Consider the following 105,882-nt stretch of genomic DNA (forward strand, 5'->3'; position numbering starts at 1 on the left):
GAAAAATTTAAGAAATAATCATCAGTGTGTATCTTCCTTTTTTCATTATTATTATTATTTTTCTTTAAACCAGCAACCCTTATATGTATAGCTGAAGGGGAAATAATTGAAAGTGTTTATAAGATTTCAAGGTGATGGACTGGGCACGGTGGCCTACTCGGGAGCCTGAGGCAGGAGAGTCACTTGAACCCGGGAAGCAGACAGTGAGCTGAGATCGTGCCATTGCACTCTAGTGTGGGCTACAAGGGCAGAACTCTGTTAAAAAAAAAAAAAAAAAAAAAAAAAAAAAGATTTGAAGGTGATGGATTTCATGTGGACCAGTTTTATCCTTCCCTCATGGTAATTTGACATATAAATCAGATATTTTCCTAATTTTCATAATGAGAGTGGGGTTTTTTGTTGTTTGTTTTGAGATAGGGTCTCACCCTGTTGCCCAGGCTGGAGTGCATTAGGGCAGCCATGGCTCAGTGTAGCCTTGGCTTCTCAGGCTCAAGTGAGCCTCCCACCTCACCCTCTCAAGTAGCTGGGACTGTAGGTATGTGCTACCACACCCGGCTAATTTTTTCTATCTTTTTGTAGAGACAAGGTCTCATTATGTTTCCCAGGCTGGGACTCCTGAGCTGAAGTAATCCCACCTTGGCCTCCTAAAGTGTTGGAATTACAGACATGAGCCACCACACCTGGGCTCAGATGAGATTTTAACAGAGCAAAATACCTATTGGAAATCTTGCACACAAGGCCTCCTTTATTCTGTTACTCCCATTGACAAGAATTCAGACACCTGGATCAATTCTGTTTTGATTTTGCTAAAGATATTTTACTTTTCTAAAAACCTGTATCGTCAGTGAAATGGAATTAGGAAAACAGGACCCATAGACAACCTCTTGAATCTGTCAATTTTTCATGGTGCCTTTTATAGTCATAATGCTTTGTTCTACAAAAATAATACTCTTTGTTTAGAGAAAAAAGGCCGTGTTGTGTCCCTTCATCTCCCTGCTACTTATGTTATTTTGTTTTATTTTATTTTATTTTATTTTGGGACGGAGTCTCACTCTCGCCAGACTGGAGTGCAGTGGCGCGATCTCGATTCACTGCAACCCCTGTCTCCCGGGTTCAAGCAATTCTCTTGCCTCAGCCTCGCGAGTAGCTGAGATTACAGGTGTGTGCCACCACGCCCAGCTCTTTTTTGTATTTTTAGTAGAGATGGGGTTTCACCATGTTGGCCGGGATGGTCTTGATCTCTTGACCTCGTGATCCGCCTGTCTCGGCCACCCAAAGTGCTGGGATTACAGGCCGGAGCCACTGAGCCTAGCCCGCTACTTATGTTCTTTAAAATCCTGATTCCTCCTTTTCCTTTCTGGATGTGTATTCTGGGCTTTTTCAATGTCAACCAGTACTCTATTGATGGGAAATTCAACTGGACTTGGGTATGTTAATTGGGTTTTCCTAGAACATCTCGTTTGCCTAAACAAATATTCCTTATAATTATTATGAAAATTGGACCTGTTATAGACTAATAATTGACTTAAACCATACAGGGTTATGTTTGTCAGCATCTTGTGAGTCAGCTTTTCCAGAGGCAGAGACTGAAGAGTTAGTTCTGAGATTGAATATTATTTTTCAGGGTTTTGTTTCGTGTACCTTATTCTCCTATAACCACCTGGTTGGCATTTATCACAGATACAGTTTTGGGAAACAGACAACCACATGGTTAATGAAGGTAGAGAAGATGTGAAATTTTGTTGTTACCTTTATAGGTTTTTCTTCCCTTGCCCTGTTCTCATTCTTCTCATGTGCCAAAAAAGAAAAAAAGTATAAGGAGGCCCGGCATGGTGGCTCACGCCTGTAATCCCAGCACTTTGGGAGGCTGAAGTGGGCGGATCACCTGAGCTCGGGGGTTCAAGACCAGCCTGGCCAACATGGCAAAACTCCGTCTTTACTAAAAATACAAAAATTAGCTGGGCGTGATAGTCCCAGCTACTCAGGAGGCTGAGGCAGAAGAATCGCTTGAACCTGGGAGGCGGAGGTTGCAGTGATCCAAGATTGCGCGCCATTGCACTCAAGCCTGGGCAACAGAGAGAGACGACGTCTCAAAAAAAAAAAAAAAAAAAGTATAAGGGGAATTCATATTTCTATGAGATCTGTAAATTTAGATTAGAAAATCTAGTTAGCTATCCTTTTAAAAGTCATATAAATAAGCACAAAGACCCACCAGACTTCTTCCCAGCAAGTGACAGTGGAGGAAAAAGGTAATAAAATAGACTTTTGATACTCTGATTGATAAAAGTAAATCTGTTGATGAGAAGGTTAATACTGAGTTTACTATCTTAATGATTCCATATGGTTCCTAGCAATTCTGATCTCAAGGGGGTTGGTTGTTTTTAGAATGTTTAGGTCTCTGGGTAGAATATCTTCTGTGCCTTTTCTGTGAATTGTAAATTTACATTTGGAAAATAAAAAAAAAAAATCCCTGATTATCCCACTATAGCAATACAACGACTGTAATCATTTTGACATACAGTTGTGTTGCATTATATGCATTTTCTGGGTTTTGTATGTCCACCTGTGCTTGTTTGAACTCTTTCCCCCACCCCCCGACTTCCCACACCCTGTTTTCTCACTCCTGGAGTGAGCATGGGCAGTGGGGATGAGACTCGCCTGTGGCTTCAGTTTGTCTCCTTTTCTAAGTTTCTCTGAGTGAGCATTCACTGTGCTGGCTGTGATTCTGTTATTTAAAGCAATATATTTTCATACCTTATGGCCCTTAAATGCAAGCCAACCTCTTCCTCTGGTGTCAACCAAAGGAAAACTGATCTGTTGCAGCGCTGGAGGAATTGCCTCTAACCCCTGAGTTAGATGCAGTTTCACTGAATTCCAGTCCTTTTTTCTATATACATTTTACATAATTATCCATAAGGGTACATTCATTTTTAAGGCTCTTAAAATATACTATATCAAGTGTCTTTTCATATTGCTATGCAACTTTTATAGCCCTCATTTACAGGATTAGTTTTTGTCTTTTCAGAAGAATTTTGGGAGCCAGTATAATCAGCTCCTGAGAATGTTTTCTAATTTGCATACTCAGGTCTACTCTCAATTGTTCTGCCATATTATTTATTTATTTATTTTTTGGATAGAATAAACACCTTTATTACATAGGTGAAGAAAAGAAAACAAGGATTTATTTGCCTTTCTGGGCCTTGATTTTCCTAAGATAGAACTCCAACTCTTTGCCCTCTAGCACATAGCCATCTGCTCAGCCACACTGTCCCGGCCTTGAAGCGATGCATGCAAGCAGCTTGCCCTGTTGGAACTGCTCCTCCAGGAGACTGCTGATTTTGGCATTCTTTTTCCTTTCGTCGTATTTCTTCTGAATTTTTTTAGATCGTTTTTTGTTTAAAATCTCTTCTTCCTCAGGAGTCAGCTTGGCTCCCTTCTTGCGGTCCAGGGGCAGTGCATAGTGGGACTCGTACCACTGTCGGTATGGTGTGCTGTCGATGAGCACGATGCAGTTCTTCACCAGGGTCTTGGTATGGACCAGCTCGTTACTAGACGCGTTATAGACAACATCAATGATCCTGGTTTTTCGAGTACAACACTCTGAGCCCCAGGAGAAATTCCCCACGTCCAGCCTCAGGGCACGGTATTTCTTGTTACCACCCGGCACACGGACTGTGTGGATGCGGCGGGGGCCAATCTTGGTGTTGGCAGCCGGGCGCCCCAACTCATACTTCCGCTTCCTGTGGTAGGGCTTTCTCTTTCCCCCGGTCTTGCGGTGCTTGTGCCAGTTGTCCCGAGAGATGCCCATCGCTCGGCGCTGGCTGGAAAGAGCCTGCCATAGTTATTTTAAAATAGAAGCAACTGTTATGCTGCTAAGTTGAGTATTTCTTAACTAGGCTTAATTTTTTTAACAGGGGCGTAGATGTATGTGTTCAGGCATATGGGACCCTTTCTGTAACGAGGCTCTGTAGAGTCTAGAATTAAGATTATTTAAATTGGTCTATGATCTTACTGAAGAGTGAGAGGCTAGAGTGTAGTGGTTAAAAACATCGACCTGAATCTGGACTGCCTGCATTTAAAGCTCAGTATTGGTACTTATTTGGTTACTTTGATCAATTTACCTATCCTTCTTTGCCTTATTCCCCATGGCTAAAATCAGGTTAATAATATTTACCTCATAAGATAGTATTGTGAATATTAAATCAGTACATTCAGAATAAAATCTTTTGTTGTTGTGGTTGTTGTTGAAGCTGAGTCTCGCTCTGTTGCCCAGGCTGGGGTGCAGTGGTGCCATCTTGGCTCACTGTAACCTCCTGCCTCCCAGGTTCAAGCAATTCTCCTGCCTCAGCCTCCCGAGTAGCTGGGACTACAGGTGTGTGCCACTACACCTGGCTAATTTTTGTATTTTTTTTAGTAGAGACGGCATTTCACCATGTTAGCCAGTGCTGGGATTATAGGCGTGAGCCACTGCGCCTGGCTAGAATAAGATTTCATTGTCTATTTTGGTGATTGCTGAAAATCCTTATGATACAACCATGAGTCTTGAGCACACAAAATGCCTTTTTTTTTTTAAGTTTTAGACAGTGTAGTTAAACGTTAAATTTCTGTTCTTGTTTGATAGCTAAAGTTTCAGTCGGAATAAATTTAGTGTTGGGCTTATGAATATAATAATGAATCTGAAGTATGTTGTCAACATATAGTATTGCAGGATTGATGTCTAGAAATGCTGTATTAGATGCTCATACTGTCTTCTGTATCTTTTCCTTCCCAGTGTCTACTTGACCTTTAGCAAAGTATGACCGTTGTCATGAATCTTTTCTCTCTCTGTCCACAGATTCTGTGTGCTCCTCTGGGCCACAGTGGTTACTTCTTTAAGCATGGAAAGGAAACTTAGGGCTTTGCCAGTTTTGGTATTAGTTCCCCATGTTTTTCATCCGGGCAGCTGTGGAGAGGGTTGCTTTCTGCGTCCCTGGGTGCTCCATTGATATGTTCTGTAGAGGTAATCAACACACTCGAGAGTACACCTGCTTGGTGTATGCATTTGTTTTTAGATCACATTGAAAATGAAAAGCAGAGTTACAAAGCAAAATTACAATAATGCTAATTTTTACAATAATGCTAATTTTTACAATAATGCTAATTGCTCCTGTGTTTGCCTTTACCAGAGATTGATTGATTGATTGATTGATTTCTTTCTTTCTTTTCTTTCTTTCCTTATTTTTGGAGGGGGGAGGTGGGGGAGAAGGAGTCTTTGTTGCCAGTCTAGAGTACAGTGGCTCGATCTCAGCTCATTGCAGCCTCCGCCTCCTAGGTTCAAGTGATGCTCCTGCCTCAGGCTTCCAAGTAGCTGGGACTGTAGTTGGTAATGTATAGCGGTATAAGAGCCTCTATCAGCTTTTGTTTATCTGAGAATGTCTTTATTTTTTTCCTTAATTTTTAAAGGACGGTTTTCTCAGATACAGAATTCTCGGTTGTCAGTTTATGTTTAGGTCGTTTTTTTGTTTTTTTTTTTGAGATGAAGTCTCGCTCTGTTGTCCAGTCTGCAGTGCAGTGGCATGATCTCGGCTCACCCCAACCTTCACCTCCTGGGTTCTAGTGGTTCTCCTGCCTCAGCCTCCTAAGTTAGCTGGGCCTATAGGTGCCTGCCACCATGCCCAGCTAATTTTTTGTATTTTTAGTATGACTAGGCTGGTTTTGAGCTCGTGACCTCAAGTGATCCACCCACCTTGGCCTACCAAAGTGCAAGGATTACAGGCGTGAGCCACTGTGCCCAGCCTAGGTCTTGTATGATCATACATTTTGCCTTGGCATTTATGGCTTTCTAAATTTCTCAACATACGTGTTGCTTTGGAATGTCCTAATTTGCCAGAGTTTCACCTCAACTTCTCTGCCTTTTTTTTTTTTTTTGAGACGGAGTTTCGCTCTTGTTACTCAGGCTGGAGTGCAATGGCGCGATCTTGGCTCACCGCAACCTCCGCCTCCTGGGTTCAGGCAATTCTCCTGCCTCAGCCTCCTGAGTAGCTGGGATTACAGGCACGCGCCACCATGCCCAGCTAACTTTTTTTTTGTATTTTTAGTGGAGACGGGGTTTCACCATGTTGACCAGGATGGTCTCGATCTCTTGACCTCGTGATCCAATTGCCTCGGCCTCCCAAAGTGCTGGGATTACAGGCGTGAGTCATGGCGCCCGGGCTTTTTTTTTTTTAAAGAGACAGGATTTCACCGTTTTGTTAAGGCTGGTCTCGAACTCCTGACCTCACATGATCCACCTGCCTAGGCCTCCCAAAGTGCTGGGATTACAGGTGTGAGCCACCGCGCCTGGTTCTTGGGCATCTATCTGTAATCTCTTGCCCCATATGTCTGTTAGTGTCTGTTAGTCTGTAGTCTGCTTCACAGCTTTCATTAGCAATACCTGCTGCTTTTTCTGCCTAAGTTTTGTGTTAGGTTGAAATAGAAACGAGCACCTTATGCCTGTCCTTCAAATACCCCTAGACAGGGTAGAACAGATACCTATGATAATTTACAAGTAAGGTCTGTTTTGCTCTTTGAGGGAGGGAGCTGGGAATTGGGCTTATACTGCTTTAAGACCAAAACCGCTGCCATGCTGGAGAAGGAGTGGGGCAAGGGTGAGTAAAAACACTACAGAACTTTGCTAGTGTTTTTAAGATGGCTTTTTCTTGATTGGATATTGGCTTGTAGACCTTGGCTGTTTTCTAAAACTCTGACAAAGTTGTTTCACACAGTTATTGCTTGTTTTCTGATGTTTCTATGAAGGAATGAGACCTTGAAACTTCTGGTCTGCCATTTTGATGACTATGGGCTGTCTTTTTACTCTCTTGATAGTGTCGTTTGATACACAAGTTTTAAATTTTGAAGAAGTTCACTTTAATTTTTATTTTAAAGTTCCTTGTGCTTTAGGGGTCATATTTAAGAAATCATTGCCAAATCCAAGGTCATGAAGATTTGCCACTTTTTCAGTAGCTATAACAAAGGTCCAGGAGATAACTTTTCATCTTGACTTGAGTTCCATGTCTGTCTTCAAAGCAATGACTGTAGTGAGAGTAATAGATTATTCTGATTGGTCGTGCCGGATGGTGTTAGAATAGGTCCGAGACAGTGGGGTTGATACTACAATGCTGTTTCCAAAACGAAAGGGCTAGTGAGCACTAGAAAAATCAGTAAATACTTATTTTATTTAGTAAATGTGAAGCATTCATAGCACATTAAAAAGTTTATGGTACCCAGAGTACACTTTTTCTTTTTTTTTGAGACTTGAGTTTCTCTCTTTTTACCCAGGCTGGAGTGCAATGGCACGATCTCGGCTCACCGCAACCTCCGCCTCCTGGGTTCAAGCAATTCTCCTGCCTCAGCCTCCCAAGTAGCTGGGACTACAGGCGCGCACCATCACGCCCAGCTAATTTTTTTGTATTTTAGTAGAGATGAGGTTTCACCATGTTGACCAGTATGGTCTCGATCTCTTGACCTCGTGATCCACCCGCCTCGGCCTCCCAAAGTGCTGGGATTACAGGCGTGAGCCACCACGCCTGGCCACTTTTTTTCTTTCTTTGTTTTAAGACATTCTCACTCTTTCCTGAGCTGGAATGCAGTGGTGCAGTCTTGGCTTACTACAGCCTCAACCTCCCGAGCTCAAGCGATCCACCTTAGCCTTCCAATAAAGAAGTTGGGACTACAGGCATATGTCACCATGCCTGGCTAAGTTTTGTATTTTTTCTTTTTTTGAGATGGATTCTTGCTCTGTTGCCCAGGCTGGTGTGCAGTGGCATGATTTTGGCTCACTGCAGCCTCTGCCGCCCGGGTTCAAGCAATTCTCCTGCCTCAGCCTCCTGAGCTGGGATTACAGGCACCTGGCACCATGTCTGGCTAATTTTTGTATTTTTAGTAGAGATGAGGTTTCGCCATGTTGCCCAGGCTGGTCTCAAACTCCTTGGCTCAAGTGATGTTCCTGCCTTGGCCTCCCAAAGTGTTGAGGTTACAGATGTGAGCCATCGCGCCCCACCCCAGAGTACACATTTTAATTAAAAATGTATTTTTCTTATTATAAATATAATATGTAAATGTTTAAAAGTGAGCTCCAGAATTATTGCTGCTGATGTGGTGGTCCTTGATAAACTAAGAAGTGGGAAACTAGTTTAACTTTTAATTCATGTTCTAAAGTACTAATTTTTGTGGTTTATTTTATACAGGTACTGCTATTACCAGAATTTGGTAGAAGAAGGATCTACTTGTTGGCAGCCTCTTGATAAAAAGAGATGTGGGGGGATTCTCGACCTGCTAACAGAACTGGACCTTTTCGGTAAGCTCTGAAATTTGCATATTGAAATTGCCAGTGTTTTAATTCTAAATATGTAACATTTTGGCCTACTGTAAAGGAAGATAATTTCTCTGCTGAGAAGTAGTTTCTGATTTTTTTAAAAATAGAAACTCAATTTGGAAAATAATTTCAAAAATGATTGTGAGACTGAATACCCAGCATGCCAAATGTCTTGTCATATAACCTTTTTTTTTTTTTCTTTTGAGATGGGGTCTTGCTCTGTCGCCCAGGCTGGGATGCAGTGGTGTGATCTTGGCTCACTGCACCCTCCGCCTCCTGGGTTCAAGCAGCTCTCTGCCTCAGCCTCCCAAGTACCTAGAATTAGAGGTGCCCGCCGCCACACCTGGCTAATTTTTGTAATTTTAGTAGAGACTGGGTTTCACCATCTTGGCCAGGCTTTCCTTCAACTCCTGACCGCGTGATCCACCCGCCTTGGCTTCCCAACATTTTGAAATTTATTTATTCATTTTTTGAGACAGAGTCTCGCTCTGTCTTCCAGGCTGGAGTGCAGTGGCACAGTCTTGACTCACTGCGGCCTCTGTCTCCTGGATTCAAGCAATTCTCCTGCCTCAGCCTCCCGAGTAGCTGGTAGTACAGGTGTGTGCCACCATGCCCAGCTAATTTCATTTTTTTAAATATTAAGAAATCCCCAAATATTTATTTTTGTTTCTTTTCTTTTTCCTTTTTTGGGACAGAGTCTTGCTCTGTCGCCATGGTGGAGTGCAGTGGCGCAGTCTCAGCTCACGGCAGCCTCCTCCTCCTGGGTTGAAGCGATTCTTCTGCCTCAGCCTCCCGAGTAGCTGGGACCACAGGCGCACGCCACCACGCCCAGCTAATTTTTGTATTTTTAGTAGAGACAAGGTTTCACCATGTTGGCCAGGATGGTCTCTATCTCTTGACCTCGTGATCCGCCCGCCTCGGCCTCCCAAAGTGCTGGGATTACAGGCGTGAGCCACCGCGCCCAGCCTTATTTTTGTTTTCTTAGCAAAGGAATACGTACTCGGCTAGTAAGGAAAGCTAGTGAAATGTCCATAAATGTTTATAAAAGTTGCATTGAGTGCACTATTTATGTCTAGAATTCAGAGCTATGCTTTGCCTGTGGCGTGTTGATGCAGTTTGCTAAACCACCTCTCAATTTTAGGGGTTATTGGGTACCAAGAAGTGTGAAGATGGTGGTAGCATTGGTAGCATTTAGTTGTAAATGGATTGTATTTTAAATTTGTAGGGAGTTAATTTTTTTGTAGCTAATGTAATACACTGTATTTTAACTCGTATTTAAACATTTTTTGCATTGTGTTTACAATTAATGAAATGTTATACAAATGTGACTTTTTTGGTTTTACTTGGTACATAGCAAAGAAATCTGACCTTTAAATGTATGCATTCAAAGGTATTGATGCTCCAGTTGAAACTTCTATTACTAGTACATTTTCTTTTTTTTTTTTTTTTTTTTTTTTTTTTCGTTTTTTGAGATGGAGCCTCACTCTGTCACCTAGGCTGGAGTGCAGGGGTGTGATCTCAGCTCACTGTATCCTCCGCCTCTTGGGTTCAAGTGATTCTCCTGCCTCAGCCTCCCGAGTAGCTGGGACTACAGGTGCATGCCACCACACCCAGCTAATTTTTATATCTTTAGTAGAGACGGGGTTTGACCATTGGCCAGGATGGTCTCGATCTCTTGACCTGGTGATCTGCCCGCCTTGGCCTCCCAAAGTGCTGGAATTACAGGCTTGAGCCACCGCGCCCGGCCCACATCAGTATTCTTTTTAATAAACTTTACCACAATTCAGGGTGTGTGAAAATCATTTTGATGGAAAAAGTTTTGAGAATCAGATCTTCAGGGAAATTTTTGCACTTAGGTAGTACAGCATAACAAAGAGGAGTACAGGTTTTGGAGTCAGATGTTACTTCCTAGGTGGGTTACCACTGGCACATTTTTTAACCTCCCACATCCTCAATTCCCTCTTACCCATATCTTTTGGAGCCCTTATGTAGGATAAATGGAATCATTCATTCCTGAGTACCTGCTGTGTACCAGTCACCTTTCTGAATGTTGAGGTTGCTGCAGTGAACAAGACATACGGAATAACTTTATTGTAATGGGAGAAAACAGACCATAAGCAAATAGACAAAAACAGTGTAACAGCTGATAGCTGAGTGCTGTAAAGAAAATGAAGCAGGATATTGGGAGAATGAAGATGGGGGCAATTTTAAAGGGGTGGTCAGAGGAACTTGAGGAGTGGCATACATTTGAGTTGTGACTCTTGGTTTATAATGTATGCAGAACATTTAACTGTAGTACCTAGCACTTGGTAGCATTTGAAATAATTTGAAATTCGATGTTTTTTCTGTCTCTTACCGTTCTCCGCATGTCAAATAATTTCCAATTCTACATTGTGTGTGTGTGTGTGTGTGTGTGTGTGTGTGTGTGTGTGTGTGTGTGAGAGAGAGAGAGAGAGAGAGAGAGAGAGAGAGAGTGTGTGTGTGTGTGTGAGAGAGAGAGAGTCTAGCCAGGCTGGAGTGCAGTAGTGCAATCTTGGCTCACTGCAACCTCTGCCTCCTGGGTTCCAGCGATCCTTCTGTCTCAGCCTCCCAAGTAGCTGGGACTCCAGGTGTGCGCCATCGAGCCCGGCTAATTTTTTTTTTTTTTTTTTTTTTTTTGGTGTCTTGCTCTGTTGCCCAGGCTGGAGTGCGGTGGCACAGTCTCAGCTCACTGCAACCTCCACCTCCCAGGTTCAAGTGATTCTCCTGCCTCAGCCTCCCAAGTAGCTGGGAGTACAGGTGCCCGCCACCACACCCAGCTAATTTTTGTATTTTTAGTAGAGACAGGGTTTCACTGTGGTTGACCAGGCTGGTGTCGAACTCCTGATCCATCCACCCCGACCTCCCAAAGTGCTAGGATTACAGGCGTGAGCCACCACACCCTGTCAATTTTTGTATTTTTAGCAGAGACAGGGTTTCACCATGTTGGCCAGGCTGGTCTTGAACTCCAGATCTTAGGTTATCTGCCTACCTTGGCCTCCCAAAGTGCTGGGATGACAGGCGTGAGCCACTGTGCCTGGCCTTCAATTATAATTCTAAGAAAATTTATTTTTATATCTGAAGTTTATTAAAACGAATTCTTTAAGGAAATGGATGTGGATTATGGTCCTTGTGACAAAGTGAACCATCTTATGAGAGACATAAGAATGTGAGGGAAGAAGTCCTGAGTCCTCAAGGTGAGTAAAGTAAGAATTTGTGGAACATAAAATGTCCTTGTAGGCCAGGCACAGTGACTCAAGCTTGTAATCCTACCACTTTTGGAGGCCGAGGCAGGAAGAGCACTTGAGCCCAGGAGTTTTAAGATAACATGGGCAACATAGTGAGATCCCTGTCTAAATTTTTTTTTAAAAAGTCTCTGTCTATTCTTTCCCCCAGATTTACTTACAGGCAAAGTTGGTACAGATTCTGAGTCACCAGGATCTGCTTGGCAACTCTTAGTAGAGCCTGAGTGTGTGTGTGTGTGTGTCTGTGCGCTTGCGCCTCTCGGAAGCACAACTCTTAGTAGAGTCCAAGTGTGTGTGTGTGTGTGTGTGTGTGTGTGTGTGTGTGTGCGTGCGCGCGCACGCGCCTCTGAGAAGGTTTCTCTGAAGTACTTTGGGTTGAGTTTTTTGTAACTCTGCTATCATGACTCTTGATGTGAAATGTCCTTTATTTATTATTGGCTGGTACTTATTGGCCTAGGGGATGGAAGTAAAGGAACTTTCTGCTAGCTTTATTTGTCAAATAGTGTGAGTATTTGTGCCTCAGTGGGGTTGCTCAAGATGATAACCAAGGTCGCTCTAGCCTTTTCCCAGTGCCTATATCAAGCTGTCAAACAGTAGGATGCTCTGCAGCAGTACTGACTTTGTGGCTGTGGTGACTCATCAGGATATCACTTAGGCAGCAGCTATCTATCTGGAGAAATAATTTCCAACAGGTATGAAGGTATGAATCTGTTAGCCTATGCCTTCATCATTTCTGTCTAGGAGAAGGGGTCAGCCATGGTGCACTGTCAGGCAGAACCTTTCATCCCACCCTTCCTGCGAAGTGTATTTCTGTCAGTGTCATATGCCCTTGGCTTTCTTTGTTGTCAAGTCTCTGGCAGATTGAGGGTGCATATTATCTCTCCTTCTGCTGTGTGTGCCATTGCACTGGACTTGGGGAGAGGAGTAAGAAGTATTGTGTTAAAATGTTAATCCCTTTCAGTGGTTGCCCAGTTGTGAGTCCTAGCTCTCTCAGACTATTGGCATTCGGTGTGCTGGAATTAGCATTTTATTTTCTCAAATATACTAATGTGATGTTTGTTGTCTATTCTTATTTAGCCAAATTAGTCACTAAAATGCCCTTATAGAAGATAACTCTGGAAGAGGTATTCATTTCTCTGAAATTTTTATTCTCCTTCCTTCCCTCCCCCTCTCTCTTTCTTTCCTTCTTTTCCTTCCTTTCTTTTCTCTTTTTCTTTCTGTTCTTTCCTTCCTTTCCCTTTCTTTTCTTTTTTTTTTTTTTTCTTATTTTATCTTATTGGAGACAAGGTCTCCCTCTGTCACCCAGGCTGGAGTGTAATGGTGCAGTCATGGCTCACTGCAGCCTCGATCTCCTGTGCTGAAGCAATCCTCCCAACTCAGTTCTCCACAGTAGCTGGGACTATAGGTGCCCACTACCACACCTGGCTAATTTTTGTATTTTTTTTTTTTTTTTTTTTTTTTTTTTTTTTTTGGTAGAGACAGGGTTTTGCCACATTGCCCAGGCTAGTCTTAAACTCAAGCAGTCTACCTACCTTGGCCTCCCAAAGCAATAGGATTCCAGGTGTGAGTCACTATGCCTGGCCTTTTTTTATTATTTTAAAAATTTAAAATTTTCATTTTTTAGAGATGTAGGGTTCTGTTCTGTTGCCCAGGAGTACAGTGGTACTATCAGAGCTCATTGCAGCTTTGAACTCCTGGACTTAAGCAATCCTCTCACCTCAGCCTTCTTGGTAGCTGGATTACAGGCACCTGACACTATGTTCGGCCAATTAAAAAAAAAGTTTGTTTGTAAATGTGGGTTTTTTTTTTTTTTTTGAGACAGGGTTTCACCATGTTGGCCAGGATGGTCTCGATCTCTTGACTTCGTGATCCGCTCACCTTGGCCTCCCAAAGTGCTGGGATTACAGGTGTGCGCCACCACAGCCAGTTAATTTTTACATTTTTTTTTGTAGAGACAGGGTTTCACCATGTTGCTCAGGCTGGTCTCAATCTTCGGAGCTCAAGCTATCCACCAGCCTCGACCTCCCAAAGTGCTGGGATTACAGGCGTGAGCCACTACTTTGCCCGGCCAGACTAGGCACTTTCTAGACCTTCCTAAAAGCTGTGTCTTGGATTTTGCTTTCCTCTACTGCTAGGTGAGGCCCATACAGCTACCCATGATTGACTCTGAAAGTTGTTGATACATGGCAGTGCATTGAGAAAGTTCACACCTCACAGTGAATTAAAGAAATATGGGCATAGTCCAGGTGCGGTGGCTCACGCCTGTAATCCCAGCACTTTGAAAGACCGAGGTGGGCGGATCATGAGGTCAGGAGATTGAGACCATCCTGGGCAACATGGTGAAACCCCGTCTCCACTAAAAATACAAAAATTAGCTGGGCGTGGTGGGTGGCTCGAGCCTGTAATCCTAGCTACTCGGTAGGCTGAGGCAGGAGAATTGCTTGAACCAGGCAGTCGGAAGTTGCAGTGAGCCGAGATCATGCCATTGTACTCCAGCCTGGTGACAGAGTGAGACTCTGTCACAAAAAGAAAAGTATGAGCATAAATTAAATAACTGGTGTCATTGGCCCTCCATATATCTTTTTTTTTCCAAAAATTATTAATAAATAATAAAGTATGGTTATTTCGTATGCCAGTGCATACAGATTTTAACATTTGGATCTATATTTCTTTGAAAGCTAGGATATGTTTTCTAATGCGCTTTCATTGAAGCCAGCTCCTAACATTGAGCATAAATATGAGTTATCAATCCCCGTTATGTGCCTGATCCTCATTCTCCCTCCCCGAGCCCCACACACTGCCCTGGGCCCTTCTTTGGCACGTGGACAGATGAATGGGAGCTGCTGGGTGTGGGAGCACTGGACTGGGAATCAGACTTGGAGTATAATCCAAATGGCCCAAGAGCCTACAGCTCGCAGCTGCCCAATGGGTTTCCATGGCAACCTCAAATCAGACTCTGCTCCTTGGTTGGCCAACACCTAGTAAGAGGAAGCCAGACTTTTCCACTTCAGGCGACGGTATTGGTGGTGGCACTTCCAGGGGGTGCACAGCGGCTTAGCAGGAGGACAGATTCAGAGGGGCTCTTGGGGAGCTCAAGCGGGGCCCACAGAGACCTTCTTTCTGGGGTTCCAAACTGGCATTTAGAGGGAGATTCAGTACTCACACCTGGGGTGTTTCAGAATATTCAGGAGACCAGAGAGACCAGTGGGCGAAACAGGAGGAGTTTATTAAGGTGGCCACTGGCTCAGCAGATTAGCATCCCAAGATTGAGCAAAGGAGAAAGAAAATGGGATACTTTTTATACATCCAGAATGATGTAACACAGGTTTGCAGAAGCCACAACAAAGAACAGTTAATTTGTAACATGTCTTGTGATGTATGTTACATTTGAAAAATAGCATTTTGAGAAACGCATTGCACATTCTTTGGGGGTTATCTTGCCCTGTGACCTTGCAGCTGGTCAGCAAGAAAAACAGGAGTGTTGAGATGTCTGGGAACTTTGCTGAGAATGTGGGCAGAAGAGCTAAGATAGGTTTTAAGGAGTTAATTTTAAGCAGAGCTGGGGTTAGATTTTATATTGAACACAACACAGTAAACTGTGTTATGCAGGAATTGTAGACTACCGTTGTTATTATTTAATTTCCCTCTTCATTTCCCCTCTTTGTTGCTTTTTATTAACTCTTTGATAGGAAACAACCCCATTGCTTTCAGCATTTACTAGTATTTGGAAGTTAATTTTGGTTTAGGTCACTTGGTATTTCTATGAGCTTATTTATCAGTTTTATGCCTGTTTGGTTTTTGTAGCTGGATGTCAGGGCGATGGCTTAGGTGTGTCGCAGAGCTTTTTGAGACAACCCTTTTGGGAGCGCCTTTGTATTTTTGGTGGACAGCAGGCTGGTGTGTTAGCTATGGTAAGCGTACAGCACTGAGTTGTGAATTTTTAGCACGAGATTGAGAGTTTCTCTCCTGCCATGAGAGGCACAAAATGAACTTTTAGGCCTGATGGCTCCTTTGTGCCTGTCCCTGTCTTAGGTTGTCTTTCCTTTGAAGAATCTTACCTGTCTTTAGCTAACCAGTCATCTACCCAGGGCCAGCCAGGCAGCAGCTGGAGAAAGTTGGAATTTGAGTAAACACAGCCCCGGGGGCTGATCTGCAGAGTGTTGTGGTTCCAGGAACAGTGCTGTTATTTACCTTAAGTTGTTTCTTCTGCTAAGCTGCCTGCTTGGAAAAGATGGTATTAATGCAGCTTTTTGGGGCTATTAACATATTACTTGCTTAGTTTAAGCTTACTTCATCCAGACATTTGCCAGTGATTAAGTTCCAGTAGATGATTACACTTTACGCAAGCCCATGAAAAGCTCCACTACCATACATGTCATTCTGAGACGGTTCTCCATCCTCTTGGGGCACAGGTTGATACTTAGCTAATGCCATTAATTGACTGGTGGTTTGCTTGGCCATTACTTGCTTCTATAGTTGACCGAATACTCCCAATTAAGAGAGGCAGGAGACAAGGTAGTATCAAACGCCCTCCTAATATAATTACTACTCCCCCTATTTGGGTTTTAAACGCCCCCAACCATAAAAACCATTCTCTGAAGAGGGAGTCTGGTGACCACCCTTTCCAGGTTTGTACTGGAACTTGAGCTAGTTTTTGCATGCTGGCAGTAATTTCCATGACTGCTTGTCCATTATGACTGATTTTTAGACAGCAGTTTGATAAGTTAAACTTTTCACATACTCCTCCTTTTTGGGCTAAAAGGTAATGTAATGTTAGTTTTTTTCTGGTAAATGGCATTTCTCATCTATGTGGCCTGTAAATTTGTAAGGTGGCAAACTTAAAGCTTTGGATGATTCATTGGTTATGATTTTTAGAACTGCCTGCAGCCTAATGATGCGGTTAATTATGTAGATGGGAGTGTGATATCCCCATGCCCTGTTTTTGTGCCCAAGTGGCTGGGCCATAATAATTATTTTTTTCTGGGGGCCAGTCTGTGTTTTTTTCAGTTTCCTATTTGTACATTTATTATAGTTGTATCAGCTTATAGCATCACTAATCCAAAGCGGGATTTGAGTAAGCACCGCCTGCTTTTTTTGAAGGTTATAGGATTTGCAGTTATGTCATGTGCACACCTGATTAGGACTTTCCTAATAGGGGTGTTATAACAAGTTGGGGCTACAACTATTTTTTTTATTTTGAAGAAGTGTTTTTACTACCTGTTAGGCATCTAAGTTTAAGGACACACTTCCCTAATGAGAAGGGGTTACCCGAGTTAGATTGCAAAGGGTTTCTTTTCCTGTTCTTTCACAGAGCTCAAACCATACCCCAGGTAAAAGTTTGGGGTTGTAGCACACATAAGACTGATTATTACCTGGATTACAATTTGAATAGGTAGTTTGATTACACATGCAAGTTCCTAGGGAAGCTCCTTTACACTCATAATGTGTTTGCTATAGTAAAGTTTTAACTTGTGTATTCCCTGTCTATGTAGTGTGGGTGCACATAGGACACCCACATAGGACTTCCTCGCTCAGTAGATTTGCCATAAGGGCTGACATGAGCGAAATGAAAGGTAACATTTTTACACTAAGACTGGACAAGGAATGCTTTCTCCTGGGAGCAAAGCTTTGCAGCAATGTCAACATAGTAACAGGATACTTAATATTATTAAAATGACAAGGTTTAAGATTTTGCTTGAGATTTTAGTTTACATTTGCTTATCCGGTGGAGATTGCTCGAGCTTCGGCCGTGCGTTGACTAGTCAGCTTCTGGTTGTGTGACTAGAGCAGGGCTCGACGATTTCTCAGGGTCGTCTGCATCTGGAACCGGACTGAGCTGGTTGTGGTCCTTGTCGATCACATGTCTCAAGGTTAGCCTGGTGGGATGTTCCGGATCCGGCTGACTGGTTCACTTGTCTGGGGCTGTTGGCCTTAACTGGCTGTGATGAATCCAGAGAACAACTTTAGCAACTTTAACAGCAGTGGGGGTGGATAAGGTTACAATAAAAGGGCCCAATGTGGTTGGGTTCCACTTTTTAACCTAGACAGAGTCTCTGGGTTTAAATGAATGGATTAGAATTGTTAAACTTATAGGTATTCTTTTTTGTACCCAGCTTTGTTTCATGGCTTTACCTAGGGCCTGCATTTATCTCCTTAATGTTTATTTTTCCTATTTGTTTAAAAAAAGATTGTCTTTTACCCGGGTTGTGGGGGGTGGTTTCCCAAACAAAACTTCGTAAGGTGAATATTAGGTCTGTTTGGTTGGGTGCGTCTGACTCGGAGAAGGACCATGGGCAAGATTTGATCCCACCGTAAGTGGGTTTCCTGACAGAATTTCTTTAGGAATTGTTTCAGTGTCCAGTTTCTTTGCTTTACCTTCCCCGAACTCTGGGGACGGTAGGCAGTACGTGATTTCCAACAGTTGAGAGAGATTTTGAACAGTCTCAGCTACAAATGCCGGTTCGTTGTCAGACCTGAGAGTCAGAGGCAGCCCAAACCTAGGAATACTATCTGTTAATAATGCTTGAGTTGCCTCCGTGGCTTTTTCAGTGCAGGTGGGGAAAAATTCTACCCACCCGGAGTAGGTGCAGACAAACGCCAGCATAAACCGATAGCCTCCTGCTTGGCGCGTTTCAGTAAAATCCACAAGCAAGTTTTCACGTGGGGTTACTCCTACTTTTTGAATTCCCAGGGGCCGAAATGGCCCTTGCCGTTGGTTGTTCTGAGCACAGGTTAAGCATTGTTTACAGACGGCTCGGGAGATGACAGTGAGCAGTGGCACATAGAAGTGGCACCCCAGTAGTGTTTCTAGTGCTGTTTTCCCGTGTGAGTTTCTTGGTGGAACTGTTTTACAAACCTGAGGGCTATTACTTCAGGAAAAACTAATTTTCTGTTTGAGAACCTCCACCAGCCTTTTTTTTGTATAAGCTCCATTTTCCTGAGCAAACCAGGTCCTCTCATTTGGGGAGTAATTTGGCTTCTCTTTAGGCAAAGGTTCTGGGAGGAGAGGCATGGCAGTAGCTGCCTTCCTACCTACCGTGCTGGAAAGTGGAGTATTCATTGCTGCACGCCTAGCTTCTGCATTTGCTTTCCTGTTTCCTCTTGCCTCTAGGGTCCCACCTTTTTGATGGCCTTGGCAATATATAACAGCTATTTTTCTTAGGATCCCGTACTGCATCTAAAAGTTGTAGGATTTTTTCTGGATACCCTACACTTGTTCCTTGGGCAGGTAGGAGTCCTTTTTTCTTGTATATGCTCCCATGTACATGTAGCATAGCAAAGGCATACTTTGAATTAGTATATACGTTGACTCTTTTACCTTTTGCTAACAGCAATGCCTGCGTTAAAGCTATTAGCTCTGCTCCGGGGGCTGGGGTTCCTGTTGGCAGGCTTTGGGCGTCTACCACTGAATTTAGAGTTACAACTGCATATCCTGCCCGTCTGACTTCTTCTGTTGCAAAGCTGCTACCAGCTGTAAAGTACCTGACATCTGGATTTTGGAGGGGCCGATCTGTCAGGTCCCTTCTACTTGAGAATACTTTATCTACTGTCTCTATACAGTTATATAGGGGAGCTTCTGTTTCCAGTGGGAGGAGGGAGGCAGGGTTGAGAGTGTTTATAGTTTCTGAGGTTATGTGGAGTTTTTACATAAAAGCCCTGATACTGGGTCATTCTAGGATTTGACGACCAATGGTGCCTTCTTTGCTCCATTAGTGTTAAAACAGAGTGTGGTACCCATACAGTTAACTGCTTTCCCAGAGCACTTGTAGCAGCAAGAGCCTTGAAACAGGATGGCCGTCCTGAGCCGCCGAGTCCGGTTGCTTTGATGGGCAGGCTATTGGGTGATGCCATGATTCCAAGATTGGGTTAAAACTCTGATGGCCATTCCCTTCTGCTCATGAACATACAGGAGAACGAGTTTAGTTATGTCTGGCAGTCCTAAAGCAGGTGCCTCAACTAGAGCCTTCTTGATTGTATTAAATGCTTTTTGTTGCTCAGGCCCCCAGATAAAGGGTTTTCTTTTCCCCCGCTTTTGTGGATTTATATGATTATCTTGCCATTAGTGAGAAATTTGGGATTTAAATATGGCAGAACCCTGTTGCCCCTAAGAACCCTGTGACTTGTTGCTGGGAGGTTGGGGTGGGAATTCTACAGACAGCTTCCTTGCATGCACTGCCTAACACACGCTGTCTGTCTGTGGCTTATGACAAACCCCAAGTGTGTGACTCCTTCGCAGGAAATCTGGGCTTTTTTTTTTTTTCTTCTTTTTATATGCTTTATACCTTGCCTTCCACAGAAGGTGGAGGTTTGGGGTTCCTTCATGGCAATTTTCGATAGCGGATGCTGCTAGGAGAAGGTCATTTCCATACTGCCGAAGGACACAGTTTTTATCTGGTGGGGTGTAAGCATTAAGGTCTGATGCTAGGGCCTCACTGAAAATTGTGGGGGAGTTTTTGAACCTTTGGGGAAGCTTGGTCCAAGTATACTGGAGATTTTCCCATTGAAGGGCAAAGATGGATCGGCTGACTGGCATGGGGGCGAAGGCGGAAGAAAACATTCTTTTCGTTTAAAACAGTCAACAATACTGCATTGGAGGGAATTAGGGAGAGGAGAGTGTATGGGTTTGGAACTACTGGGTGAATAGTTACTGTTGCTTGGTTTACAGCTCGTAGGTTCCTCCCTGGCCTGTAATTATCACAGGTATGGTACAATTTATTACTAGGCAGCCGTTTCTTTGACAAGGGTGGGATGTTCCAGGGTGACTGGCGTGGCTCCAAAATGCCACGTTTATTAGCCACTCTGGATGCTTTGCTGTGCCTAAAACAGCCTCCTGTGGTATGGGATACTGGTGTAGCCGGACTGGGCTGACTCCCACTGTTAGTTCTCATGGCTAGCTCAGGTGGATTGTTTTCAGCCCGTACCTCTGGGAATTTACTAATTAATTCTGAATATAACTTCCTTCATTGGCCCCAAGTTTGCTTTATAGGTCCCTTCATATCCCTAGCAAAGAATTGCCACTCAGCTTGTGGTACTGTGAAGGCTAATACCATAGCCTTTGGTTACTTAAAACCTAAAGTCATGTTATCTTTAGGCTTAAAAGAAATTTGTACTTGTAGTTTTTGGAGCAGATTCCTCCCCAACAAAGGAACAGGGCAGCTGGGAAGATATCAGAACTTGTGCTGCACCTCTTGCCTTCCAGTGACATATTTTGACTGGCAAAAGGGTTTGTTTTGGTTTGTTTTTACCTGCTATTCCTATAGCCCCAATGGTAATAGTGTAAGACAGTGATCCACCAGTTTGGATAATATCCCACCACTAGGTATTGCATGGGGATAAACCCCATGATCTTTATAGACCGTTCCTTTGGGGCATGCATACTTTCAATGCCCTTTCTTTTTCCACACTGCACATTGATCTCTCTCCAGTCTGGGCCGGGTTTTAGACTCTGGTTTAGCTATATTTTTTTCTTGCCCTCTTCCACGTCCTCCTCCACATCCTTTCATTATCCCAGCTTTTCTTTCAACTAAGGCAGCTGCTAGTAAATCTGCCTTTTCCTTTGCCTCACGCCGTGCCCTTCTCTTAGCCCGGGTCCCGTGCAGGGAGGGTGCAAAGCAGCAGAGTGTCTGCAACCCACCTGCCACCTTTCCAGCGCTACTACAAGATTTGCAAGAAGGAAGAAATGGTCATCTATGAGGAACAGTCTTTATTAACAAAGATTAAAATAGGGCAGCGGAGAAGTGCTGCAGGCTCCGACGTTGCTCCAACATGGGCGTCTCACCTGACTCCTCCCCACAGCCGTTGGCATCCACTGTCAGGTTTCAATGTTCCTGGACCTCAGGGCCTTCGTCCTCTCCAGTCTAAACGCAGAGACATTTGACATGGACCTGTTTTGCAAAATGCAATACGTTCTTATCGACTCTGGTTACCCTGCTGTGCACGAGAGCCAAAACCTCTTCCTCCTGTCTAGACTTTGGTCCTTTGACCGACACCCTCCATTCCCTCCCTCTGCCACTCTCCGGCCCCGGGTCACCATCCATCTACTGGCTACTTCAGTGGGGTCAACTGGTTCAGATCAACACTTCTGGGGCATCACGTGGAATTGGTCTCTCTGAGGTGGTGGAGATGCTGAGTAGTGGGATTTCCTCATTCCACGGTGCACACAGCTATCTAATCCTCACACTGCACCCCATGAATGTACAAGCAGCACGATTTGCCAATTAAAACAATACTAATAATGACAGAATAAATATAGTAAAATGCAAGAAGTGTGGCTTCACCGCCCCACCTACCTGATTTTATCAGCCGCCCAACTATGTTGAGCGGCTTCTTCTCTTGGGTGGGCACAGGCAGAAGCATCTCATTAGTATTGAAATGCATCGCCTGGCAGCTCTGCGGCAGCCCCGGCTTCTTGTTGGCTGGGCCAACACAGCCTCGGGCTGCCTAGCTTGGAGGACGCTGGCTTCGTGTGATGATTGTTGAGCCAGGGTTCTCTGGGTGGTGGTCTGGGTGGAGGAGGCGGCCATGAGGTCGTGCTGGAAGGATTGTTGAGCCAAAGTTTCTAAATCTTCACTGCCCTTGGAGCACTTGATGGAGGCTGCGGCCACGAGGTCACGCTGGAGGGCTTGCTGCGCCCAGGTTTGTAAATCTCCACCACTGCCAATGGAGCTCCCGATGGAGGAGGCCACGCGGTCACGCTGGCGGGCTTGCTGAGCCGAGGTTTCTGCATCCCCACCACTGCCGTTGGAGCTCGCAATGGAGGAGGCCACGGGGTCACGCTGGAGGGCTTGCTGAGCCGAGGTTTCTGCATCCCCACCACTGCCGTTGGAGCTCGCAATGGAGGAGGCCACGGGGTCACGCTGGAGGGCTTGCTGAGCCGAGGTTTCTGCATCCCCACCACTGCCGTTGGAGCTCGCAATGGAGGAGGCCACGGGGTCACGCTGGAGGGCTTGCTGAGCCGAGGTTTCTGCATCCCCACCACTGCCGTTGGAGCTCGCAATGGAGGAGGCCACGGGGTCACGCTGGAGGGCTTGCTGAGCCGAGGTTTCTGCATCCCCACCACTGCCGTTGGAGCTCGCAATGGAGGAGGCCACGGGGTCACGCTGGAGGGCTTGCTGAGCCGAGGTTTCTAAATCTCCACAATTGCTGATGGATCTCTTGATGGTCGGGGAGGCCATGGGGGCATGCTGGGGGTCTGGATTAAAACTCTCTGTCTTCCTCTTCAGGCCGGCAGGTGAACTGGAAACTTGCAGGCCGGCAGGTGAACTGGAAACTTGCGGGCCGGCAGGTGAACTGGAAACTTGCGGGCCAGCAGGTGAACTGGAAACTTGAGTGGATGGAGAACAGGTGGGATCCCCAGGAGCAAGGGACCGTAGTCTGTTATCGACTCGCTTTCTTCTTCTGTCATCGACTCGCTTTCTTATTCTGTCAGCAAAAAGGTAGGTGGCCATGGGATAATTATACAAGTTTTCTTTAATTGCCTTGGTGACTGTCTTAGCCCTGAATCCCATGGCCACCAAGACCTGGATCGTTTGAGCATTTGGGTGTTCCAGGATTTGCTTTTCATGAGTTGTCAGAGGCAACTGCTGGCCGTTGTTGACCCACGAGTCCCTGAGAACTTGCTGTACTGTGGGCCGCTCCCTGGGATCTGTCATTAACAGTTTTTTCATTAGACTTTCCAGGCCTTTTGAGAAGGAAGAGGGGCAGATGTACCTTCCAGATCGAATTTTTTCTTGGAGGACCATACGACTCTTTGAGAAGAAGGGTAGATCCCTCGACACCATCTCGTACAAAGTGACGCCTAGGCTCCAAACATCCATGGCGGGGCATTGGTAGCCCTGGCCCAGGATGACTTCTGGGGCCATGTAGAGGAAGGTGCCACAACGTGTTGTCAGCCACTGCCCCTCATCGTAAGTTGTTGCCAATCCGAAATCGGCAATTTTTATATTTCCTTCACCATCCAACAGGATGTTTTCCGGCTTCAGGTCCCTGTGTGCTATTCTTCTCGCGTGGCAGTACTCCATGGCCGACAGCATCTGCTGGAACTTTGCCCGGGCCTCCTCCTCTGTCACGTGGTTGCGGTACAGCCACTGGTGCAGGTCTCCTCCTGAGGTATACTCCAATATTAAATGGCATGCATCTGTGGTGTCGATGATCTGAAATAGTTCTACGATATTGGCGTGGTGCACAGACTTTAAAATCGTCAGCTCTGTCTGGCTAATGGCGACACGGGCGCCAGTTTTGTGGGTGGTTTTCACGGCCACCTGGGTCCCAGACAGCAAGTGGCGGGCCAGCTTCACCTCGCTGAAGGCACCACGGCCAATGAGTTCCAGCATTTGGTAACACTGTAGCCCCTGGTCAGGTGGGGCGTGGGCCAGTGTCTGCCCCATGGTGCCTGATGCCTCTCTACACTAACTACACGACTAACTACTAAGCAACAATACTAACTATACTAACTATGCTAAAATATTAAGCAACAATACTGACTATACCAAAGTACGCTAAAATACTAAGCAACGATAGTGACTATACTAACTACACTAACAACGCTAACTAGAAAAACACCAACCCCCCTCCCACAGAAACCCTCCCCCACCCCAAACCCCCCCACACCCAACCCCCCCCCCACACAGAAACACAGATAAAACACGCACACGCACACGCACACGCACACGCACACACACGCACACACACCACACCACTCGGCAATCGCTGGTCTGAATCCACAGGTCACCAAACAAGCTTCCAGGGATATCTCAGACCAAAAACCATGACCCAGCCAGGCCCTTATATAGGCCCTGTGATTCCATCACAAAGGCTTTTCATGACATCAGAGCAAAGCAGGGGCCAATCACGGCTGGGGGTCATTCAGAGTTCTGAGCATGAGCCAGTCGTGGCTAGGGATCGTTCAGAGTTCTGAGCATGAGCCAGTCATGGCTAGGGATCGTTCACAGAGATTTTCTCACTTTTGGTCCCCAAAACATCTTCCTCTTTTAAAAAGAAAAGTGCTTTTGTCTAGATGGGTTATAGAGATTGATATTTAGTTTCCTAGCCATTTAAACTGGTACAACACTTCAACGGCATTTTCACGTGTAGTTTCTTTTTCTATAATTTTTTTATTATACTCTTTAAGTTCTGGGGTACATGTATAGCTTGTGCAGGTTTGTTACATAGGTTTACAGGTGCCATGGTGGTTTTCAATCATTTGTAATTTCAAAATCTGAAATAGCTTTTGGATTTTGAAGATCTCCTAATGTCCACATGCAAAATACTCAATTCCTTTTCTTTCATCTCCCGGCCTCGTTTGTTTTTAATGGTTTCTGCTCTTTGTCTCATATTTTACTATAGAATATATACTGCATTTCTTTCCTGTTCTAAACATTGTTGTGATCATATTCTTGTAGCCAAATCTTTGTTCTCATTTTTTTTTTTTAATTTTTTATGCTGTTGAATCCCTCTGAGCCCTGCCTTTCCCTGCCTCCTCCTCCTCTGTACTCATTTTTGCTAAAATCTGTAAGTGGATAAATTCTTTAAAAGCTTTGCACATTGTGAAGGGTTGGTTTTTTTTTTTTAATATTTATTACAGTAAGATTCAAATGTATGTGCAAGTAGAGAGCAATAAGCCGTTGTGTACCTGTCACTCAGTTACGTCTGTCACTTAGTCATTAACTTGGGGACACTCTTGTATCATCTATATCCTTTAACCTTCTTCTCATTATACTTTTTCTTGGGAGAAGTTTATTAATTGATAGGTGTTACTTTGGGGTGAATAAGAAGGTAGCCAACTAGTGTGCTGGGGAACTGCGGGTGGGCAGGGGTTCCTAGAAGCCAAAATGTAAGGTTCTTTTCTTTGGGATCCTTTCCTCTCCTTAGAGAAGACCCTTTAGCTTTCTACCTGAGAAGCTGATGCCTAGTTGTCAGGCTTTCTTCTTGCCAAGATAGGGGTGTTAACTCCTGTATACAGACGTTCACTTAATCCTTTTAACCAGTCCCACATCTCACCACAGCCCTATGCTATACCTGGGTTTCTCCATTCAGAGCCCATTTAGGGTCTCTAGTGCCAGTCTTTTTCCTCATTGGCTGTGTCCCCCAGGTCCTTTTTTTAAAAAAATTTTTTCCCAATGGTGATGCACTTACTGAGCAGATGCAGTGATCTTCTTACCTGATCCTACGTATAACCGTTGGCCTAAATGTAAGATGGTTTGCCGGCATCAGCAATAAGACTAGTAGTGGGGCTAAAAAACAAGTTCTCTTAAGGCTAAATCTTGACCTCCTGTTCTAGGATGACCAACTTAATCTGAAAAGAATTTGCAACGTGTAAGTATATTAGGATTACAGCCATCGGTATACACACTTAAAAGTAGTTCAGCAGGGCACGGTGGTTCACACCTGTTATCCCAGCACTTTGGGAAGCCAAGGCAGGTGGATCATGAGGCCAGGAGTTCAAGACCAGCCTGGCCAACATGGTAAAGCCCCATCTTTACTAAAAAAAAATTAGCTAGGCGTGGTGGCGCATGCCTGTAATCCCAGCTACTTGGGACACTGAGGCAGGAGAATCACTTGAACCTGGGAGGCAGAGGTTGCAGTGAGCCGAGATCGTGCCACTGAACTCCAGCCTGGGTGACAAAGCAAGACTCTGTCTCAAAAAAAAGTAGTTCTGCTACCATTAACTTAGTCTAAAAGAGTCACATAAGAATACCAATGTTATTTTGTTCGAACGCCATGGTTATTTCAGTTTAAAAGCATTTCTCTCAAAGCTGCTTCTCTCTTCACAACAGTAGAGCTCTGGCAGTAAATTAAGTGGTTGAGGACTCAGTGAAACTGTGGCTAATTTCTGGTTCAGTCTGAGCTCTCTTTGCACTATGATCAAAATGGAGTCTTGCCAGCTGCCAAGGGTAGCCTTGCAGGTCTCTTCCAATGAATATAAGTTCCACATGGCTGGGGAGGCCTCATAATCATGGCAGAAGGTCAAGGAGGAGCAAAGGCATGTCTTACATGGTGGCAGGCAAGCCTGTTCTCATACTTTTAAAATTATTTGGTGACTGGGTGCGGTGGCTCATGCCTGTAATCCCAGCACTTTGGGAGGCCAAGACAGGCAGATCACTTGAGGTCAGGAGTTCGAGACCAGCCTTGCCAACGTGGTGAAACTTCATCTCTACTAAAAATACAAAAATTAGCGGGGCGTGGTGGTGCACACCGGTAATGCCAGCTACTCGGGAAGCTGAGGAACAATTGTTTGAACCCGGGAGGCGGAGGTTGCAATGGGCCAGGATTGTGTTACTGCACTGCAGCCTGGGCAACAGAGCAAGACTCTGTCTCAAAACAAACAAAAGTTATTTGGTGATTTTTTTTTTTTTTTTTTTTTTTTTTTTTTTTGAGACGGAGTCTCTGTGACTCAGACTGCAGTGCAATGGCACAATCTCTGCTCACTGCAACCTCTGCTTCCCGGGTTTAAGCAATTTTCCTGCCTCAGCTTCCTGAGTAGCTGGGACTACAGGCATGCGCCACCACACCGGCTAATTTTTGTATTTTTAGAAGAGACAGGGTTTCACCATGTTGGCCAGGCTGATCTCAAACTCCTGACCTCAAGTGATCCACCCGCCTTGGCCTCCCAAAGTGCTGGGATTACAGGGGTGAGCCAAAATACCCGGCCCATTTTAACCATTTTTAAGTGTACTGTTGAGTGACATTAAATGCATTCACAGTGTTGTGCAACCATCACTATCCATTTCCAGAACTTTTTCATCATTCTACATAGAAACTCTCTATCCATTAAATAACTCCCATTTTCCCCTTCCCTCTGCCCCTGGCAACCTCTCTTCTACTTTCTTTCTATGAGTTTGCCTGTCCTAACTGCTTCATATAAGTGAAATCTTACTATATGTGTCTTTTTGTATTTAATGAAGTGTAATGTTTTTAAGGTTCATCCATGTCATAGCATGTGTCAGAATTTTATTCTTTTTTCAAGCTGAATAATACTGTATTTTATGGATATCCACATTTTGTTTATTCATCCGTCAATGAACATTTGGGCTGTTCTCACCTTTTAACTATTGTAAATAATGCTGTTATGAACATGGCTATACAGATATCTGTTGGAATCCCACTTTAATTCTTTGGATATATACCTAGAAGAGGAATTGCTGGGACATACAGTAAATCTATGCTCAACTTTTTGAGGAACCACCCAACGATTTTCCAAAGTGGCTGCTCCATTTTACATTTTCATCAGTAATGCTCAAGAGTGCCAGTTTCTCCATTTGCTCACCCACACTTGCTATTTTCCTTTTCTTTGTTTTTTAATAAAATTCATTTTAATGGGTAGGAATTGGTATCTCATTGTGATTTTGAGTTGCATTTTCTAAGGAATATTGATGTTGAGCAGTTTTTCATACGCTGATTGGCCATTTGTATATCTTCTTTTTTGTCATCGTTTGAATTTTTTTTTTTTTTTTTTTTTTTTTTGAGACAGGGTCTTGCTCTGTTGCCGAGACTGGAGGGCAGTGGCACGATCCCAGCTCACTGCAGCCTCATTCCTCTGGTCCCAAGTGATCCTCCCACCTCAGTCTTCCTAGTAGCTGCGACTGCAGGCACATGCCTCCATGCCTGGCTAATATTCATATTTTTTGTAGAGATGGGGTTTCGCCATGTTACCTAGGCTGGTCTTGAACTCCTGAGCTCAAGTGATCCATCCACTTCAGCTTCACAAAGTGGTGGGATTACAGGCATGAGCCACTCCACCAAGCCTGCATTTCTTCTTTAGAGAAATGTTTATTCAAGTCCTTTTCTAATTTTGAATTGTTTATTGTTACTTTGTTGTTACTGTTGAGTTGTAGGAATTCTTTACATATTCTGGATATTAATCCCTTATTAGATATATGATTTGCAAATAGTTTCTCCAATTCTGTTGGTTATCATTTCACTCTCTTTATTGTGTGCTGTGCACAACAATTTTAACTTTTTTTTTCTTTTTTAAGACAGAGTCTCCCTCAGTCACCCAGGGTTGGAGTACAGTGCTGCAGTCTTGGCTCACTTCTGCAGCCTCCACGACTCCCAGACTCAAGCAATCCTCCTGCCTCAGCCTTCCAAGTAGCTGAGACTACAGACACACACAACCACGCTCAGCTAATTTTTTTTTGTATTGATCTCGCCACGTTGCCCAGGCTGGTCTCAAACTCCTGAGCTCAAGCAGTCTGCCTGCCTTGGCTTCCCAAAGTGCTGGGATTAAGGCGTGAGCCACCACGCCTGGCCAAAAGTTTTTAATTTTTATGAATTCCAGTTTATCAATTTTCTTCTTTTGTTGCCTCTACTTTTCAGTCCTTGCTAAATTCAGCATCATGAAGATCTTTCTCTTATGTTTTCTTCTAAGGGCATTACTGTTTTTAGCTCCTCTTCTTTAATCTATTTTGAGTTAATTTTTGTGTATAATATAAAAGAAAAGTCCAACTTCACTTTTGCGTGTAACTATCTAGTTTTCCCAGTAGCATTTGTTGACTGTCCTTTCCCCAATGACTGGTACCTTTTGTCAAAAATCAGTACATCATATTTGTGAGAGTTTATATCTGTTTTTTTTTTTTTTTTTTCTTTTTCTTTTCTTCAGGTTAGATGGGTAGTGCTGATGTCATAACAAGGTTTGAGAATGACACATCTCACATGTTTCTAAAACACCCAATTATCATTCTGGTGAACTACAGAAGATCTGTACTCTATTCTATTCCATTGGTTTATGTCAGTACCACATTGTTTTGCTTACTGTAGCTTTGTAACCTATATCACTGCCAGAAACTTCTGTAGTGTGGAGTACGACGTAAGACACCTCCCTGAAACTTTCCTCTGACTTACAAAGGCAGGAAGTTGTTTCATTTGTTTCACAAACCCAGTTGATAAATCATTAGGGAAAACCTAATGAAGCTTTTGCTACATGAAGATTTTCCTATCCTGTCACCATCATTCAGGGACATTTAAAAAAATTACATTATGTAGTTATCTTCTCTCACCAGAACTATGAAGTGCTGCTAGCCCACACCCCATTCTGAGACCAGGGAAGTTTTGGTTTTTTCTTTGGAGACTGGGGTTCTTGCTCTGTCTCCCAGGCTGGAGTGCAGAGGCACAATTTTGGCTCTCTGAAACCCCTGCCTCCCAGGTTCAAGTGATTTTTCCTTCACAGCTTCCAGAGTAGCTGGGACCACAGGCACGCGGAGCACGACCGGCTAATTTTTGTGTTTCTACTAGAGACAGGGTTTCACCATGTTGGCCAGACTGAGAAAATTATAGTTTAGAGACTATGTTCGTGTGGCTTTCTGGTTATTTAAGTCATATTCAGTGTTGTCTCTGGTCATGTTTTGCTTTACTTTCAAGATTCTTTCATTTCAGTGAGCCTTGGTCTTAGCATATTTGTATTCTAATGATTTGAAGTCACATTCTGGCACTCAGAACAATAGAGACAATTGTAATTTTTCATATCTTCACATGATATGTCATTATCGTTTTTGATCCTGAGTAGTTAAATTTCATGTTGATTGTGTTTTTAACAGTAAAGTATATTTACTTGTGAAATAATTTTCATTCTGAATTTAAGGATCAAGATTATAGGACCGGCCCAAGTGAGGAGAAACCCAGCAGGCTTATTCGATTAAGCGGGGTGCCTGAAAATGCCACAAAAGAAGAGGTAAGGCATGTGTTCTTTCCTGTTTCTCTATGTCAGTTAAAAATTTAAAAACCTTTTAGTTTGAAAAATTGTAGGTTCACAAGATGCAAAGAAATGCGCTGAGAAGGCTTGTGTATTTTTCTCCCATCCTCCCTCAATGTTAATATTTTGCATAACTATGGTATAGTATCTAAACCAGGAAATTGACTCTGTTATAATTCATAAAGTTTATTCAGATTTTGCCATTTATGCATGTACTCACTGAGGTGAGGTTAAAAATTATTATGACAAATGATTGCTCTCTTTAGACACAATCACATCCTTTAGAACATATTATTTCTGGAATGCATACATAAAGATGCAGTTTATTTACAATAGTAAAAACTAGAAACTGCCTAACTGTCCAATATCAAAGGATTGGCTGACTAAATTAGGGCCGAACTTACGACATTTCTACTCTGTGCCAGGCATTGTGTGATACTTATAAGCATTAGTTCATTTAATTATCATATATATAATCTGTTCACTCTAAATATTAAGCATTACTGTATGCCAGGCATTGTTCTAGATACTGGGTGATGTAGCAGTGTATATTATAAAGTCACTGCCTCTATGGATAAAGAAAAAGCAAACAAAAAACAGATTACATAATTTTCGTCAGTGAATAAGTGCTCTGAAGAAAACTAAAGTATAGGCTGGGCATGGTGGCTTACACCTGTAATCTTAGCACTTTGGGAGACTAAAGCAGGCGGATCACTTGAGGTCAGGAGTTTGAGACCAGCCTAGCCAACATGGTGAAACCTCGTCTCTATTAAAAATAGAAAAAAAATAAGCTGGGTGTGGTGGCATGTGCCTGTAATCCCAGCTACTCAGGATGCTGAGGCAGGAGAATTGCTTGAACCCAGGAGGCGGAGGTTTTAGTGAACCAAGATTGTACCACTGCACTCCAATCTGGGCAACAGAGCAAGACCTGGTCTCAAAAAAGAAAACTAAAGCTAAAGTACAGGCTTAGAGTGTCACTGGAATTGGGGCTGTTTTATTTTTATCATCATCTTTGTTTGTTTGTTTGTTTGAGATGGAATCTTGCTCTGTCACCTCGGCTGGAGTCTAGTGGCACGATCTCGGCTCAGTACAACCTCTGCCTCCCGAGTTCAAGCAATTATTCTGCCTCAGCCTCCCAAGTAGCTGGGATTATAGGCACACGCCACCACGCCTGGCTAATTTTTGTATTTTAGATAAAAACAGGGTTTCACCATATTGGTCAGGCTGGTCTCAAACTCCTGACCTCAGGTGATCCACCTCCCAAAGTGCTGTGATTCTAGACATGAGCCACTGCCCACAGCCCATTTTTAAATTTTGTTGAGGCAGAGTCTCACTTTGTTGCCCAGGCTGGAGCGCAGTGGTGCAGTCATGGCTCACCTCAGCCTCCTGAGTAGCTGGGACTACAGGCGTGCATGCTTATGGGGCTAATTTTTATATTGTGTAGTTAGGGAGGCATTACTGAGGAAGAGGCATTTGAGTCCAGGCCTGAATGCAGTGAGAGAACAGTTGAATATAGGGAAACAAACTGCCTGTGCTGAGGAAGTGCTGTGGCCCTGGACTGTAATGAACCCAGTACATCATTTTATGTTTAACACATGAGAAACTGGACACTAAAAGGTTACATAGCAAGTAAGCAGGAGAGCTTGGAATGTACACAATATGAGTACAGAGAGCTTGAGCCCTTTAAGGTTATGTTCTGCTTTTCTTATATACCTGAGAAGGTTATGTTCTTTTGCTTTTTTTATATACCTGAGGGAAAAAAAAAAAGAGACAGGATACTCCAGACTGGAGTGCATTGGCCCAATCAAGGCTCACTACAGCCTCAAACTCCTGGGCTCAAACCCTCCTCCCGAGTAACTGGGACTATAGGTGTCAGCCACCACTCTTGGTCAAAAAAAAATTTATTTATTTATTTATTTTTTTTTGAGGCTGAGTCTCACTCTGTCGCCCAGGCTTGGAGTGCAGTGGTGCGATCTCGGCTCACTGCAACCTCCACCTTCTGGGTTCAAGCAATTCTCCTGCCTCAGCCTCCTGAGTAGTTGGGACTACAGGCACGCACCACCACGCCCGGCTAATTTTGTATTTTTAGTAGAGATGGGGTTTCACCAAGTTAGCCCAGGATAGTCTTGATCTCCTGATCTCGTGATCCGCCCGCCTTAGCCTCCCAAAGTCTGGGATTACAGGCATGAGCCACTGTGTGCCCGGCCTTTTTTTTTTTTTTTTTTTTTTTTTTTTTTAATTTTTAAAAAATCTTTTAAAGGCAGCGTCTCGCTCTGTTGCCCAGGCTGGAGTATAGTGGCATGATCTCAGCTCACTGCAGCTCCAGCGTTCTACTTCCAAGTGATTCTCCTGCCTCAGCCTTCCAAGTAGCTGGGATTACAGGCATGTGCCACTATACGCAGCTAATTTTTTTTTTTGAGTTGGAGTTTTGCTCTTGTTGCCGAGGCTGGAGTGCAATGGCATGATCTAGGCTCGCCACAACCTCTGGCTTCCAGGTTCAAGTGATTCTTCTGCCTCAGCCTCCCGAGTAGCTGAGATTACTGTCATGCGCCACCATGCCCAGCTAATTTTGTATTTTTAGTAGAGACAGGGTTTCTCCACGTTGGTTAGGCAGGTCTCAAACTCTCGACCTCAGGTGATCCACCTGCCTTGGCCTCCCGAAGTGTTGAGATTACAGGCGTGAGCCACTGTACCCATCCTAATTTTTGTATTTTTAGTAGAAATGGGGTTTCTCCATGTTAGCCAGGCTGGTCTCAAACTCCTGACCTCAGGTGATCCACTTGCCTTGGCTTCCCAAAGTGCTGGGATTACAGGTGTGAGCCACTGTGCCTGGTCACCTGGGTAATTATTATTATTATTTTTGGAGATGGGGTCTCGCTCTGTTACCTAGGCTGTAGTGCAGTGGCGCGATCTTGCTCACTGAAGCCTTTGCCTCCCAGCAGTTCTCCCACCTCAGCTTCACAAGTAGCTGGGATTACAGGTGCACCACCACACCTGGCTAATTTTTGTATTTTTAGTAGAGATGGGGTTTCACCATATTGGGCAGGCTGGTCCTGAACTCCTGACCTCAGGTGATCCACCCTCCTTGGCCCCTCAAAGTGTTGGGAGTACAGGTGTGAGCTGCTGCACCTGGCCTCTCCCGGATAATTAAGAAAAAAAAAAAAAAAATTTTTTTTTAAGAGTAGGGTCTCACTATGTTGTCCAGGCTTATCTTAAACATGTGGCTTTAAGCGATCCTCCCACCTTGGCCTTCTGAAGTGCTGGAATTATAGGTATGAGCCACTGCATTCCGCCAATTTTTGAATAATTACGTTTTACTCATTCTTTTTTCCTTTTGTTGAGACGGAGTTTTGCTCTTGTTGCCCAGGCTGGAGTGCGCAATGGTGTGATCTCGGTTCACCACAACCTCCGCCTCCTGGGTTCAAGTGATTCTCCTGAGCCTTCTGAGTAGCTGGGATTACAGGCATGCGCCACCACGTCCGGCTAATTTTGTATTTTTAGTAGAGACAGGGTTTCTCCATGTTGGTCAGGCTGGTCTCAAACTCCTGACCTCAGGTGATCTGCCTGCCTTGGCCTCCCAAAGTGCTGGGATTACAGGCATGAGCCACTGTGCCCGGCCTCATTAAACATTTTTTGAATGCCTTAAGTGTTTATCGTTAACTTTCCTTTTACACAATAATCATGGCTTTAAATGATGTATGATGAAAACCTTTAGGGAAAAATGTAACATTCAGTGTTTGATTATGATTTGTATCATTAGTGTAAATGCCATATTTTTACAGATTCTTAACGCTTTTCGGACTCCTGATGGTATGCCTGTAAAGAACTTGCAGCTGAAGGAGTATAACACAGGTGAGTTTCTTGACTTGCATATGGCCTTGGGTTAGGAAGGGTCTTTGTTAGATCTCTGCATCATATGCTACTTAAAACTTGTTTTAAGAAACCACAATTAAAATTTCCAGAAGCCTCTGTTGATGCCTTCAAATAACAAGCAGCTTTAGTCTTAGCTGTGGTTCTTTGTGGATATTTGTCCACACACGGGCGATGAGGATGCATGTTCCAGTTCTTCTGAATGCCTGTGATATATAAAGTGAGTGTTGCAGCAATTGCCCTGAATATATTTTATGTAATTATTAAACTTGCTATTTATGTTCTTCATGGTGGTGGAATGTTTATGTTTGAGCCTAATAGGATTTAATAAGCTTGCTGTATGTAAAATTTTACATTCATAGCTTCAGAGTAAAACTTAGGACTTCCCAGAGAAATTGTCCAAATTAGTGGTTTCTTTAATTTTCTGTTTTGCTTTGAGAATGGAGTCCTGTAACAGCTATTTTGTTGAAACCCATGAATAGATGCAGAAGAGCTTTCTCTTTGACATCTGTTCTATGGTCTGAACTGTAGATTAAACTTTTGAGAATATGCTCCTAGTCATATTTTACAGTACCAATTTCAGTCATTTCCTTTAAATCTTACTATAGTAAAAGTGGGGAAAGGTGAAATGCCAACAACTCAAGGTTTTGGCCAATATTTTTAGAACTATATATAATAATAAGTGGTTTAAAAATAAAGATAATCTTTAGGTGACCTATTTTGCAGAATTTTAAATGGAAGAGAGTAGAGCATGAGTCTTCACAGAGTTTAGAATTTCAGTTAAAGAGATCTTCAAGTAAGAACATGTCATAGTTTTGAGGGCATAATTTTAGCAGTTTACCATGGAATAAAAATTTTGCATTCACTAGATAGCTTCTTCATATTGCTTCCGCAGAGGAAAATTATCCACAAAATAAATTTTGTGCTTGAAAGAATATGGTATTAAGTCCAGAAATAATTTGTTCTATAATTTGAGAGCAAACTCAGAAGTATTATTTCTCAGAGAGTTAATTATTTCTTTTGTTTTAAAAACATCAATCTTGAATTTGTGGAAACCTAAGAGTAGATATATTATTATTATTGTATATCTCACTTTTGTTGGTTATATTTATTTTTTGCATATGCCTCATACATGCTTTCTTTGGGAACTCAAGGTAGAATTTACAGGCTAGAGATGCTTTTTAACTCTCAAGATAGTAATGTCAGCTGTCTTGTTTCATGAACTGTGCTTTCATTAAGTATTGATATGTTTAGTAAAGGAGATGTCTTAATATTTAAATAGCAGCAGTTCAAACTCCAGTTTCTTTAGTATTCTTTGACTTTCTAATTGTCAAATTTGTCAGCACAGTAAAAATTATATTAACATATAGGGTCTAAAGAGGAAGTTCTGAAATGTGCTGATTGTAGTAGCTATTAGAATTGGCAGACTGAAGACACTGATACACCTGGGAAATCATTCAGGACAGTGCTTAAAAATAAAACTAAAAACACCTTTCGGCAAATACAATCTTTTCTTGGCATTCTATTAAGTTGTGTGTGTGTGTATGTGTTTTTTTTTTTTGTTGTTGTTGTTGTTTTTAGTGAAAGGATTGGATTACCTGTTATTACATCTCTATGTGACAAGTAGGATGAACTTTTGAAAATGTCAGTCAGATCATGTTACTCCCATGTCTAAAACCCTCTTAGTGCCTTCATCTTCACTTGGAAGAAATTCTCAACTTCTTGTTTCATCTTACAAACCCGTGCATGAGCTGATCCTTGGCTGTTTGATCTTATTCGGTACTGCTCTCCACCTGCTGTATTTTACTGTAACCACACTGAGCTTTTCTCTTGTCTTTGACCAATACAAACTTCTTTCTGTGTCAGAGTCTTTGCACTGGTCTTCCCTCTGATCTTTACTTGTCTTCTAGGGTTTAGTTCTTGACTTCAGTTTCACCTTTCTGAGTCCTTGTGTCACCTTCAAATCTAAAATCACCTGGTAGTTGTTTTCTATCACATCCTTGTTTGGATCTATCACTGATTGGATATTTCTATCACTGGATTTTTCAGTTGGATCTATCACTGATCTATCACTGGTCACTGATTGGATTGAATCTGTCACTGGTATTGGATGATATTTTTCTCAGTGGTTTTGTGTAACTTATTTCTCTCACTAGAGAGGAATGACAGCAGGAGCCTTATCTTGTTCCTTCTTGTTTCCACCAGTGCTTGACAGTCAGTAGGTCCCACATATGCATGGAATAGATTATTATTTATGATGTTTGTGAAGAGCAGCTCTGATTTCCCCTCAGGTGTGGAGCATTAAAGGGTAGTGGAGGTTTCACAGCAGCAGTGCAGCTTAGGGCTTATCTGAAGAATATGTCTTGGAACAATCAGATGTTCTGAGAACTATAACGTTTACCGTTAAAAGATCATATGTGGTAGCCAGGCACGATGTTGTACATCTGTAGTCCTAGCTACTTGGGAGTCTGAGATGGCAGAATTGCTTGAGCCCAGGAATTTGAGGTCAGCCTGGGCAACTTAGCAAGACCTTGTCTCCTTTAAAAAAAAAAAAGTCGTATGTGAATCTCAGTAGTAACAGTGACTTAAAAATTTTTTTATGGCTGGGCATGGTGGCTCACGCTTGTAATTCCAGCACTTTGGGAGGCCAAGGCGGGTGGGTCGTGAGGTCAAGCGATTGAGACCATACTGGCCAACATGGTGAAACCCCATCTCTACTAAACATACAAAAATTAGCTGGGTGTGGTGGCGCATGCCTATGGTCCCAGCTACTTGGCAGGCTGAGGCAGGAGAATTGCTTGAACCTAGGAGGCGGAGGTTGCAGTAAGCCGAGATCGCACCACTGCACTCCAGCCTGGCAACAGTGAGACTTCATCTCAAGAATAAATAAATAAATGAATAAATAAATAAATTTATTATTTTTTTTTATGAGAGACAGGGTCTTACTCTGTTGCCCAGGTTGGAGTGCATTTGTACGATCGTAGCTTACTGTAACCTCAAACCCTGTGCTCAAGTGAACCTTCTGTCTCAATCTTCAGAGTAGTTAGGACTACAGATGCGTGCCACCATGCCAGGCTAACTTTTTGTAGAGGTGCGGTCTTACTGTGTTGCCCAGGCTGGTCTCAAAATCCTGAGCTCAAGTGATTCTCCTGCCCCGTCATCCCAAAGTGCTGGGATTACAGGTGTGAACCACTATGCCCAGCCAAATGGGTGACTTTCATAGGTGAAAACTGGCAGTCAGTATTTTAGGCTGAGTGATCACCTGCAAGATGGATATTGCTCATAAAAGGGGAATTATGTAGCACAGTCCATCCTTTTTTTTTTTTGGAGACAGAGTCTCGCTTTGCCACTCAGGTGGAGTTCAGCGGCGTGATCTCAGCTCACTGCCACCTCTGCCTCCCAGGTTCAAGCAGTTCTCTGCCTCAGTCTCCTGAATAGCTGGGATTACAGGCCCCCACCACCACACCCAGCTAATTCTTGTATTTTTGTATTTTTTTTTTTTGAGACAGAGTCTTGCTCTGTTGCCAGGTGCTAGGGTGGAGTACAGTGGCACAGTCTCGGCTTACTGCAACCTCTGCCTCCTGGGTTCAAGCAATTCTCCTGCCTCAGCCTCCCAAGTAGCTGGGACTACAGGCGCACGCCATCATGCCCAGCTAATTTTTGTATTTTAGTAGAGACGGGGTTTCACCATGTTAGCCAGGATGGTCTTGATCTCTTGACCTCATGATCCGCCTGCCTCGGCCTCCCAAAGTGCAGGGATTACGGGCGTGAGCCACTGCGCCCGGCCCTGTCACAAGAGAGATTAATGCCTGTTCATTGACTCTAGTAATGTATTAGTGTAATTTTTGTCTTCACAGCAGTGCAGCTTAGGTCTTACCTGAAGAATATGTCTTGGAACAATCAGATGTTCTGAGAACTATAATGTTTACTGTTAAAAGATCATATGTGGTAGGAGGCATGATGTTGCACACCTGTAATCAGTTTCTTTGTTGTTCGTTTGAGATGGTGTCTTGCTCTGTTGCCTAGGCTGGAGTGCAGTGGCGCGATCTCGGCTCACTGCAACCCCTGGCCCCCACTGCCTGGCTCAAGCAGTTCTCCTGCCTCGGCCTCCCAAGTAGCTGGGATTACAGGCGGCTAATTTTTGTATTTTTAGTAGAGACAGGGTTTCACATGTTGGCCAGGCTGGTCTTGAACTCCTGACTTCGTGATCCACCGGCCTTGGCCTCCCAAAGTGCTGGGATTACTGGTGTGAGCCACCGTGCCTGGCCAGAGTCACAACTTTTATCTAGAACCTGTGAGGTTAAATGGGTTTATGAATTTTTCAAGTTATAGAAATGTAATTTAAATATATAGGAATTACATCTCCCAGGGGAATGTGTACTCAGACATAATATGCTGCAAAATTATTAATATTCTCACTAAGAGGAGTGAATAAAGACTAAAGCAACTCATAGTGTAGGCCAGTATTTGCCTTAAAATGACTTTGTTGAAGTGTACCAAAAACTTGACATTTATGGGATTTTGAAATTGTAGATAAGAGATTTTGGACCTACATATGTTCTATATATTTGAAGTTTTCACTTGCCGTTTACAAATATATTATAAACCCCATGAATTGTAAATTACCTTGAGTTATATGATTATTTCTGGAAAAAGTACCAGGAGTAAAATGTGTTTTGGTGACTCGACAAACTCTAGTATATACATAAAATGGAATACTCCTCAGCAGTAAAGAAGAAACTACTCGTGTACCTAACAACATGGATGAATCTCAATGGCAATATGCTGAATGAAAGAAACTAGACTCATAAGGCTATATACACTGCCATCAGGAGGAATGAAATGCTGATTTATGCTACAACGTAGATGAACCTTGAAAATATTATGAAAGAAGCCAGACCCAAAAGACCAAATATGGAACAATTTAATTTATATGAAATATCTAGAGTAGGCACATCCATAGAGATAGAAAGCAGATTGGTGGTTGTCAGGGACTAGAGGAATGGGGAATGAGTCTCTAATGGGTATTGGGCTTCAGTCCCTAATGGGTATGGGACTTCTTTTGGGATGATAAAAATGTTCTGGAACTAGGTAGTAGTGTTGGTTGCACAACATTGTGAATGTACTTAATGCTTCTGAATTTTATACTTTAAAATGGTGCATTTTATGTGATGTGTATTTGCTTACAATTTTTTTAAAAAGGCTACATACTGTATGTGTATGTGTGATGTCACTTATGTGACATTCTGAAAAAGGCAAAATTTTAGGAATTGGAAAGAGCAGTGGCCAGGGTATTGGGGGAGGCATTAACTGTAAAGTGGAAGCATGAGGGGATTTTTAGGTATAATGCAATTGTTCTGTAATCTTGATTGTGGTGGTAATGGTGTATCTGTATTAAATTTACTGAGTTGGTAACTATTGTGGTTATGTTTGAGAACATCTTTTTTTTTTTTTTCTTTAAGACAGAGTCCTGCTCTGTTACCAGACTGGAGTGCAGTGGTATGATCTTAGCTCACTGCAACCTCCGCCTCCCGGGTTCAAGCAGTTCTTTTGCCTCAGCCTCCTGAGTAGCTGGGACTACAGGTGTGTGCCACCTAGCTCAGCTAATCTTTGTATTTTTAGTAGAGATGGGGTTTCACCATGTTGGCCAGGATAGTCTTGATCTCTTGAACTCATGATCCGCCTGCCTCGGCCTCCCAAAGTGCTGGGATTACAGGCATGAGGCACTGTGCCCAGCGTTTTTTTTTTTTTGTTTTTTTTTTTTCCCTTAATGGAGTCTTGCTCTGTTGTCCAGGCTGGAGTGCAGTGGCATGATCTCAGCTCACTGTGGCCTCCACCTCCTGGGTTCAAGCAATTCTCCCTGCTTTATCCTCCCGAGTAGCTGGGATTATAGGCTCCTGCCCTCACTCCCAGCTAATTTTTGTATTTTTTCTTTTATTTGAGATGGAGTCTCTCTCTGTCACCCAGGGTGGACTGCAGTGGCATGATCTTAGCTTACTGCAACCTCCGCCTCCTGGGTTCAAGTGATTCTCCTGCCGCAGCCTCCCGAGTAGCTGGGACTACAGGCGTAGTGCCACCCAACCCAGCCAATTTTTGTATTTTTAGTAGAGACAGAGTGTCACCATATTGGCCAGGCTGGTCTCGAACTTCTGACCTTGTGATCCACCCACCTTTGCCTCCCAAAGTGTTGGGATTACAGGTATGAGCCACCGTCCCCAGCCTAATTTTTGTAGTTTTTAGTAGAGATGGGGTTATGCCATGTTGACCAGGCTGGTCTTGAACTCCTGACCTTAGGTGAGGAGTTGGCCTCCCAAAGTGCTGGGATTACAGGCGTGATGCACCATGCCTGGCTGAGAACATCTTTATTCTTAGAAAATACATCCTGAAGTTTTTAGAAGTAAAGGACTACGATGTATGCAGCTTTCTCTTATGGTTTAGAAAAATAAATTTTCTTTTTTTTTTTTTCCCCTAAACCATAAGAGAAAGGGGGAAGGGAGAAAGAGAGTAATAAGTAGATGGATCACAATGTTATATTAACCGTTGAATCTGGGGCTGGACGCGGTGGCTCGTGCCTGAAACTTTGGGAGGCCGAGGCAAGCAGATCGCCTGAGGTCAGGAGTTCGAGACCAGCCTGGCAAACATGGAGAAACTCTCTGTCTACTAAAAATAGAAAAATTAGCTGGATGTGGTGGCAGGCATCTATAATCCCAGCTACTCAGGAGACTGAGGCAGGAGAATCATTTGAACTCGGGAGGCGGAGATTGCAGTGAGCCAAGATCATGCCATTGCTCTCCAGCCTGGGTGACGGAGTGAGAATCTGTCACACACACACAAAAAAGGTGCATCTGTGTAAAGCCTATATGAATCTTTTTCCTCTATTGTGTTATTACTGCAATTTTTTTGTAACTTGGAAATTATTTCCAATAAAAAGTTGAAAAACTGACATAAAGCTGATATATTTTATTTTTAAATGATCAGCAGAAACCTTGTAAGCTGAAGACTGCAATGAACATCTTCTGTCAACAAGTAAACTATAGAGCAGTAGTTCTCAGAGTGGATCCTGGACCATCATCATCTCTTTACCACCTGGGAACTTGTTAGAAATTCAAATTCTTAAGCCCCATTCTAAACCTACTGAATCAGAAACTCTGGGGTGGGGCCCAGTAATCTTCGCTCTTAACAAGTCCTCCTGATAATTTTAATGTACCCTGAAGACCACTGGCAGTAGATTAACTGTTTGTTTAGATTTATTATTCTAGAACCTTTGCGCGTTTTAAAAGTGACTTAAGCAAGAGGACCTTCTGTAAGTAGACAAAGCTAATGCTTATGTGCTTTAGGAGCCAGTGCTGATCACATGCCTTGCCTACCTAGTATCCGTTCTCCTGCTCTGCATAGCAGGAGAAGGAGCTGTAGTAGTGTTGGTACCGTCTTACAACTTTAATTATGTGTAACTAAGGACATATACCTTAGTTGTTTTTTCTGTTTATATGTGATACATTTTCTCCAGAGATCTTGGAATGGTTGTAGATCTTCTCATTCATATGGTGTTTCTGTGACATACGAATGCAGGCAGAATTGCTTTTGATTTTTAGGTAGCTTTTCATACTACATAGTATATAAGCTTGCTGTGATATTTTTCCAAAAGGGATTTATATATTTAAGCAAAAAATGATACAACTTCTGGATTATGTTTCCTATTAAGTCTCAAACATAGAAAGTAATTATAGTAACTGAAGTGCTGCAGAATTATTTTAGTACTGGTTTATTAACTAATGTCACAAAGTTAGAGGATTGCTAAGGTGATGTTAGTAGGCTGGCAGTGTTCATGTGGTGAATGGACAGTTCTTATTCTTGGGAAGGAAATTTCTTCTTGGAAAGTGAGCATTTGCAGTGACTAGATCAGTCATTTGGTCTGCCGCCTGGCATTTTGGGTCTACTGAAAGTGACGTTGTAGCAAAGGCCCTGTACCTTCTGCATTTCTTTCTTTTTCTTTTTTTTTTTTTCTTTTTTTTTTTGGTACGGACAGGGTCTTGCATTGTTGCCAAGGCTGGCCTTGACCTTCTGTCAAGCAATCTTCCCACCTTAGCTTCCTGAGTAGCTGGGACTACAGGCACATGCCACCGTGAGACGGAGTTTCACTCTTGTTGCCTAGGCTGTAGTGCACTGGCACGGTCTTGATTCACTGCAGCCTCCGCCTCCCAGGTTCAAGTGATTCTCTTGCCTCAGCCTCCCAAGTAGCAGAGATTACAGGCGCCCGCCATCATGCCCAACAAATTTTTTGTATTTTTTCTTACTAGTGATGGGGTTTCATCATGTTGGCCAGGTTGGTCTCGAACTCCAGACCTCCGGTGATCCACCTGCCTTGACCTCCCAAAGTGCTGGGATTACAGGTGTGAGCTATCATGCCTGGCCTGGTTTCTTCTTTTTTTTTTTTTTTTTTTTTTTTTTTTTGAGACGGAGTTTCGCTCTTGATACCCAGGCTGGAGTGCAATGGCGCGATCTCGGCTCACCGCAATCTCCGCCTCCTGGGTTCAGGCAATTCTCCTGCCTCAGCCTCCTGAGTAGCTGGGATTACAGGCACGCGCCACCGTGCCCAGCTAATTTTTTGTATTAGTAGAGACGGGGTTTCACCATGTTGACCAGGATGGTCTCGATCTCTTGACCTCGTGATCCACCCGCCTCGGCCTCCCAAAGTGCTGGGATTACAGGCTTGAGCCACCGCGCCCGGCCTTTTTTTTTTTTTTTTTTTTTTAAATTTTTTTGAGGTGGAATCTCAGTCACCCAGGCTGGAGTGCAGTGGTGCAGTCTTAGCTCACTGCAACCTCTTCCTCCTGGATTCAAGCAATTCTCCTGCCTCAGCCTCCCTAGTAGCTGAGATTACAGGCACCCACCACCACACCCAGCTGATTTTTATATTTTTAGTAGAGACGGGTTTCACCATGTTGGCGAGCCTGGTCTCAGTCTCCTGACCTCAAGCAGTCCACTCACCTTGGCCTCCCAAAGTGCTGGAATTGTAGGGGTGAGGTACCGTGCCCTGCCTAAAATTTTTTTTTTTTTTTTTTGAGATTGGGTCTTACTACGTGGCTCAGGCTGGTCTTGCACTCCCAGGCTCAAGTAATCCTCCTGCCTTGGCCTCCCAAAGTGCTGAGATTACAGCCACTGAGCCCAGCTGCCCTGTACATTTCTTAAGGGTAACAGGCTCATATCTTTTCATTACTCATAATTGAAATATTTTGAGTCTTTACCTCCGTGTCGATAAAACAGAAATAACTTAAGAAGAAAATTTCAGAGAGAATCTTTCAATTTAGGAATAGAAATCCATTGTGAAATTGGAGATTTGACATTGATGATAGAAAACATGCATAGTAGCCAAGTGTGGCGATCTCTGCCTGAAGTCTTTAGCTACTCAAGAGTCCGAGACTTGAGCTCAGGAGTTTGTGACCAGCATGGGCAATATAGTGAAATTCTGTCCCAAGAAAGGGAAAAGAGAAGAGCACATAGCTTACGGTATCCCAAATGGAGAAGCTAAAGACAGAATAGCTTAACATCAATTTAGGAAAAAAATTATAATTGAAAAGTGCAAATACACATTTTGCATTGTTTTTGGCATTTATAGAAAAGACAGGTAAATACTTTTCGTGTTTTTTTTTTTTCTTTTTCTTCTTCTGAGATGGTCTCACTGTTACCAGGCTGGAGTGCAGTGGTGTGATCTTGGCTCGCTGCAACCTCCGACTGCCTGGTTCAAACTATTCTCCTTTGTGGCTGGGATTATAGGCATGTGCCACAATGCCTAGCTATTTTTTTTCTATTTTTAGTCCAGACAGAGTTTCACCATGTTGGCCAGGATGGTCTCAATCTCCTCACCTGTGATCCACCCGCCTTGGCTTCCCGAAGTGTTGGGATTACAGGCGTGAGCCATTGCACCTGGCCAACACTTTTGGTTTCTTAGGGAAAAGGTAACCATTGGCTGATTGGAAAATATCATGTTTACTTGTCACATCTCTAAAACAACAGAAGGTCTTGTTTTTAACCAGGAGTCTTATCAGTTTTGGTGCAACATTTGGGAAGGATGTGGCAGTTGAAACTTAAGGAAAGGTGGCTGAGCTTAAAAAATCAGAATGTCTAGGAAGCCAAGAGATGCTTTTAGGGCTGGGCTGGTCTTGTGAAGGCAGTGGGTGGATGCTTTGGCTGATCTAGGGAAGAATCTGTGATTCACTGGTGCAGGGATCAGGTTACCCTGGTGAGACAGGTCCTGGAACTAGGGTTAATTTGGTCATTTTCAGAATGACCTGGGGTTTGGCATATTTATTTTATTTTTAAAATTTCTCGCTGGGTGCAGTGGCTCATACCTGTAATCCCAGCACTTTGGAAGGCTGAGGCCAGCGCATCACTTGAGCTCAGGAGTTTGAGACCAGCCTGGGCAACATGGTGAAACTCCATCTTTCCAAAAAAAAAAAAAATTAGCTGGATGTGGTGGTGCACGCCTGTAGTCCCAGCTACTTGGGAGGCTAAAGCAGGAAGATCACTTGAGCCAGGGAGGTGAGGGTGGAGGTTCCAGTGAGTCAAGATCATGCCACTGCACTCCAGCATGGGCAACAGAGAGAGACCCTGTCTCAAAAAAATAAAATAGTGGATGTAAAATAAAATAGGGGTGGCTCAAACCTATAATCCCAATACTTTGGGAGGCCAAAGTGGGTGGATCGCTTGAGGCCAGGAGTTTGAGACCAGCCTGGTCAACATGGCGAAACCCCATCTCTATTAAAAATATAAAAATTAGCCAGGCTGGTGGTATACGCCTGTAATCCCAGCTACTTACTTGGGAGGCTTAGGCATGAGAATTGCTTGAACTTAGGAGGAGGAGGCTTCAATGAGCTGAGATCACACCACTGCACTCCAGGCTGGATGACAGAGTGAGACTCTGTCTCAAAATGAAATAAAATAAAATAAAACAATTTTCAAGGTAGAAGTCTTGTAGTCAGCCTTACTATTGTTGACAAGGACATGGTCCTGAGTACAGAAATCTCGGCAGTTGATAAAGACAGGAAGACAGAAACTTCTTACAAGAAGTTTCCAGATTTTGCATCTTCTGACATCTCAGCTAAATGACTCTGAGGAAGAGGATACCACTTACCAGTTTTGAGACACGGGAAGGTTATATTCTCTTCCTCAGAATCATTGAGCTGAGATGGAATTTGCCTCTCTCAGATTGGGGAAGGTGTTTGAACTCTGCTCACAGCCCTCTGTCAGTTACACTGCCTTGCTGAGTTCCCTCACCCTTCCTTAGATAGAATTACTGTTGGCTTCTGTAGTCCTCACTTTCCTCTTTTGCCAAATGTTCAGGTAGCTTTGGCTGAATCTTCCAGGTTTGATAAAGCTGTATGGGCTTCCTGTGCCTTTTGGTAGTTAGGAGTCACTGAAGTTGGGGTACTTCTGCTAGAGTGACAAGAAGAAAAGGGTCGTAACTCAGCCTGTATAGTTCAGGGGGCTTTTTGACTCTTAGCTACACTCCAGGTAGGGGATATTTATTTATTTCGAGACGAGTCTTGCTCTTTCGCCAGGCTGGAGTGCAGTGCCGCAATCTTGGCTCACTGCAGCCTCTGCCTCCCGAGTTCAAGTGATTCTCCTGCCTCAGCCTCCAGGATAGCTGGGACTACAGGCACGTGCCACAACGCCCAGCTAATTTTTGTATTTTTAGTGGAGACGAAGTTTCACCATGTTGGGGAGGCTGGTCTCGGTCTCCTGACCTCATGATCTGTCCTCCTAGGCCTCCCAAAATGCTGGGATTACAGGCGTGAGCCATGGCACCCAGCCAGGAATTTATTTATATAATTACCTTAAATGAGTACCAGGTAGAGGCTAGAGGCCATCAAAACTATTTACAGGCTTTTAAAATACATTGACAGTGGCTTCTTCCTTTAACCCTGTGCTTGCAACAGAACATCTGGTGAGACTATGCTGCTCACCGTTTCTAGGTTACGTTCTCTACCCTTGCAATGTAAATTAATTTTTACCTGGTTTCTTGTTTCTTGCATGGGTTATCTCTTAGGTCTTCTGTCTGACTTAGGACTAGGCAGTGGTGACGGTTGCACTACTTCGGCAATATACCACTGAATTGTATTATGTACTCATTCTTTTAAGAGTAAGTTTTATAGTACTCTTATCACCCAGGATGGAGTGTGGTAGCATGGTCTTGGTTCACTGGCAACCTCCACCTCTCTGGTACATGTGATTCTTCTGTCTCAGCCTCCTGAGTTGCTTGGATTACAGGTGTCCACCACTACACCTACCTAACTTTTGTATTTTTTTTTTTTTGGTAAACACAGGGTTTCACCATGTTAGCCAGGCTGATTTTGAACTCCTGACCTCAAGTGATCTGTCTGCCTCAGACTCCCAAAGTGCTGGAATTATAGGTGTGAGCCATTGCATCCAGCCCATTTTTAAAAATTATACTATGCTCTGTAACCGTGAAGAAGTTAGGAGTTATTCTTTAGTATTACCTGCCTTTCTTTTTGTCTTTTTCTTTCTTTTTGTGAGAAAAGGTTTTGCTCTGTTGCCCCGGATGGAGTGCATTGGCATGCTCACGGCTCACTGCCTTGTCAACCTCCCGGGCTCAAGCTATTCTCCTACCTCAGCCTCCCTAGTAGCTGGGACTATAGACATGCACCACCATGCCTAGCTGATTTTTTTGTATTTTTTGTAGAGGCAGGGTTTTGCCATGTTGCCCAGGCTGGTCTCAAACTCCTGAGCTCAAGTGATTCACCTGCCTCAGCCTTCCAAAATGCTGGGATTACAGGTACGAATCTTACTTTTTTTTTTTTTTTTTTTTTGAGACAATGTCTCACTTTGTCATCCAGGCTGAAGTGCAGGGGTGCAATCTCAGCTCACTGCAACAGAGGTTGAATCCTCCTGGATTCAAGTGATTCTCCTGCCTCAGCCTCCCAAGAAGCTGAGATTACAGGCGCCCATCACAATGCCCAGCTAATTTTTGTATTATTTATTTATTTATTTTGAGATGGAGCTTTGCTCTTGTTGCCCAGGCTGGAATGCAGTGGCGCAGTTTCAACTTAACCTCAACCTCCACCTCTCAGGTAAAGCGATTCTCCTGCCTCAGCCTCCCAAGTAGCTGGGATTACAGGCATGGGCCACCACACCCGGGTAATTTTGTGTTTTTAATAGAGACGGGGTTTCTCCATGTTGATCAGGCTGGTCTCAAACTCCTGACCTCAGGTGGTCTGCCCACCTTGGCCTCCCAAAGTGCTGGGATTATGGGCATGAATGAGCCTTATTTTTGGAGACAGGGACTCACTCTGTTGCCTAGGCTGGAGTACAGTGATGTGATTATGGCTCACTGCAGCCTTGAACTCCTGGGCATGGCGCAAGTGATCTTCCTGCTTCAGCTTCATGAGTAGCTAGGACTATAGGCATGTGCCACCATACCAGCCAGTTTTTAAAATTTTTATTGAGAAGTTGCCTTGCTGTGTTGCCCAGGCTGGTCTCAAATTCCTGGCCTCAAGTGATTCACCCACCTTGGCCTCCCAACAGTGTGGGGATTACAGGTGTGAGCCACTATCCCTGGCCTGCCATTCTGATTAGTTTATGCCTGTCCTGTTGAAACTGTTGGGTAGTGTTATTATTTGTTAATTGATTCTTTCATCCAACTAATATCTGAGTGGCATTAAGATGCTGGGATATGCTGGTAAATGTAATGTAATCTTTGACCCTAAGGAGCTTCGGTTTTTGTGGAAAATGGGTATCTGGGAGTATTCCTCTTCTACTCGGCTATGGTATTTTACCCTGCCTCAGCCTCCTAAAGTGCTGGGATTACAGGCATGAGCCACTATGCCTGGCCTACAATGCATATTTTTTAAAAATAATATTTTCCACCTTGTAATGTAGTTAAGAGTTTGTAGATTTCCTTTTTTTTTTTTTTTTTTTAAACAGTCTTGCTCTGTTGCCAGGCTGGAGTGCAGTGGTGCGATCTCAGCTCCCTGCAGCCTCCATCTCCTGTGTTCAAATGATTCTTCCGCCTCATCCTCCTTAGCAGCTGGGATTACAGGCACCCACCACTATGCGCAGCTAATTTTACTATTTTTCGTACAGACGGGATTTTGCCATCCATGTTGACCAGGTGGTCTCAAACTCCTGACCTCAGGTGATCCACCCTTCAACTCCAAAGTATGAGTTAACATATATATGCAAACTCTAGAAATAAAGTATTAAGTCAAACCTCCCAAGAAATTTCCCCCAAAAAGGTGCTAACAGATGTTATTTTATTTTATTTATTTATTTTGATACAGAGTTTATCCCTCTGTTACCCAGGCTAGAGTGGTGTAGCGGCGTCATCTCGATTCACTGTAGCCTCACCTCCCAGATTCAAGCAATTCTTCTGCCTCAGTCTCCTGAGTAGCTGGGATTACAGGTCCCCACCACCGTGCCTGGCTGATTTTTGTATTTTTAGTAGAGAAAGAGTTTCACCATGTTGGCCAGGCTGGGCTTGAACTCCTGACCTCAAGTGATCTGCCCTCCTTGGCCTTCCAAAATTCTGGGATTACATGTGTGAGCCACCGTGCCCAGCCTTTAATTTTAATTTCTAAAACTATGCAGTAGTATTACATTCAGGGAACAGCATAGAATTTTCTTTTCCTTCATTTGTATTATTATTAAATACAGTCATGCATTGTGTAATGACAGGAATACATTTTGAGAAACGGATCATCAAGTGATTTTGTCATTGTGTAACATCGTAGGGTATACTTACACAAACTAGATGTTACAGCCTTCTATACAGTTAGGCTATATTGTATGGCCTGTTACTTCTAGGCCACAAAACTGTATAGTGTGTTACTGTATTGAATAATTGTGACAATTGCCATAGGCAATTGTGACACAACGGTGTTTGCATATTTAAATATAGAAAAGGTAATGCATCGTGCCACCAAATACAATAGCTGTGATGTCACTGGGTGATAGAAATTTTTCAGTGCCATTATAATCTTATGGAACCATTGTTTTATATGCATGCATTTTGCTGTTGATCAAAACGTAGTTAAGCGGTACATGCTCACTTTGGTCTGGGTGCTGTGGCTCACGCCTATAATCCCAGCACTTTGGGAGGCCAAAGCGGGCAGATTGCCTGAGGTCAGGAGTTCAAGACCAGCCTGGCTAACATGGTGAAACCCTGTCTCTACTAAAAATACAAAAATTAGCGGGGCATGGTGACATGCGCCTGTAATCCCAGCTACTCGGGAGGGTGAAGCAGAAGAATCACTTGAACTCAGGAGGCAGAGGTTGCAGTCAGCTGAGATCGCGCCACTGCACTCTAGCCTGGGCAACAAGAGTGAAACTTCAACTCAAAAAAAAAAAAAAATACTCACTTTGTTTATCAGACAATGAATATGTTTGACAGATATACATACGTATTTATCAAATGAACCCTTTTTAGGGGGGAAACCTTAATTAAGGGTAGGCTGGTATTTTTAAATGTCTGCCTGAAGGACAAGTGCTATAAGGAAATTTCAGTGGTATTTGCAGTTGACGTTGGCATAAAGTAGGGGGATAAACAGACCCCAGGTGAATTGATAGATGGGTGTCTGAACATGTTCAAGAATGATGTCTTGAATAATGTTTGCCTCCTGAGTTATGTAGGCAAAGCGATGATAAAAGATGTTCCTCCCTCTTGATGCCAGCTAATTCTGATACTAACTACCTGGAGTTAGCCTCAGACTCCACAGGTTGAAGGGTTTGGTCACATAAGACTGTTCTTCAGACACCAGTTGCAGTGATCAGTTATTCGGTCCCAAGGTTACCTACACTTCTGTTTGATTTGACTATAAAATTGGAGGTTCCCACAGTCTACCCCTTTAGATTTGATAACTTTCTAGTATGGCTGCAGAAAACTCAGGGAAACACTTAGCTTATGTTTATCAGTTTTTTATTAAGTATACAATTAGCCAGATGAGGAGATAGGTAGGGCAAAGTCCAGAAGGGTCCTGAGTGTTGAGTGTAGGATTCTCTGTCCTGTGGAGTATGCCACCCTCCCAGCATGTAGATGTGTTCATCAATCAGGAAGCTCTGTGAGCCCTTTTCTGTAGTTGTTTTTATGGAGGTGTCATTATGTAGGCATGATTGATTAAGTTATTGGCAATGGGTTATTAGCTCAATCCCGTCTCCCCTCCCCGGAAGTTGGTGGGTGGTACTAAAAGTTCTGAGCTTCTGGTCAAGGCTTTGTCTTTCTAGGTAGCCCTCATCCTGACACTATCTAGGGGCGTTCCAAGAGTTGTCTTATTAGAACAAAAGACACTCTTATCACCCTAATCACTCAGGAATTTCCAAGGGTTTTAGGAGCTGTATGCCAGGAACCTGGGACAGATCAAGTATCTTTCTATGATACCACAGATGGGGACCCCAAAGCAAGCTCTGGCTGGTATCTAGTGCCTTTAGTTGGCCACTGGATATCTGTTACAGGGCATAAGTGGCCCAGTGGGGTTGCTGTTTAACTCGTCTCTGCAGTATTAATCTCATGTACCTTGGCTCATGGCCTGGTCATTTCAGGTCTCACCTAATGCCAGTTGTCTAATCCTTCTCTGAATGCAAGTTCACTTCTGGAATAGGTGAATGGCTAGGCCACTATGATTTGCTGTCATCCTGAGCTAAGTTCCAGCTCAGAAACCAGCTTTGCGGAATCATCCCAGAGCCTTTATTTTACTTTGTTTCTTTATTTTTTTGAGACAGTCTTGCTCTGTAGCCCAGGCTAGAGTGCAGTGGTAAAGTCATGGCTTACACCAGCTTCAACCTCCCAGGCTCAGGCGATCCTCCTGCTTCAGCCTCCCAAGTAGCTGGGATTACAGGTGTGCACCATGACACCTGACTGATTCAAAACCTTTTGTAGAGATGGGGTTCCACTCTGTTGCCCAGGCTGGTCTCAAACTCCTGGGTTTAAGTGATCCTCTTGCCTCAGCCTCCCAAAATGTTGGGATTATAGGTATGAGCCACTGAACTTGGTCCCAGAGCCTTTTAGAACAGTGTTGAGTTACCCTTTGTTTGCAGGGGAAAAAAATGTTTATGGGCCATATTTTTCTTCCTAACAAAACAAAAATAGCCATGTGACCTATGTAGGAAGCAGATACATTGTCAGTATACACTAAAAGTCAGGAAATTCATGCTGCCTTTCAGCTGCTGAAGTACTCAGACATATTTGAGAATGGGTAATGCAGAGACAGCTGTCTGATCTTTGGTCTCCAATAATGCTTATTTCATTGCATCTCTGAAACCACCCTGCCAAGGAGTTAACCATCCTTGCTACTTTGCATATGGGATACCACAGGCCCAGAGAGATGTAGCTTGACTGAGATCACATGGTGAGTTAGTTGTAGCTTCTGCAAATGTACAGAACTCTAGAAGCTACTTTTCTTGTGTGTGGTTCCAGTGATGATGGTCATTATAAGTGATGTACCTGGTATTATGCTAGGTTTAGGGATACAGAAGTGAGAAGAAGATCCCAGTCCCTCATCTGGGACCTCTGTTTTTTTGGTGTCACCTCTCTGCATAGTCAGTTTACTAAAGTATTAATGCTACTGTTCTGGTTGATCCTTCTCTCATGCCTGTACCATCTTTTCTGCCAGATTGAAGTGTTCTTGCTTGGAAAGCAGATTTGCAAAGGTACTCTTTTTCCTGATGGTTGCTCTGCAGATTGGGTCTTTTTGTTTGTTTGTTTTTGAGACAGAATCTTGTTCTGTCACCTAGGCTGGAGTGCAGTGGTGCAATCTCGGCTCACTGCAACCTCTCCTTCCCGGGTTCGAGTGATTCTCCTGTCTCAGCCTCCCGAGTAGCTGGAAATACAAGTGTGAGCTACCATGCCCGGCTAATTTTTATTTTTATTTTTTTTAGACAGAGTCTCGCTCTGTCACCCAGGCTGGGATTATAGGCATAAGCCACCATGCCTGACCTTTTTTTTCATCTTTTTAGTAGAGACAGGCGTTTAGTAGACACCGTGTTAGCCAGGTTGGTCTTGATCTCCTGACCTCAGGTGATCTACCCGCCTCAGCCTCCCAAAGTGCTGGGATTATCGGTATGAACCACTGCACCTGGCTGTTTGGTTTTTTTTAAGTGAACAAAAGTTGAATGAGCTGACTGGCTCTTTAAATAATAATTACTCCCCCTTTTGACTTATGTAGCATCTTGGGGTGATCTATGACTATTTGTACTTGTCATGACTTCCATTAGATTAAACTCTGGGGGCAAATACATTGCTCTCCATTGTGCTCATATGACACCATTACTGCCAGTGGAATTGAAGTAAATTGAGTAAGGGCAAGTGTTTCCTAACGTTATTCCAGGCCCAAAGAACCATCATCAAGATGGAGTGGCCCTGGGATTAATTTTGGACTTGAAAAAAAATGAAAACCAAACTAATTTTTTTATTTAACCAGTTGGCACAGATACAGAATAAAATAAGATAGACCCATGTATAGTTTTTAAAAATTTAGGTCAAGTGGCTCATGCCTTTAATCCCAGCACTTTGGGAGGCTGAAGCATGTGGATCACCTGAGGTCAGGAGTTCAAGACCACCCTGGCCATCATGGTGCAAAACCCTATCTCTACTAAGAGTACAAAAATTAGCTGGGCATGGTGACACATGCCTGTAATCCTGGCTACTCAGGAGGCTGAGGCAGGAGAATTGCTTGAATCCTGGAAGTGGAGATACAGTGAGCTGAGATGATGCCACTGCACTCCGTCCTGGGCGACAGAGTGAGACTCTGTCTCAAAAGAAAAAAAAAAAAAAAAAGAAAAATTTAAGAAATAATCATCAGTGTGTATCTTCCTTTTTTCATTATTATTATTATTTTTCTTTAAACCAGCAACCCTTATATGTATAGCTGAAGGGGAAATAATTGAAAGTGTTTATAAGATTTCAAGGTGATGGACTGGGCACGGTGGCCTACTCGGGAGCCTGAGGCAGGAGAGTCACTTGAACCCGGGAAGCAGACAGTGAGCTGAGATCGTGCCATTGCACTCTAGTGTGGGCTACAAGGGCAGAACTCTGTTAAAAAAAAAAAAAAAAAAAAAAAAAAAAAGATTTGAAGGTGATGGATTTCATGTGGACCAGTTTTATCCTTCCCTCATGGTAATTTGACATATAAATCAGATATTTTCCTAATTTTCATAATGAGAGTGGGGTTTTTTGTTGTTTGTTTTGAGATAGGGTCTCACCCTGTTGCCCAGGCTGGAGTGCATTAGGGCAGCCATGGCTCAGTGTAGCCTTGGCTTCTCAGGCTCAAGTGAGCCTCCCACCTCACCCTCTCAAGTAGCTGGGACTGTAGGTATGTGCTACCACACCCGGCTAATTTTTTCTATCTTTTTGTAGAGACAAGGTCTCATTATGTTTCCCAGGCTGGGACTCCTGAGCTGAAGTAATCCCACCTTGGCCTCCTAAAGTGTTGGAATTACAGACATGAGCCACCACACCTGGGCTCAGATGAGATTTTAACAGAGCAAAATACCTATTGGAAATCTTGCACACAAGGCCTCCTTTATTCTGTTACTCCCATTGACAAGAATTCAGACACCTGGATCAATTCTGTTTTGATTTTGCTAAAGATATTTTACTTTTCTAAAAACCTGTATCGTCAGTGAAATGGAATTAGGAAAACAGGACCCATAGACAACCTCTTGAATCTGTCAATTTTTCATGGTGCCTTTTATAGTCATAATGCTTTGTTCTACAAAAATAATACTCTTTGTTTAGAGAAAAAAGGCCGTGTTGTGTCCCTTCATCTCCCTGCTACTTATGTTATTTTGTTTTATTTTATTTTATTTTATTTTGGGACGGAGTCTCACTCTCGCCAGACTGGAGTGCAGTGGCGCGATCTCGATTCACTGCAACCCCTGTCTCCCGGGTTCAAGCAATTCTCTTGCCTCAGCCTCGCGAGTAGCTGAGATTACAGGTGTGTGCCACCACGCCCAGCTCTTTTTTGTATTTTTAGTAGAGATGGGGTTTCACCATGTTGGCCGGGATGGTCTTGATCTCTTGACCTCGTGATCCGCCTGTCTCGGCCACCCAAAGTGCTGGGATTACAGGCCGGAGCCACTGAGCCTAGCCCGCTACTTATGTTCTTTAAAATCCTGATTCCTCCTTTTCCTTTCTGGATGTGTATTCTGGGCTTTTTCAATGTCAACCAGTACTCTATTGATGGGAAATTCAACTGGACTTGGGTATGTTAATTGGGTTTTCCTAGAACATCTCGTTTGCCTAAACAAATATTCCTTATAATTATTATGAAAATTGGACCTGTTATAGACTAATAATTGACTTAAACCATACAGGGTTATGTTTGTCAGCATCTTGTGAGTCAGCTTTTCCAGAGGCAGAGACTGAAGAGTTAGTTCTGAGATTGAATATTATTTTTCAGGGTTTTGTTTCGTGTACCTTATTCTCCTATAACCACCTGGTTGGCATTTATCACAGATACAGTTTTGGGAAACAGACAACCACATGGTTAATGAAGGTAGAGAAGATGTGAAATTTTGTTGTTACCTTTATAGGTTTTTCTTCCCTTGCCCTGTTCTCATTCTTCTCATGTGCCAAAAAAGAAAAAAAGTATAAGGAGGCCCGGCATGGTGGCTCACGCCTGTAATCCCAGCACTTTGGGAGGCTGAAGTGGGCGGATCACCTGAGCTCGGGGGTTCAAGACCAGCCTGGCCAACATGGCAAAACTCCGTCTTTACTAAAAATACAAAAATTAGCTGGGCGTGATAGTCCCAGCTACTCAGGAGGCTGAGGCAGAAGAATCGCTTGAACCTGGGAGGCGGAGGTTGCAGTGATCCAAGATTGCGCGCCATTGCACTCAAGCCTGGGCAACAGAGAGAGACGACGTCTCAAAAAAAAAAAAAAAAAAAGTATAAGGGGAATTCATATTTCTATGAGATCTGTAAATTTAGATTAGAAAATCTAGTTAGCTATCCTTTTAAAAGTCATATAAATAAGCACAAAGACCCACCAGACTTCTTCCCAGCAAGTGACAGTGGAGGAAAAAGGTAATAAAATAGACTTTTGATACTCTGATTGATAAAAGTAAATCTGTTGATGAGAAGGTTAATACTGAGTTTACTATCTTAATGATTCCATATGGTTCCTAGCAATTCTGATCTCAAGGGGGTTGGTTGTTTTTAGAATGTTTAGGTCTCTGGGTAGAATATCTTCTGTGCCTTTTCTGTGAATTGTAAATTTACATTTGGAAAATAAAAAAAAAAAATCCCTGATTATCCCACTATAGCAATACAACGACTGTAATCATTTTGACATACAGTTGTGTTGCATTATATGCATTTTCTGGGTTTTGTATGTCCACCTGTGCTTGTTTGAACTCTTTCCCCCACCCCCCGACTTCCCACACCCTGTTTTCTCACTCCTGGAGTGAGCATGGGCAGTGGGGATGAGACTCGCCTGTGGCTTCAGTTTGTCTCCTTTTCTAAGTTTCTCTGAGTGAGCATTCACTGTGCTGGCTGTGATTCTGTTATTTAAAGCAATATATTTTCATACCTTATGGCCCTTAAATGCAAGCCAACCTCTTCCTCTGGTGTCAACCAAAGGAAAACTGATCTGTTGCAGCGCTGGAGGAATTGCCTCTAACCCCTGAGTTAGATGCAGTTTCACTGAATTCCAGTCCTTTTTTCTATATACATTTTACATAATTATCCATAAGGGTACATTCATTTTTAAGGCTCTTAAAATATACTATATCAAGTGTCTTTTCATATTGCTATGCAACTTTTATAGCCCTCATTTACAGGATTAGTTTTTGTCTTTTCAGAAGAATTTTGGGAGCCAGTATAATCAGCTCCTGAGAATGTTTTCTAATTTGCATACTCAGGTCTACTCTCAATTGTTCTGCCATATTATTTATTTATTTATTTTTTGGATAGAATAAACACCTTTATTACATAGGTGAAGAAAAGAAAACAAGGATTTATTTGCCTTTCTGGGCCTTGATTTTCCTAAGATAGAACTCCAACTCTTTGCCCTCTAGCACATAGCCATCTGCTCAGCCACACTGTCCCGGCCTTGAAGCGATGCATGCAAGCAGCTTGCCCTGTTGGAACTGCTCCTCCAGGAGACTGCTGATTTTGGCATTCTTTTTCCTTTCGTCGTATTTCTTCTGAATTTTTTTAGATCGTTTTTTGTTTAAAATCTCTTCTTCCTCAGGAGTCAGCTTGGCTCCCTTCTTGCGGTCCAGGGGCAGTGCATAGTGGGACTCGTACCACTGTCGGTATGGTGTGCTGTCGATGAGCACGATGCAGTTCTTCACCAGGGTCTTGGTATGGACCAGCTCGTTACTAGACGCGTTATAGACAACATCAATGATCCTGGTTTTTCGAGTACAACACTCTGAGCCCCAGGAGAAATTCCCCACGTCCAGCCTCAGGGCACGGTATTTCTTGTTACCACCCGGCACACGGACTGTGTGGATGCGGCGGGGGCCAATCTTGGTGTTGGCAGCCGGGCGCCCCAACTCATACTTCCGCTTCCTGTGGTAGGGCTTTCTCTTTCCCCCGGTCTTGCGGTGCTTGTGCCAGTTGTCCCGAGAGATGCCCATCGCTCGGCGCTGGCTGGAAAGAGCCTGCCATAGTTATTTTAAAATAGAAGCAACTGTTATGCTGCTAAGTTGAGTATTTCTTAACTAGGCTTAATTTTTTTAACAGGGGCGTAGATGTATGTGTTCAGGCATATGGGACCCTTTCTGTAACGAGGCTCTGTAGAGTCTAGAATTAAGATTATTTAAATTGGTCTATGATCTTACTGAAGAGTGAGAGGCTAGAGTGTAGTGGTTAAAAACATCGACCTGAATCTGGACTGCCTGCATTTAAAGCTCAGTATTGGTACTTATTTGGTTACTTTGATCAATTTACCTATCCTTCTTTGCCTTATTCCCCATGGCTAAAATCAGGTTAATAATATTTACCTCATAAGATAGTATTGTGAATATTAAATCAGTACATTCAGAATAAAATCTTTTGTTGTTGTGGTTGTTGTTGAAGCTGAGTCTCGCTCTGTTGCCCAGGCTGGGGTGCAGTGGTGCCATCTTGGCTCACTGTAACCTCCTGCCTCCCAGGTTCAAGCAATTCTCCTGCCTCAGCCTCCCGAGTAGCTGGGACTACAGGTGTGTGCCACTACACCTGGCTAATTTTTGTATTTTTTTTAGTAGAGACGGCATTTCACCATGTTAGCCAGTGCTGGGATTATAGGCGTGAGCCACTGCGCCTGGCTAGAATAAGATTTCATTGTCTATTTTGGTGATTGCTGAAAATCCTTATGATACAACCATGAGTCTTGAGCACACAAAATGCCTTTTTTTTTTTAAGTTTTAGACAGTGTAGTTAAACGTTAAATTTCTGTTCTTGTTTGATAGCTAAAGTTTCAGTCGGAATAAATTTAGTGTTGGGCTTATGAATATAATAATGAATCTGAAGTATGTTGTCAACATATAGTATTGCAGGATTGATGTCTAGAAATGCTGTATTAGATGCTCATACTGTCTTCTGTATCTTTTCCTTCCCAGTGTCTACTTGACCTTTAGCAAAGTATGACCGTTGTCATGAATCTTTTCTCTCTCTGTCCACAGATTCTGTGTGCTCCTCTGGGCCACAGTGGTTACTTCTTTAAGCATGGAAAGGAAACTTAGGGCTTTGCCAGTTTTGGTATTAGTTCCCCATGTTTTTCATCCGGGCAGCTGTGGAGAGGGTTGCTTTCTGCGTCCCTGGGTGCTCCATTGATATGTTCTGTAGAGGTAATCAACACACTCGAGAGTACACCTGCTTGGTGTATGCATTTGTTTTTAGATCACATTGAAAATGAAAAGCAGAGTTACAAAGCAAAATTACAATAATGCTAATTTTTACAATAATGCTAATTTTTACAATAATGCTAATTGCTCCTGTGTTTGCCTTTACCAGAGATTGATTGATTGATTGATTGATTTCTTTCTTTCTTTTCTTTCTTTCCTTATTTTTGGAGGGGGGAGGTGGGGGAGAAGGAGTCTTTGTTGCCAGTCTAGAGTACAGTGGCTCGATCTCAGCTCATTGCAGCCTCCGCCTCCTAGGTTCAAGTGATGCTCCTGCCTCAGGCTTCCAAGTAGCTGGGACTGTAGTTGGTAATGTATAGCGGTATAAGAGCCTCTATCAGCTTTTGTTTATCTGAGAATGTCTTTATTTTTTTCCTTAATTTTTAAAGGACGGTTTTCTCAGATACAGAATTCTCGGTTGTCAGTTTATGTTTAGGTCGTTTTTTTGTTTTTTTTTTTGAGATGAAGTCTCGCTCTGTTGTCCAGTCTGCAGTGCAGTGGCATGATCTCGGCTCACCCCAACCTTCACCTCCTGGGTTCTAGTGGTTCTCCTGCCTCAGCCTCCTAAGTTAGCTGGGCCTATAGGTGCCTGCCACCATGCCCAGCTAATTTTTTGTATTTTTAGTATGACTAGGCTGGTTTTGAGCTCGTGACCTCAAGTGATCCACCCACCTTGGCCTACCAAAGTGCAAGGATTACAGGCGTGAGCCACTGTGCCCAGCCTAGGTCTTGTATGATCATACATTTTGCCTTGGCATTTATGGCTTTCTAAATTTCTCAACATACGTGTTACTTTGGAATGTCCTAATTTGCCAGAGTTTCACCTCAACTTCTCTGCCTTTTTTTTTTTTTTTGAGACGGAGTTTCGCTCTTGTTACTCAGGCTGGAGTGCAATGGCGCGATCTTGGCTCACCGCAACCTCCGCCTCCTGGGTTCAGGCAATTCTCCTGCCTCAGCCTCCTGAGTAGCTGGGATTACAGGCACGCGCCACCATGCCCAGCTAACTTTTTTTTTGTATTTTTAGTGGAGACGGGGTTTCACCATGTTGACCAGGATGGTCTCGATCTCTTGACCTCGTGATCCAATTGCCTCGGCCTCCCAAAGTGCTGGGATTACAGGCGTGAGTCATGGCGCCCGGGCTTTTTTTTTTTTAAAGAGACAGGATTTCACCGTTTTGTTAAGGCTGGTCTCGAACTCCTGACCTCACATGATCCACCTGCCTAGGCCTCCCAAAGTGCTGGGATTACAGGTGTGAGCCACCGCGCCTGGTTCTTGGGCATCTATCTGTAATCTCTTGCCCCATATGTCTGTTAGTGTCTGTTAGTCTGTAGTCTGCTTCACAGCTTTCATTAGCAATACCTGCTGCTTTTTCTGCCTAAGTTTTGTGTTAGGTTGAAATAGAAACGAGCACCTTATGCCTGTCCTTCAAATACCCCTAGACAGGGTAGAACAGATACCTATGATAATTTACAAGTAAGGTCTGTTTTGCTCTTTGAGGGAGGGAGCTGGGAATTGGGCTTATACTGCTTTAAGACCAAAACCGCTGCCATGCTGGAGAAGGAGTGGGGCAAGGGTGAGTAAAAACACTACAGAACTTTGCTAGTGTTTTTAAGATGGCTTTTTCTTGATTGGATATTGGCTTGTAGACCTTGGCTGTTTTCTAAAACTCTGACAAAGTTGTTTCACACAGTTATTGCTTGTTTTCTGATGTTTCTATGAAGGAATGAGACCTTGAAACTTCTGGTCTGCCATTTTGATGACTATGGGCTGTCTTTTTACTCTCTTGATAGTGTCGTTTGATACACAAGTTTTAAATTTTGAAGAAGTTCACTTTAATTTTTATTTTAAAGTTCCTTGTGCTTTAGGGGTCATATTTAAGAAATCATTGCCAAATCCAAGGTCATGAAGATTTGCCACTTTTTCAGTAGCTATAACAAAGGTCCAGGAGATAACTTTTCATCTTGACTTGAGTTCCATGTCTGTCTTCAAAGCAATGACTGTAGTGAGAGTAATAGATTATTCTGATTGGTCGTGCCGGATGGTGTTAGAATAGGTCCGAGACAGTGGGGTTGATACTACAATGCTGTTTCCAAAACGAAAGGGCTAGTGAGCACTAGAAAAATCAGTAAATACTTATTTTATTTAGTAAATGTGAAGCATTCATAGCACATTAAAAAGTTTATGGTACCCAGAGTACACTTTTTCTTTTTTTTTGAGACTTGAGTTTCTCTCTTTTTACCCAGGCTGGAGTGCAATGGCACGATCTCGGCTCACCGCAACCTCCGCCTCCTGGGTTCAAGCAATTCTCCTGCCTCAGCCTCCCAAGTAGCTGGGACTACAGGCGCGCACCATCACGCCCAGCTAATTTTTTTGTATTTTAGTAGAGATGAGGTTTCACCATGTTGACCAGTATGGTCTCGATCTCTTGACCTCGTGATCCACCCGCCTCGGCCTCCCAAAGTGCTGGGATTACAGGCGTGAGCCACCACGCCTGGCCACTTTTTTTCTTTCTTTGTTTTAAGACATTCTCACTCTTTCCTGAGCTGGAATGCAGTGGTGCAGTCTTGGCTTACTACAGCCTCAACCTCCCGAGCTCAAGCGATCCACCTTAGCCTTCCAATAAAGAAGTTGGGACTACAGGCATATGTCACCATGCCTGGCTAAGTTTTGTATTTTTTCTTTTTTTGAGATGGATTCTTGCTCTGTTGCCCAGGCTGGTGTGCAGTGGCATGATTTTGGCTCACTGCAGCCTCTGCCGCCCGGGTTCAAGCAATTCTCCTGCCTCAGCCTCCTGAGCTGGGATTACAGGCACCTGGCACCATGTCTGGCTAATTTTTGTATTTTTAGTAGAGATGAGGTTTCGCCATGTTGCCCAGGCTGGTCTCAAACTCCTTGGCTCAAGTGATGTTCCTGCCTTGGCCTCCCAAAGTGTTGAGGTTACAGATGTGAGCCATCGCGCCCCACCCCAGAGTACACATTTTAATTAAAAATGTATTTTTCTTATTATAAATATAATATGTAAATGTTTAAAAGTGAGCTCCAGAATTATTGCTGCTGATGTGGTGGTCCTTGATAAACTAAGAAGTGGGAAACTAGTTTAACTTTTAATTCATGTTCTAAAGTACTAATTTTTGTGGTTTATTTTATACAGGTACTGCTATTACCAGAATTTGGTAGAAGAAGGATCTACTTGTTGGCAGCCTCTTGATAAAAAGAGATGTGGGGGGATTCTCGACCTGCTAACAGAACTGGACCTTTTCGGTAAGCTCTGAAATTTGCATATTGAAATTGCCAGTGTTTTAATTCTAAATATGTAACATTTTGGCCTACTGTAAAGGAAGATAATTTCTCTGCTGAGAAGTAGTTTCTGATTTTTTTAAAAATAGAAACTCAATTTGGAAAATAATTTCAAAAATGATTGTGAGACTGAATACCCAGCATGCCAAATGTCTTGTCATATAACCTTTTTTTTTTTTTCTTTTGAGATGGGGTCTTGCTCTGTCGCCCAGGCTGGGATGCAGTGGTGTGATCTTGGCTCACTGCACCCTCCGCCTCCTGGGTTCAAGCAGCTCTCTGCCTCAGCCTCCCAAGTACCTAGAATTAGAGGTGCCCGCCGCCACACCTGGCTAATTTTTGTAATTTTAGTAGAGACTGGGTTTCACCATCTTGGCCAGGCTTTCCTTCAACTCCTGACCGCGTGATCCACCCGCCTTGGCTTCCCAACATTTTGAAATTTATTTATTCATTTTTTGAGACAGAGTCTCGCTCTGTCTTCCAGGCTGGAGTGCAGTGGCACAGTCTTGACTCACTGCGACCTCTGTCTCCTGGATTCAAGCAATTCTCCTGCCTCAGCCTCCCGAGTAGCTGGTAGTACAGGTGTGTGCCACCATGCCCAGCTAATTTCATTTTTTTAAATATTAAGAAATCCCCAAATATTTATTTTTGTTTCTTTTCTTTTTCCTTTTTTGGGACAGAGTCTTGCTCTGTCGCCATGGTGGAGTGCAGTGGCGCAGTCTCAGCTCACGGCAGCCTCCTCCTCCTGGGTTGAAGCGATTCTTCTGCCTCAGCCTCCCGAGTAGCTGGGACCACAGGCGCACGCCACCACGCCCAGCTAATTTTTGTATTTTTAGTAGAGACAAGGTTTCACCATGTTGGCCAGGATGGTCTCTATCTCTTGACCTCGTGATCCGCCCGCCTCGGCCTCCCAAAGTGCTGGGATTACAGGCGTGAGCCACCGCGCCCAGCCTTATTTTTGTTTTCTTAGCAAAGGAATACGTACTCGGCTAGTAAGGAAAGCTAGTGAAATGTCCATAAATGTTTATAAAAGTTGCATTGAGTGCACTATTTATGTCTAGAATTCAGAGCTATGCTTTGCCTGTGGCGTGTTGATGCAGTTTGCTAAACCACCTCTCAATTTTAGGGGTTATTGGGTACCAAGAAGTGTGAAGATGGTGGTAGCATTGGTAGCATTTAGTTGTAAATGGATTGTATTTTAAATTTGTAGGGAGTTAATTTTTTTGTAGCTAATGTAATACACTGTATTTTAACTCGTATTTAAACATTTTTTGCATTGTGTTTACAATTAATGAAATGTTATACAAATGTGACTTTTTTGGTTTTACTTGGTACATAGCAAAGAAATCTGACCTTTAAATGTATGCATTCAAAGGTATTGATGCTCCAGTTGAAACTTCTATTACTAGTACATTTTCTTTTTTTTTTTTTTTTTTTTTTTTTTTTCGTTTTTTGAGATGGAGCCTCACTCTGTCACCTAGGCTGGAGTGCAGGGGTGTGATCTCAGCTCACTGTATCCTCCGCCTCTTGGGTTCAAGTGATTCTCCTGCCTCAGCCTCCCGAGTAGCTGGGACTACAGGTGCATGCCACCACACCCAGCTAATTTTTATATCTTTAGTAGAGACGGGGTTTGACCATTGGCCAGGATGGTCTCGATCTCTTGACCTGGTGATCTGCCCGCCTTGGCCTCCCAAAGTGCTGGAATTACAGGCTTGAGCCACCGCGCCCGGCCCACATCAGTATTCTTTTTAATAAACTTTACCACAATTCAGGGTGTGTGAAAATCATTTTGATGGAAAAAGTTTTGAGAATCAGATCTTCAGGGAAATTTTTGCACTTAGGTAGTACAGCATAACAAAGAGGAGTACAGGTTTTGGAGTCAGATGTTACTTCCTAGGTGGGTTACCACTGGCACATTTTTTAACCTCCCACATCCTCAATTCCCTCTTACCCATATCTTTTGGAGCCCTTATGTAGGATAAATGGAATCATTCATTCCTGAGTACCTGCTGTGTACCAGTCACCTTTCTGAATGTTGAGGTTGCTGCAGTGAACAAGACATACGGAATAACTTTATTGTAATGGGAGAAAACAGACCATAAGCAAATAGACAAAAACAGTGTAACAGCTGATAGCTGAGTGCTGTAAAGAAAATGAAGCAGGATATTGGGAGAATGAAGATGGGGGCAATTTTAAAGGGGTGGTCAGAGGAACTTGAGGAGTGGCATACATTTGAGTTGTGACTCTTGGTTTATAATGTATGCAGAACATTTAACTGTAGTACCTAGCACTTGGTAGCATTTGAAATAATTTGAAATTCGATGTTTTTTCTGTCTCTTACCGTTCTCCGCATGTCAAATAATTTCCAATTCTACATTGTGTGTGTGTGTGTGTGTGTGTGTGTGTGTGTGTGTGTGTGTGTGAGAGAGAGAGAGAGAGAGAGAGAGAGAGAGAGAGTGTGTGTGTGTGTGTGAGAGAGAGAGAGTCTAGCCAGGCTGGAGTGCAGTAGTGCAATCTTGGCTCACTGCAACCTCTGCCTCCTGGGTTCCAGCGATCCTTCTGTCTCAGCCTCCCAAGTAGCTGGGACTCCAGGTGTGCGCCATCGAGCCCGGCTAATTTTTTTTTTTTTTTTTTTTTTTTTGGTGTCTTGCTCTGTTGCCCAGGCTGGAGTGCGGTGGCACAGTCTCAGCTCACTGCAACCTCCACCTCCCAGGTTCAAGTGATTCTCCTGCCTCAGCCTCCCAAGTAGCTGGGAGTACAGGTGCCCGCCACCACACCCAGCTAATTTTTGTATTTTTAGTAGAGACAGGGTTTCACTGTGGTTGACCAGGCTGGTGTCGAACTCCTGATCCATCCACCCCGACCTCCCAAAGTGCTAGGATTACAGGCGTGAGCCACCACACCCTGTCAATTTTTGTATTTTTAGCAGAGACAGGGTTTCACCATGTTGGCCAGGCTGGTCTTGAACTCCAGATCTTAGGTTATCTGCCTACCTTGGCCTCCCAAAGTGCTGGGATGACAGGCGTGAGCCACTGTGCCTGGCCTTCAATTATAATTCTAAGAAAATTTATTTTTATATCTGAAGTTTATTAAAACGAATTCTTTAAGGAAATGGATGTGGATTATGGTCCTTGTGACAAAGTGAACCATCTTATGAGAGACATAAGAATGTGAGGGAAGAAGTCCTGAGTCCTCAAGGTGAGTAAAGTAAGAATTTGTGGAACATAAAATGTCCTTGTAGGCCAGGCACAGTGACTCAAGCTTGTAATCCTACCACTTTTGGAGGCCGAGGCAGGAAGAGCACTTGAGCCCAGGAGTTTTAAGATAACATGGGCAACATAGTGAGATCCCTGTCTAAATTTTTTTTTAAAAAGTCTCTGTCTATTCTTTCCCCCAGATTTACTTACAGGCAAAGTTGGTACAGATTCTGAGTCACCAGGATCTGCTTGGCAACTCTTAGTAGAGCCTGAGTGTGTGTGTGTGTGTGTCTGTGCGCTTGCGCCTCTCGGAAGCACAACTCTTAGTAGAGTCCAAGTGTGTGTGTGTGTGTGTGTGTGTGTGTGTGTGTGTGTGCGTGCGCGCGCACGCGCCTCTGAGAAGGTTTCTCTGAAGTACTTTGGGTTGAGTTTTTTGTAACTCTGCTATCATGACTCTTGATGTGAAATGTCCTTTATTTATTATTGGCTGGTACTTATTGGCCTAGGGGATGGAAGTAAAGGAACTTTCTGCTAGCTTTATTTGTCAAATAGTGTGAGTATTTGTGCCTCAGTGGGGTTGCTCAAGATGATAACCAAGGTCGCTCTAGCCTTTTCCCAGTGCCTATATCAAGCTGTCAAACAGTAGGATGCTCTGCAGCAGTACTGACTTTGTGGCTGTGGTGACTCATCAGGATATCACTTAGGCAGCAGCTATCTATCTGGAGAAATAATTTCCAACAGGTATGAAGGTATGAATCTGTTAGCCTATGCCTTCATCATTTCTGTCTAGGAGAAGGGGTCAGCCATGGTGCACTGTCAGGCAGAACCTTTCATCCCACCCTTCCTGCGAAGTGTATTTCTGTCAGTGTCATATGCCCTTGGCTTTCTTTGTTGTCAAGTCTCTGGCAGATTGAGGGTGCATATTATCTCTCCTTCTGCTGTGTGTGCCATTGCACTGGACTTGGGGAGAGGAGTAAGAAGTATTGTGTTAAAATGTTAATCCCTTTCAGTGGTTGCCCAGTTGTGAGTCCTAGCTCTCTCAGACTATTGGCATTCGGTGTGCTGGAATTAGCATTTTATTTTCTCAAATATACTAATGTGATGTTTGTTGTCTATTCTTATTTAGCCAAATTAGTCACTAAAATGCCCTTATAGAAGATAACTCTGGAAGAGGTATTCATTTCTCTGAAATTTTTATTCTCCTTCCTTCCCTCCCCCTCTCTCTTTCTTTCCTTCTTTTCCTTCCTTTCTTTTCTCTTTTTCTTTCTGTTCTTTCCTTCCTTTCCCTTTCTTTTCTTTTTTTTTTTTTTTCTTATTTTATCTTATTGGAGACAAGGTCTCCCTCTGTCACCCAGGCTGGAGTGTAATGGTGCAGTCATGGCTCACTGCAGCCTCGATCTCCTGTGCTGAAGCAATCCTCCCAACTCAGTTCTCCACAGTAGCTGGGACTATAGGTGCCCACTACCACACCTGGCTAATTTTTGTATTTTTTTTTTTTTTTTTTTTTTTTTTTTTTTTTTGGTAGAGACAGGGTTTTGCCACATTGCCCAGGCTAGTCTTAAACTCAAGCAGTCTACCTACCTTGGCCTCCCAAAGCAATAGGATTCCAGGTGTGAGTCACTATGCCTGGCCTTTTTTTATTATTTTAAAAATTTAAAATTTTCATTTTTTAGAGATGTAGGGTTCTGTTCTGTTGCCCAGGAGTACAGTGGTACTATCAGAGCTCATTGCAGCTTTGAACTCCTGGACTTAAGCAATCCTCTCACCTCAGCCTTCTTGGTAGCTGGATTACAGGCACCTGACACTATGTTCGGCCAATTAAAAAAAAAGTTTGTTTGTAAATGTGGGTTTTTTTTTTTTTTTTTTTTTTTTTTTTTTTGAGACAGGGTTTCACCATGTTGGCCAGGATGGTCTCGATCTCTTGACTTCGTGATCCGCTCACCTTGGCCTCCCAAAGTGCTGGGATTACAGGTGTGCGCCACCACAGCCAGTTAATTTTTACATTTTTTTTTGTAGAGACAGGGTTTCACCATGTTGCTCAGGCTGGTCTCAATCTTCGGAGCTCAAGCTATCCACCAGCCTCGACCTCCCAAAGTGCTGGGATTACAGGCGTGAGCCACTACTTTGCCCGGCCAGACTAGGCACTTTCTAGACCTTCCTAAAAGCTGTGTCTTGGATTTTGCTTTCCTCTACTGCTAGGTGAGGCCCATACAGCTACCCATGATTGACTCTGAAAGTTGTTGATACATGGCAGTGCATTGAGAAAGTTCACACCTCACAGTGAATTAAAGAAATATGGGCATAGTCCAGGTGCGGTGGCTCACGCCTGTAATCCCAGCACTTTGAAAGACCGAGGTGGGCGGATCATGAGGTCAGGAGATTGAGACCATCCTGGGCAACATGGTGAAACCCCGTCTCCACTAAAAATACAAAAATTAGCTGGGCGTGGTGGGTGGCTCGAGCCTGTAATCCTAGCTACTCGGTAGGCTGAGGCAGGAGAATTGCTTGAACCAGGCAGTCGGAAGTTGCAGTGAGCCGAGATCATGCCATTGTACTCCAGCCTGGTGACAGAGTGAGACTCTGTCACAAAAAGAAAAGTATGAGCATAAATTAAATAACTGGTGTCATTGGCCCTCCATATATCTTTTTTTTTCCAAAAATTATTAATAAATAATAAAGTATGGTTATTTCGTATGCCAGTGCATACAGATTTTAACATTTGGATCTATATTTCTTTGAAAGCTAGGATATGTTTTCTAATGCGCTTTCATTGAAGCCAGCTCCTAACATTGAGCATAAATATGAGTTATCAATCCCCGTTATGTGCCTGATCCTCATTCTCCCTCCCCGAGCCCCACACACTGCCCTGGGCCCTTCTTTGGCACGTGGACAGATGAATGGGAGCTGCTGGGTGTGGGAGCACTGGACTGGGAATCAGACTTGGAGTATAATCCAAATGGCCCAAGAGCCTACAGCTCGCAGCTGCCCAATGGGTTTCCATGGCAACCTCAAATCAGACTCTGCTCCTTGGTTGGCCAACACCTAGTAAGAGGAAGCCAGACTTTTCCACTTCAGGCGACGGTATTGGTGGTGGCACTTCCAGGGGGTGCACAGCGGCTTAGCAGGAGGACAGATTCAGAGGGGCTCTTGGGGAGCTCAAGCGGGGCCCACAGAGACCTTCTTTCTGGGGTTCCAAACTGGCATTTAGAGGGAGATTCAGTACTCACACCTGGGGTGTTTCAGAATATTCAGGAGACCAGAGAGACCAGTGGGCGAAACAGGAGGAGTTTATTAAGGTGGCCACTGGCTCAGCAGATTAGCATCCCAAGATTGAGCAAAGGAGAAAGAAAATGGGATACTTTTTATACATCCAGAATGATGTAACACAGGTTTGCAGAAGCCACAACAAAGAACAGTTAATTTGTAACATGTCTTGTGATGTATGTTACATTTGAAAAATAGCATTTTGAGAAACGCATTGCACATTCTTTGGGGGTTATCTTGCCCTGTGACCTTGCAGCTGGTCAGCAAGAAAAACAGGAGTGTTGAGATGTCTGGGAACTTTGCTGAGAATGTGGGCAGAAGAGCTAAGATAGGTTTTAAGGAGTTAATTTTAAGCAGAGCTGGGGTTAGATTTTATATTGAACACAACACAGTAAACTGTGTTATGCAGGAATTGTAGACTACCGTTGTTATTATTTAATTTCCCTCTTCATTTCCCCTCTTTGTTGCTTTTTATTAACTCTTTGATAGGAAACAACCCCATTGCTTTCAGCATTTACTAGTATTTGGAAGTTAATTTTGGTTTAGGTCACTTGGTATTTCTATGAGCTTATTTATCAGTTTTATGCCTGTTTGGTTTTTGTAGCTGGATGTCAGGGCGATGGCTTAGGTGTGTCGCAGAGCTTTTTGAGACAACCCTTTTGGGAGCGCCTTTGTATTTTTGGTGGACAGCAGGCTGGTGTGTTAGCTATGGTAAGCGTACAGCACTGAGTTGTGAATTTTTAGCACGAGATTGAGAGTTTCTCTCCTGCCATGAGAGGCACAAAATGAACTTTTAGGCCTGATGGCTCCTTTGTGCCTGTCCCTGTCTTAGGTTGTCTTTCCTTTGAAGAATCTTACCTGTCTTTAGCTAACCAGTCATCTACCCAGGGCCAGCCAGGCAGCAGCTGGAGAAAGTTGGAATTTGAGTAAACACAGCCCCGGGGGCTGATCTGCAGAGTGTTGTGGTTCCAGGAACAGTGCTGTTATTTACCTTAAGTTGTTTCTTCTGCTAAGCTGCCTGCTTGGAAAAGATGGTATTAATGCAGCTTTTTGGGGCTATTAACATATTACTTGCTTAGTTTAAGCTTACTTCATCCAGACATTTGCCAGTGATTAAGTTCCAGTAGATGATTACACTTTACGCAAGCCCATGAAAAGCTCCACTACCATACATGTCATTCTGAGACGGTTCTCCATCCTCTTGGGGCACAGGTTGATACTTAGCTAATGCCATTAATTGACTGGTGGTTTGCTTGGCCATTACTTGCTTCTATAGTTGACCGAATACTCCCAATTAAGAGAGGCAGGAGACAAGGTAGTATCAAACGCCCTCCTAATATAATTACTACTCCCCCTATTTGGGTTTTAAACGCCCCCAACCATAAAAACCATTCTCTGAAGAGGGAGTCTGGTGACCACCCTTTCCAGGTTTGTACTGGAACTTGAGCTAGTTTTTGCATGCTGGCAGTAATTTCCATGACTGCTTGTCCATTATGACTGATTTTTAGACAGCAGTTTGATAAGTTAAACTTTTCACATACTCCTCCTTTTTGGGCTAAAAGGTAATGTAATGTTAGTTTTTTTCTGGTAAATGGCATTTCTCATCTATGTGGCCTGTAAATTTGTAAGGTGGCAAACTTAAAGCTTTGGATGATTCATTGGTTATGATTTTTAGAACTGCCTGCAGCCTAATGATGCGGTTAATTATGTAGATGGGAGTGTGATATCCCCATGCCCTGTTTTTGTGCCCAAGTGGCTGGGCCATAATAATTATTTTTTTCTGGGGGCCAGTCTGTGTTTTTTTCAGTTTCCTATTTGTACATTTATTATAGTTGTATCAGCTTATAGCATCACTAATCCAAAGCGGGATTTGAGTAAGCACCGCCTGCTTTTTTTGAAGGTTATAGGATTTGCAGTTATGTCATGTGCACACCTGATTAGGACTTTCCTAATAGGGGTGTTATAACAAGTTGGGGCTACAACTATTTTTTTTATTTTGAAGAAGTGTTTTTACTACCTGTTAGGCATCTAAGTTTAAGGACACACTTCCCTAATGAGAAGGGGTTACCCGAGTTAGATTGCAAAGGGTTTCTTTTCCTGTTCTTTCACAGAGCTCAAACCATACCCCAGGTAAAAGTTTGGGGTTGTAGCACACATAAGACTGATTATTACCTGGATTACAATTTGAATAGGTAGTTTGATTACACATGCAAGTTCCTAGGGAAGCTCCTTTACACTCATAATGTGTTTGCTATAGTAAAGTTTTAACTTGTGTATTCCCTGTCTATGTAGTGTGGGTGCACATAGGACACCCACATAGGACTTCCTCGCTCAGTAGATTTGCCATAAGGGCTGACATGAGCGAAATGAAAGGTAACATTTTTACACTAAGACTGGACAAGGAATGCTTTCTCCTGGGAGCAAAGCTTTGCAGCAATGTCAACATAGTAACAGGATACTTAATATTATTAAAATGACAAGGTTTAAGATTTTGCTTGAGATTTTAGTTTACATTTGCTTATCCGGTGGAGATTGCTCGAGCTTCGGCCGTGCGTTGACTAGTCAGCTTCTGGTTGTGTGACTAGAGCAGGGCTCGACGATTTCTCAGGGTCGTCTGCATCTGGAACCGGACTGAGCTGGTTGTGGTCCTTGTCGATCACATGTCTCAAGGTTAGCCTGGTGGGATGTTCCGGATCCGGCTGACTGGTTCACTTGTCTGGGGCTGTTGGCCTTAACTGGCTGTGATGAATCCAGAGAACAACTTTAGCAACTTTAACAGCAGTGGGGGTGGATAAGGTTACAATAAAAGGGCCCAATGTGGTTGGGTTCCACTTTTTAACCTAGACAGAGTCTCTGGGTTTAAATGAATGGATTAGAATTGTTAAACTTATAGGTATTCTTTTTTGTACCCAGCTTTGTTTCATGGCTTTACATAGGGCCTGCATTTATCTCCTTAATGTTTATTTTTCCTATTTGTTTAAAAAAAGATTGTCTTTTACCCGGGTTGTGGGGGGTGGTTTCCCAAACAAAACTTCGTAAGGTGAATATTAGGTCTGTTTGGTTGGGTGCGTCTGACTCGGAGAAGGACCATGGGCAAGATTTGATCCCACCGTAAGTGGGTTTCCTGACAGAATTTCTTTAGGAATTGTTTCAGTGTCCAGTTTCTTTGCTTTACCTTCCCCGAACTCTGGGGACGGTAGGCAGTACGTGATTTCCAACAGTTGAGAGAGATTTTGAACAGTCTCAGCTACAAATGCCGGTTCGTTGTCAGACCTGAGAGTCAGAGGCAGCCCAAACCTAGGAATACTATCTGTTAATAATGCTTGAGTTGCCTCCGTGGCTTTTTCAGTGCAGGTGGGGAAAAATTCTACCCACCCGGAGTAGGTGCAGACAAACGCCAGCATAAACCGATAGCCTCCTGCTTGGCGCGTTTCAGTAAAATCCACAAGCAAGTTTTCACGTGGGGTTACTCCTACTTTTTGAATTCCCAGGGGCCGAAATGGCCCTTGCCGTTGGTTGTTCTGAGCACAGGTTAAGCATTGTTTACAGACGGCTCGGGAGATGACAGTGAGCAGTGGCACATAGAAGTGGCACCCCAGTAGTGTTTCTAGTGCTGTTTTCCCGTGTGAGTTTCTTGGTGGAACTGTTTTACAAACCTGAGGGCTATTACTTCAGGAAAAACTAATTTTCTGTTTGAGAACCTCCACCAGCCTTTTTTTTGTATAAGCTCCATTTTCCTGAGCAAACCAGGTCCTCTCATTTGGGGAGTAATTTGGCTTCTCTTTAGGCAAAGGTTCTGGGAGGAGAGGCATGGCAGTAGCTGCCTTCCTACCTACCGTGCTGGAAAGTGGAGTATTCATTGCTGCACGCCTAGCTTCTGCATTTGCTTTCCTGTTTCCTCTTGCCTCTAGGGTCCCACCTTTTTGATGGCCTTGGCAATATATAACAGCTATTTTTCTTAGGATCCCGTACTGCATCTAAAAGTTGTAGGATTTTTTCTGGATACCCTACACTTGTTCCTTGGGCAGGTAGGAGTCCTTTTTTCTTGTATATGCTCCCATGTACATGTAGCATAGCAAAGGCATACTTTGAATTAGTATATACGTTGACTCTTTTACCTTTTGCTAACAGCAATGCCTGCGTTAAAGCTATTAGCTCTGCTCCGGGGGCTGGGGTTCCTGTTGGCAGGCTTTGGGCGTCTACCACTGAATTTAGAGTTACAACTGCATATCCTGCCCGTCTGACTTCTTCTGTTGCAAAGCTGCTACCAGCTGTAAAGTACCTGACATCTGGATTTTGGAGGGGCCGATCTGTCAGGTCCCTTCTACTTGAGAATACTTTATCTACTGTCTCTATACAGTTATATAGGGGAGCTTCTGTTTCCAGTGGGAGGAGGGAGGCAGGGTTGAGAGTGTTTATAGTTTCTGAGGTTATGTGGAGTTTTTACATAAAAGCCCTGATACTGGGTCATTCTAGGATTTGACGACCAATGGTGCCTTCTTTGCTCCATTAGTGTTAAAACAGAGTGTGGTACCCATACAGTTAACTGCTTTCCCAGAGCACTTGTAGCAGCAAGAGCCTTGAAACAGGATGGCCGTCCTGAGCCGCCGAGTCCGGTTGCTTTGATGGGCAGGCTATTGGGTGATGCCATGATTCCAAGATTGGGTTAAAACTCTGATGGCCATTCCCTTCTGCTCATGAACATACAGGAGAACGAGTTTAGTTATGTCTGGCAGTCCTAAAGCAGGTGCCTCAACTAGAGCCTTCTTGATTGTATTAAATGCTTTTTGTTGCTCAGGCCCCCAGATAAAGGGTTTTCTTTTCCCCCGCTTTTGTGGATTTATATGATTATCTTGCCATTAGTGAGAAATTTGGGATTTAAATATGGCAGAACCCTGTTGCCCCTAAGAACCCTGTGACTTGTTGCTGGGAGGTTGGGGTGGGAATTCTACAGACAGCTTCCTTGCATGCACTGCCTAACACACGCTGTCTGTCTGTGGCTTATGACAAACCCCAAGTGTGTGACTCCTTCGCAGGAAATCTGGGCTTTTTTTTTTTTTCTTCTTTTTATATGCTTTATACCTTGCCTTCCACAGAAGGTGGAGGTTTGGGGTTCCTTCATGGCAATTTTCGATAGCGGATGCTGCTAGGAGAAGGTCATTTCCATACTGCCGAAGGACACAGTTTTTATCTGGTGGGGTGTAAGCATTAAGGTCTGATGCTAGGGCCTCACTGAAAATTGTGGGGGAGTTTTTGAACCTTTGGGGAAGCTTGGTCCAAGTATACTGGAGATTTTCCCATTGAAGGGCAAAGATGGATCGGCTGACTGGCATGGGGGCGAAGGCGGAAGAAAACATTCTTTTCGTTTAAAACAGTCAACAATACTGCATTGGAGGGAATTAGGGAGAGGAGAGTGTATGGGTTTGGAACTACTGGGTGAATAGTTACTGTTGCTTGGTTTACAGCTCGTAGGTTCCTCCCTGGCCTGTAATTATCACAGGTATGGTACAATTTATTACTAGGCAGCCGTTTCTTTGACAAGGGTGGGATGTTCCAGGGTGACTGGCGTGGCTCCAAAATGCCACGTTTATTAGCCACTCTGGATGCTTTGCTGTGCCTAAAACAGCCTCCTGTGGTATGGGATACTGGTGTAGCCGGACTGGGCTGACTCCCACTGTTAGTTCTCATGGCTAGCTCAGGTGGATTGTTTTCAGCCCGTACCTCTGGGAATTTACTAATTAATTCTGAATATAACTTCCTTCATTGGCCCCAAGTTTGCTTTATAGGTCCCTTCATATCCCTAGCAAAGAATTGCCACTCAGCTTGTGGTACTGTGAAGGCTAATACCATAGCCTTTGGTTACTTAAAACCTAAAGTCATGTTATCTTTAGGCTTAAAAGAAATTTGTACTTGTAGTTTTTGGAGCAGATTCCTCCCCAACAAAGGAACAGGGCAGCTGGGAAGATATCAGAACTTGTGCTGCACCTCTTGCCTTCCAAGAGTGACATATTTTGACTGGCAAAAGGGTTTGTTTTGGTTTGTTTTTACCTGCTATTCCTATAGCCCCAATGGTAATAGTGTAAGACAGTGATCCACCAGTTTGGATAATATCCCACCACTAGGTATTGCATGGGGATAAACCCCATGATCTTTATAGACCGTTCCTTTGGGGCATGCATACTTTCAATGCCCTTTCTTTTTCCACACTGCACATTGATCTCTCTCCAGTCTGGGCCGGGTTTTAGACTCTGGTTTAGCTATATTTTTTTCTTGCCCTCTTCCACGTCCTCCTCCACATCCTTTCATTATCCCAGCTTTTCTTTCAACTAAGGCAGCTGCTAGTAAATCTGCCTTTTCCTTTGCCTCACGCCGTGCCCTTCTCTTAGCCCGGGTCCCGTGCAGGGAGGGTGCAAAGCAGCAGAGTGTCTGCAACCCACCTGCCACCTTTCCAGCGCTACTACAAGATTTGCAAGAAGGAAGAAATGGTCATCTATGAGGAACAGTCTTTATTAACAAAGATTAAAATAGGGCAGCGGAGAAGTGCTGCAGGCTCCGACGTTGCTCCAACATGGGCGTCTCACCTGACTCCTCCCCACAGCCGTTGGCATCCACTGTCAGGTTTCAATGTTCCTGGACCTCAGGGCCTTCGTCCTCTCCAGTCTAAACGCAGAGACATTTGACATGGACCTGTTTTGCAAAATGCAATACGTTCTTATCGACTCTGGTTACCCTGCTGTGCACGAGAGCCAAAACCTCTTCCTCCTGTCTAGACTTTGGTCCTTTGACCGACACCCTCCATTCCCTCCCTCTGCCACTCTCCGGCCCCGGGTCACCATCCATCTACTGGCTACTTCAGTGGGGTCAACTGGTTCAGATCAACACTTCTGGGGCATCACGTGGAATTGGTCTCTCTGAGGTGGTGGAGATGCTGAGTAGTGGGATTTCCTCATTCCACGGTGCACACAGCTATCTAATCCTCACACTGCACCCCATGAATGTACAAGCAGCACGATTTGCCAATTAAAACAATACTAATAATGACAGAATAAATATAGTAAAATGCAAGAAGTGTGGCTTCACCGCCCCACCTACCTGATTTTATCAGCCGCCCAACTATGTTGAGCGGCTTCTTCTCTTGGGTGGGCACAGGCAGAAGCATCTCATTAGTATTGAAATGCATCGCCTGGCAGCTCTGCGGCAGCCCCGGCTTCTTGTTGGCTGGGCCAACACAGCCTCGGGCTGCCTAGCTTGGAGGACGCTGGCTTCGTGTGATGATTGTTGAGCCAGGGTTCTCTGGGTGGTGGTCTGGGTGGAGGAGGCGGCCATGAGGTCGTGCTGGAAGGATTGTTGAGCCAAAGTTTCTAAATCTTCACTGCCCTTGGAGCACTTGATGGAGGCTGCGGCCACGAGGTCACGCTGGAGGGCTTGCTGCGCCCAGGTTTGTAAATCTCCACCACTGCCAATGGAGCTCCCGATGGAGGAGGCCACGCGGTCACGCTGGCGGGCTTGCTGAGCCGAGGTTTCTGCATCCCCACCACTGCCGTTGGAGCTCGCAATGGAGGAGGCCACGGGGTCACGCTGGAGGGCTTGCTGAGCCGAGGTTTCTGCATCCCCACCACTGCCGTTGGAGCTCGCAATGGAGGAGGCCACGGGGTCACGCTGGAGGGCTTGCTGAGCCGAGGTTTCTGCATCCCCACCACTGCCGTTGGAGCTCGCAATGGAGGAGGCCACGGGGTCACGCTGGAGGGCTTGCTGAGCCGAGGTTTCTGCATCCCCACCACTGCCGTTGGAGCTCGCAATGGAGGAGGCCACGGGGTCACGCTGGAGGGCTTGCTGAGCCGAGGTTTCTGCATCCCCACCACTGCCGTTGGAGCTCGCAATGGAGGAGGCCACGGGGTCACGCTGGAGGGCTTGCTGAGCCGAGGTTTCTAAATCTCCACAATTGCTGATGGATCTCTTGATGGTCGGGGAGGCCATGGGGGCATGCTGGGGGTCTGGATTAAAACTCTCTGTCTTCCTCTTCAGGCCGGCAGGTGAACTGGAAACTTGCAGGCCGGCAGGTGAACTGGAAACTTGCGGGCCGGCAGGTGAACTGGAAACTTGCGGGCCGGCAGGTGAACTGGAAACTTGAGTGGATGGAGAACAGGTGGGATCCCCAGGAGCAAGGGACCGTAGTCTGTTATCGACTCGCTTTCTTCTTCTGTCATCGACTCGCTTTCTTATTCTGTCAGCAAAAAGGTAGGTGGCCATGGGATAATTATACAAGTTTTCTTTAATTGCCTTGGTGACTGTCTTAGCCCTGAATCCCATGGCCACCAAGACCTGGATCGTTTGAGCATTTGGGTGTTCCAGGATTTGCTTTTCATGAGTTGTCAGAGGCAACTGCTGGCCGTTGTTGACCCACGAGTCCCTGAGAACTTGCTGTACTGTGGGCCGCTCCCTGGGATCTGTCATTAACAGTTTTTTCATTAGACTTTCCAGGCCTTTTGAGAAGGAAGAGGGGCAGATGTACCTTCCAGATCGAATTTTTTCTTGGAGGACCATACGACTCTTTGAGAAGAAGGGTAGATCCCTCGACACCATCTCGTACAAAGTGACGCCTAGGCTCCAAACATCCATGGCGGGGCATTGGTAGCCCTGGCCCAGGATGACTTCTGGGGCCATGTAGAGGAAGGTGCCACAACGTGTTGTCAGCCACTGCCCCTCATCGTAAGTTGTTGCCAATCCGAAATCGGCAATTTTTATATTTCCTTCACCATCCAACAGGATGTTTTCCGGCTTCAGGTCCCTGTGTGCTATTCTTCTCGCGTGGCAGTACTCCATGGCCGACAGCATCTGCTGGAACTTTGCCCGGGCCTCCTCCTCTGTCACGTGGTTGCGGTACAGCCACTGGTGCAGGTCTCCTCCTGAGGTATACTCCAATATTAAATGGCATGCATCTGTGGTGTCGATGATCTGAAATAGTTCTACGATATTGGCGTGGTGCACAGACTTTAAAATCGTCAGCTCTGTCTGGCTAATGGCGACACGGGCGCCAGTTTTGTGGGTGGTTTTCACGGCCACCTGGGTCCCAGACAGCAAGTGGCGGGCCAGCTTCACCTCGCTGAAGGCACCACGGCCAATGAGTTCCAGCATTTGGTAACACTGTAGCCCCTGGTCAGGTGGGGCGTGGGCCAGTGTCTGCCCCATGGTGCCTGATGCCTCTCTACACTAACTACACGACTAACTACTAAGCAACAATACTAACTATACTAACTATGCTAAAATATTAAGCAACAATACTGACTATACCAAAGTACGCTAAAATACTAAGCAACGATAGTGACTATACTAACTACACTAACAACGCTAACTAGAAAAACACCAACCCCCCTCCCACAGAAACCCTCCCCCACCCCAAACCCCCCCACACCCAACCCCCCCCCACACAGAAACACAGATAAAACACGCACACGCACACGCACACGCACACGCACACACACGCACACACACCACACCACTCGGCAATCGCTGGTCTGAATCCACAGGTCACCAAACAAGCTTCCAGGGATATCTCAGACCAAAAACCATGACCCAGCCAGGCCCTTATATAGGCCCTGTGATTCCATCACAAAGGCTTTTCATGACATCAGAGCAAAGCAGGGGCCAATCACGGCTGGGGGTCATTCAGAGTTCTGAGCATGAGCCAGTCGTGGCTAGGGATCGTTCAGAGTTCTGAGCATGAGCCAGTCATGGCTAGGGATCGTTCACAGAGATTTTCTCACTTTTGGTCCCCAAAACATCTTCCTCTTTTAAAAAGAAAAGTGCTTTTGTCTAGATGGGTTATAGAGATTGATATTTAGTTTCCTAGCCATTTAAACTGGTACAACACTTCAACGGCATTTTCACGTGTAGTTTCTTTTTCTATAATTTTTTTATTATACTCTTTAAGTTCTGGGGTACATGTATAGCTTGTGCAGGTTTGTTACATAGGTTTACAGGTGCCATGGTGGTTTTCAATCATTTGTAATTTCAAAATCTGAAATAGCTTTTGGATTTTGAAGATCTCCTAATGTCCACATGCAAAATACTCAATTCCTTTTCTTTCATCTCCCGGCCTCGTTTGTTTTTAATGGTTTCTGCTCTTTGTCTCATATTTTACTATAGAATATATACTGCATTTCTTTCCTGTTCTAAACATTGTTGTGATCATATTCTTGTAGCCAAATCTTTGTTCTCATTTTTTTTTTTTAATTTTTTATGCTGTTGAATCCCTCTGAGCCCTGCCTTTCCCTGCCTCCTCCTCCTCTGTACTCATTTTTGCTAAAATCTGTAAGTGGATAAATTCTTTAAAAGCTTTGCACATTGTGAAGGGTTGGTTTTTTTTTTTAATATTTATTACAGTAAGATTCAAATGTATGTGCAAGTAGAGAGCAATAAGCCGTTGTGTACCTGTCACTCAGTTACGTCTGTCACTTAGTCATTAACTTGGGGACACTCTTGTATCATCTATATCCTTTAACCTTCTTCTCATTATACTTTTTCTTGGGAGAAGTTTATTAATTGATAGGTGTTACTTTGGGGTGAATAAGAAGGTAGCCAACTAGTGTGCTGGGGAACTGCGGGTGGGCAGGGGTTCCTAGAAGCCAAAATGTAAGGTTCTTTTCTTTGGGATCCTTTCCTCTCCTTAGAGAAGACCCTTTAGCTTTCTACCTGAGAAGCTGATGCCTAGTTGTCAGGCTTTCTTCTTGCCAAGATAGGGGTGTTAACTCCTGTATACAGACGTTCACTTAATCCTTTTAACCAGTCCCACATCTCACCACAGCCCTATGCTATACCTGGGTTTCTCCATTCAGAACCCATTTAGGGTCTCTAGTGCCAGTCTTTTTCCTCATTGGCTGTGTCCCCCAGGTCCTTTTTTTAAAAAAATTTTTTCCCAATGGTGATGCACTTACTGAGCAGATGCAGTGATCTTCTTACCTGATCCTACGTATAACCGTTGGCCTAAATGTAAGATGGTTTGCCGGCATCAGCAATAAGACTAGTAGTGGGGCTAAAAAACAAGTTCTCTTAAGGCTAAATCTTGACCTCCTGTTCTAGGATGACCAACTTAATCTGAAAAGAATTTGCAACGTGTAAGTATATTAGGATTACAGCCATCGGTATACACACTTAAAAGTAGTTCAGCAGGGCACGGTGGTTCACACCTGTTATCCCAGCACTTTGGGAAGCCAAGGCAGGTGGATCATGAGGCCAGGAGTTCAAGACCAGCCTGGCCAACATGGTAAAGCCCCATCTTTACTAAAAAAAAATTAGCTAGGCGTGGTGGCGCATGCCTGTAATCCCAGCTACTTGGGACACTGAGGCAGGAGAATCACTTGAACCTGGGAGGCAGAGGTTGCAGTGAGCCGAGATCGTGCCACTGAACTCCAGCCTGGGTGACAAAGCAAGACTCTGTCTCAAAAAAAAGTAGTTCTGCTACCATTAACTTAGTCTAAAAGAGTCACATAAGAATACCAATGTTATTTTGTTCGAACGCCATGGTTATTTCAGTTTAAAAGCATTTCTCTCAAAGCTGCTTCTCTCTTCACAACAGTAGAGCTCTGGCAGTAAATTAAGTGGTTGAGGACTCAGTGAAACTGTGGCTAATTTCTGGTTCAGTCTGAGCTCTCTTTGCACTATGATCAAAATGGAGTCTTGCCAGCTGCCAAGGGTAGCCTTGCAGGTCTCTTCCAATGAATATAAGTTCCACATGGCTGGGGAGGCCTCATAATCATGGCAGAAGGTCAAGGAGGAGCAAAGGCATGTCTTACATGGTGGCAGGCAAGCCTGTTCTCATACTTTTAAAATTATTTGGTGACTGGGTGCGGTGGCTCATGCCTGTAATCCCAGCACTTTGGGAGGCCAAGACAGGCAGATCACTTGAGGTCAGGAGTTCGAGACCAGCCTTGCCAACGTGGTGAAACTTCATCTCTACTAAAAATACAAAAATTAGCGGGGCGTGGTGGTGCACACCGGTAATGCCAGCTACTCGGGAAGCTGAGGAACAATTGTTTGAACCCGGGAGGCGGAGGTTGCAATGGGCCAGGATTGTGTTACTGCACTGCAGCCTGGGCAACAGAGCAAGACTCTGTCTCAAAACAAACAAAAGTTATTTGGTGATTTTTTTTTTTTTTTTTTTTTTTTTTTTTTTTGAGACGGAGTCTCTGTGACTCAGACTGCAGTGCAATGGCACAATCTCTGCTCACTGCAACCTCTGCTTCCCGGGTTTAAGCAATTTTCCTGCCTCAGCTTCCTGAGTAGCTGGGACTACAGGCATGCGCCACCACACCGGCTAATTTTTGTATTTTTAGAAGAGACAGGGTTTCACCATGTTGGCCAGGCTGATCTCAAACTCCTGACCTCAAGTGATCCACCCGCCTTGGCCTCCCAAAGTGCTGGGATTACAGGGGTGAGCCAAAATACCCGGCCCATTTTAACCATTTTTAAGTGTACTGTTGAGTGACATTAAATGCATTCACAGTGTTGTGCAACCATCACTATCCATTTCCAGAACTTTTTCATCATTCTACATAGAAACTCTCTATCCATTAAATAACTCCCATTTTCCCCTTCCCTCTGCCCCTGGCAACCTCTCTTCTACTTTCTTTCTATGAGTTTGCCTGTCCTAACTGCTTCATATAAGTGAAATCTTACTATATGTGTCTTTTTGTATTTAATGAAGTGTAATGTTTTTAAGGTTCATCCATGTCATAGCATGTGTCAGAATTTTATTCTTTTTTCAAGCTGAATAATACTGTATTTTATGGATATCCACATTTTGTTTATTCATCCGTCAATGAACATTTGGGCTGTTCTCACCTTTTAACTATTGTAAATAATGCTGTTATGAACATGGCTATACAGATATCTGTTGGAATCCCACTTTAATTCTTTGGATATATACCTAGAAGAGGAATTGCTGGGACATACAGTAAATCTATGCTCAACTTTTTGAGGAACCACCCAACGATTTTCCAAAGTGGCTGCTCCATTTTACATTTTCATCAGTAATGCTCAAGAGTGCCAGTTTCTCCATTTGCTCACCCACACTTGCTATTTTCCTTTTCTTTGTTTTTTAATAAAATTCATTTTAATGGGTAGGAATTGGTATCTCATTGTGATTTTGAGTTGCATTTTCTAAGGAATATTGATGTTGAGCAGTTTTTCATACGCTGATTGGCCATTTGTATATCTTCTTTTTTGTCATCGTTTGAATTTTTTTTTTTTTTTTTTTTTTTTTTGAGACAGGGTCTTGCTCTGTTGCCGAGACTGGAGGGCAATGGCACGATCCCAGCTCACTGCAGCCTCATTCCTCTGGTCCCAAGTGATCCTCCCACCTCAGTCTTCCTAGTAGCTGCGACTGCAGGCACATGCCTCCATGCCTGGCTAATATTCATATTTTTTGTAGAGATGGGGTTTCGCCATGTTACCTAGGCTGGTCTTGAACTCCTGAGCTCAAGTGATCCATCCACTTCAGCTTCACAAAGTGGTGGGATTACAGGCATGAGCCACTCCACCAAGCCTGCATTTCTTCTTTAGAGAAATGTTTATTCAAGTCCTTTTCTAATTTTGAATTGTTTATTGTTACTTTGTTGTTACTGTTGAGTTGTAGGAATTCTTTACATATTCTGGATATTAATCCCTTATTAGATATATGATTTGCAAATAGTTTCTCCAATTCTGTTGGTTATCATTTCACTCTCTTTATTGTGTGCTGTGCACAACAATTTTAACTTTTTTTTCTTTTTTAAGACAGAGTCTCCCTCAGTCACCCAGGGTTGGAGTACAGTGCTGCAGTCTTGGCTCACTTCTGCAGCCTCCACGACTCCCAGACTCAAGCAATCCTCCTGCCTCAGCCTTCCAAGTAGCTGAGACTACAGACACACACAACCACGCTCAGCTAATTTTTTTTTGTATTGATCTCGCCACGTTGCCCAGGCTGGTCTCAAACTCCTGAGCTCAAGCAGTCTGCCTGCCTTGGCTTCCCAAAGTGCTGGGATTAAGGCGTGAGCCACCACGCCTGGCCAAAAGTTTTTAATTTTTATGAATTCCAGTTTATCAATTTTCTTCTTTTGTTGCCTCTACTTTTCAGTCCTTGCTAAATTCAGCATCATGAAGATCTTTCTCTTATGTTTTCTTCTAAGGGCATTACTGTTTTTAGCTCCTCTTCTTTAATCTATTTTGAGTTAATTTTTGTGTATAATATAAAAGAAAAGTCCAACTTCACTTTTGCGTGTAACTATCTAGTTTTCCCAGTAGCATTTGTTGACTGTCCTTTCCCCAATGACTGGTACCTTTTGTCAAAAATCAGTACATCATATTTGTGAGAGTTTATATCTGTTTTTTTTTTTTTTTTTTCTTTTTCTTTTCTTCAGGTTAGATGGGTAGTGCTGATGTCATAACAAGGTTTGAGAATGACACATCTCACATGTTTCTAAAACACCCAATTATCATTCTGGTGAACTACAGAAGATCTGTACTCTATTCTATTCCATTGGTTTATGTCAGTACCACATTGTTTTGCTTACTGTAGCTTTGTAACCTATATCACTGCCAGAAACTTCTGTAGTGTGGAGTACGACGTAAGACACCTCCCTGAAACTTTCCTCTGACTTACAAAGGCAGGAAGTTGTTTCATTTGTTTCACAAACCCAGTTGATAAATCATTAGGGAAAACCTAATGAAGCTTTTGCTACATGAAGATTTTCCTATCCTGTCACCATCATTCAGGGACATTTAAAAAAATTACATTATGTAGTTATCTTCTCTCACCAGAACTATGAAGTGCTGCTAGCCCACACCCCATTCTGAGACCAGGGAAGTTTTGGTTTTTTCTTTGGAGACTGGGGTTCTTGCTCTGTCTCCCAGGCTGGAGTGCAGAGGCACAATTTTGGCTCTCTGAAACCCCTGCCTCCCAGGTTCAAGTGATTTTTCCTTCACAGCTTCCAGAGTAGCTGGGACCACAGGCACGCGGAGCACGACCGGCTAATTTTTGTGTTTCTACTAGAGACAGGGTTTCACCATGTTGGCCAGACTGAGAAAATTATAGTTTAGAGACTATGTTCGTGTGGCTTTCTGGTTATTTAAGTCATATTCAGTGTTGTCTCTGGTCATGTTTTGCTTTACTTTCAAGATTCTTTCATTTCAGTGAGCCTTGGTCTTAGCATATTTGTATTCTAATGATTTGAAGTCACATTCTGGCACTCAGAACAATAGAGACAATTGTAATTTTTCATATCTTCACATGATATGTCATTATCGTTTTTGATCCTGAGTAGTTAAATTTCATGTTGATTGTGTTTTTAACAGTAAAGTATATTTACTTGTGAAATAATTTTCATTCTGAATTTAAGGATCAAGATTATAGGACCGGCCCAAGTGAGGAGAAACCCAGCAGGCTTATTCGATTAAGCGGGGTGCCTGAAAATGCCACAAAAGAAGAGGTAAGGCATGTGTTCTTTCCTGTTTCTCTATGTCAGTTAAAAATTTAAAAACCTTTTAGTTTGAAAAATTGTAGGTTCACAAGATGCAAAGAAATGCGCTGAGAAGGCTTGTGTATTTTTCTCCCATCCTCCCTCAATGTTAATATTTTGCATAACTATGGTATAGTATCTAAACCAGGAAATTGACTCTGTTATAATTCATAAAGTTTATTCAGATTTTGCCATTTATGCATGTACTCACTGAGGTGAGGTTAAAAATTATTATGACAAATGATTGCTCTCTTTAGACACAATCACATCCTTTAGAACATATTATTTCTGGAATGCATACATAAAGATGCAGTTTATTTACAATAGTAAAAACTAGAAACTGCCTAACTGTCCAATATCAAAGGATTGGCTGACTAAATTAGGGCCGAACTTACGACATTTCTACTCTGTGCCAGGCATTGTGTGATACTTATAAGCATTAGTTCATTTAATTATCATATATATAATCTGTTCACTCTAAATATTAAGCATTACTGTATGCCAGGCATTGTTCTAGATACTGGGTGATGTAGCAGTGTATATTATAAAGTCACTGCCTCTATGGATAAAGAAAAAGCAAACAAAAAACAGATTACATAATTTTCGTCAGTGAATAAGTGCTCTGAAGAAAACTAAAGTATAGGCTGGGCATGGTGGCTTACACCTGTAATCTTAGCACTTTGGGAGACTAAAGCAGGCGGATCACTTGAGGTCAGGAGTTTGAGACCAGCCTAGCCAACATGGTGAAACCTCGTCTCTATTAAAAATAGAAAAAAAATAAGCTGGGTGTGGTGGCATGTGCCTGTAATCCCAGCTACTCAGGATGCTGAGGCAGGAGAATTGCTTGAACCCAGGAGGCGGAGGTTTTAGTGAACCAAGATTGTACCACTGCACTCCAATCTGGGCAACAGAGCAAGACCTGGTCTCAAAAAAGAAAACTAAAGCTAAAGTACAGGCTTAGAGTGTCACTGGAATTGGGGCTGTTTTATTTTTATCATCATCTTTGTTTGTTTGTTTGTTTGAGATGGAATCTTGCTCTGTCACCTCGGCTGGAGTCTAGTGGCACGATCTCGGCTCAGTACAACCTCTGCCTCCCGAGTTCAAGCAATTATTCTGCCTCAGCCTCCCAAGTAGCTGGGATTATAGGCACACACCACCACGCCTGGCTAATTTTTGTATTTTAGATAAAAACAGGGTTTCACCATATTGGTCAGGCTGGTCTCAAACTCCTGACCTCAGGTGATCCACCTCCCAAAGTGCTGTGATTCTAGACATGAGCCACTGCCCACAGCCCATTTTTAAATTTTGTTGAGGCAGAGTCTCACTTTGTTGCCCAGGCTGGAGCGCAGTGGTGCAGTCATGGCTCACCTCAGCCTCCTGAGTAGCTGGGACTACAGGCGTGCATGCTTATGGGGCTAATTTTTATATTGTGTAGTTAGGGAGGCATTACTGAGGAAGAGGCATTTGAGTCCAGGCCTGAATGCAGTGAGAGAACAGTTGAATATAGGGAAACAAACTGCCTGTGCTGAGGAAGTGCTGTGGCCCTGGACTGTAATGAACCCAGTACATCATTTTATGTTTAACACATGAGAAACTGGACACTAAAAGGTTACATAGCAAGTAAGCAGGAGAGCTTGGAATGTACACAATATGAGTACAGAGAGCTTGAGCCCTTTAAGGTTATGTTCTGCTTTTCTTATATACCTGAGAAGGTTATGTTCTTTTGCTTTTTTTATATACCTGAGGGAAAAAAAAAAAGAGACAGGATACTCCAGACTGGAGTGCATTGGCCCAATCAAGGCTCACTACAGCCTCAAACTCCTGGGCTCAAACCCTCCTCCCGAGTAACTGGGACTATAGGTGTCAGCCACCACTCTTGGTCAAAAAAAAATTTATTTATTTATTTATTTTTTTTTGAGGCTGAGTCTCACTCTGTCGCCCAGGCTTGGAGTGCAGTGGTGCGATCTCGGCTCACTGCAACCTCCACCTTCTGGGTTCAAGCAATTCTCCTGCCTCAGCCTCCTGAGTAGTTGGGACTACAGGCACGCACCACCACGCCCGGCTAATTTTGTATTTTTAGTAGAGATGGGGTTTCACCAAGTTAGCCCAGGATAGTCTTGATCTCCTGATCTCGTGATCCGCCCGCCTTAGCCTCCCAAAGTCTGGGATTACAGGCATGAGCCACTGTGTGCCCGGCCTTTTTTTTTTTTTTTTTTTTTTTTTTTTAATTTTTAAAAAATCTTTTAAAGGCAGCGTCTCGCTCTGTTGCCCAGGCTGGAGTATAGTGGCATGATCTCAGCTCACTGCAGCTCCAGCGTTCTACTTCCAAGTGATTCTCCTGCCTCAGCCTTCCAAGTAGCTGGGATTACAGGCATGTGCCACTATACGCAGCTAATTTTTTTTTTTGAGTTGGAGTTTTGCTCTTGTTGCCGAGGCTGGAGTGCAATGGCATGATCTAGGCTCGCCACAACCTCTGGCTTCCAGGTTCAAGTGATTCTTCTGCCTCAGCCTCCCGAGTAGCTGAGATTACTGTCATGCGCCACCATGCCCAGCTAATTTTGTATTTTTAGTAGAGACAGGGTTTCTCCACGTTGGTTAGGCAGGTCTCAAACTCTCGACCTCAGGTGATCCACCTGCCTTGGCCTCCCGAAGTGTTGAGATTACAGGCGTGAGCCACTGTACCCATCCTAATTTTTGTATTTTTAGTAGAAATGGGGTTTCTCCATGTTAGCCAGGCTGGTCTCAAACTCCTGACCTCAGGTGATCCACTTGCCTTGGCTTCCCAAAGTGCTGGGATTACAGGTGTGAGCCACTGTGCCTGGTCACCTGGGTAATTATTATTATTATTTTTGGAGATGGGGTCTCGCTCTGTTACCTAGGCTGTAGTGCAGTGGCGCGATCTTGCTCACTGAAGCCTTTGCCTCCCAGCAGTTCTCCCACCTCAGCTTCACAAGTAGCTGGGATTACAGGTGCACCACCACACCTGGCTAATTTTTGTATTTTTAGTAGAGATGGGGTTTCACCATATTGGGCAGGCTGGTCCTGAACTCCTGACCTCAGGTGATCCACCCTCCTTGGCCCCTCAAAGTGTTGGGAGTACAGGTGTGAGCTGCTGCACCTGGCCTCTCCCGGATAATTAAGAAAAAAAAAAAAAATTTTTTTTTTAAGAGATAGGGTCTCACTATGTTGTCCAGGCTTATCTTAAACATGTGGCTTTAAGCGATCCTCCCACCTTGGCCTTCTGAAGTGCTGGAATTATAGGTATGAGCCACTGCATTCCGCCAATTTTTGAATAATTACGTTTTACTCATTCTTTTTTCCTTTTGTTGAGACGGAGTTTTGCTCTTGTTGCCCAGGCTGGAGTGCGCAATGGTGTGATCTCGGTTCACCACAACCTCCGCCTCCTGGGTTCAAGTGATTCTCCTGAGCCTTCTGAGTAGCTGGGATTACAGGCATGCGCCACCACGTCCGGCTAATTTTGTATTTTTAGTAGAGACAGGGTTTCTCCATGTTGGTCAGGCTGGTCTCAAACTCCTGACCTCAGGTGATCTGCCTGCCTTGGCCTCCCAAAGTGCTGGGATTACAGGCATGAGCCACTGTGCCCGGCCTCATTAAACATTTTTTGAATGCCTTAAGTGTTTATCGTTAACTTTCCTTTTACACAATAATCATGGCTTTAAATGATGTATGATGAAAACCTTTAGGGAAAAATGTAACATTCAGTGTTTGATTATGATTTGTATCATTAGTGTAAATGCCATATTTTTACAGATTCTTAACGCTTTTCGGACTCCTGATGGTATGCCTGTAAAGAACTTGCAGCTGAAGGAGTATAACACAGGTGAGTTTCTTGACTTGCATATGGCCTTGGGTTAGGAAGGGTCTTTGTTAGATCTCTGCATCATATGCTACTTAAAACTTGTTTTAAGAAACCACAATTAAAATTTCCAGAAGCCTCTGTTGATGCCTTCAAATAACAAGCAGCTTTAGTCTTAGCTGTGGTTCTTTGTGGATATTTGTCCACACACGGGCGATGAGGATGCATGTTCCAGTTCTTCTGAATGCCTGTGATATATAAAGTGAGTGTTGCAGCAATTGCCCTGAATATATTTTATGTAATTATTAAACTTGCTATTTATGTTCTTCATGGTGGTGGAATGTTTATGTTTGAGCCTAATAGGATTTAATAAGCTTGCTGTATGTAAAATTTTACATTCATAGCTTCAGAGTAAAACTTAGGACTTCCCAGAGAAATTGTCCAAATTAGTGGTTTCTTTAATTTTCTGTTTTGCTTTGAGAATGGAGTCCTGTAACAGCTATTTTGTTGAAACCCATGAATAGATGCAGAAGAGCTTTCTCTTTGACATCTGTTCTATGGTCTGAACTGTAGATTAAACTTTTGAGAATATGCTCCTAGTCATATTTTACAGTACCAATTTCAGTCATTTCCTTTAAATCTTACTATAGTAAAAGTGGGGAAAGGTGAAATGCCAACAACTCAAGGTTTTGGCCAATATTTTTAGAACTATATATAATAATAAGTGGTTTAAAAATAAAGATAATCTTTAGGTGACCTATTTTGCAGAATTTTAAATGGAAGAGAGTAGAGCATGAGTCTTCACAGAGTTTAGAATTTCAGTTAAAGAGATCTTCAAGTAAGAACATGTCATAGTTTTGAGGGCATAATTTTAGCAGTTTACCATGGAATAAAAATTTTGCATTCACTAGATAGCTTCTTCATATTGCTTCCGCAGAGGAAAATTATCCACAAAATAAATTTTGTGCTTGAAAGAATATGGTATTAAGTCCAGAAATAATTTGTTCTATAATTTGAGAGCAAACTCAGAAGTATTATTTCTCAGAGAGTTAATTATTTCTTTTGTTTTAAAAACATCAATCTTGAATTTGTGGAAACCTAAGAGTAGATATATTATTATTATTGTATATCTCACTTTTGTTGGTTATATTTATTTTTTGCATATGCCTCATACATGCTTTCTTTGGGAACTCAAGGTAGAATTTACAGGCTAGAGATGCTTTTTAACTCTCAAGATAGTAATGTCAGCTGTCTTGTTTCATGAACTGTGCTTTCATTAAGTATTGATATGTTTAGTAAAGGAGATGTCTTAATATTTAAATAGCAGCAGTTCAAACTCCAGTTTCTTTAGTATTCTTTGACTTTCTAATTGTCAAATTTGTCAGCACAGTAAAAATTATATTAACATATAGGGTCTAAAGAGGAAGTTCTGAAATGTGCTGATTGTAGTAGCTATTAGAATTGGCAGACTGAAGACACTGATACACCTGGGAAATCATTCAGGACAGTGCTTAAAAATAAAACTAAAAACACCTTTCGGCAAATACAATCTTTTCTTGGCATTCTGTTAAGTTGTGTGTGTGTGTATGTGTTTTTTTTTTTTGTTGTTGTTGTTGTTTTTAGTGAAAGGATTGGATTACCTGTTATTACATCTCTATGTGACAAGTAGGATGAACTTTTGAAAATGTCAGTCAGATCATGTTACTCCCATGTCTAAAACCCTCTTAGTGCCTTCATCTTCACTTGGAAGAAATTCTCAACTTCTTGTTTCATCTTACAAACCCGTGCATGAGCTGATCCTTGGCTGTTTGATCTTATTCGGTACTGCTCTCCACCTGCTGTATTTTACTGTAACCACACTGAGCTTTTCTCTTGTCTTTGACCAATACAAACTTCTTTCTGTGTCAGAGTCTTTGCACTGGTCTTCCCTCTGATCTTTACTTGTCTTCTAGGGTTTAGTTCTTGACTTCAGTTTCACCTTTCTGAGTCCTTGTGTCACCTTCAAATCTAAAATCACCTGGTAGTTGTTTTCTATCACATCCTTGTTTGGATCTATCACTGATTGGATATTTCTATCACTGGATTTTTCAGTTGGATCTATCACTGATCTATCACTGGTCACTGATTGGATTGAATCTGTCACTGGTATTGGATGATATTTTTCTCAGTGGTTTTGTGTAACTTATTTCTCTCACTAGAGAGGAATGACAGCAGGAGCCTTATCTTGTTCCTTCTTGTTTCCACCAGTGCTTGACAGTCAGTAGGTCCCACATATGCATGGAATAGATTATTATTTATGATGTTTGTGAAGAGCAGCTCTGATTTCCCCTCAGGTGTGGAGCATTAAAGGGTAGTGGAGGTTTCACAGCAGCAGTGCAGCTTAGGGCTTATCTGAAGAATATGTCTTGGAACAATCAGATGTTCTGAGAACTATAACGTTTACCGTTAAAAGATCATATGTGGTAGCCAGGCACGATGTTGTACATCTGTAGTCCTAGCTACTTGGGAGTCTGAGATGGCAGAATTGCTTGAGCCCAGGAATTTGAGGTCAGCCTGGGCAACTTAGCAAGACCTTGTCTCCTTTAAAAAAAAAAAAGTCGTATGTGAATCTCAGTAGTAACAGTGACTTAAAAATTTTTTTATGGCTGGGCATGGTGGCTCACGCTTGTAATTCCAGCACTTTGGGAGGCCAAGGCGGGTGGGTCGTGAGGTCAAGCGATTGAGACCATACTGGCCAACATGGTGAAACCCCATCTCTACTAAACATACAAAAATTAGCTGGGTGTGGTGGCGCATGCCTATGGTCCCAGCTACTTGGCAGGCTGAGGCAGGAGAATTGCTTGAACCTAGGAGGCGGAGGTTGCAGTAAGCCGAGATCGCACCACTGCACTCCAGCCTGGCAACAGTGAGACTTCATCTCAAGAATAAATAAATAAATGAATAAATAAATAAATTTATTATTTTTTTTTATGAGAGACAGGGTCTTACTCTGTTGCCCAGGTTGGAGTGCATTTGTACGATCGTAGCTTACTGTAACCTCAAACCCTGTGCTCAAGTGAACCTTCTGTCTCAATCTTCAGAGTAGTTAGGACTACAGATGCGTGCCACCATGCCAGGCTAACTTTTTGTAGAGGTGCGGTCTTACTGTGTTGCCCAGGCTGGTCTCAAAATCCTGAGCTCAAGTGATTCTCCTGCCCCGTCATCCCAAAGTGCTGGGATTACAGGTGTGAACCACTATGCCCAGCCAAATGGGTGACTTTCATAGGTGAAAACTGGCAGTCAGTATTTTAGGCTGAGTGATCACCTGCAAGATGGATATTGCTCATAAAAGGGGAATTATGTAGCACAGTCCATCCTTTTTTTTTTTTGGAGACAGAGTCTCGCTTTGCCACTCAGGTGGAGTTCAGCGGCGTGATCTCAGCTCACTGCCACCTCTGCCTCCCAGGTTCAAGCAGTTCTCTGCCTCAGTCTCCTGAATAGCTGGGATTACAGGCCCCCACCACCACACCCAGCTAATTCTTGTATTTTTGTATTTTTTTTTTTTGAGACAGAGTCTTGCTCTGTTGCCAGGTGCTAGGGTGGAGTACAGTGGCACAGTCTCGGCTTACTGCAACCTCTGCCTCCTGGGTTCAAGCAATTCTCCTGCCTCAGCCTCCCAAGTAGCTGGGACTACAGGCGCACGCCATCATGCCCAGCTAATTTTTGTATTTTAGTAGAGACGGGGTTTCACCATGTTAGCCAGGATGGTCTTGATCTCTTGACCTCATGATCCGCCTGCCTCGGCCTCCCAAAGTGCAGGGATTACGGGCGTGAGCCACTGCGCCCGGCCCTGTCACAAGAGAGATTAATGCCTGTTCATTGACTCTAGTAATGTATTAGTGTAATTTTTGTCTTCACAGCAGTGCAGCTTAGGTCTTACCTGAAGAATATGTCTTGGAACAATCAGATGTTCTGAGAACTATAATGTTTACTGTTAAAAGATCATATGTGGTAGGAGGCATGATGTTGCACACCTGTAATCAGTTTCTTTGTTGTTCGTTTGAGATGGTGTCTTGCTCTGTTGCCTAGGCTGGAGTGCAGTGGCGCGATCTCGGCTCACTGCAACCCCTGGCCCCCACTGCCTGGCTCAAGCAGTTCTCCTGCCTCGGCCTCCCAAGTAGCTGGGATTACAGGCGGCTAATTTTTGTATTTTTAGTAGAGACAGGGTTTCACATGTTGGCCAGGCTGGTCTTGAACTCCTGACTTCGTGATCCACCGGCCTTGGCCTCCCAAAGTGCTGGGATTACTGGTGTGAGCCACCGTGCCTGGCCAGAGTCACAACTTTTATCTAGAACCTGTGAGGTTAAATGGGTTTATGAATTTTTCAAGTTATAGAAATGTAATTTAAATATATAGGAATTACATCTCCCAGGGGAATGTGTACTCAGACATAATATGCTGCAAAATTATTAATATTCTCACTAAGAGGAGTAAATAAAGACTAAAGCAACTCATAGTGTAGGCCAGTATTTGCCTTAAAATGACTTTGTTGAAGTGTACCAAAAACTTGACATTTATGGGATTTTGAAATTGTAGATAAGAGATTTTGGACCTACATATGTTCTATATATTTGAAGTTTTCACTTGCCGTTTACAAATATATTATAAACCCCATGAATTGTAAATTACCTTGAGTTATATGATTATTTCTGGAAAAAGTACCAGGAGTAAAATGTGTTTTGGTGACTCGACAAACTCTAGTATATACATAAAATGGAATACTCCTCAGCAGTAAAGAAGAAACTACTCGTGTACCTAACAACATGGATGAATCTCAATGGCAATATGCTGAATGAAAGAAACTAGACTCATAAGGCTATATACACTGCCATCAGGAGGAATGAAATGCTGATTTATGCTACAACGTAGATGAACCTTGAAAATATTATGAAAGAAGCCAGACCCAAAAGACCAAATATGGAACAATTTAATTTATATGAAATATCTAGAGTAGGCACATCCATAGAGATAGAAAGCAGATTGGTGGTTGTCAGGGACTAGAGGAATGGGGAATGAGTCTCTAATGGGTATTGGGCTTCAGTCCCTAATGGGTATGGGACTTCTTTTGGGATGATAAAAATGTTCTGGAACTAGGTAGTAGTGTTGGTTGCACAACATTGTGAATGTACTTAATGCTTCTGAATTTTATACTTTAAAATGGTGCATTTTATGTGATGTGTATTTGCTTACAATTTTTTTAAAAAGGCTACATACTGTATGTGTATGTGTGATGTCACTTATGTGACATTCTGAAAAAGGCAAAATTTTAGGAATTGGAAAGAGCAGTGGCCAGGGTATTGGGGGAGGCATTAACTGTAAAGTGGAAGCATGAGGGGATTTTTAGGTATAATGCAATTGTTCTGTAATCTTGATTGTGGTGGTAATGGTGTATCTGTATTAAATTTACTGAGTTGGTAACTATTGTGGTTATGTTTGAGAACATCTTTTTTTTTTTTTTCTTTAAGACAGAGTCCTGCTCTGTTACCAGACTGGAGTGCAGTGGTATGATCTTAGCTCACTGCAACCTCCGCCTCCCGGGTTCAAGCAGTTCTTTTGCCTCAGCCTCCTGAGTAGCTGGGACTACAGGTGTGTGCCACCTAGCTCAGCTAATCTTTGTATTTTTAGTAGAGATGGGGTTTCACCATGTTGGCCAGGATAGTCTTGATCTCTTGAACTCATGATCCGCCTGCCTCGGCCTCCCAAAGTGCTGGGATTACAGGCATGAGGCACTGTGCCCAGCGTTTTTTTTTTTTTGTTTTTTTTTTTTCCCTTAATGGAGTCTTGCTCTGTTGTCCAGGCTGGAGTGCAGTGGCATGATCTCAGCTCACTGTGGCCTCCACCTCCTGGGTTCAAGCAATTCTCCCTGCTTTATCCTCCCGAGTAGCTGGGATTATAGGCTCCTGCCCTCACTCCCAGCTAATTTTTGTATTTTTTCTTTTATTTGAGATGGAGTCTCTCTCTGTCACCCAGGGTGGACTGCAGTGGCATGATCTTAGCTTACTGCAACCTCCGCCTCCTGGGTTCAAGTGATTCTCCTGCCGCAGCCTCCCGAGTAGCTGGGACTACAGGCGTAGTGCCACCCAACCCAGCCAATTTTTGTATTTTTAGTAGAGACAGAGTGTCACCATATTGGCCAGGCTGGTCTCGAACTTCTGACCTTGTGATCCACCCACCTTTGCCTCCCAAAGTGTTGGGATTACAGGTATGAGCCACCGTCCCCAGCCTAATTTTTGTAGTTTTTAGTAGAGATGGGGTTATGCCATGTTGACCAGGCTGGTCTTGAACTCCTGACCTTAGGTGAGGAGTTGGCCTCCCAAAGTGCTGGGATTACAGGCGTGATGCACCATGCCTGGCTGAGAACATCTTTATTCTTAGAAAATACATCCTGAAGTTTTTAGAAGTAAAGGACTACGATGTATGCAGCTTTCTCTTATGGTTTAGAAAAATAAATTTTCTTTTTTTTTTTTTCCCCTAAACCATAAGAGAAAGGGGGAAGGGAGAAAGAGAGTAATAAGTAGATGGATCACAATGTTATATTAACCGTTGAATCTGGGGCTGGACGCGGTGGCTCGTGCCTGAAACTTTGGGAGGCCGAGGCAAGCAGATCGCCTGAGGTCAGGAGTTCGAGACCAGCCTGGCAAACATGGAGAAACTCTCTGTCTACTAAAAATAGAAAAATTAGCTGGATGTGGTGGCAGGCATCTATAATCCCAGCTACTCAGGAGACTGAGGCAGGAGAATCATTTGAACTCGGGAGGCGGAGATTGCAGTGAGCCAAGATCATGCCATTGCTCTCCAGCCTGGGTGACGGAGTGAGAATCTGTCACACACACACAAAAAAGGTGCATCTGTGTAAAGCCTATATGAATCTTTTTCCTCTATTGTGTTATTACTGCAATTTTTTTGTAACTTGGAAATTATTTCCAATAAAAAGTTGAAAAACTGACATAAAGCTGATATATTTTATTTTTAAATGATCAGCAGAAACCTTGTAAGCTGAAGACTGCAATGAACATCTTCTGTCAACAAGTAAACTATAGAGCAGTAGTTCTCAGAGTGGATCCTGGACCATCATCATCTCTTTACCACCTGGGAACTTGTTAGAAATTCAAATTCTTAAGCCCCATTCTAAACCTACTGAATCAGAAACTCTGGGGTGGGGCCCAGTAATCTTCGCTCTTAACAAGTCCTCCTGATAATTTTAATGTACCCTGAAGACCACTGGCAGTAGATTAACTGTTTGTTTAGATTTATTATTCTAGAACCTTTGCGCGTTTTAAAAGTGACTTAAGCAAGAGGACCTTCTGTAAGTAGACAAAGCTAATGCTTATGTGCTTTAGGAGCCAGTGCTGATCACATGCCTTGCCTACCTAGTATCCGTTCTCCTGCTCTGCATAGCAGGAGAAGGAGCTGTAGTAGTGTTGGTACCGTCTTACAACTTTAATTATGTGTAACTAAGGACATATACCTTAGTTGTTTTTTCTGTTTATATGTGATACATTTTCTCCAGAGATCTTGGAATGGTTGTAGATCTTCTCATTCATATGGTGTTTCTGTGACATACGAATGCAGGCAGAATTGCTTTTGATTTTTAGGTAGCTTTTCATACTACATAGTATATAAGCTTGCTGTGATATTTTTCCAAAAGGGATTTATATATTTAAGCAAAAAATGATACAACTTCTGGATTATGTTTCCTATTAAGTCTCAAACATAGAAAGTAATTATAGTAACTGAAGTGCTGCAGAATTATTTTAGTACTGGTTTATTAACTAATGTCACAAAGTTAGAGGATTGCTAAGGTGATGTTAGTAGGCTGGCAGTGTTCATGTGGTGAATGGACAGTTCTTATTCTTGGGAAGGAAATTTCTTCTTGGAAAGTGAGCATTTGCAGTGACTAGATCAGTCATTTGGTCTGCCGCCTGGCATTTTGGGTCTACTGAAAGTGACGTTGTAGCAAAGGCCCTGTACCTTCTGCATTTCTTTCTTTTTCTTTTTTTTTTTTTCTTTTTTTTTTTGGTACGGACAGGGTCTTGCATTGTTGCCAAGGCTGGCCTTGACCTTCTGTCAAGCAATCTTCCCACCTTAGCTTCCTGAGTAGCTGGGACTACAGGCACATGCCACCGTGAGACGGAGTTTCACTCTTGTTGCCTAGGCTGTAGTGCACTGGCACGGTCTTGATTCACTGCAGCCTCCGCCTCCCAGGTTCAAGTGATTCTCTTGCCTCAGCCTCCCAAGTAGCAGAGATTACAGGCGCCCGCCATCATGCCCAACAAATTTTTTGTATTTTTTCTTACTAGTGATGGGGTTTCATCATGTTGGCCAGGTTGGTCTCGAACTCCAGACCTCCGGTGATCCACCTGCCTTGACCTCCCAAAGTGCTGGGATTACAGGTGTGAGCTATCATGCCTGGCCTGGTTTCTTCTTTTTTTTTTTTTTTTTTTTTTTTTTTTTGAGACGGAGTTTCGCTCTTGATACCCAGGCTGGAGTGCAATGGCGCGATCTCGGCTCACCGCAATCTCCGCCTCCTGGGTTCAGGCAATTCTCCTGCCTCAGCCTCCTGAGTAGCTGGGATTACAGGCACGCGCCACCGTGCCCAGCTAATTTTTTGTATTAGTAGAGACGGGGTTTCACCATGTTGACCAGGATGGTCTCGATCTCTTGACCTCGTGATCCACCCGCCTCGGCCTCCCAAAGTGCTGGGATTACAGGCTTGAGCCACCGCGCCCGGCCTTTTTTTTTTTTTTTTTTTTTTAAATTTTTTTGAGGTGGAATCTCAGTCACCCAGGCTGGAGTGCAGTGGTGCAGTCTTAGCTCACTGCAACCTCTTCCTCCTGGATTCAAGCAATTCTCCTGCCTCAGCCTCCCTAGTAGCTGAGATTACAGGCACCCACCACCACACCCAGCTGATTTTTATATTTTTAGTAGAGACGGGTTTCACCATGTTGGCGAGCCTGGTCTCAGTCTCCTGACCTCAAGCAGTCCACTCACCTTGGCCTCCCAAAGTGCTGGAATTGTAGGGGTGAGGTACCGTGCCCTGCCTAAAATTTTTTTTTTTTTTTTTTGAGATTGGGTCTTACTACGTGGCTCAGGCTGGTCTTGCACTCCCAGGCTCAAGTAATCCTCCTGCCTTGGCCTCCCAAAGTGCTGAGATTACAGCCACTGAGCCCAGCTGCCCTGTACATTTCTTAAGGGTAACAGGCTCATATCTTTTCATTACTCATAATTGAAATATTTTGAGTCTTTACCTCCGTGTCGATAAAACAGAAATAACTTAAGAAGAAAATTTCAGAGAGAATCTTTCAATTTAGGAATAGAAATCCATTGTGAAATTGGAGATTTGACATTGATGATAGAAAACATGCATAGTAGCCAAGTGTGGCGATCTCTGCCTGAAGTCTTTAGCTACTCAAGAGTCCGAGACTTGAGCTCAGGAGTTTGTGACCAGCATGGGCAATATAGTGAAATTCTGTCCCAAGAAAGGGAAAAGAGAAGAGCACATAGCTTACGGTATCCCAAATGGAGAAGCTAAAGACAGAATAGCTTAACATCAATTTAGGAAAAAAATTATAATTGAAAAGTGCAAATACACATTTTGCATTGTTTTTGGCATTTATAGAAAAGACAGGTAAATACTTTTCGTGTTTTTTTTTTTTCTTTTTCTTCTTCTGAGATGGTCTCACTGTTACCAGGCTGGAGTGCAGTGGTGTGATCTTGGCTCGCTGCAACCTCCGACTGCCTGGTTCAAACTATTCTCCTTTGTGGCTGGGATTATAGGCATGTGCCACAATGCCTAGCTATTTTTTTTCTATTTTTAGTCCAGACAGAGTTTCACCATGTTGGCCAGGATGGTCTCAATCTCCTCACCTGTGATCCACCCGCCTTGGCTTCCCGAAGTGTTGGGATTACAGGCGTGAGCCATTGCACCTGGCCAACACTTTTGGTTTCTTAGGGAAAAGGTAACCATTGGCTGATTGGAAAATATCATGTTTACTTGTCACATCTCTAAAACAACAGAAGGTCTTGTTTTTAACCAGGAGTCTTATCAGTTTTGGTGCAACATTTGGGAAGGATGTGGCAGTTGAAACTTAAGGAAAGGTGGCTGAGCTTAAAAAATCAGAATGTCTAGGAAGCCAAGAGATGCTTTTAGGGCTGGGCTGGTCTTGTGAAGGCAGTGGGTGGATGCTTTGGCTGATCTAGGGAAGAATCTGTGATTCACTGGTGCAGGGATCAGGTTACCCTGGTGAGACAGGTCCTGGAACTAGGGTTAATTTGGTCATTTTCAGAATGACCTGGGGTTTGGCATATTTATTTTATTTTTAAAATTTCTCGCTGGGTGCAGTGGCTCATACCTGTAATCCCAGCACTTTGGAAGGCTGAGGCCAGCGCATCACTTGAGCTCAGGAGTTTGAGACCAGCCTGGGCAACATGGTGAAACTCCATCTTTCCAAAAAAAAAAAAAATTAGCTGGATGTGGTGGTGCACGCCTGTAGTCCCAGCTACTTGGGAGGCTAAAGCAGGAAGATCACTTGAGCCAGGGAGGTGAGGGTGGAGGTTCCAGTGAGTCAAGATCATGCCACTGCACTCCAGCATGGGCAACAGAGAGAGACCCTGTCTCAAAAAAATAAAATAGTGGATGTAAAATAAAATAGGGGTGGCTCAAACCTATAATCCCAATACTTTGGGAGGCCAAAGTGGGTGGATCGCTTGAGGCCAGGAGTTTGAGACCAGCCTGGTCAACATGGCGAAACCCCATCTCTATTAAAAATATAAAAATTAGCCAGGCTGGTGGTATACGCCTGTAATCCCAGCTACTTACTTGGGAGGCTTAGGCATGAGAATTGCTTGAACTTAGGAGGAGGAGGCTTCAATGAGCTGAGATCACACCACTGCACTCCAGGCTGGATGACAGAGTGAGACTCTGTCTCAAAATGAAATAAAATAAAATAAAACAATTTTCAAGGTAGAAGTCTTGTAGTCAGCCTTACTATTGTTGACAAGGACATGGTCCTGAGTACAGAAATCTCGGCAGTTGATAAAGACAGGAAGACAGAAACTTCTTACAAGAAGTTTCCAGATTTTGCATCTTCTGACATCTCAGCTAAATGACTCTGAGGAAGAGGATACCACTTACCAGTTTTGAGACACGGGAAGGTTATATTCTCTTCCTCAGAATCATTGAGCTGAGATGGAATTTGCCTCTCTCAGATTGGGGAAGGTGTTTGAACTCTGCTCACAGCCCTCTGTCAGTTACACTGCCTTGCTGAGTTCCCTCACCCTTCCTTAGATAGAATTACTGTTGGCTTCTGTAGTCCTCACTTTCCTCTTTTGCCAAATGTTCAGGTAGCTTTGGCTGAATCTTCCAGGTTTGATAAAGCTGTATGGGCTTCCTGTGCCTTTTGGTAGTTAGGAGTCACTGAAGTTGGGGTACTTCTGCTAGAGTGACAAGAAGAAAAGGGTCGTAACTCAGCCTGTATAGTTCAGGGGGCTTTTTGACTCTTAGCTACACTCCAGGTAGGGGATATTTATTTATTTCGAGACGAGTCTTGCTCTTTCGCCAGGCTGGAGTGCAGTGCCGCAATCTTGGCTCACTGCAGCCTCTGCCTCCCGAGTTCAAGTGATTCTCCTGCCTCAGCCTCCAGGATAGCTGGGACTACAGGCACGTGCCACAACGCCCAGCTAATTTTTGTATTTTTAGTGGAGACGAAGTTTCACCATGTTGGGGAGGCTGGTCTCGGTCTCCTGACCTCATGATCTGTCCTCCTAGGCCTCCCAAAATGCTGGGATTACAGGCGTGAGCCATGGCACCCAGCCAGGAATTTATTTATATAATTACCTTAAATGAGTACCAGGTAGAGGCTAGAGGCCATCAAAACTATTTACAGGCTTTTAAAATACATTGACAGTGGCTTCTTCCTTTAACCCTGTGCTTGCAACAGAACATCTGGTGAGACTATGCTGCTCACCGTTTCTAGGTTACGTTCTCTACCCTTGCAATGTAAATTAATTTTTACCTGGTTTCTTGTTTCTTGCATGGGTTATCTCTTAGGTCTTCTGTCTGACTTAGGACTAGGCAGTGGTGACGGTTGCACTACTTCGGCAATATACCACTGAATTGTATTATGTACTCATTCTTTTAAGAGTAAGTTTTATAGTACTCTTATCACCCAGGATGGAGTGTGGTAGCATGGTCTTGGTTCACTGGCAACCTCCACCTCTCTGGTACATGTGATTCTTCTGTCTCAGCCTCCTGAGTTGCTTGGATTACAGGTGTCCACCACTACACCTACCTAACTTTTGTATTTTTTTTTTTTTGGTAAACACAGGGTTTCACCATGTTAGCCAGGCTGATTTTGAACTCCTGACCTCAAGTGATCTGTCTGCCTCAGACTCCCAAAGTGCTGGAATTATAGGTGTGAGCCATTGCATCCAGCCCATTTTTAAAAATTATACTATGCTCTGTAACCGTGAAGAAGTTAGGAGTTATTCTTTAGTATTACCTGCCTTTCTTTTTGTCTTTTTCTTTCTTTTTGTGAGAAAAGGTTTTGCTCTGTTGCCCCGGATGGAGTGCATTGGCATGCTCACGGCTCACTGCCTTGTCAACCTCCCGGGCTCAAGCTATTCTCCTACCTCAGCCTCCCTAGTAGCTGGGACTATAGACATGCACCACCATGCCTAGCTGATTTTTTTGTATTTTTTGTAGAGGCAGGGTTTTGCCATGTTGCCCAGGCTGGTCTCAAACTCCTGAGCTCAAGTGATTCACCTGCCTCAGCCTTCCAAAATGCTGGGATTACAGGTACGAATCTTACTTTTTTTTTTTTTTTTTTTTTGAGACAATGTCTCACTTTGTCATCCAGGCTGAAGTGCAGGGGTGCAATCTCAGCTCACTGCAACAGAGGTTGAATCCTCCTGGATTCAAGTGATTCTCCTGCCTCAGCCTCCCAAGAAGCTGAGATTACAGGCGCCCATCACAATGCCCAGCTAATTTTTGTATTATTTATTTATTTATTTTGAGATGGAGCTTTGCTCTTGTTGCCCAGGCTGGAATGCAGTGGCGCAGTTTCAACTTAACCTCAACCTCCACCTCTCAGGTAAAGCGATTCTCCTGCCTCAGCCTCCCAAGTAGCTGGGATTACAGGCATGGGCCACCACACCCGGGTAATTTTGTGTTTTTAATAGAGACGGGGTTTCTCCATGTTGATCAGGCTGGTCTCAAACTCCTGACCTCAGGTGGTCTGCCCACCTTGGCCTCCCAAAGTGCTGGGATTATGGGCATGAATGAGCCTTATTTTTGGAGACAGGGACTCACTCTGTTGCCTAGGCTGGAGTACAGTGATGTGATTATGGCTCACTGCAGCCTTGAACTCCTGGGCATGGCGCAAGTGATCTTCCTGCTTCAGCTTCATGAGTAGCTAGGACTATAGGCATGTGCCACCATACCAGCCAGTTTTTAAAATTTTTATTGAGAAGTTGCCTTGCTGTGTTGCCCAGGCTGGTCTCAAATTCCTGGCCTCAAGTGATTCACCCACCTTGGCCTCCCAACAGTGTGGGGATTACAGGTGTGAGCCACTATCCCTGGCCTGCCATTCTGATTAGTTTATGCCTGTCCTGTTGAAACTGTTGGGTAGTGTTATTATTTGTTAATTGATTCTTTCATCCAACTAATATCTGAGTGGCATTAAGATGCTGGGATATGCTGGTAAATGTAATGTAATCTTTGACCCTAAGGAGCTTCGGTTTTTGTGGAAAATGGGTATCTGGGAGTATTCCTCTTCTACTCGGCTATGGTATTTTACCCTGCCTCAGCCTCCTAAAGTGCTGGGATTACAGGCATGAGCCACTATGCCTGGCCTACAATGCATATTTTTTAAAAATAATATTTTCCACCTTGTAATGTAGTTAAGAGTTTGTAGATTTCCTTTTTTTTTTTTTTTTTTTAAACAGTCTTGCTCTGTTGCCAGGCTGGAGTGCAGTGGTGCGATCTCAGCTCCCTGCAGCCTCCATCTCCTGTGTTCAAATGATTCTTCCGCCTCATCCTCCTTAGCAGCTGGGATTACAGGCACCCACCACTATGCGCAGCTAATTTTACTATTTTTCGTACAGACGGGATTTTGCCATCCATGTTGACCAGGTGGTCTCAAACTCCTGACCTCAGGTGATCCACCCTTCAACTCCAAAGTATGAGTTAACATATATATGCAAACTCTAGAAATAAAGTATTAAGTCAAACCTCCCAAGAAATTTCCCCCAAAAAGGTGCTAACAGATGTTATTTTATTTTATTTATTTATTTTGATACAGAGTTTATCCCTCTGTTACCCAGGCTAGAGTGGTGTAGCGGCGTCATCTCGATTCACTGTAGCCTCACCTCCCAGATTCAAGCAATTCTTCTGCCTCAGTCTCCTGAGTAGCTGGGATTACAGGTCCCCACCACCGTGCCTGGCTGATTTTTGTATTTTTAGTAGAGAAAGAGTTTCACCATGTTGGCCAGGCTGGGCTTGAACTCCTGACCTCAAGTGATCTGCCCTCCTTGGCCTTCCAAAATTCTGGGATTACATGTGTGAGCCACCGTGCCCAGCCTTTAATTTTAATTTCTAAAACTATGCAGTAGTATTACATTCAGGGAACAGCATAGAATTTTCTTTTCCTTCATTTGTATTATTATTAAATACAGTCATGCATTGTGTAATGACAGGAATACATTTTGAGAAACGGATCATCAAGTGATTTTGTCATTGTGTAACATCGTAGGGTATACTTACACAAACTAGATGTTACAGCCTTCTATACAGTTAGGCTATATTGTATGGCCTGTTACTTCTAGGCCACAAAACTGTATAGTGTGTTACTGTATTGAATAATTGTGACAATTGCCATAGGCAATTGTGACACAACGGTGTTTGCATATTTAAATATAGAAAAGGTAATGCATCGTGCCACCAAATACAATAGCTGTGATGTCACTGGGTGATAGAAATTTTTCAGTGCCATTATAATCTTATGGAACCATTGTTTTATATGCATGCATTTTGCTGTTGATCAAAACGTAGTTAAGCGGTACATGCTCACTTTGGTCTGGGTGCTGTGGCTCACGCCTATAATCCCAGCACTTTGGGAGGCCAAAGCGGGCAGATTGCCTGAGGTCAGGAGTTCAAGACCAGCCTGGCTAACATGGTGAAACCCTGTCTCTACTAAAAATACAAAAATTAGCGGGGCATGGTGACATGCGCCTGTAATCCCAGCTACTCGGGAGGGTGAAGCAGAAGAATCACTTGAACTCAGGAGGCAGAGGTTGCAGTCAGCTGAGATCGCGCCACTGCACTCTAGCCTGGGCAACAAGAGTGAAACTTCAACTCAAAAAAAAAAAAAAATACTCACTTTGTTTATCAGACAATGAATATGTTTGACAGATATACATACGTATTTATCAAATGAACCCTTTTTAGGGGGGAAACCTTAATTAAGGGTAGGCTGGTATTTTTAAATGTCTGCCTGAAGGACAAGTGCTATAAGGAAATTTCAGTGGTATTTGCAGTTGACGTTGGCATAAAGTAGGGGGATAAACAGACCCCAGGTGAATTGATAGATGGGTGTCTGAACATGTTCAAGAATGATGTCTTGAATAATGTTTGCCTCCTGAGTTATGTAGGCAAAGCGATGATAAAAGATGTTCCTCCCTCTTGATGCCAGCTAATTCTGATACTAACTACCTGGAGTTAGCCTCAGACTCCACAGGTTGAAGGGTTTGGTCACATAAGACTGTTCTTCAGACACCAGTTGCAGTGATCAGTTATTCGGTCCCAAGGTTACCTACACTTCTGTTTGATTTGACTATAAAATTGGAGGTTCCCACAGTCTACCCCTTTAGATTTGATAACTTTCTAGTATGGCTGCAGAAAACTCAGGGAAACACTTAGCTTATGTTTATCAGTTTTTTATTAAGTATACAATTAGCCAGATGAGGAGATAGGTAGGGCAAAGTCCAGAAGGGTCCTGAGTGTTGAGTGTAGGATTCTCTGTCCTGTGGAGTATGCCACCCTCCCAGCATGTAGATGTGTTCATCAATCAGGAAGCTCTGTGAGCCCTTTTCTGTAGTTGTTTTTATGGAGGTGTCATTATGTAGGCATGATTGATTAAGTTATTGGCAATGGGTTATTAGCTCAATCCCGTCTCCCCTCCCCGGAAGTTGGTGGGTGGTACTAAAAGTTCTGAGCTTCTGGTCAAGGCTTTGTCTTTCTAGGTAGCCCTCATCCTGACACTATCTAGGGGCGTTCCAAGAGTTGTCTTATTAGAACAAAAGACACTCTTATCACCCTAATCACTCAGGAATTTCCAAGGGTTTTAGGAGCTGTATGCCAGGAACCTGGGACAGATCAAGTATCTTTCTATGATACCACAGATGGGGACCCCAAAGCAAGCTCTGGCTGGTATCTAGTGCCTTTAGTTGGCCACTGGATATCTGTTACAGGGCATAAGTGGCCCAGTGGGGTTGCTGTTTAACTCGTCTCTGCAGTATTAATCTCATGTACCTTGGCTCATGGCCTGGTCATTTCAGGTCTCACCTAATGCCAGTTGTCTAATCCTTCTCTGAATGCAAGTTCACTTCTGGAATAGGTGAATGGCTAGGCCACTATGATTTGCTGTCATCCTGAGCTAAGTTCCAGCTCAGAAACCAGCTTTGCGGAATCATCCCAGAGCCTTTATTTTACTTTGTTTCTTTATTTTTTTGAGACAGTCTTGCTCTGTAGCCCAGGCTAGAGTGCAGTGGTAAAGTCATGGCTTACACCAGCTTCAACCTCCCAGGCTCAGGCGATCCTCCTGCTTCAGCCTCCCAAGTAGCTGGGATTACAGGTGTGCACCATGACACCTGACTGATTCAAAACCTTTTGTAGAGATGGGGTTCCACTCTGTTGCCCAGGCTGGTCTCAAACTCCTGGGTTTAAGTGATCCTCTTGCCTCAGCCTCCCAAAATGTTGGGATTATAGGTATGAGCCACTGAACTTGGTCCCAGAGCCTTTTAGAACAGTGTTGAGTTACCCTTTGTTTGCAGGGGAAAAAAATGTTTATGGGCCATATTTTTCTTCCTAACAAAACAAAAATAGCCATGTGACCTATGTAGGAAGCAGATACATTGTCAGTATACACTAAAAGTCAGGAAATTCATGCTGCCTTTCAGCTGCTGAAGTACTCAGACATATTTGAGAATGGGTAATGCAGAGACAGCTGTCTGATCTTTGGTCTCCAATAATGCTTATTTCATTGCATCTCTGAAACCACCCTGCCAAGGAGTTAACCATCCTTGCTACTTTGCATATGGGATACCACAGGCCCAGAGAGATGTAGCTTGACTGAGATCACATGGTGAGTTAGTTGTAGCTTCTGCAAATGTACAGAACTCTAGAAGCTACTTTTCTTGTGTGTGGTTCCAGTGATGATGGTCATTATAAGTGATGTACCTGGTATTATGCTAGGTTTAGGGATACAGAAGTGAGAAGAAGATCCCAGTCCCTCATCTGGGACCTCTGTTTTTTTGGTGTCACCTCTCTGCATAGTCAGTTTACTAAAGTATTAATGCTACTGTTCTGGTTGATCCTTCTCTCATGCCTGTACCATCTTTTCTGCCAGATTGAAGTGTTCTTGCTTGGGGAAAAGCAGATTTGCAAAGGTACTCTTTTTCCTGATGGTTGCTCTGCAGATTGGGTCTTTTTGTTTGTTTGTTTTTGAGACAGAATCTTGTTCTGTCACCTAGGCTGGAGTGCAGTGGTGCAATCTCGGCTCACTGCAACCTCTCCTTCCCGGGTTCGAGTGATTCTCCTGTCTCAGCCTCCCGAGTAGCTGGAAATACAAGTGTGAGCTACCATGCCCGGCTAATTTTTATTTTTATTTTTTTTAGACAGAGTCTCGCTCTGTCACCCAGGCTGGGATTATAGGCATAAGCCACCATGCCTGACCTTTTTTTTCATCTTTTTAGTAGAGACAGGCGTTTAGTAGACACCGTGTTAGCCAGGTTGGTCTTGATCTCCTGACCTCAGGTGATCTACCCGCCTCAGCCTCCCAAAGTGCTGGGATTATCGGTATGAACCACTGCACCTGGCTGTTTGGTTTTTTTTAAGTGAACAAAAGTTGAATGAGCTGACTGGCTCTTTAAATAATAATTACTCCCCCTTTTGACTTATGTAGCATCTTGGGGTGATCTATGACTATTTGTACTTGTCATGACTTCCATTAGATTAAACTCTGGGGGCAAATACATTGCTCTCCATTGTGCTCATATGACACCATTACTGCCAGTGGAATTGAAGTAAATTGAGTAAGGGCAAGTGTTTCCTAACGTTATTCCAGGCCCAAAGAACCATCATCAAGATGGAGTGGCCCTGGGATTAATTTTGGACTTGAAAAAAAATGAAAACCAAACTAATTTTTTTATTTAACCAGTTGGCACAGATACAGAATAAAATAAGATAGACCCATGTATAGTTTTTAAAAATTTAGGTCAAGTGGCCCATGCCTTTAATCCCAGCACTTTGGGAGGCTGAAGCATGTGGATCACCTGAGGTCAGGAGTTCAAGACCACCCTGGCCATCATGGTGCAAAACCCTATCTCTACTAAGAGTACAAAAATTAGCTGGGCATGGTGACACATGCCTGTAATCCTGGCTACTCAGGAGGCTGAGGCAGGAGAATTGCTTGAATCCTGGAAGTGGAGATACAGTGAGCTGAGATGATGCCACTGCACTCCGTCCTGGGCGACAGAGTGAGACTCTGTCTCAAAAGAAAAAAAAAAAAAAAAA

The 105,882-nt window shown here is 43.5% G+C and overlaps 3 protein-coding genes, 1 long non-coding RNA gene and 2 other non-coding genes across 6 annotated transcripts; 2 read left to right on the forward strand and 4 right to left on the reverse strand.

The window, feature by feature from the left end:
* Window positions 1-3,143: 3,143 nt before the first annotated feature.
* LOC135273302 (small ribosomal subunit protein eS8-like) lies at window positions 3,144-3,823 on the reverse strand. The gene has a single exon (XM_064372144.1). It carries the CDS (start codon window positions 3,806-3,808, stop codon window positions 3,257-3,259), a length of 552 nt encoding a protein of 183 aa, XP_064228214.1. The 5' UTR covers window positions 3,809-3,823; the 3' UTR covers window positions 3,144-3,256.
* Window positions 3,824-7,399: 3,576 nt separating this feature from the next.
* Window positions 7,400-14,247, forward strand: LOC135273303 (uncharacterized). The gene is made up of 2 exons (XR_010341088.1): window positions 7,400-8,314; window positions 9,028-14,247. It is a non-coding gene; the product is annotated as an uncharacterized LOC135273303 (long non-coding RNA).
* Window positions 14,248-22,243: 7,996 nt separating this feature from the next.
* LOC135268154 (uncharacterized) lies at window positions 22,244-87,211 on the forward strand. The gene is made up of 8 exons (XM_064372145.1): window positions 22,244-22,716; window positions 22,818-23,030; window positions 23,559-23,703; window positions 61,139-61,248; window positions 75,768-75,980; window positions 76,509-76,653; window positions 83,117-83,206; window positions 87,008-87,211. Exons 2-7 carry the CDS (start codon window positions 22,928-22,930, stop codon window positions 83,172-83,174), a joined length of 774 nt encoding a protein of 257 aa, XP_064228215.1. The 5' UTR covers window positions 22,244-22,716; window positions 22,818-22,927; the 3' UTR covers window positions 83,175-83,206; window positions 87,008-87,211.
* LOC135273304 (small nucleolar RNA U13) lies at window positions 29,191-29,290 on the reverse strand. Its single transcript, XR_010341089.1, has one exon. It is a non-coding gene; the product is annotated as a small nucleolar RNA U13 (small nucleolar RNA).
* LOC135273301 (small ribosomal subunit protein eS8-like) lies at window positions 56,078-56,757 on the reverse strand. Its single transcript, XM_064372143.1, has one exon. The coding sequence runs from the start codon at window positions 56,740-56,742 to the stop codon at window positions 56,191-56,193; it is 552 nt and encodes a 183-aa protein (XP_064228213.1). The 5' UTR covers window positions 56,743-56,757; the 3' UTR covers window positions 56,078-56,190.
* On the reverse strand, window positions 82,138-82,237 carry LOC135273305 (small nucleolar RNA U13). Its single transcript, XR_010341090.1, has one exon. It is a non-coding gene; the product is annotated as a small nucleolar RNA U13 (small nucleolar RNA).
* Window positions 87,212-105,882: the final 18,671 nt, after the last annotated feature.

This window comes from Aotus nancymaae, unplaced genomic scaffold, assembly GCF_030222135.1.
Source record: "Aotus nancymaae isolate 86718 unplaced genomic scaffold, 86718_ANA_hifiasm-v0.15.2.pri h1tg000914c, whole genome shotgun sequence".
Lineage (NCBI taxonomy): Eukaryota > Metazoa > Chordata > Mammalia > Primates > Aotidae > Aotus > Aotus nancymaae.

Excerpts from the sequence above, each read along its gene's own strand:
- LOC135273302 (XM_064372144.1), bottom strand. The coding sequence starts at position 3,808 with ATGGGCATCTCTCGGGACAACTGGCACAAGCACCGCAAGACCGGGGGA.
- LOC135268154 (XM_064372145.1), top strand. The coding sequence starts at position 22,928 with ATGGAGAACAGGTGGGATCCCCAGGAGCAAGGGACCGTAGTCTGTTAT. Across the intron at positions 23,704-61,138 it reads GGTGCAGGTCTCCTCCTGAG|GTACTGCTATTACCAGAATT; the intron begins GTATACTCCAAT and ends TATTTTATACAG. Across the intron at positions 61,249-75,767 it reads AACAGAACTGGACCTTTTCG|GCCGGCAGGTGAACTGGAAA; the intron begins GTAAGCTCTGAA and ends CTTCCTCTTCAG.
- LOC135273301 (XM_064372143.1), bottom strand. The coding sequence starts at position 56,742 with ATGGGCATCTCTCGGGACAACTGGCACAAGCACCGCAAGACCGGGGGA.